The sequence below is a fragment of the Phoxinus phoxinus genome, assembly GCF_949152265.1.
Source record: "Phoxinus phoxinus genome assembly, chromosome: 3".
NCBI classification, from domain to species: domain Eukaryota; kingdom Metazoa; phylum Chordata; class Actinopteri; order Cypriniformes; family Leuciscidae; genus Phoxinus; species Phoxinus phoxinus.
Genome location: NC_136878.1, coordinates 11656219 through 11773960, shown reverse-complemented (window position 1 = coordinate 11773960; position 117742 = coordinate 11656219). Strand labels below are relative to the sequence as shown.

The 117742-nt window shown below is 39.4% G+C and overlaps 2 protein-coding genes across 4 annotated transcripts; one reads left to right on the top strand and one right to left on the bottom strand.

The window, feature by feature from the left end:
• Positions 1-1209: 1209 nt before the first annotated feature.
• On the top strand, positions 1210-26719 carry trpv4 (transient receptor potential cation channel, subfamily V, member 4). 2 transcript variants are annotated; one of them, XM_079607847.1, is made up of 17 exons: positions 1210-1785; positions 5790-5888; positions 10060-10499; positions 12125-12300; positions 13467-13619; positions 15415-15555; positions 19034-19332; positions 19419-19598; positions 19899-20057; positions 21030-21122; positions 21352-21425; positions 21922-22087; positions 23391-23457; positions 23547-23848; positions 24324-24451; positions 24549-24661; positions 24913-26719. In XM_079607847.1, exons 2-17 carry the CDS (start codon positions 5880-5882, stop codon positions 25023-25025), a joined length of 2613 nt encoding a protein of 870 aa, XP_079463973.1. In that variant the 5' UTR covers positions 1210-1785; positions 5790-5879; the 3' UTR covers positions 25026-26719. The 2 variants fall into 2 exon arrangements, with proteins under 2 accessions (XP_079463973.1, XP_079463974.1); XM_079607848.1 differs by having other exon boundaries at positions 1526-1785; positions 10063-10499.
• Positions 26720-46273: 19554 nt separating this feature from the next.
• Positions 46274-104020, bottom strand: fam222aa (family with sequence similarity 222 member Aa). 2 transcript variants are annotated; one of them, XM_079606555.1, is made up of 3 exons: positions 103009-104020; positions 68250-68407; positions 46274-49538 (listed from the first exon to the last, which is right to left on the bottom strand). In XM_079606555.1, the coding sequence occupies exons 2-3, from the start codon at positions 68353-68355 to the stop codon at positions 48067-48069; spliced, it is 1578 nt and encodes a 525-aa protein (XP_079462681.1). In that variant the 5' UTR covers positions 68356-68407; positions 103009-104020; the 3' UTR covers positions 46274-48066. The 2 variants fall into 2 exon arrangements, with proteins under 2 accessions (XP_079462681.1, XP_079462682.1); XM_079606556.1 differs by lacking the exon at positions 103009-104020 and adding an exon at positions 92039-92134.
• Between the last annotated feature and the right edge of the window lie 13722 nt (positions 104021-117742).

Here is a 117742-nt window from a genome sequence, read left to right as displayed (position 1 = left end):
TAATTTATCTTAAACAATTATTTGGTTTTTTAAATAAATATCTCACTGGCATATGAGGACAGACAAAACTGAAGCAATGTGATTGATGCATCATGGTGCTTTTACTCTTCCACTGTCATTTATTATCTTAGTGTCTTACGTTGATCATATGTATAGTCTCTTTTAAAATCTCATTAAAACCATGACCTTGGATAAGTTGTTTTGTGGTGTACTTTCCTCTTGGCTGGATTAAAAAAAAGGACCTTGCTTTATATTTTGTTTTATTTTATTTATTCTAGTATAATCATAATTGTTTTCCTCCTATTTTATTTATTCTAGTATAATCATAATTTTTACATTATGACATGTAAAATCATATTAAATCATCATATATGTTTGGGCAGGAGCATTGTCTTGTTGAAAAATATCATTCCTCTTTTTCATTTGTGGGAAGTAAGCCATTCTGTAATATTCTCCTGAACTCCAAAGCATTAAATTACTTTTCACAGTGAAGTAGCTCATCAGTACCAGCAGCTAAAAAGGACGCTCGTCCTCCATACTTCACTGTAGAGATGCATTATATTTCTCAGATGCTTTCTTTGGAAGACACCGCTCAAGAGCATCACCAAGCAACTTAATTGTGATTCATCACTCCTCACACAACTTCCCATATTCTGCCAAAAACTTAATTCTGTTTTTCTGACACATGGCTTTTTAAGTAGTGGGTGTGCTTAAATATAGCTAATTTTCTGACCAATAATTTGTGGTTGAGAACATTAAAAGCTTAGCGTTTAGCCATTTTGGGCGTGGCCCATTTTTATTTATTTATTATTTGGCCAGGAGTGTGTGTGTGTGTGTGTGTGTGTATATATTTATATATATATATATATATATATATATATATATATATAGCCTATATATATATATATACACACGCTGTTCCTTTAGGAGAACACCAGAGGGCGCCGTTCCCAACATTTTACTTGTAGTCACGCCCGACAAAAAAAAAGAAGCTTAGTACCACTGCCAACCAACCGGTCATAGTCATACCTGTTTATGAAAGACCTTATTCTTCACAGTATGTGTTTTTTGCGGGTTTGCCTGAGTATATTTAAATAGTTTTAACATAATAAACTGTATGAGAGCACAACATTTAAATAATTTGTCCACTTTACAATCATGCACACAAACAGCTTGTTAAGTTAAAAAGCACAAAGACAACCTTTAGGCGCGGTCTGAATAGCAAAATATGCAAATTAGACTACGCTTTTGTTATAAGAGGAATAGCCTATTTAGTATGCTCTCAAGACTTTAAAATAATAATAAAAAAAACGTTCTGCTAATATTGAGGGAATGTGAAATTTGTGAATAGTATCTTTTTACGGTTGTAGACGACGCCAGACTTCTTAGTGAAGTTACTGTTAATATTTCCTCTACCTACGAGACTATAAAGGTAACGTTAATAGCTCGAGTTCATAAGTTAGTTAGACGGTGAATGTTTTGTTTTAGCTTCAGAAGTTAAAATGATCCCAGTGTCTAACGTTACGTTTGAATGAAGAGGTCCGTCCGTCCACCACCACACCCCTACGCTCATTACAGGTTTCTATTCAGTGGGCTGTGGGGAATCAAAACACTACTTCTCCAGTCCGTTTGAAACACTCGTGTGGAATGAGTGGATTTCCAAAGTTTCCCAAAAGGAATACGGATTCCACCTGAGGAATGAATGTACGAATCGGACCTTTCAAACGGAATAACTTCTGATTCTACGTGTAAGAAGAAACGTCTCAGTAGCTATTGTCTGTACGGGTGAGCAACTTTTTCCCCTTTGCCTTCTAATGCAGTGTTTTAAAAGTGTTGTACGAAGGGGTGAGAGATTTCAGATCCATTTAGAACAATTTAAAGCAATTTATAACCATTTTAGATGAAAAAGTAGGCTAACACTTAAAAATGTCCAGAACTTCCTCTCCCCACTGCCTGATTATCTCCAAATCACAGTGTTGTAATATCTAGACGTAACGTTATAGGCTGTGTGTTTGACATGCACAGATCTGTTGATCAAGATTATTGTTTTGCTTTTAAAAGTTAAAAGCTTTACAGTCATTTCATGCACTATGGTTGGACTGTCAGCAAAACCAGCCCTGGACGCTCTTTGAATCACATTCATTTTTCCCACAACCTCATCTCTAGTTAGATCACAGCTGTTTGGCTCTTTGGAGACCTTGTGACATGGAAAAGGAAGTCGACTAGATGTTCCTCTGAGGCCATGGAGATGGATTCTGTCATTTCCAGCTGTTATCTAATGCTATGTAGATAGGCTTGACTTTTTCTCCATCTGTTGCATTTCTTATTAGGTCTCCACAGCGCTCCCTCCAATTCCCAAAACACAGTAAAATGACTTAGGCCATCATGCTCCCATGTTATCAGAGCTTATCAAACCCTTTCCACTATTCTGCTTTCACTCTTTGTGGTGAAACTGGACTGTATTGGACTCGGGTCAGAGCAGAGGTATTGCTGTAGACAGTATTTGGATAGCGCTTGCCAGGCCAGAGGCAGTAACTGTGGGGGTTTGTGTTAGATTTTCCATCATCCGCTTAAGTAAACATGAGGGGCAGTCGGGCAGATGAAAACTTATAGCTTGGGGAACAGCTACTCTACACGACTTTTAAAATCTGAACAGATTGTAAAACACTTGGCGACTGAGGATCACACTCTCTACCAGACTTTAAATTAATTCCAACATCACCCAGAAACATGCAGCTTGTTGCAAAGTTTGTCAAAACTTGCATGCAAAACATGCATTTTGTCAAAGCATGACAAATGAAAACCATAACTGTGTCCGAAATCGCATACTCTCTTGAGTAGGTACTTATTTTAAATAAGTAATCGCAACCTCTAAAAAAGTACATTTTTATATAATATGAATGTGTGTACTGTATGAATATTATCTGGATGTACTACATTCGCCATATTGTCATTATCATGTGACCTAACAGTGGCAGGTGTGTTGCTTCACTGCCATTCACAAATGGCCTCATTCTCTTCCGTGGCCTCATGGGATATAGTAAAGTGTCCATCGTATGCACACTTCAGAAATAGTAGGTTATCAGGGTACTTTATGCCTACTCTTTTATGAGTACTGTGAATTTAGACATAGCCTACTTATTTTGTCACATACTGTTTTTCGCCTTCAATATAGTAGGGAAGTATGCAATTTCAGATAGTCAATGCTGCGTCCAAACTGATAAATGCTGCCTTCAGAGGACGCATTTCAAGGTTGGACGGCATCAAGGCGTGTCCGAATGCAATGTTTGTTTCACTACCTTTCTCCTTAGATTTTTGAAGGCAGCATAGATGTATCCTTTGCTGTCTTCCACAATCCTGTGCTTTCCATTCTGTTACAGTTGAGCTAGAAAAATAAAGATGGCGTCTGAAAGTTGCGGCTAGTAGTCAGTTTGTGTGTAAATGTAAAAATTAGCATCAATGTTTTTCACTTATGATGTCATTTATAGCAAGAAGTTACTATTGTAGTCATTAAATATTCACTTAGTTTTTACTAAAGCTTGCTCTATTTTGCTGTAGTCCATTAAACCGTTACGCTGCCTCAGAAGTCTCCCCGAAATCAGTTTTGCGAGGAACCTTCGTGCACAGACATTTTTAGCTTGATTTTATGATTTCACCCAGTCGGAGGATATCAAACATATGATTTTGAGCCCATATAAGGCTTTCTGCAAAGTCATTGCCTGATAGGGCAGCGAGGCAACAAGTCACTGCCTATGTTTTCGGATGCAGCCTGCGTGTTCTTAAATCGGCTCAAACTATCTGTATGTTTGATATCCTCCGACTGGGTGTAATCATAAAAATTAAGCTAAAAATGTGCCCATCATACACTCAGACTGCTCAAAATATGTGCAGACTGTCTCTGACTTTTGGCAACTAATGTTGACTCGTCCAGACTTTATCTAAAATTTGAGAATTTGTGATATGACATCAGTAATAGTTACATAGACTTTTGTAAGTACTCTTAAACGTCCTCCGACTGCCTCCTCAGAGAAGTTGTGGAGCGTCTCAGACATGTCTGGACAGGACCAGTGGTTAATCTTGTGGTGATGAGCTCACAGATAATCCTAAAAACAGAAACCTGGAAGCTGACACTGTCTCAGATTGCCAAAATATGAGCTGTGGGCTTGTGTATAACATTTTATAAATTAAAAATCGCCGCCTCCATAGCGCTCAAATCGTATTCATCCTTCTGCATGTTTAAACTTAGCTGTCACACGTGGTCACGGCGTTTAGTCATGGCCATCAAACCTGGCACAATGTGTCTTCATGAGTAAAAAATGGATTGCTTGACCATTTTAAATTTTCTTAAAATTATTTTAATAATTGACAAATATTTTTGAGTGATAACCTTTATCTATTAGTATTGCAAAACCACCAGGTTCCACGGCGGTTGTCTTTTTGTCATGGTCCACAGACCCCTTGTAACTTTATACTTTAGTTGAATGAGAAAGAATAGTTTGAATGTTCTGTAAAATGTCTTCTTTTGTATTCAAGTAAAGCAAGAAACTTAGGCTAGTTTTTTGAAAAACTATGACTAAGAAAACGATGACAGACTTTTAGATGAACTGTTCTTTTAAACAGCACTGGAATTAAATGCAACCTCAGCAACGGTGGTTCTTTGATGTAGTCATCCTTCATTGCCTCAGGAGTTCGGACTTAATTTGATGCAATAGTAGACTTCCCTCTTGAACTGGGAAGAATAGGACAGAGGAAGTGTGAGTCATGCCTGTTCTGAGAAATGAGAGAATCAGTTTAGGACTGAGATAAATCCCACAATAGATTGTGTCATTGTGACATGCGGAGAAAGGTTTTGGAGTGGAGTGTGTATAGGTGTGTACAGATGGGATAGCCTATAAGGGATGAATGAATAGGGGCATCATTTCCCCCAGCTGTGAGGAAGTGACTTGGATCAAAACAAGTGTCGTTGGCATCGGCACCAAGATATATCGCATATGTGCCTAAATGTTAATATGAAATGTTATATGAGTCAGTAAGTTGAACTTTTATTCATCAAGGATACATTAAATTCATCATGACATGATGACAATAAAGACTTTTACAGCAAAATAAATATTTTAAATAATCTCTAAAGATAAATAAAGCAAGTCTCTTTCTCTCTCTCTCTCTCTCACACTCTCTCTCTCACTCTCTCTCTCTCTCTCTCTCTCTCTCTCTCTCTCTCTCTCTCTCTCTCTCTCTCTCTCTCTCTCTCTCTCTCTCTCTCTGTGTATTTCTATATTTATGTGTGCATATTATATATATATATATATATATATATATATTAGCTGGCATTGGTATCAGTACAGTATGTAGATGATACACATTTTCATCATATGATATCGAATTACATCACGTATGTTGATTCATGTACTGAAGTAGGATAGAGATTAAAAACAAACACAATTCAAAGTGCAATGTAAGTTCAAACCAATAGGACCAGATGACCAAAATCCCAGTGGCCAAAGGCACTTCAGAACACATGCAACAAATCTTAAGCAAAATCCAAAACTACAAGAGCGTGGGGCAGAAAACCAAGACGGACAAAACCACAGTAGACAAATTAACTCCCAGAACTACATATGCTGCTAACTCAGTATACTGTATACATAAACAAGAAATATGAGCCAGGTGTAAATGATTGAGTGGTTTCAGAAGCCTTGGGAATATTGTGGGGATGTGGGACAGTAGACAGCACCATGTTTCTTGTCGAGCTTCAGTTTGACAGTTGTGTTTGACTTTTTTTTTTCCAGCTTTGTTTGGGCCCCTGCAGTCCCCCTGACACTTTCCAGCTCCCCCTAGGAGTACGGGGGACATTGACATTTGGGAAGTACACATAAGCAATGACTGAAGTAAGTAGCATATGTATTTCTATGTAGTTATGTCTATAGATTCAGAGTATTAAAGCTACTGGACACTTCCAGTGCCAGTGAGGTATTCTGTAGTACATTCATGTTGTTTTTCAATATGTCATTGTTAACAAAGAAACAAAGAATAGAATGTATAAATAAATGGTTTATAAAACATGTCTGACTTAAAGCTTTATTCAAGCCATCTTTACACTGCAAAAGTGTCTTGCTAAATTTAAGGCTTTCATAAGAAATGCTTTTGATTAACAGCCCAAAGTTACAGCAGATGTTTGGTTAGAGATCTCAACAGCGATGCCAACTCTTGCGTACAAATACCGTACGAAAAAGCTATTTGGACTGTTTGTAATCAATGTCATGAAAATATCCTTGCTGATACATCCAGCTAGTTCTTTGCTGCATTTTAAAGGGGCGTTGAACACAGAGTGATACGAACACTTGTGCCCGAGACCGAGTCCTCATCCTTTTGAAGGGCACACAAAGTGGAAAAGTGAGCAGCCATGACTCAGCTGGAGAGGTGAACCTACCAGGGAGAGATCTCTTCAGAAACAAAAGAAGCACACCCAGTTGAACCAATTAAATAATTACTTTCTCTGCTAACATCCCACACATTATTTATTATTATAAATAATTGGAATCTGTTTTGGGAGCGTCCTAGGCTCTTCCGCGCTGATGGCTTACACCCAAGTAGAAATGGAGCGGATCTTCTGTCGGATAACATCTCCAAGACGTTAAAGACCGTTTGACTAGTTACCAAAAATCCAAATCACAGTCTCTGCTGCACCAAATTAATTGATATAAATACTAGTGTAGAACATTTAATAGAAACTGTGTCTATTCCTCGTTTAGTGAGATCAAATAATAAATCTACTGTAGGATCTAGGAAAAATCGAATTGTTATTAAAACAGAAAATCTCGCTATTAGTGAACAAAAACAATTTCTAAAGCTAGGTCTTCTGAACATTAGATCACTCACACCTAAAGCAGCTATTGTAAATGAAATAGTCACAGATAATAGCATCGATGTACTTTGCCTTACTGAAACCTGGCTTAAACCAAATGACTATTTCGGTCTAAATGAGTCTACTCCCCCAGGATACTGTTATAAGCATGAGCCCCGTCTGATTGGTCGTGGCGGCGGTGTTGCAACAATCTACAGAGATATTCTTAATGTTACTCAGAAAACAGGTGACAAATTTAATTCGTTTGAAGTACTTGTATTAAATGTTACGCTCTTAGATGTAAGAAAAAAATCCCTATTATCTCTAGCCTTGGCTACCGTATATAGACCGCCAGGGCCCTACACTGATTTCCTAAAAGAATTTGCAGATTTTCTCTCAGATCTATTGGTCAACGTCGATAAAGCATTAATTGTTGGAGATTTCAACATACACGTAGATAATTCAAATGATGCGTTAGGGGCTGCGTTTACAGATTTATTAAACTCCTTTGGGGTCAAGCAAAACGTCACCGGACCAACTCATCGTCTTAATCATACACTCGATTTAATTATATCATATGGAACCGATCCAACCGATATAGATATTATTCCACAAAGTGATGGTGTCAATTGACAGAGTGTGTTAAAGATATAAAAGATTGGATGACGCGTAATTTTCTTCTATTAAATCCAGACAAGACGGAGGTACTACTCATCGGTTCAAAAAACCGCCCACAAAACCTCTCACAATACAACTTTAACATAGTAGGATGTCCTGCTACTTTATCCTCTACAGTAAAAGACCTGGGTGTCATACTAGACTGCGACCTGTCTTTTAAAAATCATATTTCATATGTTACAAAAACTGCATTTTTCCACCTTAGAAACATTGCTAAGCTACGTAATATGCTATCAGTTTCTGATGCAGAAAAGTTAGTTCATGCATTCATGACCTCGAGACTAGATTACTGTAATGCTCTATTAGCTGGTTGTCCTGCATCCTCAGTAAACAAGCTACAGTTAGTCCAAAATGCAGCCGCTAGAGTTCTTACCAGATCAAGAAAATATGATCATATAACACCGATCTTATCATCTCTACACTGGTTACCTATAAAGTTCCGTATTAATTATAAGGTATTGTTACTGACTTATAAAGCCCTAAACGGCTTAGCTCCAGTTTATTTAACGGATCTTCTATCGCCCTATAATCCATCGCGCTCTTTAAGATCGCTAAATTCGAGGCTTTTGGTTATACCTAGGATATCTAAGTCCACCAAAGGATGGAGACCATTCTCACATTTAGCTCCAAAACTCTGGAATAGCCTTCCTGATACTGTTCGTTGCTCAGACTCGCTCTCCCAGTTCAAAACTAGATTAAAGACGCATCTCTTTAACCAGGCATTCATATAAATGTTTTAATCTTACAGTTAAATCCGGCCTCTAGTTCATAACCGCCAGAGGAGAACTGGCCCCCGACTGAGCCTGGGTTCTCCCAAGGTTTTTTTCTCTCCATTAGGTCACCTGATGGAGTTTTAGGTCACCATTGGGTCACCTGATGGAGTTTTTCGTTTCCTTGCCACTGTTGCCTTTGGCTTGCTCAGTTGGGGATATTCAATTTAATGAATCAATCAATATTACTATTGATTAGCATTACCAAACATGGACGTTTTATTATTATTTTATTTTAACACTGTGAAGCTGCTTTGATACAATCTGTATTGTGAAAAGCGCTATACAAATATTCTTGACTTGACTTGACTTGACACTGTTAGGAGAGAGGAAGGCCAGGCTCATAAGGTGTTCTGCTAGTACCAACAGGGTCAAATAAGTCCAGGAGCCTTATTTCTGGAATGCATCTTCATATTTCTTGTGCATTCAGGATTCACAGTTTCACAGTCCAGTGCAGATTTATTGTTTTTAATGTTTTTAAAGCTGCAGTCCGGCACTTTTTTGGGTTTAAAAATATCAAAAAAGACATTTTTGGAAAAAAAAGTAACCAGCCAGTGTTCAAAACTATCTGCTTGCCTTACCTCGATTCAAAACGGTAAGCTTGTAATAATGATTTTAATTCCAGTGGTACTGGTGGATTTCCGCGGGAATTTCGAGCATGTCTTTGCGTCATTACGTCACTTCTGTACACATAGAGAAGGAGTCCCCGGCTAGTCGGCTATATAGCGTGTGTGGATGATGGTGGAGATTTAACTTAGCACTTGGTATGGCGGATCCCGAAAGTTTAAAGCGACAATCACCAGTGACAACTGGAGATTCACCAGTTGTAAAACCCAAGACTTCAGACTTCAGAGTGGCTACAGAAAAAATATATTTTTCACGTTTTGATGTGATAGTATAAGCAATCGTTAGATTTAATCAGCATAGCCTACTGCAATGCTTCCCCCCACCCCCCGAATTTGGTCAGAACAAACGTGAATGTTACTTACTTGCTCAGATGACATTTTCCGATGAAAATTCTAATGTTGACACTTTCAAAAAGTATACTCTGAGATTGCTGATGACAGTAGGCTACAGTATCCACAGCGACGCGGCAGCCTCAATACATTGTGTTCATCCGCGCTGTTTCATGCCGATTTACTACCCACGCACAGTTAATAATTCCGCGAATAACTGCAATTGCAGATTTCTAACAGAGATGGCGACAAAGAGGAAAAACGACGGACTGCAGCTTTAAATTAAAAACAATAAATTTAAAAACAGGAATGTTTTTCTTTCTTTCTTGAATGCATCTCTCCTGCAATGTTTTCAGTATTGGGTTCTAAGCAGGCCTAAGCTGTATCCCATCTCCTTACATTCAGAGTTTTCGAACACTGGTTATAACCAACATTTAATGGAAGCAGCAATGCCTTTTCCTACCATACATGCTGAATACAATTTATATGATTAGACCAGGACCACAAATGATCAAGTTTCAAGTAGGCTATACTAATTGACCTGCGGTTGGTGAAATGAACTTTGACCACTATAAGTAGTATAATTTTAGATAATTTCCAAAGACAAGTTCCCTAGACAAGTTTAAGTAATTATTAAATTATGACATACTGGTTGAGATAGTTGCCTAACAGCTGTTTTAATTATTTTGCATTTGAATGATCAACTTACAGAGGTTCTGATGTAGAGAACATGCAATAGACTTACACACGTTCCAGAGTAATTGCTTTGTCTTGTGTTTAAAGTCCACTCACTCCATTTTTTACTTTACAGCAGGGTTTCTCCGCTTCCACTCTACTAAAGCGCTATCGTCTGGCCATGACCGAGTCAAACTCTGTCTCCTCACCATCCGGGACTGCTGCTCAGGACTCGTCAGAGGGTAAGGACCTTTTGGCGGACGGGGATCCCAACTTCCCTATGTCTTCACTGGCAGAACTACTGGACAATGATGATGGATCACAGCCAACCCAAGACTCGCCCCAGGATTCAACTCGACCTGGACAACAGACTGATAACAAGCAGAACACACGGATTAGGTTTCCAGGGGCCTTTAAAAAGGGGGTTCCTAACCCCATGGACCTTCTTGAGTCCACCATGAATGAATATCCAGTGGCACCGGGGCCTAAGAAAGCACCTATGGACTCCCTGTTTGACTACGGCACATGTAGGGAGATCAACAACCACAAAAAACGCAGGAAGAAACTTCCACGGGGGTGAGAGACAGTAGCTTTTACCTATTTTTGTTTTATTTTTGCCACTTTTATTGATACAATAATGCAAAGGGTACAGGAAATTATTGGAAGATAGGGGAAAAGAGATGAGAAAGATGTTGGAATCAATCTCTTATTAACCAATCACAAGTACTAACTGCTAAACCACAGCGAAAATGCTTCTTGGATAATATACAATCTCTTGCCGCCCATTCAGATTTTTATTGTTTTAAATTTTAAATCACTCATTCACGTGTAAACTTCAGTCGTCTGTCCGATTAAGTTGCACCTTCTTAAGATCATTTGCATTACACTCATTAAAAGTAGCTGTTTCCCTTACAACAAATGCATGGTGAGTTCAGTTTAGTGTTTTAAAAAACTAATTAAAACCAAATTACTATATAATATAACAATACCATAACATTTTACATTTATATAAATCACTAAATTGTGAAGTGAAGTGTTTATTCTTTGTACATGTTCCTTGTACGTGTGCAAGTGAGCAGGAATGCCACTGCCATAAACAGAGTGGACACATTGTTTACTGGGTGACAGAGTGCAGACTGAGGATTGAGTAGTGCTAAATATAAAATAACAACTAATAAATCTTCAATTAAGAAAAGCCATAGAGGAATCATCTTCTTGCTTTGTAATTGAGCTGAGACCATGGTCAGGTCTGAATGCTACAGATTGTGTTGTCACTTTTGTACATATTATTCTCCATGCTGAGGGAGAATACACTCTTGATCATGCATAGTGGGGCAACTGAATGTCTGTTGGTGTTTCCATTAATGCGTATGTAGTAATGTTTATGTTAAGGTCAGTTAGGCAGTCAGTTTTTCCTGAGTACAGAGACTTATTTATGGAAGTTTTTCATATTCCACTGTGTCCACTGTTACTTTTAGAAGTAGTGTGAAGCCAGGTAGGGTGGTACTGCATGGTTTTGTAAATGCCCATGTGCAATTTTATATTTGTAATATACATTGCATGTGGTAAAAGTGCACCAAGTAATGTTTCTGCTAAAAAAGCGTAATAATGCTTTTTACAGATGTGTAAAATGATCACACACTCGCTTCACAGATGAAGACTAGTCAGTTGCCTAAAAAAACAAGTCACCCCCTCATTAAGGAAGCCATATTACATCATGACCAGCCATGTCTTGCAATTCAATAAATGTCAGATTGGCGGTTTAGGGTAGAAATCGACAAGTCGATTGTCGAGTTCACGCGCGTGATCATAGGTAATTAAGATGATTTTTTTACAAATATCCATCAGAGCTGATATTCTCAAAACAGCACCGTCTTCGGCTGACAGCTGACAGTCTGAATCTCCACTGTTGCTTAGTTACCCATGATCACGCGCGTGAACTCGACAATCGGATGTTAAGAGGATAAAAGCAGGTTTAAAACTTGCCCCATTCAAGTCAATAGGGTGCAAATTTTAAAAAGAGGATAACACGGTGTAGGCAACACCGATTTTTGTCGTTGTTCTCTGTATTGACAGCACTCCAAATTTACTAAAAATTTAGCTCAATGTTAAAATTGACCGGAGTTCTCCTTTAACATACTTTTGACTGGAGCACGTTAAACTGGAGTCATAATTTTAAAAGCGTATAATTCCCCCTGCAGGAAGGCCGAGATTGAGATGTCATGTGACGAGGGATCCCCAGAGCCCCCTGTTTTTAAAGTCTTCAACCGCTGGCTGTTGCTTGAAGCTGTATCTCGAGCAGATCCAAGAGCTCTGGATGGTCTCCTGCAGTATCTTCAGTCAAGTGAAAAGAGGCTGACGGATGAGGAGTTCAAAGGTGCATTCTGGGAATGGATTAGTCTATAGCCCCTTTCACACAGAGCGTTGATCACAGAAAATTGTCATAGAATTGTGTTAGATAAATAATTATGGATCTTTCTTATCGAATCAAAGACACTGACGTGCATGTGTGTCGTCGCAATGATGTAGTTTTCGTGCGTCTATTTGACCGGGGGTTTTAAATGCAGATCAACGTTCACGTTGCACATTAACAAAGATGGAAGTTTGTGTTCATCAAGGAACAAAGGAAGGACAAAAAAATGTCTGCAAACATGTCACATCCTGATTCACACTGGCTGGATCCCGGGGCACATTATCAGTTTATTTTCCGAAATCTCTGTGTGAAAGGGGCTTATGAGTGAAGAGCAATGGGTGTATGTTTAGGTTTGCTGTCTAGAATGCAAACTGAAAAATGATTAAACTGCTGTACACTGTGCTTAACTGTTTTATGTGAGTAATCTATTATTAGGACTTGCTTTAATAATGATCTCACTTTTTTATTAAAAAACAAAGCCCTGATTTATTACACATGAGAAATCAACAGGGTTGTGTCTTTAAATATTGAATGTTGTCGCAACCCTTTTCCCTCATGGTTCAATTGTTAGCCTTTTGTTCTTGGACCTTATTAATGTAGTAAAGGAAATTTTGTTATATAAGCTGACGTGAACCCTGCAAGGTGGGGTCCTCTGTTTACTTCCTGCCTCAAAGTGTCAAACAAACTCAACAGAGTAGTGAGGAATCACAGCAAACTGCCACAAATGGAATGAAGGATTCTGTTTGAGGAGGTCAAAATGACAACTCTGGCTCAATTTAAACTGACCCATGAGTGAAGCAAATCAGGTTTTGGAAACTAGAGGAAAATGTGACGCCTTGATGAAAGAAAGGAAAACATTGACATTATTTCCATGTCTTAGATTAGCAATTAGAACAAACCCCTAATGTTAATTATTAAATTGTGACGTGTAAGCGTACTACGTACTTTTCTTAGGGACCAGTCCTAAAATTTGCACTTTCTGGATAAAAAGGAGAAAAACATCCTGGATGTGGGACACAGGCCATATCTAGGAGTCAGAATATCATACAAACTGGGTGTAAAATCAGATTTTCTAGATAAAATGTAAAACTCTAGTTGATAACCGGTGTTCTTCTCTCTACTTTCTTTAGAACCTTCTACAGGGAAGACGTGTCTACCAAAAGCACTTCTGAACCTGCACAATGGTCAGAATGACACAATCCCTGTGTTGTTGGACATTGCTGAACAGACAGGAAGCCTCCGAGAGTTCATCAACACACCCTTTAGAGATGTGTATTATAGGGGTGAGTCCTCTAACTACTAAAGACTGACCAGATTCAACACTCATACAAAAAACAAATCAGCCGTAAGGACCAGTTTTTAAGCGTAATTTGTCTTAAAAGTTTCCAAAATCTTTAGTGTGGCATGAGCTAACATTTACTCTGAGCAGCTTCCAGCCCCACCCTGAACAGGTTAATGAAATATGAGCACAACGGTGGAGTTTCACACGCACTTCTGACTGAGCTCAATGTTAGAGAAGTTACCCCCGAGTTGACGTTGGGTTTCCTGCAGTCTCCACCCTGTTCAGTACAAAGAGTCCTCACAAACACTGCTGAGTTTAACGTTGTTCCTCTGTTACCTGCCTGGGTTTAGGGCATTTGAATTTGCCAGTGCCACACCCGATACAGTACATAAACTTTACTTTCCCTCTGATACATAAAAGATTAATGTTTACATTTTCAGCACTGTGGTCTAGCAGCTGAGATGCATTGAACTTGTGTCAGTCCAGTTCATGTCATTTTTTTCTTTCTTTCTTTCAAAAGGCCATAATATTAAAAATATTTATATATTATACATTTATAGAAATTGATTATTTTATTCAGCAAGGACACATTAAATTGATTACAAATGGATTTAAAGACGTTTACATTGTTACAAATATATATTTCAAATAGATGCTGTTCTTTTAAACTTTCTGTTCATCAAAGAATCCTTACATTTTATCATGGTTTCCACAAAAAAATTAAGCAGCACAACTGTTTTCAACATTGATAATAATAAAAAAAAAATTTGAGAAGCAAATTAGCATATTAGAATTATTTCTGAAGGATCATGTGACACTGAAGCCTGGGGTAATGATGCTACAAATTCAGCTTTGTCATCACAGGAATAAATTACATTTGAAAATATATTCAAATATTAAACAGTAATTTTGTAATACCATTTCACAACATTACTGGTTTTAGTGTATTTTGATCAAATAAATGCAGTTTTGGTGAGCAGGAGAGACTTCTTTTAAAACATAAAACATGTTCAACATTTTGAATGCTAGTATATTATAAATCCATTAATAATTGTAATCCTTCAAATACTGTAAATGGCAGGTTTTGTGATGACGGCATTATTAATACTGGGAAGTTGCACTTACACAATAATGTACTTAAGGCAGATTTGTGTAGTCTGCCTCTCATTTCCTCAGGAAACAATCACTCGCACATTGGTTCAGTTTGTTTGCCAGTGTAAATTCCAGTCTTCGAGTTAGTGTCAGATAGGCTAATTCTGTATGTCAACAGATTTCCTTTTCTAGACCCACTGCCAAAACGCATAGAGATGCACTGACCTACTAAAACAAGTTATTTGAGGTTCTTCCTTTCTTATTTTAGCCAAGTGTATGATAAAATACATCCTTAAACTTAGACTTTAAGTCAGGAATCCTTTATTAGTTGATTAAATCTGAGGACAATACATATAAACAGTTAACTCTATTCTCCATTGGAAATATAAGAGTTTTTCTTATGTCATTTAGAGCTCTCACACAAACACTCAATACAAAACTACAGGCTCTGCACGTAACATAGGCTGTATTGACTTATTTTCATATTGCAGTACTTCCTCTTGTGTAAAATAAGTTGACAGTATCTAATAATATCATGCTGCTTCCCGCTGCTCTGTCTGATAAGTTGTATCATAGATATCAGTTTTCCTGTAATGTCACAGAGTGCTTTGGTTTTGACTTTATGGGCAATTCATTATCATATGATGAACTTCTGATTCTTCACTGGCATCATTATTTACAATAAAAATGTGGCGTGTGTGTAGGTCAGATGGCACTGCATATCGCCATAGAGCGACGATGCAAACCGTATGTGGAGCTTCTGGTGGAGAAGGGGGCTGATGTTCATGCCCAGGCCAGGGGACGATTCTTCCAGCCCAGAGAGGAGGGTGGATACTTCTACTTTGGTGAGTTTGTTGATTCTGGTTTTGTTCTGTAGCTTTAAACCGTCTTTGAGGGTTATTTAACCCAAAAATGATTGAAATTCTCTCATTAATTACTCACCCTCATGTCGTTCCAAACCTGTAAGACTTTTGTTCATCTTCAGAAAACAAATGAAGATCTTTTTGATGAAATCTGAGAGCTTTCTGTCCCTCCGTTGACATCTACGGCTACGCAACTACCACTTTGATGCTTCAAAAAGTATAAAGAAATCATAAAACGAATCCATATGAATCGAGCAGTTTTCTGAAGAGACACAATCGCTTTATATGATGAACAGATTTAATTTAGGCTTTTATTTACAGATTTGATTTAAGCTTTTATTCACATATAAACATTGATCAGCAAACATAAACAGAAGCTCAACAGAATCTGCTTGACGTGCGAGAACAAACCTCATTGGTTCATGCGGAAGCTCAAACGTGCTGCGTAACACCCGAGAATTAACCTCATTGGTTCTCACACGTCAAGCGAACATGCTCGAGCTTCTGTTTACCACAACTGATGTGTGAGTTGATGAATCTTTATAAGTGAATTAAAGTCAATCATATAAAGCGATTGTGTCTCTTCAGAAAATTTTGACTAAATCGCTCAATTCATATGGATTAGTTTTACGATCTTTTTATGAAGTGTAGTCGCGTAAATGTCAGCGGAGAGATTTCATAAAAAATATCTTCATTTGTGTTCTGAAGATGGATTAAAGTCTTATGGGTTTGGAACGACGTGAGGTTGAGTAATTAATGACAGAATTTTCGTTTTTGGGTGAACCTTTTAAAAATGAGTGATAAGGAATGTTGTTAAATATATTTGCAATCAGAGTATTGTGCAGGATATATCAAGAGCATATCCAGTCCACTCTGCTCTTTCATACTGTATATTACATGCTTTTAATTCTCTGTTCTGAAACATCTGGTCCAATGATAAACTACTAACCTCATTACAACATGCTGGAGCCTTTACTCCCAAAGTTATGTGTGGGAAGCTCCATTTCCTGTTTCATCAGTTACACTACTGTTCACAATAACTTGTACTTGCTGACATTTAAAATTTATATAAAAATTTATATTAAAATAGTAATAGTAATTGTTGTAATAATATTTCACAATATTACTGTTTTTACAAAAAAAAATTTATCAAATAAATTGAGCTTTGTTGAGTAAAAGGTACAGTATGTCCACATTTTTAAAGAAATTGAAGGGAGATTAAAGTGATTTCCTAGAGGTCTTGACCTGTAATTCTTCTATATGAGACAGTTAGCATCAGCAGCCTAGCCTTCATGACTTTGCCGATAAATAAACAATATATTTGGAAACCTAATGGTTCCTATAGTAACATCAGGTGATTTTCTTTCATTTTTTCCTAAAATCCTCCCTTTTGTGCTGTTTGGCAAATGTGAGGAGTGTTACACAGTTTATGCATTCATTAAATGTTTAGCTGTGAGTAAGACTGTTTCTGGAGCTTAGAAGAAAACCAACAAGACATTATGTCACAAATAAAACAAGTGCTGGATGTACTGGGGATGTAAGAGAGTGAAAGGAGCCTCTGTGTTTGCAATGGAAAATACTGTAAAAGGGTCTTATATTTAGGAGGCCTGATGATGTTCTGAATATATATAAAAAATAGCCTGAACACATTCTGCCTCCTGTTGACCAGAGTGTGTTACTACAGATCTGTCAAAATTGCTTTAATTCATGTTCCTGATCTTATTGTGCTTGCCTTTGTAAACTTTGTAATGACTTCCTGAGGTATAAAATCCGATGTCCCGCCATTTCTTTTGTCATGATAAATATTCTAATCCAAACTATTCTAGTTTATCCTCCCAGGACGTCAGTGGTTACAAAACTGTGATTTTGTAATAAAATCAAGCCGAGAGTTTGAATTCCCTTTTCATGAACCTCATTTGCATCTCACAATTTTCAAACCACAAAACAAGACGTCTGCTTTGGAACTGATTGAAAGGTGCAAAACTATTTTAAAATAATCCAAGGATGACAGAATAGGATTATCTTTTCTGGTGCCCTGCCAGGAGTCTCCATCTCTCTTTTATTCACCTGTAAATGATTTTCATTTGTATTAGACACGGCTGTCAGTGTTTAATCCCCCCTGATCTGAGCACGAAGGGAGTCATTCGCCGCGGAGCTTCCCGGTGACGTGAGCGCCAACCTGAGAGCACTGACAGCTAATGTGATTTAGCAGTCACACTAACCGCTCTCTGAGCGCGTGCAAATCAATGAGAGGGAAGCGTTTCTATAAGAAGTGACATGAAAATAATCTGTCACCCCTGGCAACAGCTCACTCTCAAGTCTCTCTGTTTGGTTTTCCTATTTGAGATGGGTTCTCATGAGACGGGCACTAATTGAGCACTGGATACCAATGGTGACATTTAGATCAAAGCACATTTGTTATGGGAGCCCTGCAAAGGGCTGATTGACTTTAGAGGCTAATTGTATTTCTTCATCGTGGTGTTTAATAAAGGAAAATGATAAATGGAACATCTGGAAGTTGTAGTCTAATAACTGGGCAGGCGGGATATATCCCTGGCTCCATAGGACCTTGTCTACAGTATTTTTTTGTGTTGGGGATACTGGTATTCTGGTCCCCATCAGGCTTTTAACTAGCTTAACCAGCAAGACCAGATTTATCAGATCATAACGGTCAACGACCAGGATAATAACCCATAATTCTAGTCTAAACTGATCTTTTTAGTTTTTCAGAGAAAGTACTAAAATGATGCATTCGATAAAAGTGTTTACTAAATAGGCTACAGTAGCATTAAGAAATTTGACGTTTTAAAAAAACATTTTTCAAGGATTTTTTTTTTTCAAGAAGTTTGTAATGCTCACCAAGGCTGCATTTATTTGAGAAAAAAGTAATATTGTGAAATATTATTACAATTAAAGATAGCTGTTTTCTATTTAAATATATTTTAAAATGTAATTTATTCTGTGATGGCAAAGCTGAATTAATAAATGTTCAGTGTCACATGATCCTTCAGAAATAACTCTAATATGCTGATTTGGTGCTCAAGAAACATTTCTTCTTCTTATTATCAATTTTGAAAGCAGTTGTGCTGCTTAATATTATTCTGGAAATCATGAAGATGTTCTTTCAGGATTCTTTGATGAACAGAAAGTTCAAAGGAACAGAATTTATGTAAAATATACAGTAAAAGTATTTTAATAAATTTAATGTGTCCTTGTTGAAGAAAATTTATTATGATTAAATAAATATGATTATAAAACCGCATTTATTTGAAATAGAAATATTTTGTAACATTATAAATGTCTTTACTGTCACTGTTGATAAATGTAACGTTTCCTTGCTGAAAGAAAGTATTATAATCTTACTGATCCCAATTTTTGAAAGGTAGTACATGTAAAAATGTATTAGGATATAGAAAAATTGACAACTAAAAGTGTTTGTTGTCTCTTTCTCATTGCACAGGTGAGCTGCCTCTCTCACTCGCAGCTTGTACCAACCAACCAGACATGGTGCGTTACCTGGCCGAGAATAGCCACAAGAAGGCAGATATGCGGAGACAGGACTCGAGGGGAAACACAGTCCTGCACGCCCTGGTCCATATTGCTGACAACACTCGGGACAACACACGGTTTGTCACAAAGATGTACGACCTTCTGCTCATTAAATGTGCCAAACTCTACCCAGACTGCAACCTGGAGAATGTGCTCAACAATGATGGCATGTCGCCTCTCATGATGGCCGCTAAGCTGGGCAAAATTGGGGTAGGAGACTGCTTTATACCAGCAGTTCAGCTTTAGGGACCTGCATTGGGAAATGGCAAAGCAAACTAAAAGTTTTTCCTCCACAGGTGTTCCAGCACATCATCCGGAGAGAGATAAAAGATGAGGAGGCTCGGCATTTCTCCCGGAAATTTAAGGACTGGGCTTACGGACCCGTGTACTCCAACCTGTATGATCTGTCTTCCCTGGATACCTGTGGAGAGGAAGTGTCTGTTCTGGAGATACTCGTCTATAACAGCAAGATTGAGGTGAATATGTGGATAGACAAACGAAAGTGTGGAAGATAGACTGTGTGTGCACTGTATTTTGTATCACCATATTTTGTGATGTTATCACGCGTGAGATTTAGAGGCCTTGCAGGTAAACAGCGGAAGTTGAATGATGAGGCATAAACTTGTGCAAGTTATAATAAATGTATAGAAGAGCATATATGGAAATTGTATAAAAATACAGCCAAATAACAATCATCAAGAAACTGTCCTCCTCGTGATGTTGGTGGCTATTTCTGTGTTTATCTTTCTGACATGCTTTTTTGGTTGTACCCTCAGAATCGCCATGAGATGTTGGCAGTGGAACCGATAAATGAGATGCTGAGGGCCAAGTGGCAGAAGTTTGCTGCTGTGACCTTCTACATCAGTGTGGTTTCCTACCTTGCCACCATGATCATCTTCACTCTAGTGGCCTATTATCGCCCATCAGTGGGAAAAGTGAGTACAGTCTTAGTCCCTTTAAGTCAAGTCCGTTCACTCAGTCAGCGGCCATCATGGATTGCCCCCTGATCTCCAGTCATATTAGTAGTTCTTCCGTTTGCTTGAATGGAGAGAAGCTGTTGGTCAAGATTACATTTTGGTAACATGTCAAATCACAAAAACAATGGGATTATAAAGTCAGCTTTGTTAGCTCAAATCAAGCTAAAAACCCAGTTTGTCCAGTGGCTATATTGATCTTTCTTCCATTCATTTTTCTATGAGTAGTCCATCTTCTCCATATATTATCTCTGGTACAGATGTACACCAGTGTGCAAAAGTTTGGTGTTAGTTCGATATTTTATTTTAATTTATTTTTTAAAGAAATTAATACTTTTATTCAGCAAGGATGCATTAAATTGATCAAAAGCAACAGTAAAAACATTTATAACATTACAAAGTAATTGTATTTCAAATAAATGCTGTTAATAATAATAAATGTGTTTGAGTACCAAATCAGCATATTAAAATGATATCTGAAGGGCTAGGCTTATGTAACCCTTTTTTTGGTTTCACTTTATTTTAAGGTGTCCATGTTAGTGTAATTATATATTTAAGTACTGAGTAATAATAAATACCTACATGTACTTATTATAGGGTAAGAATTGGGGTGTGGTTAAGGTTATTTGCATGAAATTATGCATAATTTATAGTAATTACTATAGTAACCGCATGTAACGTGTAACAAGGACACTAAAATAAAGTGTTACCATTTTTTTGATCAAGTAAATGCAGCCTTGGTGACCATAGGAGACTTCTTTTCTTTTTTTTACTATAGTGTATGTGTGGATGTTCATGTTTTTGTTTGAATAGAGAGGAATTGCTTTTTTACCACATGGGTCCTCCTGTGTGAAAGAGAGTCCATGTGGTGGAGAGATGCATTCTGGGAATGAACAGGTCTGTAGTTGATTCCTAAATCTTATTCCTCCACAGCCCCCTTACGCCTACGACACCACTGCAGACAAGGTGCGTTTGGCAGGGGAGATCATAACAGTGGCATCTGGAGTCTTTTTCTTCGTAACAAATGTAAGCTTTACATACACAATAACCTACTATTTGTAATACAGTTTTCTCATTTTTATGATCCATCTCAGCGTGCTGAAAGAACACCGGTGTGTATGTTTCTTACAGTATGTTGTGCCACCCAAATTCACTCTTAACGTTCTTTCTGTTTTCTTTTGGTTGCCCTATCTTTCCTCTTTAGCTAGCACTAAATATTTTGAGCAGCATTTCTTGGTTTTCTCTCCTGATTTAGATTAAGGACCTTTTCCTGAAGAAGTGCCCGGGGGTGAATTCTTTATTTATTGATGGATCCTTTCAACTTCTCTAGTAAGACACTCGGTCCCCTTCTTTGTGTCTTCCTTTACTCTCAACGTCTTTCCCTAAGGCGATTTTCTCCCTCTTTTTAATTGAGCTGTCTAATTAATTCCAAAACCCCTTTCTTGGCATGTTTTAATAGTTAATCTCCTTGCATAAAAACAGCACAATCTCAGCAAAGATGACTGCAGTTCAACGATATGTTTATGTTAATTATAATTAATATGTGGCATTGCTAAACCAGTGAGGCATTTTACATTTGAAAAGCAAATCTTACATAATGAAACTCCGCAACAGAGGCAAATAAGGATTCAAAGACGTTCTGTAACCTTCAAAGTAACAAAATACGAAAGTAGCCAGAGGCCACAACATGTTTAGTTATCAGTTTTGTGCTGCTTATTTGTCGCCAGTAAACTCGAAGCAAATGGTAACCTTATTAGTGGAAGTATGTTGATGACAAGTACTGGACATTCCTTGCTGACCAATCCTTTGTGTTTCCTTGTGTCAGCTTCATCTACTCCGTGTTGGTGCTGGTGAGCGCAGCGCTGTACCTGTCAGGGATTAAAGCCTACGTGACTGTGATGGTGTTTGCTCTAGTACTAGGTTGGATGAACACCCTCTATTTTACCAGAGGCCTTAAACTCACTGGAACTTACAGTATCATGATTCAGAAGGTATGGGTTAAGCACCGTATACATTTCATTCAATGATTGTAAATTGTGCAATCAGTTTCTCTTTTAAATATCTTTGTGAATTGTCAAGTCTTGAAACAAATCAGTTTATTTAGCCCCCCCCCCCCCCCCCCCCCCCCAACTTGTATTTTTGTATTTATATTTAATATACTACATTTTCACTTTTTTTTCTTTTAATTTTTTAAAGAAATATCTTGTACTTAACAAGGCTGCATTTATTTAATCAAACATACAGTAAAAACAGTAACATTGTGAAATATTATTACAGTTTAAAATAACTGTTTTCTATTTTAATATACCTTAAAATGTAATTTATCCTGTGATGACAAAGCTGTCCAGTCTTCAGTCACATGATCCTTCAGAAAGCATTCTAATATTCTGATTTGAAGAAACATTTCTTATTATTAGCAATGTTGAAAACAGTTGTGCTGCTTAATATGTTAAAGGACTTTTATTATAAAAATGATACAATAAATTATATTTTTCCATTATGCAGTATTATTTAATGAGCAGAATTATTTAATGAGCAGAAAAATGAAAAGAACAGCATTTAAATAAAATGGAATTGTTTCATGATTATAAATGTCTTGATTATAAATGTCCAAAGCTTGAATATACCGTGTGTGTGTGTGTGTGTGTGTGTGTGTGTACACACACACGGTATATTCAAGCTTTGGGACCGATTTAGATTTAATTTCTTTAAGATTGTTTTAGATGAAAATTAAATTGATCAAAAGTGATAGTAAAGACATTTATAATCATAAAACAATTCCACTTTATATAAATGCTGTTCTTTTCATCTTTCTGCTCATTAAATAATACTGCAAAATGGAAAGTTTTTATTTATTGTATCATTTTTATAATAATGAAAACACTTTTTTTTTTTTTTAGAAATGAAAATATGTAAACGTCTTTTAATTCTTAGTAAGGTCCAATGAAAATGTCAAAATGACACCATGTAAAAGTGTGCTATACTGATGAAACACATTCATATGTCTGTATATAGTTCGTTATATTATCCCCCAACATTCACTTTTTTTAGGCTAACATATTATTTGTAAATCCTGTCCTCTTGAATTAGACAACATTGGCCTGCTTGTCAAGTTCAGCAGCAAGTCTCCATAGTTAAGCATATAAGCTGTTGTTTCCAGTAATGACTACATCACTGCTGGGAACCACATTAAACACTTGTAATAATTAGCATGCTTGCCGCTCTACTGTCCTCTCATATTGTCAGTGTAATTATGCTTACTCATCATGTCTTCAATTTTGATATTTTCTTCAGATTCTCATCAAAGATTTGTTCCGGTTCCTGCTGGTCTATGTGCTTTTCATGATCGGCTATGCATCAGGTATTAGTAGTAACACTTCAATTATTGGTATTTTATGGTATATTCGCTGTAATTAGTGACTGACAATTTCTTTTTGTATTCCGCACCAGCATTAGTCTCACTTCTGATCGTCTGCCCTGATGAGACATGCAAGGATAACTGCCTCAAATACCCAGAATGCCGAGATACAAACACCTTCAGGGAATTCCTATTGGACCTGTTTAAGCTGACCATAGGCATTGGAGAGCTGGACAACATGTTGAAAGGCGCACAGTATCCCGTTGTCTTCCTCATTCTCCTGGTCACCTACATTATTCTCACCTTCGTCCTGTTACTCAACATGTTAATCGCTTTGATGGGGGAGACAGTGGGACAGGTGTCCAAAGAGAGCAAGAATATCTGGAAACTGCAGGTGAGCGGTATACAAAAGGTCGAATGCGGCAGGCTGTTGTATTGTGATCATTTTGACCAAAAATGGAAATCAATTACTCACCTTCACGTCATTCCAATCCCATATTATTTTAATGCCTCTTTGGAACACAAGAAATTTAAGACAAAATGTCTGAGATTCTAAATGGCAAAGCACATAAAAGTATCAAAAGCTCCAAACGACTTTTGTATTTTGTATCCTTTTTGTCAATACAATTCATCATACACTGAAAAAAAAAATGCTGGGTTGGAATGACATAGGAGATAGTGTAAATAATGATCGTTTTTGGGTGAACTATTCCTTCAAGTTGTTGTTGCCATGGTTTATTTTGATGCCCATCTGACAGAAAGTCACTTCAATTTTTCGTGAACTTCAGTCTAAGGACTTTTACCTCAGCATTCAGTGGTTATAAATGCCTTTCATCTCCAACATGTAATTTTCCTTCTGTTTGCATCAGTGGGCCACTACTATCCTAGATATTGAGCGGTCCTTCCCAGTGTGTCTGCGGAGGTCTTTCCGGGTTGGAGAGATGGTTACTGTCGGCAAGGGCTTGGATGGAACGCCAGACAAACGCTGGTGCTTCAGGTACAACTGCGAGATATCCACTACTCATTCATTAAATCACAGCCTAAGCCTTCAAGTCATTTACCAGAGTTATGGGCCTTCATTTTCCATGCTATAGGGTGGACGAGGTTAAGTGGTCCCATTGGAATCAAAATCTGGGGATCATAAATGAGGATCCGGGCCAGAAAGACTATTACGAACAAACGCAGGGTGGACGGGGCCTTCGAAGAGGTCTGTAAATGAGCTGGCAGGATTTTTCACATCCACAATTTATTTTATGACTTCTGGGCACAGTTTGTTCCCAAATTAGTAAAAAAAACAATAAAATAAACACAATTTCTCTCCACTGCACCAACGAATCGCTGGTCCACGGTGACTTCTGGGCACAATTTGTTCCCAATTTGTTAGAGAAAAAAAAAATACAGAGAAAATTGTTTCAAGAATCAACTAACAAACACAATTTCTCTCCACTGCACCAACAGATCGCTGGTCCACGGTCGTCCCAAGAGTGGTTGAGCTGAACAGGGGCTCCAGAGATCACACTGTAGAGATGGAGCCTCTCACAGGCAGACACAGACATAAGTCTGAAAGCTAAAGATGAACGCTAAGGACTTCAAAGGGCGACAATCCATTGAAACTTTTTTTACCGGCCAGACAATTATGTATTTTATTAAAGCTGACAATAGTTCTATAGTATTTAATCACTATTGGGAGATATTATGAGTTATGAATAGTGAAAATATACTACGAGGTATGAAAATATCCTCTCTTGTTTTTTTTTAGATGATGATGGTATTTTACATGTATGTGTGGACCCATGAGACACTCAGGAACACTTTTGATTTGTAGGTCAATCCATATTGTTGCTAGAGAGATGTGTTAGAAAATATAGTAATTAACATTATGGTGTTTTCATGGTGTGTGCAATAGATTCTCTAAACAGATTTTATCATTTTTATTTTATAAACAAAAAGTTTATATATTGATCCAGAAAAAAAAACCTCCACAGGGTCTTGGATGTCTCTGTTGATTTTTGCTGACATTTTTATTTTTTTTCTGTGTGTGTGTGGATTACATGGAAAAGGTTATATTTTAATCAATAAGATTACATCAGTGTTAAATGTGCCTTGTGATAAAGTATGGTCTTTTTAATGAAAAATCATATTGTTATTCTTTTGTTATGTTGCCCATACATAATGGAAAGACAAAAAAATGCTGCTCTGTTTTGGCCTTTGGCTTTGTTTTGTAATAAAGGTCATGCAGAAAACAGATGTGGCACCCACACCAGGAGTGTGCACAATGCCAGACAGCAGCAGGATGCTATTTTCACCTCGGTATGCTGGCAATAGTGTGACTTTATTGGTGTGATACTGGTAATGACCGGTTCAGTTTCTTATTTCACTGGTAAACCCATGCCAAGAGACAAAATGGCAAATTTCGCAGGGGAACTTAATTTTTCTGTTGGCACGTATATACTGTTTTTTTTACAGAGAACAAAATGCATTGTCTTTATGCTGTAGTTTATTGCACATGATTGATACATAATATTTAATTTTTTCTTTTTTAAGAACCTGACCATTTCAATGCTTTTAGGACTTTTTGCATTATTTTTGAAGTCCATGAACTGGAATTGGATTCTGTGTGTGTCTGTTTTTTAAAGGCCTGATTTCCACACTCTGGTCATTTAAAATATGCTTTATTTATACAGTAGACACTAAGTATAGATTAGGTATCAGAAGAATGTACAGAAATAGATGCTAATGTATTCTTGATAGCCGGTATTATCTTGCGAGTATGTTTGATGCTGCTGTTCATAAACACATTATTTTATGTTTTAAATTGGATGTGCTAATAATCCCAACAATCAGAGATTTTTTGCTCATCAGCAATAAAGAGATTTTAATTCACCCACTATTACTCTCTGCAAATAATAAAACAATTTTTATTTCCTGGCTACTTATTGTATATTTAAAATCATTTTATCTTTCTCTGTTTAAGACAAATTAATCTACTGACCTCAAATATGTAATGAAAAGAACTGAAATTCATTACTTCAGTCCCCTTTATAAGCACACCAGTCTTGGCTTAACCTGAAGAATCTGTAGCAATCCTACTTGGCTTAACATTAGAAAAAAGGATGTGCTCTAGTTCTGCTTTAGTGATGAGAAGTCTGATTCAATTCGCTGAATCGGTTCTTTCGATACAGCCTATATTTGTAATGAAGTTTGTTTCAGCAGTTCTTTTGCATCATGCCGCAATAGCTCTAAAACGTTTTCAATAAAAATCATGAAATACATTGGTCTTTTCTTAATGTGTTTGAAATTGAATGTGTCCCAAGAAAGACTCCCAATTCAGCGTCAGTCACCACAAACTGAAACGGTTCTCGGTTCAGTGAATCAGTAGTGAGTTGTTGATTCCAAGATTTCATTGAAGGAATTCAGAACATGAATGCATTTTTAATCATGATTGGTTGTGGAAATCATCCGGGTTAATTGTCACGCACCCCAATTACCTCTGAAGAATGAGACGATTCATGTGGAAAACACACATTTAGAAAAAAACAAAACAATTAAAATCCTGTTGTATTAAAACCTTTTTTTTTTTTCTATGGTCAAAGTATGCAAAAGTCTTCAACTCAAGACTAGCTTCTAGATGTTTGGCAGTGTTTTTCTGTTGACCACTAGATGGCCATAGAGTGCCATATGTTTACTGCTGCTGTCCTAACTAACACATCAAATGAAAAATGTTTCACCTGTGCACACAGATAACATTAAAAAAACTATGTTATGACTATGATATTATCAGTCATGTTGGGCTAAGGAAATTAAGCAAGGTTTGTAATATGTATTAACATGATACCCTATAGTACATGAAGGTGCCAAAAGTGTCACTTTTTTGTTCACATCTTCAGACCAATATTAAACTACAGAATTTATAACCTGCATGCACAAATATCCACTCATACACGAACAGCAACGACTGCTGAAGATGGTCCAGTGCACAGTTGTCCGCTGTAAATCAAATCACTGCTGGAGTCACGATTTGCAAGAACACCTGCTTCACTCCCTTTGTCTTTGCCATCATTTTCCACGACATTGGTGACAGGTGACATTTTGACCAATATTATTATTATTATTTATTTTTTTTGCATGCTCAGTATCAACCTGCGAATTCCCCCCTCTCCCCCTTCATCCTTCTCCTCCTCTGCCTCCACCGCTGAAGGACATGCTGGATCTATTGCCACCTCTCAGAGGAGGCTAATCCTCTTTAGCTCCAACTTTAACTAGGCCATTAATCCCACAGGAGTTTATCTAAGCACTGAGCACCTCGCACTGCTGACACTTTAGCCTACCCACCCTCCTTCTTTCCCTTCTCTCTCTCTCTCTCTCTCTCTCTCTCTCTCTCTCTCTCTCTCTCTCTCTCTCTCTCTCTCTCTCTCTCTCTCTCTCTCAGTCTCTGTAAGTAGGGCACGGTCTGGGCCGGCAAGTGTCACCGTCAGCACCTCTGTAACCACAGCAGAACCTAAGCGGCTCAGCACCCGACCGACAGCAAGAACGACAGACCACAGGTGAGAGCTGCAGGAAAGAGAAAATGCGATAGAAAGACGCAGGAAGGAAATGAATAAGAGAGATGGGTGAGATGAAGAAGAAAGATGAATGTTTGGCCTCAGAATTATGAGGCAATAGCTGTGTTGTTTGCCAGCGCTGGACTAACGTTGATTTAACTCTGCCCCCCAGGCCCGAGCAGATGGCTCATTCGCCAGTGCACTGATACTGTGAATATAAGTGTGAGATTGTGCTCAGAACCTTTTTCAATAAACTGCAAAAAGATAAATCCTCTTTTTAACCAATATCTTTGTCTTGGTTTTCAGGAGGGGTTGACTGGGATTTAAAAGTGGCCCTGGACTTTCTGGCACAGAGCGGCCCATGGTAGCTAGTCTGCAAAACACCAAACAGAACACAGCGGCTTATTTACTTATTAACCACTTACTAACTTAAAAATACAACAATAAAGCAATATAAATGATAAAACTATACTTTCAATATGAAACCAAAACGCCAGTAGGTGGCAACAAGTCACTATCTTAATAAATGAGTCATTGTCTGCATCCGAAATCGTATACTTCCCTATATATAGTAGGCAACAAACAGGACGTGACAAAATATGTATTACACTCATAAAAGAGTAAACAAAAAGTACCCGGGTGACCTACTTCTTCCGGTGAGATACTGAAGTGTGCATACGATTGACACTTTACTATCCCATGGGGCCACGGGAGAGGATTTGCGAATGGCAGTGAATCGACGCAACTGACGCTGTTAGGTCACGTGATATGTGACAGCATGGTGAATGTAGTCCGTCCAGATTACATTCATACTACACACACTCATACTAGCCTATATACAACATACTTTTTAGCAGTCGTGAAGTAATTACTTTCAAAATTAGTAGGCCTACCTAAGAGAGTATGTGATTTCGGACGATAGGTTCAAAATGGCTGATTCATTCAGGAAGAAGTAAGTGTCTGAAAACATAGGCAGTGACTTGCTGCCCTATCAGGCAATGACTTTGCAGGCAGCGTCTGCGCACAAAGATTCACGAAACTGATTCCAGACAGACTTCTGAGGCTATGGAAGGCCAAAAGCACCAAAACGTGTGACACTGTCGTGTAAACACGTAATTATACATTAACACGCAATTTACGCGTCAACACATCAACACATAAATTGCGTGTTAACGAGTAAATTGCGTGCTGGCACATAGGAAACCATGGAACTTCACTGGCTGGTGTGGCTATCTTGCAAGCACAGAACAAACAATCCTATAAATTGCAGGATTAAATCTAAACAATTTTTTAAAACCATGTCTTTAAAAATGGACAATTAGCATAAATAACAAGCATGCATAATTCTTTTTTGAACATTTTGAGAATCACTCTGATTAGAAATTTGTCTTGGGCTCAAAATATAACCAGAATAAATAGTTTCACACGTTTTGGCCCTTTTTGCCTTCCATACTGAGGCAGCGTAACGGTTTAATGATCTACAGCAAAATAGAGCGAGCTGTGGTGAAAACTAAGTGACTGACTACAATAGTAATTTATCGCTAGAAAAGACATCATAAGTGGGAACCATTGATCAAAAATATACATTTACACACAAATTGACACAGCCACTATCTTTATGAATAGGCCATTGAATCATTGACTCATATATCATCTTATACTAGGACAAATGAGCGTCCAGCTCAAGGCTGTGCCGGTTGACGGACATGGTATTGTAAAAACGGACAGATGACCACCCGATTTAGCATTTTTATTTTGAACAACCTTGTCAGGTTCAGATCTTTACATCTTACCTCGCGTTAAAAAGCGCCGCACTGAATTACAGCTTGGGCTCGACTTCTGTGAACAGTAAACACTGGCTTCTTTGATCTGATTGAAAAATACATAAATACATACATAAAAAAGCATTTATATTCAAAAATTTCTCTGAAAATTTCTAAACCATCATGTCCTGTTGAGTTTGACAGTTTTGGGTCTCTGATACGGCGCCCCCTAAAGGGACATGGTGATGGTAAAACATTTTTTAAATGGGAAGAAACTTTGTTTGCAAAACTCTTGAGATAGATATAAATTGAGGTGGGAGGAAAAACTATATTTTAGTGCTTTTGTGAACAGAAACAACTTCTCCGGGGAATGCAATAGTTTTGCGAGAGAATGCAAATTTTCTTGGGGGAACACAATACTTTTGTGAGTGAACGCTAAAGCATTTAAGTATAATTTTTTCTCTCATCTTATCATTTTTCCATCACCATGTCCCCTTAGGGGCCCCATGCTCAGAAACCCCAATTATATAAGTGAAAAAAAAAGTCATTTCAAATTCTTATTTTCCCATCAAATTATTTTCTAAGTTCCTTTGACAAATTTAAGTCCCAGTATAGACATATTATTGAAGCTTTAACGTTTTACTATAAGCTTGATGCATTTTTCAGTATCAGGAAAAACAATGCAATAAAATAAATCAAAACTTGCCCCAGTGTGTAATTTTGCAGAGAATGAAAGGATCTGGAAATTCATTGCATTTAATCATGTTTTATAGCTCCAAACCAATGTAAGACTTATTATTATTATTATTATTTTTTTACTGGAGACACAAAGATACTGATTAAGAACAGAATAATCTTTTGCAGTGAGTGTGTGTAATGCATTATAAAACATTGCACAATGAGATATTTTCCCATCAGAATGAACCATCCAGTGTCCGTCCTATTGAAACGTCAAATCTAACTGGGTGTATTATTGGATCCATGACTTATCTGAGCACTCATTTGCTCCAACATATGGGCGAATGGCTGGGCTAATGCCTAACATCGGCTGGCGCTGGCCCTGCTGACCTAAAGGCGGCAGATAAAGAAGGCTCTGGTATTGACACCGTTTAACCCCTCTCTGTTCTTTATTGGTTCAGACATTCCTCTTCCTCCAAGTAAATGTGTCCTTTCTTTGAAGAAGGAGGACGGCATAGATTTCAGACACAGCAGTGAGATTTGTCGCCAAAGTGAGACATTTCTGAATGAATGAGATTTGCAATATGAGACAACAGAGATGGTGGAGAGGTGGGAGTTTCCTTGTTTGGAAACAGATTTTTGTGTTCTTACATCACCTCAATGAAAACTCTGATGCTTGAAGGCTTAATCTGCTTAATGTGGAAAAAAACATTTGTATTTATTGCTACAAATTTAACACTGAAGGTCACAAATGTATTACTGTTATCTTCGATTGTTTTTTTTTTGCTGAGGTCCACCATATATATTACAATTTTCTACATTTTTTAACATTCAGATCCAAGATGACAACTGGTGCCATGTAGCAATCATAGTGAAGTGTTAGTATATGAAAAAATAGTTTAAAAAAAATAGCTGGATGACCTGCCATCTGATGGACACTTTACTATAACATGAGGACATGGAAGATGCATTGTGATATTTGTAAATGGCTAGCAACAGCAACATGGCTGACGGCATTGGTAAAATCAACATGGAGAATTAGTATGTCCAGATTGTATTTATACTACACAGTTTTGATGTTTACAATATGCACTTTATTTATGGTCAAGTTCTTCATCAAATGCAATACATACTCTAAAAGTATGTGATTTCAGGGCTGAATTTGGAAACTATTTATACAATGTCTTTATATGCAGAAGTAGTAAGTATGCTAGTATGCTATTCCAAATTAGGAGGAAGTTTTAAGTAATACGAGTTACAAGTACGCTTTACAGCTTTGCTCAGTCGCTTTGGTACATTTCTCAGATCACAACTGTTACAGTCTTGTCTTTTTCTTGATATCGCAATGGCATTGTCCTGTAATTTATTGACAGACCAACAGTAAAAGTGTTACTGCGAATCCTGTCCTGTCTCTAGCAATCAATATCCCATAATGTGTACGTTTTTACTGTTGAAATTTATATATGCCATACACATAAAGTGCAGTCTTGTGTATTTTCAATCATTGACATCAAGCCATACAGTAGTTTACATCTGAAAATACTGACAAGAGTACACTGTTATATTGACAACCCGACTAAGCATTTTGTCTATTTTGTTTGTGAACAATGACACAAGAATTTGTCATCATGATAGCACTGATATGTTCATTGACATATACTTTTGAGAGGGAGTGTGAGCAAGTTACATGACGGTAATTCATTGTGTGGAGCTGTTTGTATGAATTCTTTTGAGAAATACTTACTGGTTTGTAAATCTTAAGGATGATTTGAGAAATGTACCAAAGCAACTGAGAAAAACTGTAATACATCAAAAAAATCCTCCTGATGCCTTTAAAACAACTAATATACTAACTACTAAATAAATCCGCCACAGGTGTGAAAAATTACCTTCAAGTAGTAAATCTATTCTAAACTTAGCAAATACAAAAAAAAAATGTATTTAGTGTACCAGCCTAGCTTTCATCTTGTAAATGTAGTTCAATTATTCATTTTTGACAGCCGTCGGTTTGCTAATTTGCTGCTGGCTAAAAGGCAGGAAGATGTGCAGGTGAGTGAGTCTGGCTGATAAAAGGCTTCCTGCTCACTGAATTTGTTCTTCTGACTGATTAAGTCAGAAATCATTGCAGAGTTAATCAAACACACTCGTGCAGCTGCACCTTCGCTCGCGAGCCTTAATGAAGTCAGACACCGCTCGGCTTATGGGTGGAGTGCTGATGGCACAATTTTGGGTGCTTGAAGTTTGATTTGTGAGAAATTTCTGCACAGTTGAATTTTCACGCTGTTATTTTTCCACGTTCACGGTTATTTGCATTTCTCCCTCCAAACCACAAACACCCCCCCCCCCCCACACACACACACACACACACACACACACTTTCTCTCTCTTTTTTAATAGTCTTCTCGCACACAGAATCATAAACCATTTATTTATTCACCCACCAGCACCAAGAAAGCTACTTTCTTTATTAGTACATTGCTATCATATAATTTTTTTTCTTTAGCATTTGAACTAGGGTTTACAGAGAATGGTTCAAAAAAGAAAATGAGTTCTGTGTGCGGAAATATCTTTATGACTGATAACGGAGCATTGTTTATACGCCTCAGCCTAAGTAGGCCTATTGTTGTGGACCATGGCCATCCCTTCATGACAAACTGGTTTCTTGAACATGACAATGAGTTGAGTACAAGATACAGAGAGCTTGATAAAGGTGAAATAAAGCAAGGAAGAAAGCCCATTTCACCCATTTAAAAGAAAACACAGTAGAGAGTTCAAAAGATGAACTGGTTTGACCTCCAGCTGATCAGAGCTAAAGCTGGGTCAGACTAGTCTGGAAAGATCTTTACTGTTACTGTGACTGCATTACTGATTTAAATGGGATCATGCCTTTTACAAGCGTACAAAATATAAAGGCCATCTCTCTTCCACCCCCTCCCTTCTGCAAGTCCTTCACTATCTGAATATGATGTTGAATCAGATCTGATGTTGAAGCTCTCCTGATTGGCTCTTTCCGTCCTCGTTTGACTATTATTGAAAACCAACTAAAAGCTTACCACGAATCATCCATATGAACAATAAAACACTTGAGACACTCAAATGAAAACAAACAGCCTGAAATATAACAGAAGAACACGGATATTTACAATGTATGCACTCTCAGAGAGGAGAGTAAGTTATCAGCATATCGTTCATGTCCTCTTTGTCTACATCTTTCAAAAAGTCAGATTAACGAGGTACATCTCTTTCGAAGTAAATACGCCGTCTTTGTCAAGCATTAAACTGCATGTATGACACGCAAAGCCGGTTCTCTGAATGTCTGGATTCATTGTCTAAAGCTTTTGATCGGTTCTCTCTGGGTTTTATCCACCCGTTCTTCATTTATGCGTGCTGAAAACATCACGGAACTGCTTCTGCTCGATCACAGATGTATTCTCAGTGTGAGCCCGACAAAACAATACAGCAATTAATGGGAAATAAAACTGCTGAACTAATCTCCAGACTGTCTAGTGCTCTTCTTATATTAGACAGTGAGAGAAAAAGCGGCGTTTTGAACATTTTTCAAAGGGTGGGAAATTTGCCAAAAGTGCGGTGAAGTGTAGTTATGGTAACATTAAAAGGAAACTGCTCATCCCGTGGAGATTGTGTTCAGCGTGGCTGAATGCACTTTGTTCGGTTTCAGTATTAAAGCTCTTTGAGTGAGAGAGGCTTCTGAGCAGCGTTTAACTCTGCATACATTACTACAAATGATGCCAGCTAAATCTTTAATCCAATTTAGTGACAAATACAAAGCTCTTTCACCCTCCCTCTCGCTCTCTTTTCTGTGTCTCTTTCATCTGTGGCTCAGCTATCTTCAGTTTCACTGCAATTCCTCAGAGGAAAGGCCAGTGAAGTCCACGCTGAAATCTTCTGGCTTGCAACTTAGCAAACAATGCAATTGTTCATTTTGTCTTTTAGTTTTGCTGACTGTCTGACTAAAAAGAGACTGCGACTTTCACTTGCCTTTCGTTGAAGATACCAGTACAAGAAGTGAAAAAAAGAGACTTTCAGAGCATGTACTGAATTCAACAATCTTACCCAGCAAGCAATAGCCGTCAATGTATGATATTCCATAAAGTCAACAGTGTTTGGTTTCTTTTCTTTGACATGTTCTATGCATAGCCAGTGCGTCTGAAACTATGGTTAAACATCTATTCAATTTTCACTGACAACCCAAATTTTGCCTTGTTTTAGCCTAGACATCACATCTGGGCTGTGTTAAGACAGCTATTTGACATCTTTTAAATGCAAAATTGCTTACTGTGTCTCGTCCATTTATGAAGCACGTCTGTAGGTGTAAATACATTCCTACACGCACTATATCTGCCATGTTTGATACACATGTTCAACAATTTACTTCTAACATTCAATTTTACCACGAAGGACATCTTTCTTGATACTTAAAGAACTTAAAAAGAGTTGCTCGGTTCACCTCTTCGAAAAGTGTTCTCTAGTAGCACACTTCAGAATGTATTTATTCATATGACATTCTACTCATTTCGCATAATTTGTGACAGTGAATGAGGCATATTTGGATGCAGAAAGAGGACACAAATAACTGATATGACTCTCATTAAAATGTGTCACATGACACTAGCACTGCATCCTAAATAGCACACAAGATTAACATTGATGCATCCCAATTTGAAGTATGTTGAAAATACAAAGCCAAACTATAATAGTTATCTGTACACATTGTTAGGCTAATGTTGCTCACAATTTTAGCTGGAAAACTGCTTGTATTGTCTCCCTTTTTCTACCTTATCAATAAGTTATGAAAACATCATTTCTGGATGTTCTCTTAACTTTCAAAAAGCAAAAAGTTTTTGTGCTATAACGTTATAAGAAATGTATAAAAGGCCAGATAACTCTGAGCAAACGTTCTAATAACTTTGGAAGGATACTTTTTCAAAACTTTGAGAGAACCTTGCTAGAACGTTAGCCAAAGTTCTAGTTAGCTGGGCTTTACGAATTTTCGTTAGTTTTTTTTTTTTTTGTTCATACAATGAAATTTAGTGAGGTCCAGTTTTCTTCTTCAAAATATATCCTTTTGTGTTCCACATAAAAAAGAAAGTCATAAAGATTTGGAACAACATGAGGGCAGGTAAACAACTCTTTTGCAGTCCATATACTTTCCCCCTCACCAGTGAAGTGCATACTTTCAGTGCATACTATTAGTAGGCGTATTGGGATGCAGCCCAGTGAACTCCTGACAGAACATTAAAACATCTAAAAATGTTATACCATCAAAGGAGCGTTAAGTTCGGGTGGGCCGAGTTACCCAGGATGCATTGAGCCCCCGGCATCGATCGGTTGGATGAACGTCGGGCCTGTATCTCTTGTTTATATGCGTAGTATGTGTGCTGGAGTGCAGCCAGATCACAAGCGAAGCTCTCCATCAGAGTACATACATTCTGCACTAGAGGCAATGCTCTTTTAAAAGCAATGTTTTGGTTTACATGCACCTCACTGAGTTTGAGCCACAATGGGGGCAAGACCTACAGTTTGTGTGTTTATGTGTTTGTTTGTGTGCGTGCCATGCTGGAAACGCAGTGCCAGAGATCTACGGTGAGAGCAGCTGCCCTTATTTTTATTTCTGTTTTCTGAGCGAGATGGATAAGGAGGAAGGCAGAGGGATGCTTTTATCAGCAAGCCTTGTTTTTTGGCCTTGCATGCACACGCACACAGAAGGTTTAGACCCTGCGCACTGGGGAAAGAGTCTCTTGTGGTTTGAACCAGAGGGATTATGGGCTTTAGCTCTCTATCAAGCTCACTGTGTTGCCATATCTCTCCCCCTGTTACTGGCTCCTGTCTCTCTCCCACAGGGCCTGTGCCCTTCAAATACTTGGCTGTGTAACAATGGCCTGCTGTGCACAACGCCACCAGTGTTGCCTAGACGTAGACGTGAATCTAGATCTAGATAACGCTGATATAGACAGGCAGGGCAGAAATGCCACTCAATTCATTCCACTGAGGAGGAAAAAAAGAATTATTTTGACGCATAGTTGTTTGGTGTGCACATACTGTATGATTTCAACCATTCACATTCACTGATAATATAAAGCAGAGGTATTCAATTAAAGTTCCAAGAGCCCCAATCTCTACATCTTCTTCCCAGCAGGGACGGTCGGTACAAACAATAACAGGAGCTGTAAAAGGAGCCAATATGTGGTATGGCTAAAAAAAAAAACAAGCTGTGTAAACCATTATAACTTTCCATTCATCAAAGAATCCCGAAACAAAAAGAAAAATGTATCACGGTCACCTTCGAAAATATTAAGCAGCACAACAGTTTCAACATTGATAATAATACGAAATATTTCTCAAGCACCAGATCAGCATATTAGAATGATTTCTGAAGGATCATGTGACACTGAAGACTGGAAGAATGTTGCTGAAAATTCAGCTTTACCACAGAAATCATCACAGAAATAAATGACTTATTTACGAACACAAATACAGATCTTTTTGATGAAATCTGAGAGCTTTCTGTCCCTCCATTGACAACAAGATCCAAAGATCCACCTTCAAGATCCAAAAAGGGTTGAGTGCTTTGTTTGTGTAAAAAAACCCCAAAAAAACATTTATTATAACTTTATGTACAGAATATTAATCTTCAACATGTGTTCACGAAAGCACCACGGCGCATGCACTGGGTCTCTGACTGTTGTTTGAGGGTTAATAATCTCTAAAATGATGTAAAATCATCTTAAATCAACTGTTCAATTCAAGTTTTCAAGTTTATTTGTATAGCGCTTTTCACAATACACATTGTTTCAAAGCAGCTTTACAGAAAATGCATTTCAAAAATATACATACAAAAATACAGTTAGTTAATCATGAAATTTAGGGCATAACATATCGCCGGCGTTGGGTCGTCTCTTCACAGGCGTCGAGTCGTCTCATCACAGGCGTTGGGGCATCTGAAGTCTCCATGAGAGGCTGGATACATAACTGGAGCTGACGAACTCTATTTGAGTTATCTCGGGACAGGCGTCCCGAGATAACAACAAAAAAGGCAGATGGGAAATAATTAGCGTAGCTGCTGTTCATAATATGAATGCATTTGATCTGATTTAACTGTAGTATAAAAGGTATGAGATGCATCATGTGAATGCTTGGCTAAAGAGATGCGTCTTTAATCTAGTTTTAAACTGGTAGAGCGAGTCTGAGCCTCGGACAATATCAGGAAGGCTATTCCAGAGTTTAGGAGCTAGATGTGAAAACGCCCTCCCTCCTTTAGTGGACTTAGATATCCTAGGTACGACCAGAAGCCTCGAATTTAGTGATCTTAAAGAGCGCGATGGATTATATGGCGATAGAAGATCTCTTAAATACACAGGAGCTAAACCATTTAGGGCTTTATAGGTCAGTAACAATACTTTGTAATTGATACGGAACTTAATAGGTAACCAGTGTAGAGATGATAAAATTGGTGTTATATGATCATATTTTCTTGACCTAGTAAGAACTCTAGCGGCTGCATTTTGGACTAACTGTAGCTTGTTTATTGAGGATGCAGGACAACCAGCTAATAGAGCATTACAGTAATCTAGTCTCGAGGTCATGAATGCATGAACTAACTTTTCTGCATCAGAAACTGATAGCATGTTACGTAGCTTAGCAATGTTTCTAAGGTGGAAAAAGGCTGTTCTTGTGACATTTGAAATATGATTTTCAAAAGACAAGTTGCGGTCTAGTATAACACCCAGGTCTTTTACTGTAGAGGATAAAGTAACAGGACGTCCATCTAGATTAAGGTTGTATTGTAAGAGGTTTTGTGGGCAGTTTTTTGGACCAATCAGTAATACCTCCGTTTTATCTGAATTTAATAGAAGAAAATTACACGTCATCCAATATTTTATATCTTTAACACACTCTGTCATTTTAGATAATTTAGTGTTATCATCTGGTCTAGATGAAATATATAATTGAGTGTCATCAGCATAACAGTGGAAACTTATTCCATGTTTTCTTATAATATTACCAAGTGGCAGCATATAAATTGAGAATAGCAGGGGGCCTAATACAGATCCTTGCGGCACTCCATAATTTACTGACGTTATCTTTGATTTTTCCCCATTTAAATGGACAAAATGGTAACGGTCTGATAGGTACGATCTAAACCAGCTTAATGCCTGTCCCTGAACACCAGTGTAATTTTGAAGTCGATCTAAGAGTATTTTATGATCTATAGTGTCAAACGCAGCGCTAAGATCGAGTAAAACTAGTATTGAGATACAGCCTTGGTCAGAAGCTAAAAGTAAATCATTTGTAATTTTAACCAGCGCAGTTTCTGTGCTATGATGTGGCCTGAATCCAGACTGAAACTTTTCATAGATATCGTTTTCTTGCAAAAAAGAGCACAATTGAGCGGACACAACTTTTTCAAGTATTTTAGACACTAACTGTCCTCAGAGGGATGCCATGCATGACAGGCAAGGCTGTGGAAAAAGATGAGGCTGTCCATGACCAGGATGCAAGGGCACGCCAATCATCATGTGCAGGAAACACTAAGGCAACATACTTTTTTTGTTGGTGTTGTTGTTGTTGTTGCCAGTAATTGATTTTAAATATTTTTGAATTAGACGTACGACAGATTTGCTAATAAGGCAAAAATTCTAAAGAAAAAAATGCAAAACATTTCTCTTAATGAATGTTTTTGCGCACAGTTGCTTTACTCTATTAAACATTACTAATTAATAATATTTTCCTATGAGTTTTGGTACCCTAATTGCTCAAAGTAGCAACAAAATAATTCATAAAGATATTGACATGAAATTAGATGTAATAAATGTGTGCTTTAAAGGTTAAACCTCAAACTGAGAGCATTAGAAATGCTGCATCAGCCATCCTGTACACTTAGTGTAGAGATGCAGCTTCACTTCTGCAGTGTAAAACAAAAGAAAAAAACGAAACAGTGTTAATAGTAGTGGAGTGGCTGTTTATATCAATATGAAAAATGATTCACTGCCTAAGTGGAACCAATACTGGGTTCAGATGTGGAGCATAGTACACTAATTGGTGACTTCTGATATATAGGATGGATATATACAGGCTGTAAGTCCTCTAAAATCATGTTTATCTTATAATGGCAGAGAATAAATGTTTCATATAGTAAAGTCAAGGAGCTAAACCTCGAGCTTTTGTGGCTGACAGCTGAACAGAACCAAAGATGAACTAATTAATGACTGTAGCACTGAACCAGCAGAGAAGAACAGGAGCGCTGCTTTAGCCATTTAAATTACAATGAGAGGGTGAGAGAGACAGAAAGAGAGTGTGACAGACAGAGAGAGAATAAAGACCCCTCAAGAGAGACCGGGTATTGAATGAAAGCCCACATATGGATCTGTTAATGGGATGCTCTGACCCCCTCAGCCACTTCAATGGTTAAGTGACAACAAAATCCGCTCAAAGTGGCTGAGCATGTCAAGGTATGTGAGCATAAGAAGGAAAGTGAAGCAGTGAGGCTGAAAGACAAAAACTTCTACAGTGAATTCAAATGAAGACAGAATGCAAAAATCTGCCCTCTCCAGCAAAGCCACCTCAAAGTCAACATGAAACGGCCTTCGCAGCCCATTCTACTTTCGTTCGCCATGCGTTTCATAGTCTATTTCTGAATATTTAGCCAGATAAAAGAAGGCCAGGGCTTGATTTTATTCGTGTGGAATTGACTGGATCATGAAAATATGAAGAAGAGACGCAAAGGTTAAAGTTCAAGGTCACCCACCAGAGCAACTCAATATATCCAAATGGCAGTGCCACATTTGCATGTACAGCACATTCGTGCATTTTTTATCCAAAGCACCTTACAATGTTTAATCAGTTTACGCTTTCCCTGGGAATGGAACTCGTGAACTTAGTGTTGCATTATGCATGTTGCCTTTTTAAAGCATCGTTATTATCTGCATCTTTATTACGTTAAATGACTGTCAACTGCAAGATTTGAAAAAGGCTACATAACAACAGAAGCCTAAAATGCGACATTATTTTTACAAAACAGTGATGTCCTTTAAAAAGGAAAGTTGTTTCAGGAGTTGTTTATTACATTTAAGAACAAAAACACTTTTTTTCTTCTGAAGAGAAGAATTGTGCACAATAAGACTAGAAATATGCATTGAGAATGTGAATAGGGTCTAATTTTGAATAATGTCACAATGGTGTATTTTTTTAAATCTGTTTTACGATCCTCATTAAATGAATCTGATAAGTATGTCTAATAAGACAGGCCTGAGGTGGAGCCGTCGCACTCTCTGTCTCTGCAGAAGGGAATTGCAGTGGCCCGGTTCACGGTGCCTGAGGGGCCAATCTGCACACGGGGCCACAGAGGCACACACTCAGAGACTGGAGACTAGAACACTAGCAACGCTGCAATTATCCTGATTACCAACCAGGACGACTTCACGCTCCAGGGCTGCTCTGAACCCCCCCGCCTGTTCGGTCTCTTTCTTTCTCCAAAGTCTACCTTCCTGTAACACCGCAACAGCACATCTGAGCGCTAGTCAGCGCAAAGTGTAATCCTTCTGAAAACAAGTGATCAGTCAAAGAGATGGTGCTTCAAAGGACAGGTGCAGCTGGTGATGGTCCATATGTCTTCTTAAAGCCAAAGAAGATGAGAGGAGTCGCCTCTCAGAGATCCTATACTGGCTCTAATGCTATTATTCGTATGGACGCTAAGAGGCCTATTGTTCCTGACACCAATCTGTCTCTCTGTTTGCATTAGGGCTTGGGCCAGATCAGCAAGATGCTAAGCAGGACTGGTTTACACTTCATTAAAACTTTAACTTTGACATAATATAATGCTTAATAGATCATTAATTTACCTGCATTCAAATATATTTATCGTACATTTATCACAGTTTAATGTGCAGACAACTATAAGCCTTAGGTTGACTTCCTGTGAAGTGTAAACACTGTCTCTATCTGTGGTGCTTTCAAAACATTGTTCTGCTTGAGTGGTCCGACAGGTCAACATATGGCATGAGTTTGAGGCGGGACAAAGTATTTGTCCAAACAATGGAGGGGTTGAAAAGAAAAACCTGTTTGGAAAAGATAATAATTTTTGCGATTACATTGAGTGTTTCTAAATATGTTTGACAGTAGTATTAATCGGTTTCATGATATTTCAAGCTATTTAATGTAGACTACAACTTTTTTATTAAAATAAATAATAATACAAAATTATAAGTGAAATTATTTCAATACATTTACCGTAAAAAAAATATGGTATGGCAACATATGTTTTATGGTTTGAAATTAAATTCACAGTCTAAAAATAAAATATTGAATTACATTAAATAATGTTAAATATCAAATTAATAAAATCTCTTTGTTACCTTTATAATATACTTCAACCTTGAAAACACAGAAGAGAAAGCCACATATAGATCCAAGGTTCATTTCAAGAAGCTTTTCCTACTGTATAAATCTCAGCATCTTAAACAATTCCTGAAAAATGTGTGCAGTGTGGCAGGGTGCATTATCCTGCTGAAAGAGGCCGTTCCATCAGGAAACACAATTGTCATGAAGGGGTGTACCTGGTCTGCAACAATGTTTAAGTAAGTGGCACATGTCAGATTGACGTTCAGATGAATGGCCAGACCCATCGTTTCCCAGCAGGACATTGCCCAGAGCATCCACCGGCTTTTTCGTCATCACACAGTGCATCCTAGTGCTATCATTTCCCCAGGTAAACGGTGCACAAGTACACGGCAGTCCACACACGACGTAAAACAAAACCGGACTCATCGGACCAGACGACCTTCCACTGGTCCAGGTCCGATGCTCATGTGCCCATTTGCAGGTGCTTTCGACAGTGGACAGGGGTCACCACCAGGCACTCAGATTGTTCAGTCACCTTGCCATAACAATTTGTTCCTTGTCTTGCTCAGATCTTTATTCCTGCCCGTTTCTTCTGCATCCAACATGTTGATTACAAGAGCCGATTGTTTGCTTAACATTTACCCAGCCTTGTTAGGAGATGATCAGCAGTATTTGCTTCACCTGTGACTGGTCATAATCCGAAATCGCCCCCTATACCCTCAAATAGGGCATTATTTGAAGGGACAGCCATTTGTAGTGGTGTCTGAAACCATAGTGGACATTGAGTGTACGTATTCAATCCCACATTGCACCGCAATAACGAGTGTACAACCGATGTACGCTCAACGGCTGTGTGAATTCGCTCACTCCTTTTCATTCACTCTTTCAAGTGAACAGATTTTGGATTCAGCCAGTGTTATCTATATACACACACACACGCTCACCGGCCACTTTATTAGGTACACCTGTTCAGCTGCTTGTTAATGCCAATATCTAATCAGCCAATCAACTCAATGCATTTAGGCTTGGCATGTGCTGAAGTTCCAACTGAGCACCAGAATGGGAAAGAAAGGTGATTTAAGTCACTCTTAACGTGGCATGGTTGTTGATGCCAGAATGGCTGGTCTGAGTGTTTCAGAAAACTGCTGATCTACTGGGATTTACTGGAAAATACCAAAGAGAAAATATCCAGTGAGCGGCAGTTCTGTGGGAGAATATGCCTTGTTGATGCCAGAGGTCAGAGGAGAATGGCCAGACTGGTTCGAGTTGATAGAAAGGCAACAGTAACTCAAATAACCACAACCGAGGTCAGCAGAAGATCATCTCTGAACACAGTCACTCCTGTCAGATAAGAACAGGAAACGGAGGCTGTAATTCACATAGGCTCACCAAAATTGGACAATAGAAGATTGTAAAAATGTTGCATGGTCTGATGAGTCTTGATTTCTGTTGCAACATTCATTATTGTTGCTCTACATGTCCATCCCTTTATGATCACAGTGTACTAGCCATGTTACAAAGCTCAAATCATCTCAAACTGGTTTCTTGAAGATAATGTATTCATACTTCAATGGCCTCCGCAGTCACCAGAACTCAATTCAATAGATCACCTTTGGGATGTGGTGGAATGGGAGATTCGCATCATGGATGTGCAGCCAACAAATCTGCAGCAACTGCGAGATGCTATCATGTCAATAGTACGTATATCCGAATTTACAGTATTCATAAAACAGTATGACAAAAGTACCTACTATTCCTGGTGAGATTCTGAAATGTACTGTACAATAGACACTTTACTATCCTATGAGGCCATGGGAGACTGATGCTGGTAGATCACATGACAAATGTAGTGTCCGTGTTACTTTCATACTACTGTAAAACATTTTTTAAGAGGTTGTTAAGTAAGTACTTATTTAAATGAAGTACCTAACTAAGCGAGTTTGCAGTTTTGGATGCAACTTGAATGCAGCGATTAACCAACCAGAAGCAAATATTCTAGAGAGCTTTGTGATAAAATAGAATATATTTTCAAAAGAGTTTTAAATTGTTTAAAAAGGTTTGTTGAATGGCTTCAAAGGTTCTTATCAATCTATTAAATTTGACTGTTTTCAGATCAAGTCTGTGCGCTATTAAAAGAGTAAAGTTTAACAACATACAGTACAACAGCACCATCAGCATCCAAATGAATAAAGCAATTGTGCGTCTATAAATATTACCGGTAAAGGCTGCTCTCTGAATTGTAGAGGGCAGAACACGAGAAAGAGATTGAAAGAGAGTCCTTTGCTGCAGCGGACTCCTCAAATCCATTAACACAGCAGAGATAGAACATAAAGGATGACAGCAGCAGGGAGGCAGAGAGGAAAACCCCCAGGGATGTGATCAGACGCACATCTTTCAAGCTGACAAAAACTACACACGGAAATAAGACAGCGCGCACTCCGAGATGTTTATAGACTGTTACAACTCTGGTTTCTCTTAACCAACATGAGCTCACACACTTCAGAGCACATTTATCTAGGATATCACCCCTTATCTAGCACAAAAGCAGCATTGAAAAAAACAAAACAAAAAAAAAAATCTGCTTGAAGAGTTTAGTATTTGGGAACCAGAATGTAGGCATGGGCTGACTTCAGGTGTACTGCCTGTATTCCCTGCAGGTCCCCTTGTTTGTCTTCAAAGCGAGCGGCGCGTTATTATGAGCTAATCTACAGCAGATCAATACGGCACACTCCAAGCATGCTCAGCCTGACTAACACAATCACTTCTAACATGGGTTCTCTGCAGAGACACAATGGATCTCTGAGGACATACACTGTAGCGTATTTGCCGATTTCTGAGGAGAAGCATTTCAGCTGCTCTGCGACATCATGTTTTTGCATTAGTCTTTCAAACCGAGAAACATAGGAAGATATATATTTGGCGAAGCAGTAAGAATATTATTGAGGACTATGTTTTGGAATGTATCTAAAGTCAAGGTGAGCGACAAACGAGGTGAAAGATTGTATATTTATGCATTTGACAAACACTTGCGTATACTCTCCAATTCTTTCTTTCGTCTTTAGTGCCAAAAGATTGTGAAATTCAATGGCACTTTATTGGTTTACTAAACCTAATTATAAACCATGCTGCATACCTCTTCAATATTTGTGCATAAAAGTCTCACATGCTGTGCATCTTTTCAGTGTTTTGTGGGAAAATGTTGAACGTTAACTTTAAAATTGGAGCGACTGACAAGCAGTGATTACAACAGGTTGCATGCTGTACTTGTCAAATCAATGTTGTTAACCTCATAAATACGCAAGTAAGAATCTTAAACCATGTTTTGCAGTATGAAGTCTCAAAACCTGACTATTCAAGACTAATTACAAACCCATGATACAGTATTAACTAAGGATTAAGTTAACCTAGGGTTAAAAAATGACTTTGGGTAAATGATTTCAATTGTGAGAAACTCATTAGATGCGTATTTAGTAGATGTACGGTATCCATACAGTTACAAGCAGTGTTGGGGAAAGTTACTTTTAAAAGTAATAGTTATAGTAATAATTACAGTATTGAGTTACTCCCTAAAAAACTAACTACTGGCGTTAATTTTTATGGAAAGTAATGCGCTGTTACTTTTGTGTTACTTTTTCTCACTTGGGCTGGGCTTGCTTGTTTTTTGATAAAAAAAGTAATATTTTTGGCAAATGTAATGGCTCTTTCAAACTAAAAAATTATAAATTAAAATGAATAAGCCTCAGGCTGAAGGAAATGCAAATTCACACCTGTACAGTGGAGGGCACAGCTCGAACAAACCTTTTAGCGCTTCTGCCATTCTGGATTGCAGAAGAATAGGATGCAGGAGATTGCAGCAATACAAAAATAAACACAAATGTAATGTTTATCAAATTATTTTTTGCTTATTGATATGGTTGAATTGGACCATTGAGGGTCAGCAGAAAATACATTGGTTAATAAAATGATATAAAATAAAGTATATTTGTGTGATTTAACATTTCATTACTGCATTACTACATTTTATTACTGAATTTCACTCTTTTTATTCATTTTAGGGAATACTGAATCTGTTTTTGTGCAAGTGAGATGAGTAAATGCCTGCTCACATTTAGTCTAGATCTACAATAACTGTCATGTTCACACAGCGCACACAACGCCTCTGCACTTACAGTACTTCTGATTTCTCTAAACGTGGACAGGAGAGGTGTCAGTCGATAAATGGGAAAACAAAGTAACTTGCATTACTTATTTGAAAAAGTAACTTAAAGAAAAGAAATTTAAAAGTAACATTACTTTACTAGTTACCTTTAAAAATGTATCTGATTACGTAACCCCTGTTACTTATAATAAGTTACTACCCCCAACACTGATTACAAGGATATTCCTTTTTCAGCTCCCAAACTGCTTCAGTTTGTACATGACAATTTCATCTTCATAATACAGACAAGGTCAAAGCAAAGACATGGGTTTCTCAATAAATTCTTGAAATCATTTTATTTTGCACCTCAAAACAAGAAGGGAATGAGTATGTGGTACATTGGGAATGTAGACACAGCTGTAGTTTTACATTTTCTTTTTTTTTGGTGTAAGCTCAGAGAAAACAAAATTGTTAATACAGTCATAATAATTGCACTTCATAAATCTAGACTGTAGCCAGTTTTTTGCCTCCGCCAGAAACACCCCGTTGCCTCTCTCGAGTTTCTAAATTCAATTTACCAATGAAATTTGACTGACAAAAGAAATGCTAATTTAACGCCAGGGACCGCTGTGCCCATCCAATTTTTCTTTATTTCCCCCCTCTCTGTCCCACAAGGCATTAGTCTTCTCAGTAATCTAAGTGCAGTACATTCACAGGAAAGTCACAGTCGGAATAAATATTTCAGTGTTGAGACAAAGCTTACGAGCGGCCTCAACCTGGCTCGAAACCGCTAGCACAGAGCTGAGAAAAACACTCGTCCCCTCTCCTTCCACCTCTGTTCGAGAGAGGCACCACAATGATTGTTTTTATCGTTTCAAAAAGAGGAATGGTCAAGTGACACCTCTGATAGGTTAACTCCCCTCAGGTCTTCGTTCAATGGAGTCACTTGTACTTCTAAACTTCAAAGCCATGAGGGAAAAGTAATTTGATCCCTAACCAATCAAGAACAACATTACCAACAACAGACAGCTCATTTTCACAATTCCAAATCAGATTCATTTTGGCATGTCAGAATGTGTTTATAATATTTGATGTTTCTTTTCAACAAGACCTGATCGGTCTAAACTTGTTAATGAGGGTGGTCTCATTTCAGAGCTTTCCAACAACCGATTCCTTTTATATCTGCTTATTTGGAGATTTGATTCCAGTGTAGGTAAATAAATGAGCGTTCTGTTGTATAGATCTCGTTGGTGAATACACCGTGAGAACAGCAGAAACTTAAACTGCAGCCAAAGGAGAATAAAATCAAAAGAAATGACCCTTAACGAAACATTAAAAAACCTAAGCATTTTACACTCTTACTCCCTTAGCAGCCAATGCATATTATATACTACAAATATATATAAAATAAAACAACAAAAATAGGTTCAAGTCTTCAAGTTCTTTAAATACATTATATTCAAACGTCTAATTTCCAACCTGCCAAGACTTTCACACATTTTTTACACCCCAAGCAGTGCAATTTCTATGAAAAGTTTTCATTTTCTCGATTAACGTCACCTAAAAGCACTCATCTAGTTGCCTTTTTGGTCTTTGAAATGTTGTAATGTGCGAATACCGTTACCTCTTACAGTGTTTTGTCAGCACAGGTTCAACCGTATATTTTATAGACAACCGTGGTGCTTAAAGACCATCATTCTTCATCAAGTTAATCCAATCGGTTACTTGCAATGTGGGGAGGAGAAGAGGCCATATTTACTTCATTTAAACCATTGACTCTCACCCAAAAAATTATTAGTCTGATAAAATAATTCAAAAAGAAAAAAAGATAAGCAATTGGAAAACAACCAAAAAAAAAAATCCCTCTTAGTAAAAAAAGAGAGAAAAGAAAAGAATCACAGAATCCACATTTAGGAACATTCCAATTCCCAGCCAGCAATTCTCTCCCAGCTCTGAGCTGAGAGGCACCGATTGGCTTTCCAGCATACACCCAACCATGTTTGGATCCAGATCTCCCCCAGTCTGCTTTGAGCAGAATCACAAAACTCCACTGCAAATCTAGGCAATGGCAACAACTGCAGTTTGTGATTAAAGATTTTCCAGTCGCTCTTTATATTGGTCAACCCGGCTCTTCTTATCTGTAAACAGGGAGGCGGATGTGTGCATGCTGGTGGTCCAATAGTCTCGGCACAGACACAGTCTCATATCCCTTCCCCAACATCTGCTCCTTGATGCAGGGAGGATGGATGTCATTGATCAGGTATTCCAGTGACTGCAGACTGCTGCTCAACACTGATGTATTACATAGACTCTTACTGGGCAAACTGCAACACAGACCACCCGTGCTGTCTATGGGGTGGTGGTGGTGGTGGGGATGATGATGGTGGTGGTGGTGATGATGATGAGGGTGTTGATGATGGTGGGGGAAACCCAGTTCCCTGTGCCCTGTCACCGGTCCAGTTGTGGTGGTAGCTCCCGGGAGCTCTTGTGGGTTGTAGCAGTCGCTGTCTGGCGTCACCAGAACGCTGTTCCACGGAGGCGCGAAGTACTGGCCGACAGAAAAGTTCCCATGCATCCCCACACAGTTCAAAGGGGAAGAGCTGACCTTGTCCAGTCCACCACTCGTACTGGCTGTCATCGGATAACCTCTGGAGGAGGACACCTGTGCCCCTCCGAGCATGATGGACCCTCCCAGGGCACAGGTTTCGGGTGACTTGCTAATGGCACCTCCTCCTCCACTTCCCCCGCTGTACATCCTCAAAACAGCCTGCTGCTGCTGCTGCTGTTGTTGTTTCTGCCACAACAGGTAGTCTATACCTTCGGGATACACCCCAGCCTTCATCACCTCCCCATTCTGCCCTGGTAGCACCGTCCCTGAATAGGCCATGTTTCCCTGCGGCGCCACACTAGTGACGTAAGTCCCCCCTGAGGAGTTAGCGGTGCCCTGTTTGGATGGGCTGGGGTTCAGAGGTCCTGTAGATGCCCCATTCTGACACACCTGCTGCAGAGCCTGGGCTTGGCAGTGCTGGTTAATCTGGTAAATGATGCTCTGGATGGAGGGAAGATTTGACTGAGGAGGGAGGTTCAGTCCTCGGCCCCCTCCCACAGGGATCACAGAACTGGCCACAGTGACATTAGGGGGGACCGACAGAGTGGTGGCCTCTGTCGGTTTGGGAGGCCCTGTGTGGTACACAATCTGTCCATGGCAATGACCTAAAGTGCTGCTGTTGGGAGGCGGATAAGGAGCCACTGCTATCTGCGCCGGAGACAACTTAGTCCTCCTGCCTTCTGAGTTTTTGAGGACGCCCTTTGTGGAGGGTAAGAAAGATGATGAGGAGGATGAGGATGATGACGATGATGATGAGACTTTGACGATCGCTAACAGACCATGGTAGCCCCCAGTGTGGAGTTGGGGATAGGGGCTGTAGCGCTGTCCAGTGGTGTCATATCCATTCACAGTCCGGTTAAGGTGCTTGTGTTGGGGGACCCTGATGTTGGTGGGGAAAATCTTGATAGACAGAGGGTTGTTGGCTGTCTTCTGTGCGTAGGCATCCAGCTCTGCTGCGCTGGGGTAGCGCGGGGAAGGCATGGGGACAGTCAGCTCACCTGGAAGACAAAAATAAAAGAATATCTTTAGTCAGACTTTGAAAGACTTGGAAAACGAGTGCAGACTATATGGTAACTATGTAATGTTTGATGATGATGGAGCTACCAGTCAGAAAGCAGCAACCTGGACATTATTTATTGGGCACTCTATAATACTGTACTTGTTTGCAAATCCCAATCCATTTTAGTAGGGACAAGTATGCCAAGCTTCCAGTAAAGACCTCTATCCCTGGTTGAAGGTCACACAGTCGTTGCCTTCAGGTGTGTAACAACTTTTGGCATCACCCTAAATGGCCTACTCTTTTTGGTAGATCACATTACAACAGCAGTTCTGCCTTTTCCACAACAAAGAAAAAAAAAGGCCCTTCCTCAACTTACATACATGATTTGTATAATATTGTATTGTATATAATATAAAATAAAAATTCAATTGTACAAGCCGCAGATACATAATTCACAAATTATGTGAATACGGAATGTTTTATATTTAGCTTCTCTATAGAAACTATATTTTATTCCTCACCCAGTTCTCTCTCACTCTATATTCCAGTAGAGGTTTATCCCTGGATAAATAGCTTTTTAACTTGAAATCAGGCACCTAAGGCATTATTAAACCAGTGCTTTGTGAAATTAATTTGGCCTTTCTATTGTTCAAAATTGGGTTACCCTTGGAGACGGAAAGGAGAGCGAGCAGGAAGTAAGGAGGATAAAAGACTTGTTTAATTGCACTGACACATTTGAGATTTATAAGTAGCACCAGTAGGTCTTAGCCTTGGCCAGGCCAATTTCTCAATTATTCAATCAGACCATCTCCAAATGAAGAGACAGACCTACATTACCCCTCCCACGAACCCCAGAAAACTCTACCCACTGGGAGCTCGTAACCGGGTTTTTTTTTCAGCCTGTACAGAAAAACTGTGAGACAAAATGTACTGCCCAAGCTTCGTCATAAAACATGATTGAGATATCCATTAAAAGCTGTGCTGCAAAACTCACTGACTCACTCCTATTAAAACGCAAAGACCCACATGTTGGGCAGGGCAGGAAATGATAAAAAACCTCAATAAGCCTTAATGTCTAATAGTACTCAGACAGTAAGACAAAGTGTCCTTGTAGTTGGACTCGGTTTTGGCTTGATCAGGGTTCTGAATCAGACGTTTTCAGAGAAAGCTCTGGCTTTTGGGATTCTGAGAAAAACGAGTTGGGGAAACAAGGAAAAAGAGCTGCGGGAGGCAGTGCAGAGGATGAGCGGAGGTGAAGGGCCGTGGTGAGATTGGATTTAAACGACATTATTCAGGCAATTTCATGGCTACTTAGTTCAGTGCTACAAAAAGGCAGAGCGGGAGCAGGCAAAGCACTCAATTTACAAGTGATAAATCAACTGCCACAAATGACTACCAACCCTCTCAAAAATTATATTTTTAAGAAAAGTGTGCACATTTATTGGTTGTTTTTTTTATCATTCTGACTAAAATTAAACTGCCACAAATGACAGCGTCAGCAAATGTCAGAGTGTTTTTTTTTCCAGAACTCTAGGGATCCAGCTGTGAGAAAGTTGTCACATTTCTGATTGTCACACTTTAAACATCCTTTACTCTCTGGCTTCCATTAAGCTGGCACAAGTCAATCACTCAAGAAGCTAAATCTACACCATCCATGTGCTCTAAGCCCTAAAAATCTAATAGCACATGGTAAAAGTAATTCCCAGGAGATAAGTGATGAAGTTGCATATCTAGGCTGAGTCAGTTTATATTATATATAAAATACTGTTTTAAAAATAATGTAAAATTATAATCATTTACTGTATAAAAACCTATACTGTATAAAATATTTTACACTGTAAGATTAAAATATTGTCCCATAAAGAATTTAAGCTTTACATAACTTTTTGTTTACATCTAAAAAAAACATAAGCTTTTAAACAATTAGGCTAATATGATACATGGAAAAAGGATTTCAAAAGAAATGTGAAGATTTTTCAAATAAACACTTTCTTTAGCTGCTGCTCAATCTTTTCCAGTGGATAGGACAAATCTGGTCCATTCCTCTACCCAAAACAGTTTTATTTCATGTATATTTATAAGATGTCTTGCTTGAGTGGCCTGCCTCAGACCACGGCATTTCAAATGGAATTGGAACCAATACTCAAGAGAAGGCCAAAAAATGCAAAATTGCATCTGTTTGTGCAGCTACTGTTGTTGTTGATATACATCACCCTACTTCTTTTGGGTTTTAGATAGACAGAAAGACAGACACCCCAGACACCTCCATAAATATATTCACAATATAGCATGGCCTTTCATACATTATTGATGTTTTAAAAATGAGTTTATTGCTGCTTTTATATCAGAGTCACTGTCTGAACTGATCTGTACGTTTTGTTTTATTTATGACCACCTTTTTATAGGTATGGATTTTTTTTTTTTTTATTGCACACACTGTTTCTTAAAACTATCATTATTTAATTTCAGGCTATTTACTTAAGAATTAAAGTTAGGTCATATTTTACCAAACAAACAACCTCAAACATTCACCGTCTCAGACTAGCTCTTTTAGGTCTAATAAGTCTTTTTAAAGCATTCCTGAGGCTCCAGAGGTCTGCGGAGTGTTTAAAGCGCGTATGTTAGCTTGAATCTTCTTGGGCAGCGGATGAAAGGATGCTCGTCTCTGCGCTGTCACAGTCTAATTGGAGGTGTTCTAAATGGGTCAGATGAAATGGGGGGCTGTCGAGCATCTGTCCAGCCCATGCAGGGCCAGCACAGGGGCCGACACTTTCAACCCCCTCGGTGACAGCAGCGCCACGGCGCTTTGATGTTTCCCCGACAGCCCGCACAGACGGGTGGGTGGGGAGGGTTTGTGCGTGTGTGTATGTGATACAACTAGACTGACAGTTTCCTCACTTCATTGGATCCAAAGAGAAAAAAAAAAACTGGATTTCAAAGAGGCGTCGCTGGTCCATATGCAAATAGACGAGCCAATTTTCTGATCTCCTTTACGTAAGGGGAGGGGGTTGGATCGGGTGACTATCTTTGATCATCACATGGTTTAATTAAGGAGCCATGCTTTGCCATGTCACTCTCCCTTAGCCTTCTATCTCTCTCCTCCCTTCACTTCATCTCGCTTCGTGATGGGTCCAAAATGTGCTAATTATCATTAAAGCGCAGCTAATGCTGTTGCTGCCATGTGTTTTTGGGTGACAGGTCCATATTTTCCATTCCTAAACTGCTCCGTTGAATCCTCTCGCACAATGGATAAAGCTGCTGTTGCTGTCTTTCTCTCTGTGGCCTGCTCTTGTTTGTCAACAGGCAAAAGCCTCCAGCACCCGACCTGCCATCAAAGGGTTTCACACTTCACAGGCCACGGGGATTAGATGGCTTTCAGACCCATAGAGAGCTGCTCCAACCCACAAAGGCCTCTGGCCATTACTGCAGCTATGAGCACAACGGAGGAGAGAGAAAGAGAGGTTTGAGGTAGCCATCACTGCTTTTCTCTGCTGATTCTTTTACTAAACGATTATAAATTAAATCCATGTCAAGGTTATAAACAGGCCCATGCGGCGTGGGTGATTCGAATCAAAAGACATACAAATCGTCTACTAAAGAAAACATCTGTTGCAACTAGCACATTCTCTAACAACTTTTTCCTCAGTGGAAATCAAGGATGCTAGAACTGCATGAGGTGACACGTGTTTTCACATTTTTATACAGATGCGGTTTACAAAGATACTGAGACTGCCTCTAAATTACTTGCGCTGTTTGTCACAACTGTGCTTTAAAAAAAAGAACTGAATAATTCCACTGTCATTGAAAAAAGCATATATAAAAGGATATAGTTTATATATAAATAATTGTATACATACTTTACATATAACATTTTAGATTCTATAAATATATATAAATAAATATATATATAATAAGTGTCCAGTACCCTTAGTTCCATTTAACACATATTACAAATTAGAATATACAGTTGCAATCGAAATTATTCAACCCCCATTTGCAAATCAGGGTTATTGTCAAAATGTACAGACTTTCAGCTGTTTGCAATGAACAAATCAAACAAAAGTAATTAAAATAGCTCATCACAGCAAATGTTTCAAGTGGTTTCCCCAAATTTAACTGAAACTGCAACTTTTAATGACTTCTGCTGTTTCAAAATTATTCAACCCCCTGAATAGAATCCCCTCACAACAGCACAAATCTGCAAAAAAAGTGTTTAATCTAATCAAGGGCTTCATTAGTTGCACCAGGTGTGCTTGAGCTAGAACACATGAAATATCTGAACTGGCTAGGTTTGTTGAGTGTCACGTTTGACTGAAAGTTATAAATATGGTCAAAAGTCAAAAGAATGGTCCAAAAAGTTGAGAGACGATTTCGTCGCCCTTCACAAACATGGAACATGATACAAAAAGATAGCGAAGGCACTAAATATTCCCAGAGACACAGTTGGAAGGATAGTTTGCAAGTTCAAAGTTAAAGGAGCAGTTGTTACACTACGATCCCAAGCATACCTCAAACTCCACCAAGGCTTGGTTTTAGAAAAAGTCCAGGAAGATTCTACAGTGGCCATCAGAGTCACCTGACTTGAACCCCATATAAACGCAAACCCAAGAATATTACTGAAATGGAGGCCATTGCTCATGAGAAATGGGCTAAGATTCCTCAGAAACGCTGCCAGAAGCTGGTGTCTGGTCATACATCTTGTTTGCAGCAGGTCATAACAGCAAAAGGTTGTTCTACTTAGTACTAAAGATGCTTGCCATGAAGGGGTTGAATAATTTTGAGACTGCAGAAGTCATTACATTTTGCATTTTCTGTTGAATTTGGGGAAACCACTTTTCTGGGGAAAAACATTTGTTGTGTTGAGCTATTTCAGTTTCATTTGTTCATTGCAAACAGCTGAAAGTCTGTACATTTTGCCAATAAACCTTGATTTACAATGGGGGTAGAATAATTTCGATTGCAACTATATACACAGTATATATACAATTTAAGTTTTAATTTCAAATTTACAAATTTAGATTTTAACTTTAAATATATAAATTATGCAAAATACAGTTTCATGGCTGGCAGAAATCATTTGTGATTATATTTATTATTACATTTATCTGAATAAATCTCAATGCACTCACCACTGGCAGGCTAGTCAGTTCTAAGTGATTAACATCATGTTCGTTTATCATGATGAAACTTGCTTATAAGAGAGCACCAGATGGGCAAACGTTGAACTTAAAAACACAACTTGTTTGACTTGTTTCCTCACACTTCCCCCTGTCCAGATATTACACTAACATTATCCGACACGTAGGCCATCCCCCGAGTGAGTGCGAGTGTGAGATCTTTCATCAGCTCAGACCTGCGTGACTTATTGGTGCTCAATGTCTCTGATCACGCTTGCGAGCACAGCGCAGATGGCGTCCTGTGATAAACACAGACAATCACACCTAAACACACGCACCCACACGATAAACTCAATAACAAATCCACACAAGAGACACGTTCGCAGCGTGAACACGCTACAAATGCAAACAAAACATACTCCAGTAAATAGGTAGACATGAAACCACACACGCTATCACACACACCGGCTCAGTGGAGTGAAGCGTGTTGTGGTTGCTCCTGTTTGCAGTATGTATGTGTGTGTTGCGTATGCTAATGTGGGGCAGGAGTTCTAACAGGTGTCTGCATGGGCGACAGTCTGCAATGCCTCCTGGGCAAAATGCTTCACACTTGCTTCATCTCGACATGCGACAGCCTTGTACGGATTAATTATTTCCCTTGAGGAAGGAAGCAATCCGTTCTTCGCTAGCTCAGAGAAAAGGAGCTACCGTGTGTGTGTGTGTGTGTGTATGTGTGTGTGTGGACTCGCACAAATACAGCAAGAGCAAGAGAGAGCAAACCGAATTACACTAGCCCTGTCCTGTCCATTTAATGGCGATTATTCCTCTTCACTTTACAGAAATGATCCATCGCGTTTGCTGGCAGTTTTGATGCCGCACGTTTACCAGCAATCTAATATCAGTGCTGTCCTCAGCGAGCATATTCGGTCATGCATTGTGCCTTTTCCCTCTTCTGGCATATGGACAAATGATCCCATCCTGCCAGGCACAAAGCGCTCTGGGAGGACGGGAGGGGAAGATTGCGGGAAACGGGAAGGCAGGGGGATAATTAGCGGAATGACCTCTGTCCTTAATCACTCGCGGCTGGCACTGAGTGCCCGTGTGTCAGAGCGCTAGTTCTCTAAATGCCATCTCTCATTACCGCCGACGCACTCCAACCAGAGAAGCCCTGCGCACACACACAAACACACAAAAAGACAACAGGGCCTGATCTCCGCAATCTCCCTGCCATCCCTCTGCAGTCTCCCATGGCAAATGGACACCTGCAGGCTGAACACTGATGTCCTGTCATGGAGTAGATGGGTCAGGGTGAGCGAGGCTAGGAAAGGCCTGGGTCAGCTTTGGATGCGGGTGGAACGGAAGCCATACGGAGAGCACACGTCCTTCACGGAGCCTGGACCGCCCTTGAGCGAGCAGGCAGTGTGGAGGAGGCATAATCCTAAATACTCAATTAACACTACTCTAATTAGCAGCAAGAGTGTGTGTGTGTGTGTGTGTGTGCTGGAGGGGGGCATCAGAGGGATACGAGTGAATGTGAGGGGGAAGAAACTACAATTGGAGATTCTAAAAAATTGGAATTGTCTATGTAGGCTGTCTGTTTGTTCTTTCAAGCAATGCGTCAAGTAAGCGAAAGCGAGAAAAAGAGAGTGTGAGGGGCCAGATGTGTGCATGCATCCTCAGGGAGGCGTCTGCAGGAAATGATGCAGAGATGAAAGAGAAGTGGTGACACAAAATAACTGAATATTTTCAGTCGCATTTACAATTAACTTCACACGAAGAGCAGCACTCTACAGGAGCACAGATGACGTTGAACACTTCAGCCCTATGAATATGTCAAGCATCTTTAACAGTTGAGACGTGAAAGAATAAATAAAAGCTTTGAAATGTCCAGCCGCGTCGATCATGTTTTCACAAGTGGGAGAAAAGGGTTTAACAGCCGCTGGGTTTCAACAGAACAAAGAACACAAAACCACATCAGCTTTGGCTCAACAAATATGGGTTGTGGCAAGGCACAGATAAACAGGAACTGATTCTGAGAAAAACACACACATACACTGTCAGATGCAATGCAACATCCAGCAGGTTTACAGCGTTCCCCCCTCCTTTCAAAGCCTGACTTGTTAATGCGTAGAAGCGGTCAGACACTTAGACAGGCACAACCATCATCTTATGTGCCAGCATGTGTGCGTGTGAGACATCTGACCCTGAAAATTTCGGGCCAAGCCCAGTTTCTCTTCCACTGTAGTGGATTTACAATAAATCACACAATTGAGCCCCAGAGGGGCTGAATCCCAATTCACATAGGCTACTTCTAAGTGTGAAAATAGGTACTACACTGGTGATAGGACAGTATGCGCTTGAGTCTGTAGCAAGAAGGTATATACTTGGACAGACTACAGTAGTAGCATCACATTTTTATATCAGCCCTTTATTGGGAATTAGCCATAACATCGGTTTATCAGCCAAGATTTTAATATTGGTGCATCTCATGCACTGGACCTAATTTTCCCTCAAAATTTTGCAGAAGTTTTGCTAATGTGACAGTAAACTGTCGCAAACTAAAACTCTTGCATACGCAAAGGATTGTGGGAAATATTACAGTAAAAAAACGTGTGGATACATAATAGTAGATCAAAGGCCCCATGAATTGTCAGTGTCTTGGAATATAGTGATCAAAATATTGCATAGTATGTAGGACGGATAGTATGCAAACTGGGATTCAGATTTGGCCTGGTTAAACACACAAAATACAACTCCAGCATGCACTCCCCAACACAAGCAGGTCTCTCTCTGTCACCCTCTCAGCAAAAAGGTTTCATAAAAGTGGGACAGTGAGAGAGCGAGCGAGCATGAGGGGCTTCTGGTGTCGTTGTATTCTAAACAATACCTGCCTGTTGTTAATGGACGTGTCATCTGCTCTTCTCTCACACTGATTACTCAGCGATTACTAACCCAGGCCCCCAGTCACCGTAACAACCGTTGCCGGCACAATGGAACCCTGAATGTGGCAGCTGTTTGAAGCTCTACAATTAACCCAGCATGCCTCTGTGTGCCTCTCCTGCTCTAATTGAGTGGAGAGCTGAAAGAACGCGGCTGTCCTCCCCCAGACCTCCTGCACCGCAGGCTCGGGTTCAGATCTCTGCCCCTCTCAAACACACACGCTAATGACAATAATAGAGCAGGACTGTGAACCTGTCTGTCCCGACCAAGAGTCCTAGAGAGAGAGACATCTGAATTTGCATACACTGATAAAAATAGGTATGCTAATGATTCACACTAATTGCTAAACGGATCGCACAAGTAAGGGAGAAAAACAAACAATGTCAAGATGGGATGAATAGAAATTTGGGCAATACTTACAGAATTATGGGTCATAATAACTGATATGATGCAAGCAAATGATGTGCTATGCAAGGAAATCGTATTGGTTTCTGCTGTCTGGTGACGGTGGGGTAAGCTGCGCCACTTTTTACTTAAGTTGTCCTCCATGCAATGAGAAATGGTTTAAAGAGGTAAAACTAATACACCTAACATTTCAGGATGTCTGTTACGAACTGAAATAGTGATAGAAATATTACTTTAGAACAAATATGAAGAAAATGTGGTCCATTGACATAAGGGATTTAAACAATTAAAAACAAGCGTTGAGCAGACTGAGTCGGTTAAAATGGAAAAGCTGTCCAAAATAAAATCTAATATTTACTTAAGGCCACACTTGGCTCTGATTTTAATCTATTCATTTCCTGCTCCGCTCAGGGTGAACTGGCTAAACATATTCGGGTTACTTAGCTAATTCCCCATAGATACAAGCGAGTACCCAATCAAAGGTGAATCTCAGAGCTAATAAGCGCAGGGGCTGCGAATCAAATTAAAATGCACATGAATAATACGCATGATACTTGAGACCTTCTCAGAGGAAATAACATTTTAGGCAATATCCACCCGAAGACAGCGCGTGAAGTTTTAATTTGCATTACTCTTCAGCGTGACACCATTTAAAAGCCAATTCCAACATTTTAATTCAATGAAACGACACACATTGGAGATGCTTTTTTCTCTGGTTGGATTCGCGCTCGCACTCGCACACAACCCACGTCATTTTAAATGTCTGGAAATCCTTTTTCCTCACTCACCGCAATGTACTTGCACTCTGCCTTTCTTTCCAACCGTCCTTCCTCTCCTCTGCTCCTGCACTCTCATCTATCTCTCCATCTCCCTCTCTCTCTTTTTGAGTAAGCGAGTTTCATTGGGGTGCTTGCCGACTGGAATCACCTCAGGGCGAACACTTTATTATCTGCGGTCAAAGCGTCACTACAAATACCATTCTACACACACAAGTGTCACTTTGCATTTGTCTGCTTTCTGCCTGCATCGGTCCAGCAGGACCAGGCTGCCTGTACACACACACTCCAGATCACACACACAGCGTGGGAAAAAAAACACTGATTCCTCTTCCTACTAGTACAAGTCCTGTCCACATAAATATAATATAATATAATATAATATAATATCATTTTGTAATATTAAAAGAATGAAAATATTTTAGGATAAAACAGGAAGTAAGTTTTTAGTGCTTAAAACTGTATTAATGCAAAATCTAAATGTGGAGCTTTTTTAATCCTTTGTGGGTTTTGTGGTGCATTTGGGCTTTTTGTGCGGCTGTTGTTGTTATTCAGCCCAGAACAGCTTTTCTCTGCCCTCCATACCGAAACGTAGAGCACAAGGTACGAGAGATTATAAAGAAAGATGAATAAGAAATGCTCTAAGCTTGTGGCAGCGAGGGGAAGATAACAACCGCTCCTCTCCCAGAGGAGAACCCCACAGACCCCATCCACTCGCTCTCCTCCTAACGCCTCCGAGAGCCCCTCTTCATCATCCACAACAACGGAGACAGCAGGCAGCGAGCGCTGTCCTCTCCGTGCCTGTGTGGAATGCTAACCGTCAGCAGACATGTCAGGGGCATTGTGGGATGAGAACTGGGCGACTTTGTTTTCTCTCACACTTCATGCCACACGGCTCGCTGGCGAATGAAAACAAAGCACAAACAGAAGAACAGAGCAAACTGCAACGGAAAATCTCATACTGCACTTTTGTGTCGTTCCAGTGTTTGTCAAAACCAAAGAAATTCTAATTCAAAAGAACTTGTAGAAAGACTCTACAATCCGAAAAGCGTTTCTACTTTTATTTTATTTTATATATATATATATAATATATATAATTATCTCATTGCAAAACAAACTCACAATATGAACTCACAACTTTTAGGGCCCGATTTATTGGATGGATCTTCCCATAGGATCATTTAGAGATCAAAAAGGTCCAACAAAGGATCTTCCGAAAAAACAAACAGATAAGTCATGGTTACCATACAAACGTAAAACACTGCCAGTGGTGTTTGAAAAGCAATGATTCATAACAAATAGTTAATTTTGATATTTTATACAGTTTCAGATTCGGTTGTTATCATGTGATGAATAGTTCATTCCTTCATTCAGTGCCCAGAGCTTTGACACGGTACCAAATATTTCAGATTTTCAAATACTTTTTTGCTTTAAATGAAATGTTTTAATATTTTAAAGCATTCTGATAAAAAAATTTGAAAGGAAAAATATACCTTCGAAACCAAGGCCACTGAAAAATGAAAAAGTCATCACTGATCGACTAATTCTTGACACCATTTGTTTTGCTGGTATTAGTGTTAACATGTTTCATCTTCATATTTTTTTGTCGACACCTGCCTTAAGACAAATTCCTTGTACATCAAAGTTCTTTTTTATCTCATAGACCTCCTCCCTTCTCTCTAATGTCCTTGGTTCTTATCCTTCCCGCCAACACACATCACACCCTACTCCTCTCAGTCTCTTCAAATGCTGTTTTGTAGGAGTATCTCTATGCTGAGGTCTACCGTTAGCCACCCACGAAAAAACAAAAACAATGAAGCGGCCCATTTCACTTTTAAACATCAGACTTGTCTGACTTGAATAAATCCCTCATGTGCGTTAGAATTTCTGGGGTCACAAAGTCGACAGTGAGGACAGACATGCCACTGCTCTATCTGAAGATCTTCCTGGGAGAACGAGAGTGAAAGGAGAGTTTTAACGGCAAGTGAAATATTCAGCAGTAGGGGATTTAAAAAATAAATAAATATCCCCCTTAAATATAACTTAAGACATTTTCATTGCATTTGTGGGAGGTATAATTTCAGATTTTTTTGTTCTTAGTTTTGTAAAAAAAAGAAAGAAGAAGTGATGTAATACACTTACAGTGGAAGTCTATGGAGCAATTGGTGTACACAGATGCTGTTGATAGAGCTTTACTGGTATTTAACCTAGAATATTCCTTTTCTCATCGTGTAGTGATAAAAAATGTTCTCTGGGTGATAATTAAAAAGAACAGAAAGAACTGAGGAGCAGGACAGGAACAAACGCTCCTCCGTCAAATACAATCTTGGAGAACATCACAAGCTGCTTGATGGAGCTAAAGATAATGAAGAGATAACTCATAATGCGAGCGAGGAAATGAAGAGAAAAAAAAAGGTTCATTTTCGCTCGTCTCGATAAGATGACCTCTTTTCAACTGCAAGATTCGTATCAGGAAAACTTTCAGAAACAATCATTCACACACATACACACACACTTTCTAAGATACGCGCACAAATGCGCAATGTGTGGTAGAGAGACGAATCTGAGAATTCGATTGAGATTAGAAAGACGAACAAGATCTCAAAGGAACAGATAGAAAGAACTAAGGGTGTACAGTATGTGTGTGTGTCCTGACAGGCCGAGGGAGATCTCACAGTGAGAGTCTGCAGGTAAATAGAAAAAGAGGGCTGCCTGCAGCTAGCCTGGAGCAAGTCTCAGCCCTTCTGCTCTCTCATTTAGGAAACAAGGTCTCCACAGCTTTAAAATGAATATTAAACACCATACACACACAAGTGCTGGTAAAACCACTCTAAGCCATTGACCATTAAACCACAAATCAGCGTACTAGTAAAAATTTCACAAGACGGCCAAATCACTAAAGGGATCTCATTGGCACGCTACAAACAAGATCTATTTTCATCTCTCACACTTGTTTATTTATATCTAAACACGTCTTTGTTTGCTTTTTGACAATGTGTCTCAGAATATTAGACCACAGAGACGTGTAAGGACAGGAAACAAGAAACCCAATCAAGCACACCGAGTCTTTCATATTAATGCTTGTGATACTAATTTGCAAGAGAGACTGTTAGTGCACATACACTCTTTACCCAGAGGAGAGCGAGTGTGTCAGGCAGGCTATTCTAATTGATGTTAAAGGTCCCAAAGGAGCAACAATGTTAGTTTAGCATGTCATGTTCTCTCTCTCTCTCTCTCTCTCTCACTCTCTCTCACACACAAACCATGTGAATATGATCTGTTCGTCTTTCTTCACTAATCTCCTCTTTCAAAACACATTACTTGGCTGCTTTTCAAAAAGCAAGACAGATAGATGGACAGACAGGCAGGCAGGGAGACAGAAAGAGAAATGGACAAGATAGAGAAATATCTTCTTTATATTTTCTATTTATAAAAGACGACAGACAGATAGATGCGAGATAGATAGATAGATAGATAGATAGATAGATAGATAGATAGATACACACTTGTGTGTGTGTTCATGTTCTGCATCTTCTAACCTGTCTCCTGTCCTGGCCCCCAACAGAAGGTCAGTTTCCAAGTGTGATCTCATTTCCTCAACTACTCTAGAAGTCTTGGACCCCCTCCACCTCTTCCTCCCCTTCTCTTGCCCTCCCTCCCTCTTTCCAACCCGTCCGTACACCTGGGAGGCCCACGCGCCAGCTTAAAGGGCATCTCGCTTACGTCTGCCAAATCCATGGCAACAGCCGCTAGCATCCCAGGCCCCCTTCTCCACCCTGCTCTGCCCTCTGTGCCAATGGCACCCAAAGCCCCAGGATGGGCACCAAATGAGTAGCAAGGCTGGTGGGTCCCCAGCAGTGCCCGGAAATGAGCCTCTGGGTGTGTCTGCAGGTTGCTGGCAGGGCGAACAGCCAATCGTAACCCTGAGAGGCAAAGAAGACTGCAGGATTGAATACAAACTGCACTAAAAAACCTTTGATTGCCACTGCCTAGTCAGTTATTGATGTTAATATAAATGCTAATTGAGCATCATGGGTAATATAAGCTCTAAAAGGGCACCAACTGATATAAACATCTCTTACACACCTCAGAATCATGAAAGAGAGAAAAGTTCACTCAGGATAAATACAAATCACTGCAGACAGAAGGCCTGGATTTTTTTTTTTTTATAGACGTAGCAGGGAAGAGAGCAGCTGTCAGCTAAGATGTAAAAAGGTGAAAAGGGGAGAGTTGAAACTAAAGCTAAAGCGGTCATATTAGGTGCCCTTGTAAGCATGTTTAAACACATTGAGGTAAATGTGATTTGTCTCTTGAACGGTGAACCCTGCTGGACAGGAGGAGCATTACACTTCTGAAACCAAATACATTCTGGCAGAGATCAACATCTCATAACCCTTCCACAAGCCTTTAGCCACTAATGTGAAAACTGAATGCTCAGTTCAATTCTGATGTCTTGTCAGTATGATGCTGACTTCTGCTTCTCATATGGTTCAAATCTTTCCCATCAGGCCTTCGGAGGTGATAATCTCTCTCTACCGGATTGGATGTTGTGACCCTGCAAATGATGTAACGGTGCCATATGTGCATCTGATTGGCTGCCAAAGCCTGCTGTGGCTCAGGGCAGAGGGAGAAGAATGTTGTGATTGGACCTGAATCTCTCACAGACACCTTACACAGGTGAGTGTGTGTAACAGATCACGTGCAGCCTAAGCATGCACACATACCACTATGGAGAAAATTAAACTGCAGATAGAAGGAAGGGAAAAAGAAAAGCAAGATAGAGTGCAAAAAAATGAAAATGAGTGAAACAGCCCAGCAAGAAATTTTGCGTTTATAAGACGTCTAATAGCCGTCCAAACACAGCCCAGAGGTCTAAGCTAAAACAAGGAAAAATTTGGGCTGTCAGTGAAAATTTAATAGACGTCTAAACCATGGCCCAATAATACACAAGTCATCAATTAGATAACACAGAAATGAAATGAGTGAAGAAATGAAACCAAACGCCTACTGTTTACTTTGCTTACATGATGGAATAGCTTACCATCTCGCAAGTTATTTTGGCAAAAACGACATGTAACCAAATTCAAGGTTATTTTGGCTAGAGGTTACTCATAGCCGGACTATATCGGGTCTATAGTTAACCTAGACGCTGAAATGATGGCTATTGCTTGCTGGGAGAGTGAAAATGAGCAGGCAAAACAATGAAACGGCAAAGGAAAAAAGCAAACAAAAGTGAACAAAAGAAAGTGAGCAAAAGAGAAAACAAAAGTGCATGACTGAAAGAGAATGAAGGAAAGAGTGAGAGAGAAAAATGAAAAACAAAGAAAAGGGCAAGGTATAGAAAGAGAAAGCATTAGAAAAAGAAAGAATGAGATAAAAAGTGAAAGAGAATTATTGGAAGAGAAAAACAACGTAACAGTAAAAGAAAGGAAGAGAATGAATGAAAAACAAAGGAAAGTAAAAGAGTTGAAAGAAAGAGCGAGGGAAAGAAAGTGTGAAAGAACGAGCTATGAAAGGAAGGAAGGCAGAAAATCCCCCAGAATGCATTGCAGAGGTCAGCGTCGGAGTGTGTGTGATGTGTCCGGCCCCGGTGCTCTCGTCCCCAGGGCGCTCCGTGATGAAGGGGGATCTGCCCTCCGCTCAGACTTTCATGTCTCCATCTAAGCTACTGGCAGACAGACACTGGCGGGGGGCTGGACGACAGCTACAAATGTCACCCAAACAGGGAGATTTAATTAGGAATGACAAGCCCTGACGCGTGAGAGTGCCGCCACATACTCTGAGAATTTAGGCATGCTGAAAGCGAGCGGCTGTGATTTATAATTTAACTAATGCCTGCCGTTTCTTTTTCATTTCTTGGCTAGAAGGGGGAAAACTCAAAAGGCCTCCTCACTGAAGCTAATCTAATACGATATTTTTAAGGGCAGGCGGTCAACGGGCTTCTTAAAAAGCATGTTGCTCGCTCACTCTTTCTCGGTCTCTCGCTACCTCCACTTTGCAACTCGCCCAGCTTTCTCTCTCGTTTTTTTTTCAAGCTCTTTTTCTGCTCAGACAGGGAAAGAGGTGTGATAATGAAAACAACCTTTCCTATCTCCCACCTCTCTCTCTCTCTCTCTCTCTCTCTCTCTCTCGCCCGCTAAGCTCCATGCACTCTGGGGAAATTGATTGTCTGGCGGGCCGATCTGAGCGCTTGCAGCTGATGCTGGAGCCAGTTAAGTCCTTTTTTTATTGAGAGTATGAGGCATTTTTAATGGGAGTTGCATCAATGAACTGTGCAGGCGCTCGGCATCTGCATGCAGAGGGGGGCTTTTACTTTATGGTTATTTGAATACCCTTTCAAATCCTCTCTCCCATGCTGGATCTGAGAAGAACCACCTCGTCATCGTTCAGACATCAGCCCAGAATGTGTCTCAGTCCAAAGCCTGATGACATCTGTCTGCAGCCCGAGACCAGAAGCTGTGGTCTATGTGTACTGAAACCACAGCGCAAACACAGATACTTCAATCAATGGCACACACAAAGGTCTTTTACTTATTGTTATGAGCTTGTGCTTTACTGCAGAAATCACTCAATCAAAAGCAAACTGATGACAGGAAGAGTGCCTGTGTGTGTGTGTGAGACAGAGAGAAAGAAACTGTTCTTTCCCATTGATTTCAGCCTCAGACCCCCACTGACTGCTTCTCAATAAGAAGTCTAGAAAGGAAGTGGCTAAATCCTGTTGAAATTGGAAGGAGGGAATCAATTTAAATCAAGCATGGCGGTCTCCATTTCTTCTGCCCTCTCATTCTTCTTTTCTTTTTCTCTCAAACATGTTTTTTTCCCTTTCTTTTCCATGCAAAATCATTGACCTTTGAAACTTCTTATTCATCAGTTCATCCATTTGTCAGTCTACTCATTCATCCTGTCATCCATCTACCCATTTGTCCATCTGCTCATTCATCAATCCATCCATCCATTTGCTCATTCATTCATCACCATCTGCTTCTTCATCCTTCCATCCATGCTTCTGCTCATTCATTCATCCATCCGTTCATTCATTCATTCATTCATTCATTCATTCATTCATTCATTCATTCATTCATTCATTCATCCATCATCTGCTCATTCATTCATCCATCCATCATCCACTCATTAATCCATCCATCCATCCATCCATCCATACATACATATGCTTCTTCCTTCCATCCATCCATCATTCACACATTTATTTATTTTTTTGCCTTTATTGAGATAGGATGGTAGAGAACTGAGAGGATGCGAAGTCAAGAGAAAGAGAGGGGGGGTGGGGGGACTGGATCTGGAAAGGTACATGAGACGGGATTCGAACCACAAACCCGAAGCTCCACCACGCTACATGTCAGAGCGCTGCCCACGAGGCTATCAGCTCCGCCCACTCATTCATTTCAATTGTACCAGTGAAGCTCTTTCACTTCTTGTTCTCAAACTTCGCTCTCTCACAAGACACACTTCTTAAAACACAAAGAAATGCAGCAGGCGCCCATGCTTTCCCCCCAAAAAGCTGTCCTTTTAACCTTTTCCTGTTTGCCAAGAAGGAGAAAGCAGAACGATGCTACGCTGATCAGTGAGCAGCAGGAGGACAATGCCATCCTATTACCTTTAAGCTGCTCTGAGCTTAGAGCTGAACCTAAGGGATAGTGGTTAGAAGTTGCATGTTCCTCTGCTCATCTGCCTGTCCTCACAGTAATCAGCTTGTGCATATGGAATACTGCCACGCCAACAAAACAGAACTGAAGGCATATGGAATGTTCTAAAAGAAGGACAACCCCCTCTTCCTCTCTATTCCTTCCTTTCTTCTCTCCTTCTCATTACAGCAAGTGCCCCCTCAGTTTAAGTCTAATCTGAAGCTTTAAGCAGAGCCCTGGGATCTTCTGTCGAAAAAAAAACAAAAACAAAAAAACAGTAGGCTGTGCTTTACTTTCTTTAATCTCGGAGTTTGCCAGAACGAGATTTGTTGGTCTGAACCTTGAACAAACATGGAGATACACATACTAATATACACAATTGTACAGTGTAGCAACCAGAGGACCTGTTCAACATGGGTTACTCGTGCATATCTGTGAAACCGACTTATGGAAAATGAGCAGATTTGTTTCAGCATGTGTATATTTGCATACGGGTAGGTCTGTAAGGATATCCACCACTGAAAATGTTTAGCTAACCTGAAGGCCAGGGTTGAGTAACAAGCCTTGAGGCCATGGCAGGCAACCTCTGCAGTAAAGTCTTTAAATTCTTGTTGATCCAATGGCTATTGAACAACAAAGACAAAACACTACAAATGTTTCATATAGTCTCAGACATTCCTCACAGAGCAGCATATAGAGAAGTAGAGGTTATGTAGAGTATAATGGAGTAGGGTAGAGTAAGAGTTAGAGATTATTAGTTCAGTAGAGCAGGGGTTTTTAAACTAGGGCCTGAGGGTCTGCTATGATGCCTGCAAAACATTTGAGAAATTATGTTTTTGTTTTTTTCCCCACAAAGATTCAACACAAAGTGCGCACATCCAAAGGGCAAAAAGCTCAATGAGGGTGCTCAGCCACAAAAAGGAAGAGAAAAGTTGGCACACCACAGCTCCAAAAATAGAAAAATATTTATTTATGTTCTCAGCACAGGTTTCTTTTTAGGGCTGTCAAAGTTAACGTATGCAGTTAAGATATTTATTTATTAAATTACCATTTAGTTTTGACTGGTAAAAATGTTACATTTATTGTTATAATTTTATTCTACTGAGAGCAATAGTATTTAACCGTTAGAAAAATATCTGCATAGTTATATGAAAAAAAATATTCAGATTGTGTTTTAACAATTTGCTTAGTACAATGTAAAAGTCAATTATTCAATCTGTTTGTTTTTATAATAAATTACACATTTTTCTCACACAGTATACATGTAGCTTGCGCTGCAAGTGGATCATCATATTTGGGGATCCTTGGCATCAACATAGTCATGGCATCACTACAGTAGAATGAAGTATAAAATACTAAAAGAGAAGAGACTTAAGTAAAAGGACCAAAGCCAATAGTACTCGAATCAAGGTTGCGAAAAACAAGATGTTAACTATTCATGTCTAAACAATGCCACTGTGAGCAGAGTGAAGCTTCTTGGTGCATGAAATGAATGTGATGTGATTTCAGGGCTCATGAATGTGCTTCATCATACTGACATAAAAAAAGCTCTCTTAATAGAAGAGTGTGAAAGAAAAGTCTATCGTCAAAGTTCATTTAACTCATCCTCACTGTCGTCAGTGCCTAAATACACAGTCACATTTAATTATTCAATCTGAGTGTTCGGTCTCATCAGAAGGAAGTAAATCTAACATACTGTGCCAGCGACCAGCAAGCCAAACCAGTTTGCTGTCAACCATTTGTATTTGCCATTTATGATCATATTAATCTAAAAACCAGAAAAAAAAAGAAAACAAGAAATGTAAACTCTGAAACACAGGCTGCTCACATTTGCGGTGGATGTGTTGCGTTGGCTCAAGACTCTTGCTGCTGCTGCAGACGGCCGTGGCGTGCTGGGGTGCAGGGTTCTGCCTCCTCTGCAGACAGGCCAGCATGACTGCGCAAACGCAGGTACGATTCTACAGACACTGGTTTGCCGAGGCCGACCTGCAAAAAAATAAAAAATGTTCAAATGCTTGATGTACTCAGAAGATTAAGCAAGACATAAAGGAATTACACTAATTTAAATGGGAAAAACTGTATTATAAAAAGTCATTTGAGAACCAGAGGTCATGCTTCGGGGCACATTTATTGTAAATAGAACAAATATAAATATCTTTTTTAAATAAAAAATAAAAGTGTAAATGTTACAAATATTAATATATTTAAAAAGAACAAATAATATAAAAGAGTAAATATTAAAAGTATGAATATAATAAATATTTATATTGTTTAAGTAAAAAATATATAATAATATAATAATTAAAAATAGGAAAAGTATCAGGAAATGCAGCGAGCCAGATTCATACTTGCAACCACTAGGCAATGGCTCCAACATACAGCGTATGTATTTTTTTATGTAGTTCTTTAACTCACACCTGTGATACACAGGCGGAGGACACACAGACAGAAGTGTGTGAGGTGGAGGTTTAATGCTGCTCCAGCTGTCTCTCGGCTCTGTGGGCTGAATTACAAACACACACCTGCTGCATCACATGGGAATCTAGCAGCACCGTCCTTCCTGGCCATCCCACAGCACCCATCCATCAGCAGCCTATCACTTCCCTCAGTCACAAGAGGAATAAAGCACCCATCACTGCTCACAACACACACGGTAGGAACAAAACCCTGCACTGACCTGCTGCTGACAACACTTTCTAGGTGTTTTTTTTTTTTTTTTTAAATGATGGGGATGTCGAGAGAAAGAGAGAGAAAAAGAGTCTGTCTGCAGATCAGATGGTGACTGAGGCGGTATTTTGTCCAAAAAGGTCTCGAGGCGATTTCCAGGATTTCATGTTTGGAGTGTAAATGTCCATATTGTGTGTGGGTGTATGTGTAACATGCTGATGAGTTGGGTGGGGGGCAAATGCCAAGCGCACATCAGGGCCAGTGATGGGCGTAATCAATCTCCCCCCGGGCCATAAATCTCTGGATGCATTCCTACTCTGCCTCCCTCCATCTTCAGCTCTTTCGCTCCAGAGGAAGAAGAGAAAACGGGGCGCGCTGCCAGACAGCCGACACAGGAAACAGCAGCTCTGTTGGAGAATGCGTAATAGGACCATCTGACTAAGTTTCAGGCAGCACTGCCGCCCACCAGCCGACAACCAGACTAGCAAAGAAAATGTAATAGTAAGTTACAGGAACAATCCTGCTGGAGTAACTTTAAGTGAAGTGCCTTGCTCAAGGGCACAATGAAGGGTCCAAACCTTCAACCATTTGGCACAAGCAGATCTAACTAAAGGCTACGTAACAGGACTTTGATTTCAGCACAAATGTGCAAGCATATCGAACATTGAAAATGCTTAACGACTGACAGTCAATAAAGAACAATGACCTCCTGAACCTAATACAGACATTGAGGTTCATTTTCACTTCTGTTTATGATATGGAATGTCACGGCTCATATGATTGAGTTTGTTCCAAAACACCTAACTGTGAGGCACATACATTTTTTAAGAATTAATTAATCATGTTGCGTTACTATCAAGTGAACTATACAAAAGCGAAAATAAATTTTTTTTAAACTGAAAAAAAATAAAAATAATTTAACTACACAAAAATTCTCATTACTCTTCATAAATTAATAAAATAAAAATGGCCACAAATTCATTTAAGATTCAGTTTTTGATTTGATATATTACATATTATAATTCTTATTATTATATAGGCCTATATTATAATTCTTGAAACCTTTACAACCCACCTACATTAAACATGTAAATACTTCTATATCAATAATAATTGCAGAAATCAAAACAGATTTTTAAATTATACCATTTAGCGCATTAACTTTGGCAGCCCTAAAATACTAGAACCAAAATAAAAACTAAAACTAGAAAACTATACGAAACAATTAAATAAAGTAAAACTCAACAGTGATTTATTGAAAACTAACAAATAAAGTAAAAAAATAAATAAATAAATATATATATATATATATATATATATAAAGACCAATAAAATGGAAATAAAAAATGATTATAATAATAAAACTATTCAAAGCCATAGGCCTAATAACCCTGGTGAAACGCTTAACATGGTTTGCTTAAGTAGGTACGACATGTTCCTGGCTGGATCAATATCCTTGTTTGGAACCGCATTCCTGTCGACCAATCAGGTTTTAGGATTAGGCTTATGGCTGGGGTTAGGGGCTTGAACAACGTTCTTAATCTATTATCCCTGTGATTGGTTAGGGTCAGGGGTACAACTAGGGCTATAATTTATAGGTATTTTGTTCCAGCACCAACAAAGGATCTAGGAACATGTCCTTCTTGGCTAAATCAAGCCATGCCAGAGGGCAACTGTGTAAATTACAGCTCTTTAGATGGCAACGTGATTAAACTGATGCAGAAACATCTTGAAGCTTAGTAAGAACGCCTGACAACGTTTTACCACCCATCTTGTCAGTCAGACTTTCTGAGGGAACAAATCCTCAAACTGTGAACAACAACCAAAAACATGCAATCCAAGAGTGTGCTGAATCGCTCTATTTTATTGACATGTGAAATCTGTGTTATTTAAAGATCCAGGCTCATCGGTAAACATCTCTCTCTCTCTCTCGCTTTCTGTCTCCTCAATGGCTTTCTGTCACAGCGGGGAAATGGATTAGCCCTTCCTGAGACTGTTTCCGAAAATCTGCATGTGAATGCGAGCAGATGATGAGGAACTGAGCAGAGAATGAGAGTGAGATCGACAAACGACATACATAGGTCTGCTTGCATGTCTGTCAATATTAATTTATAGTAAACACGCATGCACGTTGAAATTGTGTAGCTATGTCAGCTAACATATGCTTATCGATGTATTTGAGTAAATCAGCTGCAACACCAATAAAATCCCCACCATCATTGTCTAAATCTGTCAAAAGCAGTACCAGATCAACACGATGAACAGCAAACCCTGGAAGATTTCTGCAATTACACTAGTGTGTCTGCTTCCTGAGATACGAGACACATTACACATTTGCACATTCACTTATCACTGTTTTTTCATAAAACTAGCGGGTTTATAAGCTGTCATTGGGAAACAACATCACGCATAACTGAAAACATTGAGACACTTTCTATGAGATATGATTGAACTCTTGCACCACTACAAGATTAAGAAACAATGCATGCTGCTTGTATAGCTAAAACCAAGACAGCGTGGATTTGGTGTGTTGTTATTCAGCATATGATTTTCATCTTAAGCCCTACAGCCACACCGAATTCATAGATGTCCATCTAACATCCTGTGTTTTCAGAGCCTTTAGGCCTTCTAACAAAGAGCCGAAGGTTTCTGTGCAATAAACTAATGCAACTTTATGATTTTAAAACTAATGTACTTTGAAAGAGAAATCTCACACAATGAATATTGTTTTAAAAGCTTTAAAATATATATTTTATTTAGCATTATAGGGCTGCACTGTCTGCACATATATTTAAATTCTGACAGATAATTATTTTAATGTAACAGCAATATCAGATAAATAAACCCATAAATATTAAAATTAAACACTATTGTGCTTTTTGTGTGATTGTGAAGTTGAAATTCAAACCCTAAAACTAAACTCACTTGTCTAATTTTGAGATTTACTAAACTGTAGCAGTTAGTTATTAACTGTAGTGTTATTAACTCTTTTCCAGACAGCGTTTTTGAGAAAAGTTGCCAGCCACCGCCAAGCATTTTTGATCACAAAAATGTCATGGCCCCCCAGAATATTTTTTTGTATGAATATCTGGACCGTTTTATTCTAGCTTCATGCATCCCTTTTTATCAACACCTAAATGTGGGTAAGTTTCATAAAAAAAGCTCAATTTTGAGCAAAAAGTTGAGAAAATACATCTGGATCAAATTCAGAACGATGATTCAAGTAGATCAAGTCCATCAACACCCCCAAAACTTGCACAGTCCTATAGCTCGTCCTGGGTCGACATTTCATACGGTAACCTTAGGCAGTTTTGATTTAGCTATTATGCTGTTTAATGTTGATGATCTATGATATCGCTTGTTTCTGCTTCTTCTTCGCCTGTGTTTTGATTAGGAGATTCAGCAATCTTTCAGAATATGAGTAACAGTGCCCCCTACTGTATAAAAGTGAGAAGAAAAACCCAGAAAGCTAGAATTTTCCGTTAATAGCGGGAAGCGGTGTCTCATAAATGACGGAAAATTCCATCAATGGTGAGGAAAGAGTTAAATTATCATTGTTTTTTTAAAACCGGAAAATTAGGTTGAAAACTGAGCGTAAAATGATGGCAAAGGTCATCTAAGTCAATAAATGAGCATATACAAAACATCCTATAAAGACAAATAAACTGGCAACTAGCGTGGTGTGAATCGTCAAATTTGACATGTGTATTACATGTATATAAAAAATATGATGATTCACACTGCGCTAGTTGCCAGTTTATTAGGGGTGATATCCAATTTGATGTAACTGCAAGTCTATAATGTTCTGGCTGCGACTGGGTGATGCTACGCAGCATTTTTTTGCTTTTAATGTGGACAGACAAATTACACTTACAACTGTTTAGAATGAAAACACTCCGACTGAGACATGTAGCTTAAGTCAAAGTGGTCTGTGCATAAATCAGTCTCCGTAATGAAAGTGCCTTTGTATCTGTAACAATATACAGTTTCAGGTAGACACGCACTTAGTTTGTCTGATGCATGCCGAGATCTCTGGCGTGTGAATTAACCTCACGCTGGCCTGAGCCCCCTGAATTCTCTGAAGTGCACTTCTGTGGGAGAACCGAAAAGATCGATAGCATGGAGAGTGAGGGGAAGGTGAAACGAAAAGGTGTTAGTGAGGATAAAAGAACCTAAGACAAAAAGCATGTTGGGTAAAAGTTGATTTCCTGTCTATAAAATCCTCCATTATGACCAATATAGGCTCGGCCTGTAGGGATTCTATGTTTATTGATGTTAAGGAGGGAGAGAGGAAGGAGCGGTTGCGTTTGTCTGCGATATCTGAGAGCTGAGGGGACGGATAGGAGGGGGGATTCTCTTCCTAATTGAATGGTGACCTGCCAGCTCGGTGTGAGTGTGTGTGTGTGTGAATGTCTGTGTGTATGAGACAGAGAGCCCCATGCAGTGCTTTTAAAAGGCCTGTGCGTCTCCCCTCTTAATAAGCCCAAACAAGTTAATCCAATCGACACACCCAGACCCTTTTCTTCAGCTTTAACAAGCAGCCACTACAGTCCCCCATAATCCCTCACACACACCGCACCGCTGAATGGAAAGCAATGAAAGAGCCCATTAGAGGGACAGACAGAGTCCCCGACCCCTTAACTTCACTACAGAGCACACACACACACACACAATCTTAGACACTCAAACACTACTATATAAAAACCCCCACAGACATGCAGCTGAACACACTGAGCAGGCGACATTAGAAACAATCAGAATAACTCATAAAGTCACACACACACGCAGATAATGCAACAGGACAAGGACAAACGAGAATGCAAAACACTCACAAACAAACAAACAATCCTTCAGAGGGGACATCTGCAGACGGGCACGCACAAAGGGACATAAATCCGATGACTGTTAACAAGACACACACACGCATTGGAGACCTGGCACTTCCTAACAACACATGAATGCAGGAGAGGACGTAAAACCCATAGAGCGCAAACAGTCCTGCTGACAACAAACAAACAATATATGCACGTTTTTACAGTCTCACTCAATCGCTAACAATATTCATACACAATATCCACATCTGCTGCAGAGTCCGCCTCCATTCCAGGGTTAAACACAGGTCAGCCATTGTTGCAAGCATAAGCAGATGGAAGATGGTTTATTTTGCATCTCGAAGAATGAACATAAACATATTGCAGCGGTAAATTCTTGCTTCTTTTTTTTTTTTTAGCTCTCCACACGGCCTGCAAATGGGAGCCGGATGATAATACGATGAATTCTATCTCTGTCACAGCACGTGAAACCACACGCCTGTTATCTTGAATCACGCTACAGTAGCTCACATTAACGCTGTCACGTCGGTGGCTGAAGCACCAGCTAATTGACCGCTGAGACGAGACGCTGAATGAATGTGTGTGTGCGTGTGAGGTCACATGGAAGAACTTCCTGTCTAAAGCAGTGCTGATGCATTCACAAAATACATGCATTCACAATAACGCCATACAATGACATTTGGACATTTTCAAAGTAGCCTAGCTTATCCATCGATAGTGCAATTGGGTGACGATCAATAAACCTGTCGTCGCATCATACTTAGGAAACAATGTTAGACTTTTTTCGTAGTTTGATGCCGAACAAAAATGCATTCAAAGTTGCCAATGACAAACCAATGTCTTTGCGGTTTAAATAAATGTGATGCACTGACATTACCTTCTGTCTGAAAACGACAGATAGTATACAGATATATAGATAATTATTTTCATGTAATGGCCACATAACTGACCGATATTACATTTCCACTTTGTCTTAAATCAATTAATGATAAAGAAAAACTAAAATCACGCATTTTAAATGCTACAAGTGAATTTAGGCATCAAATGAATATAACGTACATTATGAAAAATGGAAATTCACTGTGAGATTACCTTTTCCATCATCTAACGCTCACTTAAACTTAATCTTTTAATAAAAGTAGCCTAATGATTTCATAAAACTTTTACATCTAACATCTACAGTAGGCCTAAATGCAAAAATAGCAACATAATAGTGAGCATGGACAATTAAATATTTTATACTGGAATAGATAAATATATATTATATATAAAAATGTGCAAGCTACAGCAATGTGCAGGACTTATTCTCTCTTTACAAAGCATTTAAATACAATGAATTGTAAAAGAAAGATTGCACAGCTCAAGTGTAAAGGTCACACATCTAAATAAAGACGCATCGGAGCAGTTGGTTGAACGTTAAACTGCAACAATCAACAGAAAAGAACAACTAAACCGAAAAAAAAAAAAAAAAGCACAGCGCTGGCCATCACACTGTTCGTCACACATCTGAACTCATTCACATAACACAAGAACCCTGTTTAGGATTAACACAAAATGAAAACAATGGCCTATTCTATGCACAACACCCCCACCCCCTGAAGGCATTCATTTGTTAGTGTGAATATTCAAGTGTCTTCTCTTGCTGTATTTTGTTCATTGTTTGTGCCGTTTAAACAACAGCCTGAGGGGCTGAAGTCTGAAAGACGAGCCGTTGTCGTTTGAGGGAGGGCGAAAAGGACAAATAATTAAATCATACGCGCTGATGTTCAGTTATGATGAATAAAAACGTAATGTAACATCAATAGTTTAAATCAATAGAAAATAATTGAAGTCAAAAAGTTTACACAGCTATACGGTATCAGTGTTCTCTGAGGATACACTCCAGTATCCCAGAATGCACCTGCAGGCCTGCTGACCTCAATTTCCATCACCATTGAGCGAGGAACAATCAATTACTGGGAAAAATAACAAGTATACAGTTGGCTAACAGGACTTTTTATTCTCACCATGACAAAACTATAAATTATAAACCAACAACAGACTGATGTGAGCGATAAAGATAAAAATGTATATATATATTTTTTGCCAAAACACAATGTCATTCAGTCATGTGGCCCAGCCTCCATAAAATCCACTGCCACTTAACCTTCAAAACATAGGCTAAACATATATTTATGTGCAGGGATGTACACACACACAAACATATGCTTTATCAGACATCTTTTCCTCTAAGATTATCAGTTTTCTGTCCAATAATCAGAGAGAGAGAGAGAGAGAGAGAGTGTGAATAACGGCCCTGCCTGGCCCTTGTGGCAGGAAATATCCGGCACCTTCCATATCACACAGCTGTCCTGATAAAGACCCGCTTTATCATTCCCCTTCCGAGGGACATGAGGTAGTGAAGGTGAGGTGTGTGTAATTCACATGCGCGTGTGTATCTATGTGAAGGTGGCCACTAAAGAAGGAAATGTGTGTGGAATGGTAATCTTTTGATAAGTCTCAGATATGTGTACATGCTCACAGGAGCCTTCAAAGAAAGGTATCCCAGTTCATCGCTGCGGAGACATTTGGGCGGCTGCAGTCGGCTGACAAAGCTGCTTTGCAAAATGACATACAAAGCAGATTGCTTCCAAACACACGCCAACTCCACCTGACACGCTCGTGTAATCGCACAACCATCGACTCCCGCGTGACTGAGAACTTTCATGAAGTCTACTCTGCTAGTCTTGATAAGCGCTCTAAAACGCCAGCACTTTTAACTCACTAGTGGATACTTGTGAGTTAACTTAGCTTATTATAAAAACATATAATTAAATACACTAAAATAGAATCACTGTATTAAAATAAATACTTCGGTATAGTATATAAAAAAATAAAAAAATAAATTGGCCCTAATGTGTTCATTAAAAAAATTTGCAGTATAAATTTATACTGTCAAATTATAACAAATGTATTGACAGTATAAAAATAAAAAAATGATTCAGAAAAAATATTTGACAAAATAAATAAAAATAAATTGACAGCATAAATGAAAAATAAACATAACTGAAAATTAAAACAGAGCTATGCAGTTTCAGCATTTTCTCTCGCTTTTTGCTCGCAGGTTTCTCTATAGAGCTCCCCCTACAGCTTCGGAATAGATATTTGACAACACTGTCGTAAAAACTCAACGAGATCAAAGCAGATGGGACATTCTTTAAAACGTCTTCTTCATTCGGGTTCGAACAGCGTGAAGGAGCGCAATAATGACAGAATTTTAGCAGATTTTTTTGGCGTAAAGCAATTCGTTACATCACAAGACCTCATATCACGCGATACTTCCTGACGCTTAGGCCTGCAAGGGTGTTTTTTCCGCTCACAGGCACCAGGGGGAAGCGAGACGGTCACCATTCAACCCGAAAAAAGTAATATATCCATTCCTATGACTCTGAAGCTGTTCAGTTAAGGTAAATTAAGCTGAAAAAAACCTGCATAGGTTTTTAAATGTTAAAAAAACAGGTTTAGAAAAAAAAATTTAAATTGCAAAATGTCACAGAGAAGATCACTTCCTAACACACGGTAACTCTACGCTTGTGTAAATCGCACAACCATACTTCCACGTGTCTGTCATATTCTCAAAGAGGGTTTCGTTAAGTCTCCTCTGCTAGTTTTGAAAAACGCTCTAGACAGCATGACAATCATAAGGTCAAGTGAGGCTTGGGAGGTTCATCCGAGACTGAGTTTATGATCCGATGAGGCCAAGAACACTGTTTATCCTGAGGACCATGTCATAAAATCCTAGCACAAAACAAACACCAGGCCTGAAAACCCTCATGCAGGCATTCGAGAATAGGTGCAGTCATGCAAAACCATGCTTATGATGAGACGTGCCCTCTGACCTCTCTCTCTCTGGCGTGACACACACACACACACACACACACACACACACACACACACACACACACACACACACACACACACACACACACACACACACACACACACACACACACACACACACACACACACACACACACACACACACACACACACACACACACACACACACACACACACACACACACACACACACACACACACACACACACACACACACACACACACACGTCCCTAAGCAGAGTTCACCATCTTAAATTACTTGCCTGCCCTTTCCCTCTGTGTGTTGCCCTCCTCTCCTGACCCCTCCGCTTCGCTGACGGGGAACTGTTCATAATTAAATGTTAATCTAAAAAATAAAAAAAAACCTTCCCTCTTCCTATCTCTCGCTTTCTCTCCTCCACATTTTTGAGAAGAGATCTAGTTAGAGATTGCATTAGCATGAAAAAGCAGGCTGGTAATTGTCTTCACCCAGCGGAGTGATCTGTAGCTCGGTGAGCAGAGAAATCTGAGGATTAGTAAAAAAAAAAAAAAAAAAAAAAAGACAGCAGCAGCAGCAGCAGCTCTATCTCTGCTCAGAGCGCAGATGCTGCCCACAGCCACAGAGTCTCCGATTAAATTACACTGCGAAGAGGATGTGACCATTGACTTAAAAAATTTAATAAAATAGACCAGTGGGAGACTAAAGCTCGACCTCCGTTTTAACTGCCAAGCTTATCCACAAACCCCTCGTCCTGCTAATCTATTAATATGCATTTCTGCAGAAAACGAGGGAAGGGATTGGGTCGGTGGTTAAATGTGGTTTCGAGATATGGCATGGTGTATTAAAGGGGTTAGATATCCTAAAATCACGCCTGTAGGCCCTACTGCCCTCCTTTAATCCCGGGTGTCACATTTTAGCTTCTCTGCTTGCCGGATCCCCACTTCAAACACACAGATACCCAGAGGGGAAAAAATATTGCTCAGAGGTTGCTCTTTCAAAGCTCAGGAGACTTAATGTTCTCAGTTGCTTTATTCAAAGAAATAGTTCATCCAAAAATTAAAATCATGCCCTCCAGGAGCTCACAAATCTCATTTGCGTATGCGCATATTTCAAACTTGGAAGGACTGTTGCGGCAAGTTTGATGCGAATGGTAGCAAATGTCGCTGGTTGTCACGTGTATGGAGACGCGGCGTGTCTAAATATGCAGAACCGCAAATTACATTTGATCACACTTGACTTTTATGCTGATTTTGTTTCATTTTTGAAACCAAAAATCATTTTGTATTCCACAGATGGCTAAGTAAATGATGACCGATTGATTTTTATTTTTGGATTAACAATTTCTTTGTCTCAGAAGTTTCTCCTAAAACACAAATAAGATAATGATTAACATACAGTAGGAGAATAGAGCTTTAAAATCAACATGGAGGGCATAACCCAGATCAGTGATTTTCAAACTTCACAAAAAGGTTCAAAAAATTGTGTGGTAGTGGTACTGTATTAAACTTCTACTAAAAACAAAACAAAGTAATGAGTTAAAAAAATTGTGTATTAAAATATTTCAGTATAAGTTTTGTAATTGAAAATAAACAAATGGGTTAAAAAAATTGAATAAAAACATATTTCACACTCACAGTATAAATGTGTCTTTCTAAATGAAAATATATAGCTGGAGGAAACCTTACAACTGGATAATGTTTAGTGGTCGGTGGCATCAAAAAGCTTGAAAACACCTGATAATAGACATAATTATTGGAAGAATTTGGTATGAAACATTTGCGTTAAATCACTGACTTCTGACTGCAGACATGTTTCTTGGCATTTATAAGCAAAGTGTATGATACTGTCAAAAGAGAAGCAAAGACTTCAACTACAGTTCTTTTAATGTCCTTGCGGTTTCAGGAGAAACAGCTGAGCTGTTAAAAAGATGTTTCAGTCTTCGGGAACCATCCATTCATTTTGGCCTTACGCCACATGCACATCAGGGATGAGAAAAAGCACTTCCACCTCCAAGGCAAAACTTCAGCCGCCCAATAATCTAATATTTCATAAACTCCTTTATTCCTCCTCACAGACTTCCTTGAGATTAAACATTTGCCCTGCGAGCAGTGCAGAGAGGAGTCTGACTTCCTGTGGGATTAATGGCGTTGTCAGGGTGGAAGTTAAGGACCGACAACTGACCTTCTCCTCTGCCCAGAACTCAACGCGCAATTAGCTACATTCACTGCACCGTGCAAGCCCACAACAGAGCGTCTCGGTTTACAGTTTACATAGGAAATAACAGGGCAAAAGGGCGGTTCACACGCGTCTCGAGCACTTTTGAAGACCTTGAAAAGCGTTTTTCCTTGGCTGCTCCTTTGAATTTACCGTAAATAGACCAAAAGAAAGGATCTGTTTGTATGGCAAGCACAGCATGTGTCCCGTCGGTGGGGTAAGCGGAGCTGACGAGAGATTGACAGATTGAGTGTACAGGATACGGGTGAGGAGACTTTGTGTGGAGTTATACGACTCCCTCTCTGATCGGCAGTCCCTGACCTTCCGATGCACGCTCCTTAACTTCCTCATTAAGCTGTCACACAGCATGCCAAAAACAAACCAGAGCTCAAAACATATCTTCCTCCCATTCAACCACGCAACCTTCCTCCTAAAAAAAGAAGAAGAGACAATCGAACCAGTGGACGACTGGATCGGCTTTCAGCATCTCAGCTTGCCCAGCCAGAGTGAATGTGCTCAATACTTGCAACGATTAAACTGGCCGTCCCGTCTAGCCGTAGACAGTCTGCCTCTGTCCACGGCAATCATACCCTATTAGAATAATGATAAGATATCCCGTCTCCATCTCCTTCCCTTCCTCTGTGCTTTCCTGGTCGGGTCTCTGATAGACATTAATTCTAGTTTCATCTATAAAGCCAAGCTCATGCATATTTAACAGAATCTATTACTTTAGGATTCAATTATAAAAGACTGTCCCTCTTAAATTTTTTATAGTCCGCATAATTGGTTGCAGGGTTCAAACAGGACTTGAAAAACCAGAGTTTATTAATAAAAATAAAACAGGGCAGGACATAAAAAAAAAAACAACAACAACATGAAAACCTTCAGAAGTCTGTATAAGGGTACACACAGTACAAGTATGTGCTTGGTATATCTCACAGATACAAACTGACAAACAAACAATTAAACCGCCCTGACCCGGCAGAAAGAGATTTTCTTTTTAATTGGTCCCCAGGGCTGGAGGGACCTCTTGTCAAGAAAGGACACCTCCACAGAGTCTGGACTTTGGATTTCTGACAGCCTTCAGTCTGAATGGAGATTTAGATGACAAGTGAGAAATTTAGCCTAAGAAATGATAAAAGCCTGGGAGCATGACATTTCGTCATGTCCTTAACAGCATGAAGGGGCTTTCATTTCACACTGACAGCGATTTGCAGTGACAAAGCCACCGGAAGTCATTAGTTTTCAATAAAACTTGCCGTTTTGAGGTGACTTGAGCGACAGCAAACAATGCCAATGTGACAAAGTTGAAAAAAGTTCTGCTTGGCAATGATGGGATGTGCGGCTTCTAATGGCAGAAGGGTTAGAGTTATCTATTTATTGTGTGTGTGTCCGTGTGTGTAGTGACGGAAATGGCCGAGATTTACTAGGGGGAAAGTAGTTGGGGACCATTTTTAAACCATAGATGCAGAAAATCCCACTATATTTATGTATGAAATTTGCATAGCATTTGGAGGCTATTACATGGATAAAAGATGGAAACCCTCTACATTTTAAACTGGATGTCCATCAAAAAATATATAATTGCATCATATTTAATATTTCAAACACTTCATTTCCAAGATTGCATTACCTGCGTTGAATTTCATTTCAGTAAATTTCTCATTCCAATTCCTAAATTGCAATTTTTGGAATTGGAACGAGGAACCTTCTATCAAGGGCATTTCCCAACAAAAAGAGAGGAAAAAAAGAGGGAGAAACCTCTGGATGTCATCGTCCCCCAAATTAGCACTGAAGGGACATTCCCAGAGCTTGTCCCCATCGCCTGCCAACACTCGGGCGTATCTGCGCAGGGGAAAATATTTCACAGCATATAAATTATTAAGCGTGTGAGCGAGGCCGGTGTGCTAAGCAGCACGCAGATAGGCCAGTTATTCACAGCTCTGCTGGGACGGCGGCGTCTGCAGCCTCCGCACGCTCCTATCAGATCGTTTGTCACCAGCGATAGACAATTTACTACACAAGCCTTTTTCAATTTATTCATTGTGCTGTCACTGCAGTTTTCTCCCCCGCGCTGAAAGCCGCCATACTCTCAAACGAACCCCGCCTGATGGAGACAGCCTTTGAGCCGTGTCTATTTGGACACACAGACGCATACACCTGCTGAGCCTCCCTCTTTAGTGTGGACAAAGACAAACACTGTCTGTTTAAATCTTCTTAATTGAGAGTAAAGGAGAAGAACCCAGGAGACACAAAAGGCAGATGTCCCATTCCACTCTCTTTCTCTCCTACCCTGCCAAACCCAGTGTGATAAAAGCAAGCGAGGTGGGAAGAGCACATAGAGACAGCAAACATCCATCCGCCTTGTCTCAAATTAGCTCCAGGCTGGCTTGAGGAGATAGCCAGTGAGTGCTTCCATTAAGAGCAAACGAAACCCCTCTGTGACCACCACAACCTTCTCTCCACCAATCTCTCTGAGGCTCAGAGGTACCCAGGGCTCTTCTGGGAACACCAGAAAGATAGCAGGGCTGTGCTGGAAAAAGCAGAAATGTAGGATTTTTGCAGGTAAAACCTTTTCATGAGATAAAACACACGTGAAAAAAAAACAGAATCTGTTTAACTGTATTACAGTACAAAATTACTGTATGAAGAATCAATGCTGAGAATAATGAACATTGCAAAAAATCTGGACATGTGTAATTAGAACATATTGGGGAAAATGTCATTAATCGGCATGAAAAGAAATCTAAATTAAACATTAAACAACAACAACTAATATATAAAAAGTTCTACAAACTAAAATGTTCATTATACAAAAAGTTTTTAATAATAGTAGTAGTAATAATGAAAATACAATACTATTATTACAAAAAAGCCTGTACTACTATTATTCATATAGGAACAGTAAAAAGCAGATTTACTAAAAAACTTCAAAATAATAATGAGACCTGGGTATATTTTTTGTGAGATTCACCAGAGTCTGTGAACCTGGTTGGGCATAGGGCCAGAGATAGGTTAAAGTCCCTCTGGAACATTTTTCTTCAAGACACTACAAGGACAAAAAAGTTTGGAGTGCTACAGAGTTGCTGTCAAGCTATTCATTTGAAAGATTTCAGCATCTCCGAGTTCAGCACCACATAACCTTGCTGCTGGATATGTGAGTCTCTTTGATTAGCGGCTTTAATGAGCCACACAATTAGATATGAGGCAATAAAGGGCTCGTTTAGGAGCGGTGTGGTCTCTGATGGCTGAACCGGAGTTAATTGAGATTTACGTGACAAGATGCTGCAGCAGCAAGCAGCCTTGGTGAACGGTCAGCCTAAACTGTGAGCTATTCGGGATCAAAGAAATGACCAAGCAGATACGAGAGCAAAAGATAAGCCTGCTGACATGCGCTTGGCCTCGTATTTTGTATTTTATGTCAATTTGATACTAACTTGATGGAAAAAAAGGCCGAGCGCTTTGTTTTCCTTGGTCTTTTAGCATTGAAAAAAATAAATGCATCAGTGGCCATGAGAGTCTGAGCCAGAGAGGTTAGGGCCGCTGTATCCATCCTTCATGTGAAGCCAATGCCATTAAATAACAGCAGAGAGGAGCCTCCCCAAGGACCACCGTCCTCGTCATAGTACACTGATCAAGGCAAAGCAGCTGTCACAACAGCCAAAGTTTTGGAACACATAATCACAGAAATATGCAGGTCTTAAAAAACGAAAACAAATATTAAAACATATTTGAAAGAAGTCTCTCATACTCAGCAAGGCTGCATTTATTTGATCAAAAATACAATAAAAACAGCAATATTGTGAAATATTATTACAATTAAAAAAATGTTAATATATTTTTAAAATGTAATTTATTCCTGTGATGGCAAACAGCAAAAAATAAACAGCAGGAATAAAATGATATAAGGTGGGACTTTTATTTATTTTTGACTGGATTGTGAAAAGTGACACCTACACTATGATATTACTTGTGGCTTTATATGACCAGATAAGTTGTTTCAAAGGAGAAAGTTGAAAAGATTATGAAAGCAAACAGAATAATGCGCAGTTAAACAACTAAATAGGGCCCGTTTTGATTTCATGTAAACAGAAGTATTACGTCTTAAAATGGGCAGCACAGTTTTTCCACAATCCAAACACAAATACAGACCTCAGTGTCCTAAAAGGCCAGTTTATGGAGATTTCAGCTGCGCAGACAGATCCAGAGCTTCTCCAGTGTCTCGCAGGAAGAATGATGTCAACTGTGCAACTATCTCAGATGTCCCCTTTGAAAGCCCTGTTCCAGACTTTCTCTCTCTCAATAGGGGGAATCTGAAAAGGGCTGAGATGAGAGATAGATGTGCTCAGAGCCTGGGTGTCTGGCCCTCGTATAAAACACACAGCCAAAATATCCAGAGAGGGCACCGTTTGTACGAGGGACAAGGTGACCCTGTCTCCCGGGAGCCTGTGAAATGACACAATAGACGCCTCTCATCTCTACACACACACACACAGACACACATATCCACAAACGCCAGCCACTATCACTGTGCCGAGGAGGGAGTCGGCACAAAAATGAAGAATGGATGGGGGACACCGCCCCACTCCACTCCACCCCACCCCAGCGCCACAGCCCTTGAGCCCCTATTCAGGCAGAATCCGGTGACAAGCCCCCTGCATACACCCCACAGACGGTGCCGAATTCCACCCTCCGCCCTGAGCCTCTGCCACAGGCCCGACAGATGGAGCGGCTATTGATCGAACAGCTCGCACCCTCCCCGCTCGCTGCATCCATCCCCTGAGGAAACAAAGGGCTGGAGAAGTCAAGAGAGACGCCTGAATACGGGGAGCAGGGCCGGGGCAGCCGCAAGGGTGGGCATGGGGGGGCCAAAATGCTTCCACACAGCTGAGTTATGCAGCAAGTGTCTGGGGCTTGGGAGAGCGGAGGCATTTCAAAGCTTTGAATGCACTTTTATGATCCAGACTCGGAGGAGACAGGTTGTGTGGAGAGCACACAAGATCAGCGGCGGCTGTGTTTGCACGGACATAATGGACAGTAAACACTGCCGGCGGAGATGATACGGTTACTGACGGACAGAGCATCATCAAAACAAACAGCTCTTTTTATCAGCAAGCTGGGAAACTTCACAAATATTTAGACGGATAAATTGTTTGGCTAAACGAAACGGAAGAACATGATATGATGACAAAAAGAAAACTCTTTTAAGCACTTTTAAAGGGATAGTTCACCCAAAAATTAAAATTCTGTCTTTATTTACAAACCCTTTCGAAAACTCTGACTTTTTCTTCTGCGAAACATAAAAGAAGATATTTGATGTACAATATGTTTTTAGTCCATACAAAGTCAACTGTCATCGAAACAGTTTGATTAACAACATACTTTGTAACCAAGTACACTTTTGTACTTAATAAAATAAGTACACGTGGAACGTAAAAATAAATAAATAAATAAATAATACTATATCCTTTATGCTGGTACTTTTCACAGTTCAAATCCAGTCTACAATATCCAATTGAATATGTTTCGACTAGGAAATACATCATATTAAGAAAGCTAAATGAGTTTTGGAATCTCCAAGCTTGTTATGCTGTCTTTAAACATTTTATAAGCCATATAAAAAGCTCACTCTGTCTAGACTATCTGATTTAAGTTCCTTTTCCACTTTTATTTTCTCTTTCTTCTGAATTGAATAAAGATATACATATTAACTGGTAACCAATGGATACTCCACATCAGAAGTTCGGCACCACCTTTTCTGCCTTGGTTGGGAGTCCTGCATGGCGAAAACATGTTTTTCTGCAGAGGAAATTCAATGGAGCTTCATCCCTGAGCGGTCCTAGGGAGAAACCCCTATCGAGTAGCACCACTCTGTGCATCACTGCGCCCAGCCAACCCAGTCTGGAGCTCTCAGCCCGCTGGATCGAGTTTCCTCAGGTGGGGACCCGAACACCTCATCCTAATTGGGAGAAGGGGGCCAAGGGGAGGCGAGGGCATCAGCACAAAACAGAGCGAAACCGTAAAGTTCCTGAGAACCGATTACCATTTTGTCTTTGAGTAAGACGCCTGACCTCGTTTTGCTCCAGGGGGATTGTTCTTGCAATTAGTGTACCGTGAGTCACTTTGAATTAAAAATGTCTGTTTAATGCCAAATAAGCAATTAAAAGAAGCATGTTTGAACTAATATTAAGTACCTCGCTTCATCGTAAAAATGTTTAGAGGCTCTGCACTGTTTTCCTCAACTCACTAGTTTTATACTTCTTAATGCCTCCACCAAGGCAGCACTTCATTAACAGCGAGAGTCTTTTTGGCAGAAATGCCTGCTGGTTTTGTGATAAAATGAATCCGTGGCCTTGTTTTAAAAGCTCACATGAAAGGTTAGCATTGATTTCTCATCTGTCTGCTGTTTGACATGAAGAAAAAAAATCTCTCCACATAATTAGCGGTGTTTACTACAGCAAGTATCACTATCACCATCGTTCATACTTGTGGTTAGAAGTTTGTTTAAACCATTACTAAACCAAAGTGTCAGAGACACGAATGATACCTCAAATCATGTGATGTGTTGTTACTTTTCTAAACGATTAGACAGTCAAAACACCATAGAAACCACCCAAAACACCTTAGCAACTGTGTAAGACACCCTAGAAACCACATGGCAATGTCTCGAGCTCTATAATAGAGCTTGCTCAGTGGAGAGATTCTGGTTCCTATGCCTCACAGGACACATATGATGTTAACTTTTGTAAGCGGCATGTTTGTTCTAATGTCCCTGTTTTTTTTCCACTGCTGTTTTGCCCTTGAGCGAGGCAATGAACTCACATGATTTGCTACAAGGGCGCCTGAACACGGCGATTCTGAATCTCCTGGTCTAAACCCATGACCTCAGTGCAATGACCTTTCCGAAAGAATGGAGACCACCCAGTGACCTCCCTCTACTAAAATAAAGGTTAGAGCGAGTCACGTGGACTTTTTTCCGTCTAGCAAAACACACCGAATGGGCCAACGGGTTAGATGAGAGCGAACGAGCAGAGGGCCGGAGGGATATCAGGTAAAACCAGCAGCCTGATTTTACAATCACCTCACCATCTGCATGTTGCTCATCTATCACTCGCTCTCTGACAGATTAGATTTCTAATATTGTGCGCATTCAGAAAGCTTCGGTTTCTCCTTAACAAAGAGAACGAGCCCGTTATGTTCCCCCCGTTCGCTCTTTTTCAGAGTGGTCTCCACAGTGCGCTCTCAGATTCCAGAACACAATGCTGCTCAGGTCTGGCTCGGATTTAAAAGATTAATAGCCCTCTGTCGTGACAGAAATGCAATCGTCTGAGTTCTCTGTGACAGCAGGGAGGGGGACGTGCAAAAAAACGGCGAGTGTGAAAACCGAAAGAGAGAAACTATTGTCCACGGTCACAAACGCAGCTGATGAGGACTGATTGCTATCGCTACTCTCTCAAGTTTGCCTGTCAATCAAAGCCGGCAACATCAATGGGACGAATTTGAATGATAAAACGAAAAGTCACAAGCGGCAGCATTTCGCTTGTCACCGGGGTTAGCGAACGTGTCAACGTGAAGGAGAGGGGAGGGGAGGGGAGAAGTTTGCACAGAAATCGGGTTTTGCCGAAAAGATGCCGTCTCTGCCCTTCAATCATAACACAAAGCGTTACCACAGAGCGTCTGCTTAACAATCCCAGATTCAATACCCAGCACAAGTCTGTCACTCGCACGCGCAAGAGAGAACAGAATGGGCCTGGCGCTGCAAGACACGTCGTAAGTGACACTCAATGGGAGAGTTTCATGGCTTGTCTCTGCTCCATCAGTGCGGATCAATCAAGCATTCCCCAATAACCAGCAGCTGTCACCTCGCAGGAAACATCAATCAGATGTCGTTCAAAAATAAAGATGGTAATTAATCTTAGAAAAGAACGTATAAGAGTTAGTCGATCCACACGGGACCAATCAAAAATATACTTTAAGCATACGATCACAACCATATGTCACAAGAAATTCAATTCACTCCGTCAAGAACTTGGAGCTTCGAAGATCAAAAGCCCTTCAAAAACATCACTGGTCCAACATCTAGAGGAATTGATGTAAAAGTGTATGATAAATGTTTGATGCGCAGTGGATTTGAACCTAGAGATGGGGCCAAAGAAAGCGAGAAAGTACATTTTGAACAGCTGTTCTCACTACACTCCGTTCCCAGGAGAAATTCTCCTCCGGTCTTCTTGGTCTTCCTCCGTCTCGCTCCCTTTCAGGCTGAGGACCCGAAAGCCTTTCTCCTCACATCAGAAAACTGACTGCATGCTTCAACGTGGTTCCTTTCAGCCTGATTCTCCCATCTACTTCCACCATGACTAGAAGGACGAGGAGGGAAGAGGGTGACAAGATGAGCGAGAGAGGGAGGGAGAAATAGAGTGAGATATCCCTGCAGGCTCTCGTCAGTTCCAGGCCATTAGCTCTCCCTCACTGGGACTTTGTTTACAGGCGGACATAAATAGAATTCTCCTCCTTTATCTGAAGCGCCATCCTGTGCCACTGATGAGGGATGGGGCTTCAGACCGGAGCCTCTCAGACAAGCGGTCAAGAAAAAGGCGCTATGATCTAACAGCCAAGAGATAGTGCGCATTAAGAACTGGTCACACAGGGCTCGTCTTACCGTGAGGGGGAAGAGCTTCGCGTATTCACAAAAGAGCGCAATGCGCCACACTAACTAATGGTAGAGGAGTTCACCTACACAGAAACTTGCTAACTGTGTGCTAACTAACTTTAAGTGGAAACTAGGAGTCACGACTGAAAACTGTTAGAAAAAACAATTACACTATCTTTCTTGGGAACTTGAAATGAGAGTATGATCTGAGTATTTAAGACTTTTCTTGTAGCCTATTGGTTTATTTGAATGGTCCTTTAAAGGGAATTGGTTAAAAAGTTAGTAGTCAATTCATCACTCAGATCACTTGATTGTTTTCGAGTAGTAGCCTAAACAATATTTTGTTGAATAAAAGAAAAACTAGCATTGAAAATGTATTTTAGCTAGGGCTGAACGATACATCGAATTTTCATCGTCATCGCGATATGAACTCCCGCGATGAACACATCGCAACAGACAGCCTGACACGATGAATAATGCCTGGTTCAGATTAGCACTAATTTACACGTTTTTGACTCCTAAAATCTTGTCGTGGACAAGAAACATGTCAGACTACACGTTGCTTTCCGACCAGTCATCGCGTGCCGTCACACACACACATTCACTCGCAAACAGTCACTCGCACGCACAGACACACAAACACACACACTCACTGTCCCTCGCTCACTCGCTCACTCACTCACGCACGCACGCACGCACGCACACACACGCTCACACTTTCACTGGCGCACACACACACTCACTGTTGCACTCACTCACGTCTCGCCTCGCTCACATATTCAACCCGTCGTGGAGGACCGTTAAAGAATTAAACATGCTATAGTCTTTCTGTCGTGAAGCATCGCAGACGCGACGTAGGTTGTCGCCCACTATGACACACTATACGATGACACGATCGAATCTTGCGTCCCGACGCCCGTTGTTATTACGAATCTCCACGACACCCATACGCCAAACAGATCGTGCCAAAATCGTGTATTCTGAACCAGGCAGGTAATAAACCTTTGACCTATCACGCAAAAAACCTATTAAAGCACTAAGACATGGGAACAGTATAGTTAACAATCACATTTATCGCAAGTCATATCGTCATCGCAATATTAAACAATATTATCGCACATCGCAGCTTTTTCTCATATCGTGCAGCCCTAATTTTAGCATTCGCTTCAATGAACAGGTTAAAAAATTATTAACTGATTACCGTTGTTTTTAAAGTTTTAAAGTTACAGACTGCCAAATGTTGCTTTTTTATGGTCGCAAAATATAGTTCACATAATTTGTTCAATATGAAAAGGTTGATTTAGAAGGAAAAAAAATTTGCACAACATTTTCACAACATGTTCGTTTTAGTTAAATTATATATCTTTTTTCTGATTCCTTCAAATAAGTTTTATAGATTGTGTCTTTAAAATGTTGCGTTATTTATAGCTCTAACAAGTATCTCATTTCATTGTTACAGTTACAGTTCGACAAAATCATTCAAAGGAACAGTTTCAAAAGTTTCAGACATCACTACGGGAAAAATAACCGCTCCACAGTTTAGTGCTGAGTACAAACCAATTTCTATTAAAAACGTTCTGAAAATGATATAAGTTGACAGCATTACTTGGAAATCGGGATTAAACATGAAAAATCATTCAGAGGAAAAAAAGAAAAATTAGGAACCATCTGCTGCTCACATCTCTGCACATTATTGGTAAACAGGCACAGAGGGAGTGTGTGTGCGCATGTTTGGTGTAAAAGCACATAGCGATGCTCCGACACACTCTCATATTCCTCCGAGAGAGACAGACACACGCGCAGACAGACTACTCCAGCTACACTTCCACAGTTACTGCCCACAGCAGAATCTGATTGGCTGAGACAAGATGACAGCTGGACAGATGTTCCAGAGGAGGCACACATGGGAGGTTAGAACGTGTGCGCTGTGTTTTCAGCATGTCTGCATTCTGACTCCATGAACAGGAGAGCTGTCACAGCCGGTCTCACAGACGGATCCCATGGAATCGGAGCGGAGCCGCTTGAGCGAGGGACAGAACTGTAGAACACATCCAAACCTTCCAAAACCACATCCGTCGACTGCAATTTCATACGCCAGTCATGCGGATTTTAATGTGAAATGCAAATCAAATGATAATGGCTTACTTTAAAACTAGCCGTGCATTTACGCCAGCATCTCATTTGCTTCTGATCTATGAACCGTCAAAGAGTTCAGACTGATATTTATCAATAATTAAGCCATATCCTCTAACCATTACCTATCAATATAAATAACCTGTGTACATTCAAACACAAGACAGATAACAGATCAGCAAATGTGCCCAACGAAGCATAGTAAACCATCACCAGTTCAAAGTTCTGTGTTTCTAAGACTTAACTAGACAACTGCTACACTCAGAATAAGCCTAAACAAATAGAATCCTAAAACAGTATATATTACAATTCACAAATTAACATTTCCAGCCGTAAACCACTGAAGAATCTGCTTATTTGAGATGGTTCAAACTGCAATTAATGTGTTTCCAAGCCCAAAAGAAATCAAAACTGAAATGTCAAATTAAAAGCAAGAGATCCTTGATTTTTAACCAGAGTCTAATTTAGGCTTTGAGGCTCTCGGGAAGCTCCAAATTAATTTCATCCCAACCTGGAGAAGCAAGAGGAAAGTCTTCAAAGCTGGAGAGATAATTGGCCGCACACAAATTATGCCTGAAACTCGGCACAAGCTAAAAGAACATCAATGGCTTTCGTTAGGAAAAGGCAGTGTGTAAATTGGGGTCAGGCTCAAGAAGCACACATGTACGCGCAATCACGCATACAGCGGAGGTTGCATATGTGGGGGTTTTATAAACAATAAAAACTCTGTCGAAAACCTCTCCTGTCTACCTTCTTGGCAAGTCAGGTCTGGAGATAAAACACTCGGCTTTGGGCCAATCATATCTGCCAGACCTCTCATCTCCCTTAAGCGGCGCAGGCAGTTCATTAGTCCGTGGAGGGTCAGCAGTTCCGAGAAGGGTCTGTCAGTGTCCCGCAGTACTACAAAGCACGACCCTGCAAGTTACGCCTACTACTACAACAAGTTACGTCTCCAGTGAAAAAACAAGCGTGGATGTCATTGACTAAAACAATCTTTTGAAGTAGCCTAATTTATTTTAGGTTTTATGTATGAAACGTTTGGTGTAGGCTAACATAGACTCTATTGCTTTCGAATCTTATGAAGTAGGAAATAACAGTGATTAGTAAAACATGTATAAATTATATAATCAAATTAATACAGAATGATGGTAATTATAGCTATAAACCTACCCCCAACCCTAAATCTACCCCTTCCATAAAATGAAAATTTACTGTAAATTTCACAATTTAAATACTTGATAAAAACAAACAGGATGACTTACGGCGTCTGGTGATCTATGTAATACAATCTGTATGCCTTGTCACTAGGTACAAAGCGAGGAAAGTGAAGTAGAAGAAGAGCGGTACAATTGGCGGCATCAGCGAATCCAGAGGGAGGTGCTCTGATGACACCCTGAGTTACTGTTTCACTGTAGGGGGCGTGACTTGTAGTAGGGGCGTGGTTTATAGTACAGCGGGATGTAGTCGCATACACTTGGCAGTTCCACCAACCTAATCAAAATGTTGATAAAACTTAAGTCCACAAAAAGAACACAACAAATGAGCAATAAGGGTGCCATGTCCTCATCACTCTGCAGCAGTTGTCATATCAAGGACCAAAGTTCTCTGGGAAGAAGTCATCTAGGCCTACAGTTATTCGAGTAAGCAGTAACTGATCAACAAGGTTGATAATGCAAAAGTAGCTACTTTGAAAAGTTAGCCATTTGTGCATCTTAAATATACAAATCAATTCTTTTTTAACCTGTTTGTAATTAAACAAACCCATGAACTGACATGCTAAACGAAAGATTCCCCAGTGCTTTTCTTCAAATAAATATGCATTTCACTAAGGGAATCTTTTCACTGAAACAAACAGCTCAAATGAACCGATACACAAAAATGCTTAATTACAATTTTTAATTATTTAGGGGTTTGAATGAGTTTAAAAAAATAATAATGCAGGAGCCCAAAAAAGAGAAAGTGAATGAACAAAATAAGGTACCGGGACATGACGGCAGCTGAAATCTAATCCACACAAGAACTACAGCATCTACCATCTCAGGCTGACAGGTCCAAATTAATGCAATTCTAGAAATATTTCTATTAGTCTCGTAGCAAACGGGCAGTACACGAACGCCTGGCTTCTCATACACCTGCCCACCATTAGGCAGGTTTCAGAGGATTACAGAGGACATATAATTATACATGACATCTTTGAGAGATAAAAGTGATTACGATGGATAAAAGGTTGGTGGAGGGCGACTAAAAATTGCTTAGCAACCAGTCATTATCCCTCCCCCTGAGGAGAGCGAGGTGACGTCCATCTGTATAACCCCCCCCCCCCCCAAAAAAAAAAAAACAAATACAAACAGTGATAAAAAGTGGCGCAATAGCTCTTGACACACAAATAGGTTAACACAATAAAGCTGCCTATGCCCAGCTCACTCGAGGGAGGAAAGCAATTCCAGCAGCAGGCAGGAGGTAATAAAGCAGGAGGTTTGGAGGTTTGTGTGTGTGTGTGTCCATCCAGTCTTAGTCCTGAGCTCCTGTGCTCGAGCAGAGGAAGGCATGCAGAAAAGTAGACGCCCGAGGGCCTAATATCACTGTTGGTTTAGAACCTTTTGACAAGAGCAATAACACTGGCCAAGAATGGCAGAAACCCCAGCCTACAGCGGCGGAGCGCTGTACAGAAATAATGGCGTTACATTAGAGGCTTGTGTGCGCTTTGCTGTTCGCCACTGTCTCTGAACAATAACATTAACATGGGGGGAAAGCCCTATGCAATGGCTTTTTAAGTCACAAACCTATCAAAGGAGTGAGATATTGTTTTCCGACCCATTAACGTCATCAACAATTAAACATCTACGCCTGGCAATGTTTGATACAAATCTCTAGAGTTTTTATTATAACGCGTTGCATTCCCAGCACACAGCGTGAAGTCGCCAGCAGGGGTGTGGGACCGCTAATCGCAAACGGCCGAGGCCGAAGGCATTGTTTCCTGCAGTCGGTGGAAATTGCATTACCTCTCGAATACACTACAAGCTGACTGACTGCCTTTATGAAACGCACGGCGTGAACAATATAGATTGAATAGTATTTGAAGAGATTCATGGCAATCTAAGTTGCCGCCAATGACACTTTTGTTCATTGGCACTCGCATACAAAGCGTAACCCACTTTGAATGTGAACAGGATCAACTTTTGTCTTTGTGGCCACGGTTAAGAGTGTAATTAAAAGTGTTAAACTTTCAACCACACCACATGACAAAACCCATTTTCCCTGGCAGTAAACTAAACAGGATTTGTAAACAGGTCACAGTCGAAGGCTCTCACTACATTTTAATAGCCTTAATATGTTGGAAAAATAACGCAAGCAACGCTGCCGACCACTAAGTTAATAAATAAAGCTCAGAAGAGCAGTGGGAGTATGATATTAGTCACACCCTCCGTCAGACAACCTTGCTAGTAAAAAGAGGCGAATAAATAAGTCTACACTATTCATTGTACCTCCACAAAATAATGTTGTACGCAGCGATAACAGTTAGCGTTTCACAGATCATTTGCCGTGTATGCCTATATGTCTCGTTCAATAGCACTAAAAACAGAAGATAGGCATTCTATTGGAAAGGAGACTGACTGACAGACGGATAATTGAGCTTTGACTTCCAGGGCAGTCTGTCTTACCCTCCTGGGGGATTAGGAGAACTTTCCACTTCGTGAGAACACCAGGCGCTCTGTTTTGTGATGCAGTAAGCCCATATCTCATGCATGTGTAATGTCCTATCAGTGAGCTCCATATGTTTAAACAATAACACCGTTCTTAATAATAACAGGGTTGACATAGTTTAAGGGTCAACAGGAGCATTGTAATGATCCAAGATAAGCTATGGATTTCAAGTCGTGAGAGATGTGTTGTGAGATGACAACACTCGTGTTGTGAGAAATGTAACACTTGTGTGAGCGTATAGGCTGCAAATATTACAAATCAGCACAGGAAATGTGTTTACATAGCTAGTAAATGTGTGTGTACTGTGTATAATTATTTTGTATATATAAATACACACACGTTCAAGTATATATTCAAGAAAAATGTGTTAATATAATATAAATGATATATAAATCTATATACAGTATATACATGCAAATATTTCTTAAATATATACAAGCATGTGTGTGTATTTAAATATATAAAATAATTATACACAGTACAAACACATTTATTATGTAAACACAAACTTTTATTTTGGATGCGATTAATCGTGATTAATCGTTTAACAGCCCTGATTCTAAACTGTATTGTATAACCGTATACTGATATTCGTTCTTACCCAATAGGGCTGCACAATATATCAAAATTATTGAAATATCGCAAATGTACATATTGCAATAGCTTACGATAACTGAATTAATTTGATACTTCAAAAGAAACCGAATTGTCGAAGTTTTAGGTCAACACAGACAGCAGAGAATAGACTGGGCACATGACTGTTACATATACGTGACATGTTTAATGTTATTAGGCGCAATGAGCAAAATACCTGCGCTTAAGAAGCCACCTCTCAGACAACACGTAATCCCGGTTTTTAGTTCTCTTACGCAGGTTGTAATGGCCGAACAATTAAAATTGTCAAAATGCCCATATTGGTGAGTTTTCACGTTAATGCAGTCAGTTATGGAGTAAACAGTTGAAAAAAAAGAGTGTAACAATATATTGGATCCGTGCAGCTCTTAAAGTGACAGCAGCCTAATAAACCTGCTTCTGTCTGTGTGCTTAATATTAATTAAACAACAAAAGACAAAGAGTTTAATCCCTCACTGCTCTTAACTGATAACCTGTAGCTTTAATAATCAGGGTATATTTAATTCATACAGTGAAGACAAAGCAGTGTTTTATTTTTTTACATTAGGTTTATTTAACAAAAGAAATTGAATAGGGCTAATCAAAAGTAGGCTTATTATATCGACACTGAAGTTAAAAATGAAATTTTTTATGTAATGTTACAGTAAAACACTGCTGTTCATTTTCAGAAGTTGTAGCGATGCTTTCTTCTCACAAAAATAATGTGAAAAATGTATGTTGGTTAGGCCTATATCATTTTCCGTTTTTAAATATATTTAAATATAATTTTTAAAAATGTACACACTTAAACAAAGTTTGTACACACGCATTATTTAACAAGTTATCGCAGATCACATTTTTCTTCAATATCGTGCAACCCTAATACCCTGAACACAAAAGAAATATTTTAAAGAATGTGAAGAAATATAATGAAAGCATATGGTTGGTTACCAAGGGCTGTTCAACTCCAAAAGCAGAGGCGGACAGAGTACACAGCTTCATTACTTGAGTAAAAGTACAGATACCCCTTTCTAAATTTTACTCAAGTACAAGTAAAAGTACTACAGTCAGATGTCTACTTAAGTAAAAGTACTGAAGTACTTGTTTTTAAAAGTACTTGAGTACCAAGAGTACAAGAGTACATTTTCTAAATATTGCATTACTACTGCCACAGTGCTTACATTTATGTACAGAAACGTCCTACATGGAGTTATGAAAAATGTTAATGTTAATACCTTGGATAATGTAAAAGGAATTTAAAGTAAAATCAAGTGATTTTCTTATTTTTACCCACAAGTCAATGGCGCAATGGCAACGCTCTAACACACCTCTGCTAGAGTTTTAATGAATTTTTTGCACCCACATTTGAACCTGACTGTGTTAAACACACCGCATACTCAAGAAAATCAAAGCAAATGCTCAGCTTACATTAATGTGTAATATCAGAAAAGAAAATTCAGCTAACAATTGTGTGTACATGTGAGTTTCTCTGTTTTTTCATCAATCAAATCAATAAAGCTAAACCAGCAAAGAAGGCAATATAGCAATGTTCTGACACACTTCTGAACCTGAACCTGAAAGGTGATTGCTGATAGGCTGTCCCAATCAGTGGCGCCTGCACAATCCAGTCACGTTTGAGAGGGAAACAACAAATTGAGAGTTTCCGAGATTTTTCTTTTTTCCTTTTTTTTTTTAGAAGTAGTAACGGGTACTCAGTACTCACGGTTATGGATAGAAATGTAGTGGAGTAAAGAGTACAATATTTGCCTCTCAAATGTACTTGAGTAAAGTCATGAGTACTCCCCAAAAATGATACTCGAGTAAAGTACAGATCCCTCAAAATTGTACTTAAGTACTGTACTCAAGTAAATGTACTCCGTTACTGTCCGGCTCTGTCCAAAAGGGGCAAAAACATGTTTTAAATGAATTGAGATAACAGGGTGAAAATTGTAGCTCGGATTTTAATGTAATGAAATATGAACATTTTTAATCAAATAGGAAACTAAAAATAGTATATTTTACGCAAAGTTTTTCAAGACAAAACACTGAGAGAAAGTTTTTAAAAGAAAGAAAAAAAGCCTAATTCAAAAGTGTATAGGCCTTATGGGTGGAGAGAACAGCACATAGATGTATGCCTTTGTTGTATGTAAAAGTGCAATACAAACATTCATTAAAACGTCGCTTTTTGTGTTTGGAGAAACATGAGGGGGTGATTTTTTTTTTGGGTGAACCATCCCTTTAAGTAATGGAGAAAAATATTGTCTAAAAACCGCAGCTTTGGATTGCAACGATGGTTTCATTACAGCATGTCACAATGATGAAATGAACCATGGGACGGTATGAGAGTCAGGATATTACCCAAATCTTTCGCAAAAATGGGGTAAAGAACAAAGATATCTGCAACGGCATATAACAGAGCTACACTGAAAGCATTTTGCTGAATTATGCTGGCAGAGAAACAACAGTGAAGGGAGTACAAAGAAACTAACTGAAAACACTAAGCCGTAACTCATGGAAATTGAACTGCTCCCTTTACAAGGAGAAACAGGATGCACTATGAATTCTCCAGAAAAGTTCTTTAAAAAAAAAAACACACTCCCGTAATTCTCAAAGACTGATGCCCAAGCAAACTTTTCAGTCCTTCAGGAGCAGCGAGCAGGGCCACTTTCCCAGCATCCCCCACTGTCCACCAGCAGGAAATCAATTTACCCAGGAGGCCGATTACACAGCCGTTTGTTTTTAGGGAGAACAATTTGCCCTTCAAAGGGGCGCTTTTTGAATATGATTCCTGTTCGCTGGTGTGATTAGCTATGAAGCAGAGAGGATGTGAAGCTGTACACCATTTAATCTGTCGTTCTTCCACTGCACTCAGAGCCATTAAATGACAAACATGCCACAGGTATCTCTCTAAGCCTGAAGGGGGGAAACAGCTCCTTCAAATGCTCAAAGAGAGTTTGATGAGACTTTCAAGCGTTCAAGAATATAGCTGTGATCCGCACTCAAAATTCACTTTATTTCACATTTTTCACAGGGGAATAATACAACAGACGTTTCGGCTCGCAGGCCTTCTTCTGTGTGCTAAATTCTCTAATCCCTCCACCCACAATATAAACAATTCATTAAATACATTGACGTCATCAAAATTGGCCAATGTTAAAAATCACTCACTTAATTAAATCTGTTCAACAGCAATTATCCACACACAATATGATCTTGTAAAACGCATCCAGCAATCATTTTCATGAATCACATTGACATAATTTTACACTAAGCAAAATCACAGAGTATCCCACAATCAAAAAAACGTTCAAGCGTTTCACTGTTGCTCTATCCTCAACAGAATGTAAAAGGAGGAGATACTGGCCAAACTTTCCCAAATTTTTTTTGATGATTCCAATGTTTTGAGAACTACGGAGAAAGTAAAAACCTCCAATAAGATCTGTGAAATCATCATCTCCTTGAAGTTGCAGCGATGCCAGAGAAGGAAGGACCTCGGAACGGCTAAATCAACAAGCTGCAGCCCAGCAGCGTCTCATCTGGATGAGGATAAAGCTGGTGAAATTGAAACTCCAGCAAAGCAAAGGTCAAGTAAACAACAACAACAAGTTATCCTGAAATTCCATTTAGAGTGGCGCATCTTGACACCATTTCCATGCTTGGATTTTCTTCCCGACACTTTTAATCAATATCACCTACGAAAGCAACACGGGCTGAGCCTTTTATGTAGCGACAGGGGAGAAAGGAATGCCATAAAGAAGAAGGAATCAAACAGCCTACACCGCAGGTGTTGCGCGTTAACAGATGTTGGGAACATTAGCATTGTACGAACGGCTAGGGGAATGGAGTGGGGGGGAATAGGAATTGTGGATTACCAGGGGCACAGATATAATAGCTCTTCCGGAACAATGGCACCTCCTTAACACTCAATACGCAGGAGGAGCTCTGTAGGAGAGCAGCGAGACAGGAGCATTCACAATCCATTCACCGCACTTGCACAACTAACAAAGACATTTTCTTTTGACACTCTTTTCTATTCTATATTTCTCAGCAGCCACGGTAAATTGGTCTATTCATTTTTCAAAGTACCAGTGATTTCAAAAAAATGCACAAGATGGAGACCCATTCTTTTGGTGAAGGTAAAAGGGACCAGTAAGTTTAGACACTTTTTTGTGTGTGGTACACTGGTTACCAGGGCTTCCATTTTGAACAATACCATGGGCGACAGCTGAATATGGGACAAGGTCGACATCAGGTCCCGCCTCACCCCACACCCTCCCCTAACCTGGGTTAAAATTCAACTGAACCTCAAAAGAAGTCAAACATATGGTTTAGATGGCAATGACCTCTTGAACATTACCAGAAAACAACAAAAAGGGAATTAAACAACAGACAAATCTCATAAACAAAACCAATCACCTACATGTGCATGTTTCCTTCATACATGAACTTACTATACTTCAATCGTCCGGTCATATAAGAACGAGGCCGTCCCCCGAGCCTTGAGAGATAGAGAGTTGTTTGCACCTAATGACCCACTGTTTGGACGCTCCACAGAGATAAGTTCAAGGACCATGTCCTGCCCCAATCCATCCAACTAACTGCTCTACCAACCCGCCCGAAAAAAAGGAATTGGGGTTAAACACGCAAGAGTGCTTGTATTAGGCCACATGTTCATTTCAGCTCTGAAAGATGTGTTACTGTAAAAACCTATGGTTAAAGAACAGAAAAAAAGCATGTGTATGCACTGTTATCAATTTCTAGACAGAAAGGTTTCATTATACGACCATGGACTATACTAGCTGAGACAATACCTAAAAACAGATTAATATATAAGGCAGGAAATTAAAGTTTTGCTAATATAACGATATTCATGAGCGAAGCCCTCGCTCTCCCTGGTTTTAATAAGAAAACGGTCGAGTGATTTCACCCCATGGCCATCAATCAATCTACATACTTATCTCTATATTCAAATGAACAGCGCACACTTCTTTAATAATATCCTTCTGAAATTAAACTATCCATCAACATCTGCGGCAGAGGCAGAAACGGTGAAACGGGTACGAGTTTAACTTCATACCTCTGGAAATTCGCTCTTGATTTAATCTCATTAAGATCTTTCCCGCTCAATAAGGTAAGCAGAGGCTGAATTGAGCCCAAACAGCGTTTCTCCATCAAGCGAAACCTTTCTGCTGACGGTGGAACAATAAACTGTTTTTTGTTTGTTTTTTTTGGACGGCTTTCAGGGCATGAAATCCTTCCAAAACATCTTGCCATCCGTTTTCTATCGTCAAACTCTACGTAATGACTTTGTGTGGAAAAGTACCTACAGCACACAAGGAAAAATGCAAGTTTGACTCAAAACTAATAATGTGTGCAAATGTGCCAATGTGATCGAATCAGGTGTGGAAAAAGTCAACAAATACAAGGAACTGACAAAACGGAAAAATTAAATAAGCTATGAAAAATGAGAAACAATGCTAAGACAATTCAGTGACCTAAATATTAGACCATACCATCTCGCCACCAGCTATCTCCCCCTCTCCCCCACGCACGCTCGGCTCAGTTGAGATTAGCATTATGCTGGAAGCTCTATTTGTTTAGGTGAGATCGAGCCACAGAGCTAATACCGGGCCAATTTGCTCAGCGGGTCACGGATGTGCAGCAGGAGTAGGAAATGAGGCAACTCTGGCCCCCGGAGGTGAACCTTTCCACTCGTACATCACTGAATGTTTTATTCAATAGAGTGGTGAGCATACTCCTTGACAGGTGCTGTCTCCACGGGTGGAGGGAGTCGCAGCCCTCAGAGTGAGGGACTCTGCTGGGGTAATGAGGCTGCCAGGCCCCGAGGAAGACCACATGCTGGAGCCGAGCTAAGAGCCAGAGCCCTAAGCCTCCAGAGTGATGACTTGCAGAGTGGAACGTCCACCATGGAGCAGGGGGCCAATCGCATTAGTCAGAGCAGCGGAGAAATGACGGGGGGCCTCGTGAGACTTAAATTGTGATGTATGGGGGGAGAAAAAAAAAGTCTCTTTTCTGACAGACAATCAATATGCATACTCACACCGGTCTAAATATAAAGTTTTTTTTAAATCAGCTACTTATTTTGCAATGTTAAACTACTTGGACTGCCTTTAAGAATAAATTAATATTTTAAAAATGCCTCAGTTCAGGCTGTTTTGCATTCGATATTGATTGTCCAAGGACTAACGTATCTTAAGCATAAAAAGCAGCACGGCTCTAGCCCTTAAGATTAAAGGTGCCAAACACTCTTAAAAAATAAAGGTTGCAAAATGTGTTTTTTTTTTTGCAGCAATACCATAGAATAACCATTTGGGGTTCTCCAAAGAACCATTTTTTTCAGTGTGAAGATCTAAATGTATCTAAATAACCTTTTTCCATTAAAATAGAAACTTTTGTGTAAATGGAAATATTCTTTGAATGCTATAGGTTCTTCATGGAAACACTGATACTGATAAAGAACCTTAGGACATTCAGGGTGGGCCAAACCCACCCAGGGTACCTGGGGGAAAAACTTTTTGCCAACTATTGGTGTTAATCTCAGAAAGACTGCAAAATAGTGGGTTAAAGTCTCTGATAATAAAAACACATTTGTTTAGGCCAACTGATCTGCCTTCATGGACAAATAAAACCCAGGCTGCAGTTTAGCCAGTATCAGAGGGTTCACCGATTAGATTTCATAGAGATAGGATATGCAAAACGTCAGTTCTTGGAAACTGCAAACGATGCATGGAGAAGGAACAGCTGACATCCGAGTGCTAGGATAATAGCTTTACATGAAAAGCCTGTTGACGCCCCAGCCCACCATCCAAATGGGCCCTAAACAAAGCATTTTAATCAATCAAACTTTCCACATCTTGCCATGAGCCCCTCCTGAAAGTCATGCTTTTACCCAAAACATTTCAGGGGGGCAGTGCTCCTGAGGCAACCTGAGGTTAAGTGCCTTGCTCAAGGGCACAACTGTGATAACTTGAACCTAACCTTTCACTTACCAGCCCAGAACATTAACCAATAAAGCTACCGCACTGCTATTTAAATTCAGTAGTTAGAGATTAAGTCATAAAGGAAATCATTGACACACTCTGTGCTGAAACTAAGACGAGGAGGTGCTGGAAAAGACTTTCACACCTTTTATTCAGATCCTCTCGCCTGCCATCGTGTTGTAACCAGATTTTATGCTTTGAGCACATTCATCCTGTCAGCGTACTCTTTAAAAACACCCATAGTGCACATCAAAGCGCGTCCCGGGGCCATTCAGCGCCCGACACCTCCATTTTTACTGCACTTCCTTTATTTATTGCAGGTAAAACCTTGAAACAAAGGTTGTATGTTCTGTCAGGGGCCTAAAAGACGGCCCCGATATCACTTCACACGATTAAATGACGACAAACGTGGAGCGTTATTCAAATGGAGCTAATCATTGCTGAAAATCACCATCCAGTCAAAGGCGATTCTGTTGCTTATAGTCGAAGTTGCCATCACACATTTTGCATTATATAGATTTCACTAGTTGCACTTTACCTAACGTGCACTTCTTTGATAATTTAACGCTTAAAGGGAGTTTAACTGTCCTACATTGTCGTGTGTGTTTTTTAACAACAACAAAATCACTAGGCTATAGTCGCTAAAGTTATTATCATGACAAAACTGTGGTAGGTATGAACCACAGCTTCTATTTAAAAAGATATAATATTTTTTAAAGGGCACTACATTAATCTACTGTATTATTAGCCTACTGCGACTTGATTGGACGTCTCGAAGAGCGTTAAATTGTGACAGCTGCGTACTTAAAACACAGTAAAAGCCTAATTACGGGTAAAACAATACCTTTAACATGCATATTTTTATTAAAAGAACAATTAAGGCTGAAAATATGAGAAGGGGAGAGTATATTTACCATAAATCGCTCTGTGGTGCTGACTAGATTTCCATGCAGGTTTGTGATGACAGGACTGTGGGAACGTAAAGCGGCCGAAAGAACAGAAGAGGGCAAACGAAGGGGGGAAAAAATCAATAATATCTCATTCTGTCCTTAGATGAAGTGGAAAATGTATAATCCCTGGTATATTCAGTTGACTTATTATGAGTTCCTTTTATATGCGTTTTTCACGCGCGTAAAAAAAAAGGAAAAGTCATCCAAAAACAGCTTCTTCTGCAGGATCGCTGGGCAGTTTTTGCTTGCCTTTAGGATAAAATGTCTTCTTATTTTTTAACGAATCCGATCTGTGTATTTGTTAAATAGGCGACAGTGGGTCAAATGAGGAGCTGTTCCCAAAAAAAAAAAACCGCCGTCTGTCAACTGCGCTCCGTTAACTGCGTTTTGAACTATCGTAAATGATTCCGTCGGTCAGGATTTTTCTTTACCCGTTTACTTACTGGAATAATCTCCGAGTAAGGCTTGGTAGGAAATTGCAAACTCCAGTAATAACGACAGCTTTTCTGCTGACACGAATCCGATAAATAAATAAGTGCTTTGCCAATTAAATAAACTGCGATTCGCAAACGTCCTTAAATCCAAAACAGCGAACAGACTTTGGCGTATACAATCAAGAGGAGTGTTTTATCCACGGAATATACTAGAAAGCCCTCGTTGTGTTTAAAGGCGATATTCCTTGAACAGAAGAGCAGGTGCGGGAATTTAGTACGCCGTTTAATCCTGGGGAAAAGAGAAATCACCGTTCACTTCCAGCGGTTTTCTTCATCCCCTTGCTCGGAAACCTTCCGTCGCGATTTCAACTCTGACGTCCGTCTAATTATTCCTCTGAAGGAGTCCAAAGGTTGCAGCTCTTGTTCATATTAATATCAAGCAAGAATGAATGAACTTAAATCAATAATTTGTCTATATTCCGCGTCTCTGTGACTCTCTCATAGGCACTGCGCCTCACCCCCTGCGCCGGGCTGCCAAGACTGACAATAACCCGGAACGGTGCAGACTCTCACGGCTCCACCGACCGCCCACCAGCCAATCAGCGCTGAGGGGGAATTTAAATATTCCCACGGGTCGGCCAATCATGGGTAATTGAGGGCTGTTACCACGGTGACGCTGTCAGCGTCCAAACGTCAAGTTTATTATTTGAGAAATTATAAACGCTCAGGGACTGGACAGTGATCTTGTGAAACATGGGGACGGCTTTAACAACGGTTATAGGCACCCGCGGCAACCAATAACAAAAAAGTTGAACTATTTATTGGCATACACAACAGGGTCAGTTAGAATATTCTTATACTCGTATACTATGATATGACCCCATAAAGGCTGTATTCTTATACATTTGTAGGCAAGTGGCGTAACTGTTATGTGGTAAAATGTGTGCCATTTGACCGGCATACTCGTTTATATATCGAAATAGGCTACTAAATAGACTATTTAAAACATAATCAAAGTAGGCCTACTAGAATATGACTTTTATGCAGTTTTACTTGCCGCACCTCCGTTTCTTGCATAATGCCTTTTCACGTTTTAAAATGCTGCTTTTCAGCCAGTGGGAAATTATCCAGTGTAATATGACATTTGACACATTTGTTTTGTCTCGCGCATACATAATTCATTAGCTTTATGCGCGCTCATGCAGCCAGACTGCTCGCGTTCAATCTTTATTGCAAATTGCGTCCACTCTAATCAAACTTGAGCAAACACGTGCGGAATGTTAGTCGAGTCATCTGCCTATGGAATAAACAGATAAAATGCTCTCCCACACGCATGTCATAGCTGGAGCTCAATTGATTACCGATGGATTGTTCTCAGAGAGATGAGATTGCATGGTTAACAGGTAAAGGACAAAGTGGAAATGAAAGAAAACACAATAATTGGGGCTACAGCTATTCTAATAAGCTATTCTAATAATAATAGCTAAAAATGTATATTAATAATAATAAAAATAGCCATTCTAATAATAATAGCTATTTTATTCTATTCTGTAAAAATATAGTTCCATCTTTTTCAAAGTATTGAACCTCTCCCTTAAGCTTCAGTGAATCTGACTGTCTGACATTGAAAACATCAGAATTATATTAAAAAAGGCCTGATCCTATAGGATGTTCTTAAAGGAAGAAGCTGACGGCCTAAGGAAGAATTCTGACAGGAGACTGCAGCTCTGACTAATGCCTCTCCATGCCTTTCACATCTGAAATCAGCCCAGCAGACATCCCTGTTGGGTCATTGTGAAACTATTTTAGTTTTTAATCAGTATAGTAATATGATATGGAGTCTTGTTGAGAACCTGAAAGATAAAAGCAGTTTTTTTCCAATGATACTTCACTCACGCACACACACAAAAATATCTTTAGTCTCTAAGAAAAACTGGTTGTTTTGTCAGTTAAAGTACACTCAAAGCTCATTGTTTTAGACAAATCATTTTGAGTTATTAAAGTGGATTTGTACTTGTCACGAAGGTAAGTTCATAAATGGGGCGAGTTGTGACGTTTCATATGTTGTCATTTAATATTGATTAAATTGTTTATCAAAACAATGGTTTGATATTTTTGTACTGTAAAGTTTTATAAACACAAAAAAGCCTTTTCCATTGAGACAACATGCCCCACTACAGGTCAACATGTGTTTTTTATTATTATTTTTTTATATAAAAAATATATTTTAAATATTCCTTACTGGGTTACATAATATATAAAGGTAACCCAGGCAGCAAAATAGTGTCGGCCCATGTCAGGGCCACATATGGTGCATTCCACGCGCACCAGATGTGGGCCGGATGGGCCGTTGCTGGAAAGATACAAGAAAAACTCAATGCAGAAAAAACGTATGACAACTGGCCCTGGTCTCTCCAATGTTATTTGTGGTTGTGGACAAAATCAGTGCATGTGGATGAAATATACTTATATCTTTCTGTTCTCTGATGGATGAGATTTTACTATACAGAAAGATTGTCTCAGTAAATAGCATTTATATGACTCACCAGCTTGCACAATGGCAAAATGTCCCATCTGTGCTTTGGATAAACTGCTCATTCTAACAAAACTGTCACTTGACATTTCTGCTGCATTGAGGAATTGAATCTGAACGGAGGCAACCCTCCTTTACCCTCTTCCTTGATCTTTCTCTCCTCATCTTGTCCTCAGCCTTATGTTTCGGTTTGTTCCTTTGGCGAAGTAAGGCAGTTTAATTGAGCAAGGTTCGAGTCTTCACAAACTGCAAGGTAACAGAAAGAAATCGATGGAAACAGAGGCATGGGGAAAAGAGATAACATTGATTTATCTGCCATCGATAGGGCTGGATCACTGAATTCCACTGCCAGGTGAAACGTGTGCTGTCTGCCAACAGGATCTGAAAAGGTGTCAGGTGGTCAGAGAGGACACAGAAAGAGAATGAGGGAGCGAGAAAGAGAGAGATTGAGAGCGAGAAGGCAATGTGATGATGGAGAGCATGGAGGAGGGCAAGGGCAAATAGATATCAAGCTGAAAAAAAGAGCTGCTGATGTGATCTGATGAGATTGAGAAATAGGGAGTCAGGTTTAGGGTCATAGGTATCACACACACACACACACACACACACACACACACACACTGCAGGTGGCTGGTGCCGCTGTGTGGCCTCAGGCTTAGCAGTAAAGGTCAAAGAGAGATGTATGTTTCCCATGGAAGTGCACTTAATTGTGGTGTTTGTTAATTTGAACACATTTAAAAGGCAGAACCTAAATTATATTGATGGAGTTGTTGTCAATAGAAACCACCCATTTAAAAAGGATCCAAACAATCATTTTTCATTTCAGTTCATGAGGTACTACTCTCATCTTTCCCGACATGCCTCCTTCCAGGGTTGTGCACCATTCAGAATTGAATAGATAATATCATTTAAATTCAGTTCCTGAATTTGAATTACAATACCAAACATGATGCATAATTACAATAGATGTTATCTAGATAAAGTTATCTATAGACAAATTTGAATTACTTTGAATTACAATTCAGCCAATATGTACCGTAATTTCAATTTAAATTCCACTTCAACTTCGTGGGTGTGTCCAATGTATTTAAAACTTTCACTAATAAATTGGTGCAGCTATGACATCACTTTGTAGGCCAACCGGCAGTTAGCATCACACTGGTTTCCTAAAACCCAATAGGATTTTTCCATAGGCTTTTGGAATATCGCAAACAACAAGCTCTGTGATCAAGTCAAGTCACCTTTATTTATATAGCGCTTTTTACAATACAGATTGTTTTAAAGCAGCTTTACAGTGATTACAGGAAAATTATGCAACAAAGAAAATAGCGATATAGTCCAGCTTAAGTAAGTTCAGTGATGGTTAATTTTTGTTGTAAAAAAGTTATTAATTTAGTTCATTTATATAGCCACTCTGGAAAAGTCTGGAGTCATCGTCCAGCTCAGTTCAGTTCTCATATAATGCATGCAGACATATCAATAATATTGTGGAATATTAAATGTCTCCAACTAAGCAAGCCAAAATCAACAAAAGTTTGTGATACTTGCACGTTTTGACCATCAAGATCATTTTCACAGATGAACACAACTTTTATGAATTTTGAAGCATAAATACAGTCGCCAGAAGTAAAAAGCTAACAACACCACGGTCCCACGACTTCCAACGTCAACTAAGCTTCCGACAACTCTGACTGCCTCTGTAGTCCCATTTTGCCACTTGCCACAGATTTAGAAACAAATCTTTATTTTTGGAAATTGGTAGGCTATGATAACAGTATTGTACTGGTGAGAGTTATTTTAGAGTAGTGGACAACTGAAAGTATCACATCCACATAATACTTTACATAATAATTTTACATCATACCATTTTAAACTGAACTGATGCAATATATTGAGATTGTAAAATATGTAAGAAATAAAAAAGACAAAACTAAAGTAAAGAATATTTGTTCATGTTATTCCCTGGATAATTTATTAATGCTGCTCTGACTGTAACAGCATAATGTGTAAATCCTCTGTATATTTCATACAGTGCATGTAACGTTCTTGTTCTGCAATAAAAAGACAAAAGATGACGTGATGGGGCTTTTTTTTACGTTGGGAAAAATGGCATGGACAGGAGTCATATATTATATTAAGCATTCTCATATTACATGTCAAATTTCACATCCATTAATGCAAGCTGTCTGAAAGGAAAGGCAATATAATCCAGTTCAATAATAAAGTTAAGCTTTATTGTGAAACATTGCAAGGACTTTCAAGCTGTAGAGCTATTAGGACTATGGACATCTACAATTACAAAGATTTCTTCTTTTAATTTAAATATACATGTATCCCCTTTTATTTATTTGTGAATTATTATAGATTTTTTTCATAATTCATCATATTTCATGTTCGTTAAGTGCTTTGGTATATTTAAATTAAAAAAGACAGCAATGGAGTGCATTTTATTTATTCACACATTCCACCAATACTCACATATATGTTTTTATAACATTAAAAGTTATTTGTGTAAACTTAAATATAGTTATTACTTATTTATTAATTGTGTTTTCATTTTTGTTTTGTTTTTCATTTTCGGTTGAGATCTGCCAAACATCTCGCCTTGAATAGACGGAAGTAGGCGGCTTCTGTCATCATCTGCGGATCCTAGTCTCAGCCTCAGACGTCACGCCCACGGAACGTTGGCTAAACGTCTGATGCATATGGTACACTTAACTGGAAACACTTCAGGAATGTCGAAGTCGTCATCTGATTGGTTGAATTTTATCGGATTTCCGGAGGCGGCGCGGGTCGCGTTTATTTTCGGTCCGCCGGGAAACAAAGCGCAGACGTGTGATTGCGGAAGAAAAACTGTTGTGTTTACATGAGTGACAATGAGCATTTATCAAGATCAGCTAAACGTAGAACGTATGCGAGGTTCACGGCATAGACTCTTTAAGAGATCGTCCCCTTGGAATTATAAGGTTCTATCTGCATTCTGACTGGTTTTGAGATATTGAGCTTTAACGTTTTTGCATTCCATTCGACTGTGTAGAATGAACCTTTTTATTTTCTAAATAAAAAGTTCCAAAATGTACACAACTTAAAAAACAACATCACATAATGTAAATAAATTGTCACAGAATAAGAATATGTGATTAACTCAATTTTGACAAAAATGTCAGATAGAACCTTATAATTCCAAGGGGACGAGATGTCCAGGAGTTTTGTTTGAGGCACTTAGTGGAGACTTGTTGCACGCGGTCTGTTGTTGTGGGGACATTTCCACGCCCCGAAACGTGACGCTGAACGAAACAAACTGTAATTGGTTGTTTGACATGTCGGTCAAACGGCCTTATGGGCGGGCCTTGGCCAAAGAAAGCTGCTATGAATTCCAGACCTTCAGCCGTCAGTCTGAAGGTCTGGCTATGCGAGACTAGCGGATCCAAACATTGAGTGTACTCCATTTGAGTGCCGCTAGTATTCCACTTTGCTGATGGAAGTAAGGATAGGCATATTACATGTCCTCAAAAGTTTAACTCTGTGCCCTAACCAGAAGCGAATTGTATCAAATATGTTCTAATGGGGTATTATGTGCTGTGTAGCATTTTCTCTTCTTAGTGTGGACAGACAAATTACGTGTCTCTGCAAACTTTGCACCTGGATAGGACACGGTGTAAGGCACCATTGTGCTCCTAATCTCTCACTATTTAAATAGTGCCAGTGTCACTTTATAATCTTTTCAACGTATTATTTTATCTTAATAACACCCTTTCACGAGAAAGGGAGACTGTGTTATATGGGGCTCTGGTTAAGTATGAGTGAAATTTTACAATAGGTAAAGTTTGCATTTAAGATGGAAAATGGAGATAGGGCGTTTTATTGGGACAATGACATTGTGTTCCCTGATAGTCTAACCGAAGCGCTGTACTGTGGTGGATTTTGGCTTTGTGCGTGTTAAACCTTTTGGGTGTGAAAGCCCACACTGGCTCCGACGGGTCTGCTTACCTGAAGAATCTGTTGGAAGTCATTTACTCCCCCGGCTTTCCAATGCAGAACAAAGGGACAGGTGTGATCCAGGTAAGATAACAAAGGGATATTGATGAGATAAGGCCATCCTGTGAGGAAAGGTGAATTCAGCCTGGATTACCTTTATCTGTGAATGTGAAGGGAAATTATGCCACCTGGGCTGAAAATAAAGCAGCTAAAATGTTTCTAAAGCCCAATCTCCTTTTAAAATGCAAAACAACTCCAAGTCACAGGCACCGCATGGCCAGAAAACTGAACAAAAGATCACGACACCAAGCGCTGTGTCCTCCCACAGGAAAGACTCTTGCAGACACCAAGTGTCTCCGTTGTGACAGAAGCCACCAGTGAATTGCCAGTTTTCTCTGTAATCAGCAGCTGATTTGGACAGAGCTGCCAGAAACAGGCCTTTTAGGCTTTTTTCATCATGCCGTGTGTCAGAATCATGCTTGGCTCTTTTAAAGGGACTTTTAACGGAGGACGGAGCATTAGTGTGCCTGACAACATGAGAGATCTCTGTGTCTGACAGCAAGTGAAAGCTGGTTAGGGTGGAATGGTTAACATTAATGAAGATGATGATAAAAGTCTACATAAATTTTTTTGTACATGCGATGTATGGAAGATGCGGTACATTAAGTCACTGGCTCTAAAAAGCTTTTGGACTCTTAAGCCATTAAAAGGATAGTCCACCCAAAAATAAATATTCTGTCATCATTTGCTCACCCTCATGTCATTTCAAACCTGTATGATTTTCTTTCTTCTGTGGAACATAAAATAAGAGATTTGCAATATCCCTAAAAGTTCATCAGCTTCAAGAAAAGTGCAAGTTTGTGTTCGTATATGTGTGTGAGTTTAGTGGGAAAGAGAGTGGGAGAAAGAGAGTATGTGCTTTCCATACTTAGTACAATGTAATTTTGTGGCATAGAAATAATTTGTCATTTTTATCATATTGTTTACTATATTCATCTGCTTGGTCAGTGTCGTTGTGGGCTTTGGTTCTTTTGCTGTTGTAGGCTGTAAGGATCTTTGAAATAACTGAAATAATTTGAAATAATATGGACATGTAATGCGGTCAAGACCTGCCTGGATTAGTTTTCACTGTTATGCCGATGATACTCAGCTCTATATAATAATTTCTTCACGCAAAGACAAAACTTACCAATTCACAAAATTGACGGGATGCATAGCTGTAATAAAAAAACTGCATGACTAGTAATTTCCTATTACTTCATTCTAAAAAAAACAGAGATTCTAATTATTGGTTATTAATCACATAATAACCCAGAATACTGTCTAACACTTGATGGCTGCTCTGTCAAGTCTTCGTCGTCGGTTAGAAACCTGGGTGTGCTCTTTGATACCAATCTTTCATTTGAAAGTCACGTTTCTAGTATCTGTAAAACTTCCATCTTAAAAATATATCTAAATCGTCATATGCTCTCAATGAAAAATGCGGAACAATTAGATCATACGTTCATGACATCAAGGCTAGATTATTGTAATGCTTTTATGGGTGGTTGCCTTGCACACTTAATAATCAAACTCCAGCTGGTCCAAAACGCAGCAGATAGAGTTCATACCAGAACCAGGAAGTATGACCATATTAGCCCGGTTCTGTCAACACTGCATTGGCTCCCTATTAAACATTGTATAAATTGTAAAATATTGCTGATTACTTACAAAGCACTAAATGGTTTATCTCCCCAGTACTTGAACGAGCTCTTAACGCATTATAGTCCTTTACGTCTATTGCGATCTCAAAATTCCGGCCAGTTGATAATACCTAGAATATCAAAATCAACTGCTGGCTGTAGATCCTTTTCCTATTTAGCACCAAAACGTTGGAACAGGCTTCCTAACATTGTCCGGGAAACAGACACACTTTGTCATTTCAAATCTAGACTAAAAACACATCTCTTTGAGATAGCATAACACATTATCAACTTCTATAATTCAATGTTAGAATGCATAGCGTTAGATCAGCCAGAGCCGGAACCGGAAAACTTCCCATAAATCCTGATGTACTCATTACATAATAAGAAGAATGACGTATACGCTAATATTAGTCTCTCTGTTTATCCCGAGGTTTACCGCAGTCCGCCCGTATCCAAGCTGTATCCAGAACTGATGAAGGACATGCGCCTGGACACGACAACAACGCAGTCCTGAAGTGTCAACTAGTCTCTCCCCTGTGAAGGCCTCCTTCCCTTTACCTCTGTACAGATACAACTTTGTCAAAATAATTCCAGTTCAAATGGCTACTTCTGTTTTATCATTTTTAAAGGCCAGACAAGTCATTTATTGAGGTCAATATGTAAAGAAAGACTACACGCCTGCGCACATATTCAAATGCGCATACACTAAACACGTAATTCGCATGTGCACGTCGTTAGCATTTTCACAGATTCACGTTTTTGAGTTTACGAGGAAATGATCATTTTTCCAGAAAATTTTCAACGCTTGCACCTTGGAACCTATTTCAAGGTTTGCGTTTTCGAGTCACCAGGAACTGATGTTGTGCGAACGAGCGGGCCAGAGCGCTAAGGGGTTTTCTGTTAGAACGGTGTGGTTAATAACTAATGATCTTTGCAACGGAAGTGAATCAATCAAAACTAACTTTAGCTGGACAATAACTTTATTCTAGAGCTGCTGTAAAGCCAAAACAATCTGTTACTTTAATTTCCTATTATCACTGTGAAGCTGCTTTGAAACAATCTATAGGTGACATGACTTGACTTGACTGGAACTACTTCAGCCGTGTGTTTCCCAAAAAAATGATTGCACAGCTTAGAACGTCCGCCAACTAATCAGATTCAAGCATTCAATAGCCCTGTAGTATAAGAAAAAAATGGTATTTAGTTTAGTTTATTGTTCTAAATTAAGATAGGCCTATATTAATTATGATCACGTTCACATTAAAACTAAACCAGTGATTACTTTATTAGGGCACCTTTCTGAACGTGTGGGTTTGCAGATGCCACTTGATCTAATGCAATGAAATACTGACATTTTCATGGCTTAAGTGTACCAGTAATTTTTGTAGAAACTGTATATAGGTACACGTATGGCTATTTTAAGCAATATTGAGCATTGAATTGCACTTTCCATTATGACCCATGATCGGGTGATTTTAGGAGTGCAGTTCATCATTATTGTCCCTCGCCGAGGTCAGATAAAGGAAGACTGATCATGTGTGATTTTGGAGAACATTCTGCTCTGACCAATTTCACACCTCCTTTCTCACCTGATACAGCACCATTAATTCTGACAGGTCCTCTTTGCCATCTGGGATTTTAAGTGCCCTCTTCTGCTCTCTCTCACAGAGCGTCATCATCTCTTTCCATCTCTCAGTCTTTTAAAGATGATAGGTGCAGGCTGAGACGGATACAATAGCAAAGGTGCAAAGTCCAAACGAGGAACGCTCTGCCCTGCTTTGCCTTTGGTATCTACTTCTGCTCCGTTTGAAACGGGCATCTGATCACTTTCAAGAAGAAACTTTGGTAACACTTTAGATCAGAGAACACATATTCACTATTAACTAGTTGCTTATTAGCTGTTTGTTACTTATAAAGTACATATTAATGCCTTATTCTGTATGATCATTTTCTACATCTCTTAAAGGGATAGTTCACCCAAAAATGAAAATTAGCCCATGATTTACTCACCCTTAAGTCATCCTAGGTGTTTATGACATTTTGACACTTTCAGACAAATATAATCGGAGTTATATATAAAAATATAATAAAAAGCTTCCAAGCTTTTTAATGGCAGTGAATGGCCGTTAAAGTCCATAAAAGTGCATCTATCCATCATAAAAGTGCTCCACATGGCTAAGGGGGGTTAATAAATGCCTTCTGAAGCGAAGCGATGAGTTTGTGTACGAAAAACACGTTACAAAGAAAAATTCTAGCTTCCGGACAAACGGCCATACGCAAACTACTTACGCCTAAAGCGCAACTTGTGACGTCAGAAGTAGCGTAGTGCGTCATGGCGTAGCGTAAATATCAGCAGTACAAGTTGCGCTTAGACCTGTTTTTTTATATAACTCCGATTGTATTCGTCTGAAAGAAGAATATCATACCTAGGATGACTTAAGACTTGCATTTTCAGGAATTTCATCGCTGTATTCTCGCTTTTTGCTCGCAGGTTTCTCTTTAGAGCTCCCCCTACAGCTTCGGAATATATATTTGACAACACTGTCGTAAAAACTTGTTGTCGACTCTCAGATATCAGAGGCTTGTAGATCAACGACATCAAAGCAGATGGGACATTCTTTAAAACGTCTTCTTCATTCGGGTTCGAACATCGCGAGGGAGCGCAATAATGACAGAATTTTAGCAGATTTATTTTTCCCGTAAAGCAATTCGTTACATCGTGAGGCCCGCCGGCCCAAAGTTGCAAGGGTGTTTTATCTGCTCACAGGCACCAGGGGAAAGCGAGACGACCACCATTCAACCTGAAAAACGCCATATAACCATTCCAATGACTCCGAAGCTGTTCAGTTAAGGTAAATTAAGCTAAAAAAACCTTTGCATATAGTTCACCTTTAACTCTACCCCATACCTAAACATATAACCACTACAACTATACCTTACCAATTGCGAGTTTATTGAGGGAAAACTAGATAATAGTGAATATGTCTTCCCTAATCTAAAGTGTTACCAAATTTTTTATCTGGGTTCCCATTATAAGACCCCTGTGTCGTCACTCGTCACGGGAAGTGTTTCTTAACTTTTGTGCAGATTTAAGTTAAACTAATTAACAGTTTTCCTTTGAGACTAAAATTTTATTCTTATGGTCATTGCATGCTTTAAAATCACCAATTGTGTGCCTGATTAGGGTCATGCGAGCACTTTTATTAAGTCATTCATGAAACATCTCTCGGCAAAGAGAAGGCAGCACATTTCAAGGGAACCTGGAAACTTGTGACCTCAAAAATTATGCTTTATTAGAAGGCTTTTCTCAGAATAGGTTCGCAGCTGAATAAAACAAGAAATGTCACAGTCTCTTCACTTTCAGCATGAAACACTTGGTCTGAAATATGTGCATTATTAACTACCTGCCCCATATTGCCTCCGGGAATGGGGTTTATGGAGAAGAACAAGAACAAGATTAGACGACGACGACTAGAAAGACAACAGAAAGAAAGAAGTAACATGCAATCAGTACTCGAGGGGGAGCCCAGCTGAAGGAAGTGCTGTGCAATTAGTAAAGTTACAGGATGGAGAGCTGTACAATTAAATAGTCCATATACCATTCCAGGGACATAATTGATTCACAAAGTGGTTTTTATTGCTAGTCAGCTCCTGCTATGCCATAAAAAGTGCGAGCTGAAAGAAGCTTTTAGATAAATAAGCTCCAGGTGCTCATTTCCATGCTTGCTCTTCCGCTGGCCCCCCTTCCATGCAGTTCACTGTGTCACTTGGCTGTTGGAAGGGTGTCTCTGCATACCGCTTATGCCCGTTATTATGCTTGCTTCTCTCTTTCGCTCTCTATCTCATGCGCTTCATTCCTCTCAATGCAATTTTGATGTCTGGCACTCCACTTGCCCTCATACCTCTCGCTTTCCCTTTCCTCCCAGTGTACACGTTTTACTCATTTTACCACTCTTCTTTCTTCTGTCTCTCAGCAGTTCTGTATTCAATATTCACATCAGTGGAATAAGTAGAGTGCCAACCTGGGCCAATTACATACGTGTGTGTGTGTGTGTGTGTGTGTGTGTGTGTGTGTGTGTGTGTGTGTGTGTGTGTGTGTGTGTGTGTGTGTGTGTGTGTGTGTGTGGGTCACTACGTATGAGTATTACTTAACACTATAAACATAATGGGAAATACCTTACTTACATAACCTGACTTTGTTTTGAAAACCGATTAAATCATGACTTGGAATTAAGCATTACAGTGCTATGCATAAGTTTAGACACCCATGCTAAAGTTGCCTAAAAAGAGGAATAAAAAATCATCTTTTGGAAATTGATCTTAATGCCTTAATTTAAAAAATTAGGAAAAATCCAACCTTTAAGGACACCAATTTTCTTTGTGAATGAATAATGTATCGTTAAAAAATAAATGTTCTTCCTTAAAATACAGGGTGCATAAGTTTGGACACCCCTATGTTAAATTCCCATAGAGGCAGGCAGATTTTTATTTTTAAAGGCCAGTTACTTCATGGATCCAGGATACTCTGCATCCTGATAAAGTTCCCTTGGCCTTTGGGATTAAAATATCCCCACATCATCACACACCCTTCACCATACCTGGACATTGGCATGGTTTTATTTCAGTTAGCCTAACAGCTGGTTTGATTTGCATTGAAAGATGATCTTATGGAAAGTACCCCATGTCAATCTCCAGGTATGGTGAAGGGTGTGTGATGATGTGGGGATATTTTAATCCCAAAGGCCAAGGGAACTTTATCAGGATGCAGAGTATCCTGGATCCATGAAGTAACTGGCCTTTAAAAATAAAAATCTGCCTGCCTCTATGGGAATTTAACATAGGGGTGTCCAAACTTATGCACCCTGTATTTTAAGGAAGAACATTTATTTTTTAACAATACATTATTCATTCACAAAGAAAATTGGTGTCCTTAAAGGTTGGAGTTTTCCTCATTTTTTAAATTAAGGCATTAAGATAAATTTCCAAAAGATGATTTTTTATTCCTCTTTTTAGGCAACTTTAGCATGGGTGTCTAAACTTATGCATAGCACTGTAAGTTGAAAGGAATTTTTTAATAAAGAAAAATGGCAAGAATAATTAAGGAATAAAAACAATCACACCAATATTCGAACTGATTAAAATGCTAAAAATAATTATTAAAAAATAGTAATAATAATAATAACAATAAATAAATAAAAATCCAAAAGATTTAGAATAAGCAACACGGGCACTTGTTTGAATTAAAAAGTTTCAGATCACAAAAAATATGATATACATTTTTATAAAATTATATACATAATTTGAGTGTGGTCAGTTTTATATTTTTTTTTAATTTTATTAATTTTATATATATAAAAAATTGACCAGTCTCAACTATGCCCATTCACAATTTCCAAATTTCCCTGAAGTGGCACCTGCTCATTTCTGACCCTAAAAAACTCTTTGTATAATGCCCACTGAAAGATCCTCTGTGCCTGAACCATGGTCCTGTCTATCTATGAATCTAACTCGTCTTTCATTCGTCTCTTCTTTCTTAAAGGTTGGCTGCCTCTCCTCCTTCTCCATCTGTCAGTCAGTCTTTATGTGCAAATCCCCATCTTTTGCTTCAGCCTTACTGTATTACTGCGTTTAAACACCATTTGTTTCACAGCTGGCACGATGAGCGGCCAGCTCCCCTCCTTGCAAAGCACCGCTGCTGCTAATCGTCCGTCCACCCACATCCCAGCACTTCCTCTGCCTCTCTCAATATCTCAGACCATGAGTTAGACCCTCATCTCTCGCTCTCTCTCTCCCCCTCCCCTCCTTCTTTTCTTGAGGAGGCGTTTAGGTGTTGCAGGCTGTTTAGCACCTGGAAATCAGTTTGTCAGGAGACACGTCACTCTCAATGCAGCTATTGTCATCCACTAATGCTGGGCTGGGTTAAGGAATCCTTCCCCCAACATGCTTTAATTGGGTTCTTGCTGTGAACTCTCTCACACACACACTTCTGAAGGAAGGTGAGGAATGTAATTGTCATCACGTAACTGCGATTGGACGGGAGCTGCACTTCCTGTCTGGCTGCCTCTAAA

What these genes read in the sequence shown, in the direction of transcription:
- trpv4 (XM_079607847.1), top strand. An exon ending in TAGAGATGTGTATTATAGGG is followed by an intron (nt 13,620 to 15,414) that starts GTGAGTCCTCTA and finishes GCGTGTGTGTAG; the next exon opens with GTCAGATGGCACTGCATATC. An exon ending in AGAATATCTGGAAACTGCAG is followed by an intron (nt 23,849 to 24,323) that starts GTGAGCGGTATA and finishes TGTTTGCATCAG; the next exon opens with TGGGCCACTACTATCCTAGA.
- fam222aa (XM_079606555.1), bottom strand. Translation starts at nt 68,355, where the DNA reads ATGCTGGCCTGTCTGCAGAGGAGGCAGAACCCTGCACCCCAGCACGCC. An exon ending in GCAACACATCCACCGCAAAT is followed by an intron (nt 49,539 to 68,249) that starts GTGAGCAGCCTG and finishes TTTGTCTTCCAG; the next exon opens with GTGAGCTGACTGTCCCCATG.